Source organism: Danio aesculapii, chromosome 15, assembly GCF_903798145.1.
Source record: "Danio aesculapii chromosome 15, fDanAes4.1, whole genome shotgun sequence".
NCBI lineage: Eukaryota > Metazoa > Chordata > Actinopteri > Cypriniformes > Danionidae > Danio > Danio aesculapii.
In genome coordinates, this window is record NC_079449.1 from 42,160,820 (window position 1) to 42,304,998 (window position 144,179).

Here is a 144,179-nt window from a genome sequence, read left to right on the forward strand (position 1 = left end):
TAGGCATAATGTTAGCAACATTAACGGCCAGAATTAGCAAATTGTTTAGCTGTGTGTTCAGTTTATGAGCACTGTATTATTTGTTTCCCCTTCAAAAAATGTTCTTGAGAAATTGTATATTTATTGTTATATTATTTATTATATTTATTAGAAATTGAATCCCAAAAAACTAGCAAAACATTTGAAGGTAAATTTAAAAGAAGCAGGGTTCGGTGCTTAGACTATTTAAAGAGTTTAGATGCAAAAACCTCAGAGGTTTTTGCATCTAACCTCTTTTAAATAGTCCCCGAACCCTGCTATCTGAAATTTTCTTCTAAAATGAGCATTTTTTTCTCAGCCTTCTGTGTTTATGTTCAGTTATTTTACATTAAAGGTCGTGAAAACCTATTCTTTTCCATGCAAGTGAAATTACTATTGGAGCCTGGGAAAAATGCTAATTTTAGAATAAATTTTAGATGGCACAGAGGTTTTTGCATCTGAACTCTTTATTTCTCTTCTCAATAGACATAAAAATAGATCCTCATTATGCAAGATGCATCAAAGTTAAGATTTTTTGAGTGAATGAATATCCAATTGGCTGTTTGTCCAGGATTTGCTTCAGGTCATGAAAAGTAGTCTCTTTGAACTGTATATATCTAATGCAACATTTTTTTTAAATTGTAAAATATTAGCATAATTAAGAAATAGGGTGCATTCTGATAATTCTCAAGAAAAAATGAAAAACATGCATTAGATAAATGGGCTCCATTTCAGTTTCAATTTTAACTTTCAAGTCAAATTCAAACTGAAAGAAGAAAAAAAATTCTTGTTTTTTGGGAAGTGATTGGATCTTGATTAAAAGTGCAATTTTAAAACATTTTAAAAAATGGTTATTTGGCGTGGAAAAAATGGTGAAGCCATCAAGACTTCAGCCTCAGGAAAAGTAAGTTAACATTTAATAGCCTATATAGTGTATTTATAGTTGACTTCAACAATAGTCATTGGGGTAATTTATTATTAATGTGGGTTTGGAACTGCCCTTTCTTTGAACTATTGCTTAAAGAATCTATTCTATTGTTATATCAATATGAAACCTATTAACATACAAATAAATAAATAAAGAAAGAAAGAAAGAAAGAAAGAAAGAAAGAAAGAAAGAAAGAAAGAAAGAAAGAAAGAAAGAAAGAAAGAAAGAAAGAAAGAAACATACACTACCGGTCAAAAGTCTGGGGTCATTTTGTTTTTAATTATTAATTTTATTTAATAATTTAAATAAAACGATTCTGATCAAGGCAGCATTTATTAAATGTAAAACAAATGTTAAATTGTTAAATATTTATTTATTAAATATTTATTTATTACTTACTGTATGTGGTTTCAAGTGAAAACCTCACTCCTCACTCCTTCTCCAGCTTAACCTCACGAAAACGGAAATGCTTGAAGTTTCTGCCAACCCGACTCTTCACCATAACTTTTCAATCCAGATGGACGGAGCAACCATCACTGCATCCAAAATGGTAAAAGCCTTGGAAGTAACAATTGATGACCAACTGAACTTCTCTGACCACATTTCTAGAACTGCTCGATCTTGCAGATTCGCACTCTATAACATCAGAAGGTCCGACCCTTCCTATCTGAACATACAGCTCAACTCATTGTTCAAGCTCTTGTCTCTCTCCAAACTGGACTATTGCAACTCTCTGCTAGCCGGGCTACCAGCTAGTTTCTATCAAACCTCTTCAGCTGCTCAGAACGCAGCCAGCACGAGTGGGTCTTTGATGAACCCAAAGAGCACATGTCCACCTCCGCTACTCACCCGTTTGCACTGGCTGCCAGTTGCTGCCCGCATCAAATTCAAAGCTCTGAGTTTGCTACAAAGCGACCTCTAGCTTGGCTCCTTCGTATCTGCTCTCACTTCTGCAGATATATGTGCCCTCCAGAAACTTGCGTTCTGTGAATGAACGTCGCCTCGTTGTTCCATCCCAAAGAGGGAAGAATCACTTTCCCGAACTCTCACATTCAATCTGCCCAGTTGGTGGAATGAACTCCCTAACTGCATCAGAACAGCAGAGTCACTTGCTGTCTTCAAGAACGACTAAAAACGCAAACTGTTTAGTCTCCACTTTCCTTCCTAATCTGCAACTGCCTCTCTGGCTATATCACTACACTGTGCCCTCTCTCTCTCTCTTCTCCAAAACAAAAAAAATTTTACTAATGCTTTGCTTCTTAGACTTTACACACCTGAAACTTGTCTATAGCACTTGTTCACTGCTTCCTTGTCCTCATTGTAAGTCGCTTTGGATAAAAGCGTCTGTTAAATGACTAAATGTAAATGTAAATGTGAAATTATTACTTCAGTCATTATTGCTTTTATTACTATTACTAATATTGACAATAATCATAGTTTATATTAGAGTGATTTCTGTAGGATCATGTAACTCTGAAGACTGGAGTAATGAAGCTGAAATTCATCATTAAAATCACTGGAATAATTGATTAAATTACATTATAAACTACTTTTGAACAGTTATTTTATAGTGCAATAACATTTCACAATTTTACAATATACTGTATTTTTGATTAAATAAATGCAGTTTTGGTGAGCAGGAGAAGCTTATTTTAAAACATTTAAAATCCCACTGACCCCAAACTTTTGACCGGTAGCGTATTTAAAGGCAATATTTTAAGACTATGGCTAGCCTACCATTGTAACAAGTCTTCTGTAGTGCGTCAGGGACGGTGCTTCAGTCTGCTCATGTTAGCATCAGTGATGAAACTTTAATAAACTACGACAGGTTATTCAGTCGTGAATATGTTGTGACCTATTTTCTAAGCACCTTTCCCAAATTCAGCAAACAAGTGAGACCTGCCTTGTCTTATGGTTGACTGATTTATACTGATTGTTTACACTCGTGATCACCATAAACAGGCCAAACCTTCACGCATCTGTCAGGCAAATATAATTTATTAATATAGTGCAAAAGATTATAGACAGAATATATTTAATTTAACAGGATTCCACAGCAATGCTAAATTCAATTTCGGAAATTTTGGCCAACAGTGAAGAAAACGTAGAGGTGAACTGAATTGACACTATGCTTTTTTATTTAAACAGACCAGCGACAAGCCTGAAAATAAAAGAGTACAGTAATGTAAAAAGGCAGCACAAACCTGTATTTCTGTATATTTACATTATATGATTCAAGAGTTTATGAAATTGAATTTCTCTGGGAAATGTTTGTGATCATTAATGAGCAATAGTTTACTTTTTTTAAATAATCTGAGGTAAAGTGGATTAAAATATGACCAAAGCAGCTATAATGGTAAAATTATGGTAAAAATGTGTATAAAATATAATATGCAGGATTGTACAAAAGTAAAAACTTTTTAACCTGTATGTAAAGCCTACAGGCAATAAAAGTAAATATTATATACAGCTCAAAACAATGGATGGGACCTTTTAATATGTCTTTTGATTGCTCATAAAATGTTGTCCGAATAATTAACTAGTAGCAAAATAGTTGTACAGTGCATCCAGAAAGTATTCTCCGTGCTTCACATTTTACCATAAATTCATTTTCCTCAAAACTTTGACAAACAATACATCATAATGACAACATGAAAGAAGTTTGTTTTTAAAAAAACTAAATAAATCACGTTTACATAAAGATTAATAGCCTTTGCCATGACACTCCTATCATGCAGATTTCACTACAATTTGATTGGAGAATACCTGTGGTAAATTCAGTTGATTGGATTTAAAAAGGTGCACACTTGTTTCTATAGGGTTAGTCCAATTAATAAAAAATAAATAATAAATAAATTAAAACCACCATAATATTGCTATTATGACTTCCAGAAAAGGGAAGAAAAATAAAATTGTGTGAGAGTGGTAACAGCAGCCTGAAGACAGAACTATGTTAAATTTACTGTCCCGCCCCACGCTGCAGAATCACCTCGCAAGCATAACTACACTGTAAATATATCTGTTAATTAACAGTTTCCGTATTTTGTGATTTACAAGGGTTTTCAGTTAATTTACGGTTGTGAATGGCATTATAGGCATCACGGTAGTGGGTAGCACAATTGCCTCACAGCAAGAAGGTCATTGGTTCAAGCCCCGGTTGGGTCAGTTGGCATTTCTGTGTGGAGTTTGCATGTTTTCCCCATGTTTGCGTGGGTTTCCTTCTGGTCCTCTGGTTTCCCCCACAGTCCAATGTCACATTTTAGTAGTTTGAAATAATATAATGTATAAGAAATAATATATAGAGGAATAAGTCTGTAAAATAACAGCAAATGTACTGGCAGTTTATCACAAAGTTTTTGTAGTGTACAACACTAACCCAGACAATAGATCACTTAAAAATGTTCATAAAAGTGACTCTTTCAAACTTTTCAATGTTAAAAGTTGTTGGAAGAAAGATTAAGGTCCCATAATGCAATTCAAAAGCATAAATGAACATAAAAAATAAAAACATGAATCACAAAACACAGAAAACTGGTCATTTACAAATATTCTTTACAGTGTAGTATTGTTGTTATGTAATGTATTGTATTTTTTATTTAAAGCCATGTCAGCAACCAAGGCTATTTTCATGGCAGGAACCTTTCAATAATATGCAAATAAAAATCAACAAACAAATGAATGCATAAATTAAATAAGATTTTTAGTGTTAATACATGATCAAAATTCTAAAATCTTTTCTGGTGTCACTCTGCTAAAAATGTCCTAAAGAAAGTTCATTTCATAAAGAAGTCATCTGGAATCATTCGTGGTATTGTGGTAATTTGACACAAAGATGATCTAATACAAAAGTATAGCTTGATAAATGTACATACAATAAAAAATAGAATTCAAAACTTGAGGATTTCAGAAGCTGATGATCGATAAATGCGTCACCACCATCCATTGAATCAAGATTGATCTGCGACAGAAAAATGTGTGCTGAATTGAAGTTCCCAATGAGAACAGTGGCCTTCATCACCCAGGGCTCTTCCGAACACCCCATAGTCTCTCTAAGAAATTTAGCATTACACTGTGGAAATGAAATGAGCCTTTTAGAACAACAACCATCTCTGCAGCACTTCACAAATCAGGTGTGTACTGTAGAGTGGCCAGATAGGAGCCAAAGGCACATGACAGTCCGTCTGGCACCTGAAAGACTCTCAGGCCATAAAACACAAAATTCTCTGGTCTGATAAAACCAGGCATCGTTCCTCACCCGGCCAATACCATTTCTACAGTGAAGCATGGTACATTAGCTGTGAGGGTGAGGGTGATATGCAGTAGCGGGAACTGCGAGATCCGTCAGAATTGAGAGATAGCTGAATGCAGCAATGTAGAGGACATCCTTGATGAAACCTACTCCAGAGCTCTCTGCACCCCAGGCCCGGATTGGCTAATCGGAATGACCGGGAGAATTCCCGGTGGGCCGGTCCGTTTTTTGGCCGCGAGGGCCTAGCAGCTTCCACTCTCAGCAGTCACACTTTTTTCAATTACGTATTTATTTGACCATAGCCTCACTCTTTTTATTAATTATTTTGTGAGCAAAATGCAGCCTGCAGGTTAATGATGAAGTAACTATTATTCGATTTGACCCCAAACAGCGGCACCTTAGTGAATATAAGATTTCGAATAATTAATGAATGTTAATGAATATTACACCTGCTCAATGAAAATCAGATGATTTACTACAGTAATAAATCTGACATAACTTGATCAGAAATCTAAAAAGGGGACAAAAAGATTAAGCCATCAATAGAAAGTAATACTGTGGTTAAAAGAGTCTTGCACATAACAGTGAAATACTTATTTCTTCCAAGCGCACTGGCATTACAACGCCATTGTGGTCCAGTTGTCAGCACCTTGTGTTAAACACTGCCGTCCCATATTCGAACCTCACCTGAGTAATTTATTATTATTTTTTCTTCACTTTTAGTGTTAAGATATATAATACTGTTTGGGTTACTTATGTAGGTGTACATATTTTATTTACATTTTTTGTGTGACTACCATTACAAAGGACTGGATATCTATAAAGAATTTAGCACAGAATATATATTCAGATATTGCAAGAAAGGACATTGTGATGTTTTAAAGAATGGTGTTGGAGATTTATTCATTCATTTTCTTTTCAGCTTAGTCCCTTTAGAAACTGAATTAGAAGTCAGCACAATAGCCTAGCGGTTAGCGGGTCAACATATGGTGCAATAGCACATCAGGGATTCATGAGTTCGAATCCCAGCTTAAGGACATTTCCCTACATTCCTCTCTCTCTCCAACTTTGCTTTCAGTCTAAATGCTGTCCTATCGCAAAAAGGCTGAAAATAAATCTTTAAAGCAACTGAATTGTAAATGACCTTATTTGTGAACTGAGGTGGGCCGGTCTAAGGCTTAAAACTCCAGGGCTGAAAAGGAGTCCCACTCCGGCCCTGCTGCACCCCATACTGGAATGAATGTTCATCTTTCAACAAGACAATGGCCTGAAGCAGACCGCTAAAATAATAAAAAAGAGGCTAAAAGGACAACTCTGTGAAAGTTTTTGAATGGCCTAACCAGACCTCAGCCCTAACCCCAACTGATCATCATTGTATATTTCTGAAAATGGCTGTCCACCAACACTCCCCATGCAACTTCAAGTCGTTTGAAAGGTACTGGAAAGAAGAACAGAAGAAACTATCCAAAATGGCTGTGCTAACCTTGTAGCTTCATTCTAAAAAAGATGTGAGGTTGTAAATGCTGCCAAAGGTGCTTCAACAAAGTATTGAGCAAAGGCTGTGAATACTGATGTCCATGTGATTACATCGATCTATACACACGCCCATCCATTAAAATAAATGGACACCCAAATACACACTTAAAGATTTCAAATTAACTTCTTTCACATTGTCACTATGGGGGGTATTGCTTGTATAATCGATGAAAGTTATCATTATTTTTTTTAAATGTCTGAAATAAAACGTGGAAAAAGTGAATTGCTTAATTTCTTTAATAATATTCAACAATACATTGAGTTGTCATTGATTGTACAAGAAGTAAAATGCTATAGCAAACTTCTGTTACTACCCCTCCAGAAATTAACTGGAATCTGTGAGATTTATAATATGCTTGGAAAATGACGTTCCCTAAATATAACACTACACAAAGCTTGATTCCAGACTAATCACATCCTGATCAAGAATGATTAGCTGGTGTGAGCAAAGCATTGCATTAGAGTACAGAGCTGGAAAAAGCTGATAAAGATCTAAAAATGGCCATGATTTCAATGGTGAAAAAAAACTGTAAAAATGCTACAGTAAAAATCCGTAACCTGGTTAACAGTATGTTTCCTTAATATATACGGTGAATAACCGTAAATTGACTTTCCCAGAATTCCCTGCATGGCACATCACTTTTTATGCTTTTTGTTGACATTACTATGGATCTTTTTAGTTGTTTCTCCATCAGTTATGTACATTAGAGATTTATGTTACATCTAATGCTGATAAACAATGTTTATTTCATGACTTTAATTTTATGCATGTTGCCATACTGGTGTTTAGCACCTTCCAAACACTGTTCTGTTTGTGAAAATGGTTGTGATGAGCTTTGGTTCAATATGTAACTTACTCATCACCACCTGCTTATGTCTGTAACATGTCTATCTGTGTAACAAAGGATGTGTAGATGTTGGCAATCCAAAGAATAGACATATTACATCTATTAATGTATGAAATACTGTAGTTTACTGTAAAAATCAGAAATTACTTTTATGGTTTGTCCTGTATTTAACGGTAAAATACTGCCAACCACAGCTGTCATTTATTTTTTACAGTGCAGATGGAGAGCCATGGTAAAATTTATAGATGATTGTAGGCAGAAAATGGTCTACCGTTTTTACTTAGGAGTGAGAAACTTGCTTAGAACACAAAGAAACAGAGATTACAGCCAGTTTATGAGACTAAAGTGTGAAACAAAAATGGCATTTATGAACAAAATAAACAGCGCAACTAAAGCATGGTGAAAGGAGAAACATGATTGAGTGTTGCTTTGCTGCCTCAAGAAATGGACACTTGGAGAAATGATTATCAAGACATCTTAAGAGAGAATGTCAGAACAGCAATTCTTAATTCAAGTTGTGTGATACAACATGATGCAAAGCACACAAGTGATTTAACCTAATAGTTGCAGATTAAAAAAGATGCAAGTTTCTAAGTTGTTGTGTCATTATAAACCACTGTGGTATCAACCTGGAAACACTGGTAAGCTGAAAAAAAACCTCACAGGTGTGGTGAGCAGTTGGGGGCCATTCATAAAAAATGTGTCTAAAAATGCGGTGTGTCTAATCATGCATTTCAACTACAGCTCCAAATCTGCGCTCAGTGCTGCTGATTTAGGCCTGTTCTTATGTTATTCTGCTTGTAAATTAAAATGATCAATGATAAACACACTCATTTGTTTGTGTAAACTGAAAGTGCAAAGGAAATACTTTCTCATAGTGGCATTCATGCAAATGATTTTCGCACAGCACACAAGCACTCAAAAACATAGGTTAACATCTTGCCTTATCTACTTTACACAGCGATTGATTAACGTCCCGTTTTTGCTCCAGTCAAGAAATGGCCAAACTTTCTAATGCTCTCAAAGCTTTCTCCATGCTGCTTTTAATCCCATAATGCATCCTTCATATGGATTTAAGTTACATTGCATCTACATGCCAACTAATTCTCATTAGATAAGTAGACTGTTAGGTTAGGGATGGAGTTGGGGTTAGGGTGAGTTGACATGTACTTGCAAAGTTTCTTATAGTCAGGTAAATGTTTGTTGAATGTCTGCATCAACAGATATTAAGCAGACAGTCAACTAATACTCAAATGAACTATCAAAATAAAGTTATACCCCTTTCTCTACTCTGCTTTTTAAATGAAAACTTAATGCATTTAATGAAGACATAAGAATTACGTTAATATTAGGTTAGATTTAGGTTGTGATGTCAGGTGACCGAAATTCAACGTCTAGCCAGCGTCAAAGGAAAATGTTATTTTGAAGAAAATATTTGTAAAACGTTGTTATTTTGAACAACGTCAAATGATATCAATATTTTGTTGATTTTAGATTGTGTTAGAAAGTGACCAAAATACAACGTTGAGCCAACATCTTAAACCAACAGCATATTGACATCAAATACTGACATTTATTCATCAAGTATGGCAACCAAAATTCAACATCTGATAGACGTCATAGTGGTAATGTCCACACAACATCAAGCTGCAACATCATTAGACGTTAATACTTGGTTGATTTTAGGTTGGATGCTGGACATTATTGACATCAGCCTGACGTTGGGTTCTGACGACAACCCGATTTTCATTTCCAAACAAAATGCAGTGTCCCCACAATGTTGAGGTACGTCAATCTGACGTCATGTTGATGTCTTGTGCCTTAAGGCCATTGTTTAAGGCCATTTCGGTCATCATACAGTAAACATCACTCATCTTCTCAACAGTGACATGCATGAATAGTGTCTGGGTCAATGAGTGTAAAGATTTTGGACATCTTCCGGGACAATTTTAATGTTTTGAAACAGTTTGCTGCAATTATAAATCGCCCATGTCTTGAGGTAGTTCATCATGCGATTTGATTGGACAGGAATTACAGGACTGATTTTTCTAATCCCCATAGACAAGAAATAATAAAGTAGTGACTGCAGGTTCAAGTAGAGTTAAAGTACCGATACAGCACTAAAAATGTTCTCACGGGAAAGTAAAAGTACACATTTTAAAACTACTTAGTGAATTACAATTTCTGAGAAAAACTACTTAATTACAGTAGTTTGAGTATTTGCAATTTGTTACTTTACACCACTGTATAAGAGTAATCATCCAGGGATTTCCAAAGACTTCTTTGGTACTGTAAAAGAAAAAAAAAAAACGGCAAAACTCTGTATGTAATTTTTCACGCACATATTTATTGATGTATAGACATTGTTCTTCAAAAAACAAAATCAATAAATAGATTTGTAACAAAAAATAAACACCAAAACAACCCCAAATACACATTTATGGTACAATTAATAAATAACAAAACGTTTTGCTGGTCACAAAATAAAATGACATTATTAAGATTCAATCACTTTTCTGTGATTTGATAGGAATGCGTGTTATTATTTTTCTTTACTTTAGTAAGCTAGTAAATAATGATATTTAAATGCCATTAATCTAAACTGAAGACTAAAAACACAAGACATGAACCATTGAACGGAACAGTAAATGACTTTCTTTTTCTTTTTTTAAAACAACTCACTGAGTTTAGACCATTCATGAGCATATGTTGTCGTATGGAAAATCCAAGCATGGTGCATTCATGTTGACAGTTGCGTTTAACTGACAGCTTGTAGAATGAGGGCCACCACCTTGTTACATACAACAAGCCAGCATGTGATTCCAACACCACCTGAAATAAAAGCAGCAAACGGTGATGTATAAAACTTAATATATTATGAAATCAGTTTCTTCCCATAAAACACCAGTAGGGACAGACTGAGACATACCTGCAACTCCAGAAGGAAAGGCTACTAGTCTCTCCAATGGAGCGATCCATTTACTGGGTACCACTGTGACGGGGTCTGCATAATACTTCAGTATGAGCGAGATCATGAGGGCCGCCTAACAACACACAACACAGCATGCCGACATTATGAGAGAAACTTAATAGGGGATGCATTTTTGCAGGGGTGGAGTTAACCAATAAGTAAGGTAAGTGGCCACCTAAGGGCCCTCCCTGAGATACGAAGGCCACTATTAATACCTATAAATTACAACATAGTTTAACATAGTTTATCAGTTTTTGTATGTTGAGAATCTAACAAATACAATTAACATAATTACTAAGTCTATAATTTATTACTTTTACTTCAGAAAATAAAGATCTGTTCTAAGAAAAAGACTGTAAAAAATTAAATAAATAATAATAATAATAAATAAAAATACAAAGGGTTCAAATTAGTCAGGTCTCATGGCGGGAATTGCTATATGTGGAGCATAAGTCACTTATATTAACCATGTAAGCTAAACGAGAGATAATAGACAAATAAAAACAACATTTTGGAAGTGTTTCTTAAATGAAATGTATCTAAAAACTCTTCATATTTGATATGGCTCTTAATGTTCATGAAATATGATACACAACAGGAGATTTTGGTCTTGAAGCCAAGAATACCTAAATATAAACAACCTTAATGTAAGGGATCCATGTAAAATATGAATGCTATAAACAGGTCTAATGAGACACTTAATTTGATAAATTGCATTATTTCTAACTGCATTATTGATTTTTTTCATTATTGTTCATTACGATAGTATATTTATTAATTTACTTAATTTTTTTTTTGCATTTTACCTTTTTTGCATTCATGTTTTAATCTCTTTCCAATCTATTTTTTAATTGTTCATTTAATATTTTGGATATTTGAATGAATTTTATTATTTATATATTTTTTTTTTTTACATATTTTTATGCATTTCTCCAAATTTTCACAATACTCATGGTGTTTCCTGGTGAGGAATATAAGGAGAAAATAAGGCATTAGATGCAGTTACTGACATTTATGTGGGCAAAAAGTCATAATAGACAACTCGGGTCAATTCATTCAATCTCATTGCTTCTGATTTTTGATGATCAAATTGAACCATGTACTAAATAAGCAAAAATGAAGAATAAGCAAAACTCATATTTAGATAAACATTATAGCATTTGTGTTTTAAGTCAACATGTGTGTTCAGTGAATAGTGTTGATCTTTCTTATGCAATATTCTTCAAACAACCAAGAATGTCAACCAGAACTAAACTGTTTGTTTGAGTCGCACCCTCTACTGTAGAGATATGAATTTACATTTCCTTCAGCCTGAGGCTTTTTATACTTATGGTGTGAAATCGTTCTTATACTTGTATAAGAATGAAGTTTTACTAATTTACTGCTTATTAAAGGTTAGTAAGGTTTAGGGTTTAGGAATTGGTAAGATTAGAGATGTGGAATAGGATCAAACATTATAAGTTTGTTTATACTAAACAGGAAATATCTTAACCATAAGCAAGTAATAGGCCAATTAGTTAATAGTAAGAATTGATACCTAAAAATGCTGCATAACAATTTTTGACTACTAAATCATAGAAATACTATAATATGTTTGCAGATATTTAAGAAACATGCAAGTAACCATATTGGGTTATCTGAAAAGTTATTCTCTTTTGAAAATGTCTTTGTTTTGGTCTCTATAACCAGCCCACTGCAAGTTTACCAAATCATATTTCAGCACAATGGGTTGCCTTGGTGGAAAACGCAGGGTATTTCATTTCAGTCTTGTGGCTGTAGCTGAAAACACGACCTCTGAAGGACAGCAGCAGCCTTCGAAATGAGTTATAAAAACAACACGAGGTGGTTTTTAATTAGCAAAATGTGTAAATATTACAAACATAAACATAAGCTGAGCAGCTTACATTGTAACACCATGACCCAACAACACGCAACGCACAATATTCCAGTGACAAGCAATTTGGCTACATGCACAAAATTCAACATGACAGAAACATTTAAATACAGCCATTCAGACATTTGGTGCACTGCGCTCCAATAAAATATTAAGGCTTATAATCTAATCAATATATATTATCCCTCTTTTACATTATTAAACTAAAATGCTGAGTGACTGACATTCGTTGGTTAACCCAATAATCAGCAGAGAAAGAGCATATAGAAGATTGTGTACTACAGATTTTTCGGCAATGGTTTGATCACACCGAGGCCTTACAAACTTGGGTATAAATATGATTAAATAAGCTTAAACTGAAGTGTCAGTATGGAAATAAAAAGGGTTTCTCACTTACCTGAAGAATGTAAAATACAATATTTACAATCCACTTCATTTTTGCTTGCTGTGCGGTTCTGGATTTAACTGTAAAATAACAAAAAATATCAAAAAAGGTTCCTATTTAAAATATATATATATATTATTTTATATATAAAACTATGGTTTCACAATGCCAGCTCCCCTGGCTATTCCAAGTTGAAATAGGAGCCATTTAAAACCTTTTGTAAAGCTTGCTTTAGATATAATACATAAAATTAAATATAAATATACATTAAATAAAAAACATAGTTTGGGCATTTAAAAAAAAAGTGTTTTGTTATTAATATAACTTCCTTACCACAACATCACTATTTAATAAGCCTTAGAGCAGCAGTTTTCTAACCTGTCTTAGAAACCTCTTAGCACTGGAAGTCTTGTTGGGTCTACCTGATTCAACTCACCAGCCCAATAGTAGACTTGAGCTGGGTGAGCACTGATAAGGAAAATGACTAAATATGCAGCCCAGAAGGCCTAAGGATAATGCATAGGGATTACAGCAGTGGATCTTTATGTGATATTCAGAATAATCATGAAAAATAAATCATGAAAAGTAAAGTTTCTAGTCAGTCTGAACAGAACCAATGGGAAATAAAGACTCCGCTATACTTCAAACTAAGTTCTTTTTTATTCTTCATTTGAGGTGAAAAACTATTTCTTAAAGGCTGAGAGATGGTATACTGTGTTAAAACACTCTAACACCCCTGTGCTGCAGGAGGCAGGGTTTTAAATGAGTTGCCCTGCTTGAGTGTACTGCTAAACACAACAACAATGGCCTCTGAGAGAGAAGAATCATTTCATAAATATCTGACAAACAGCCTTCTCCACAAGAAGCATGCGGCTCATCACATTGCTTTATATTTTCCATGGACAGACATGAATTGAACAATGTTTAGAACTTTATCAGATGTGGCGCGATGCGGTTGTGCTTTTCAACTGGTGTGTGAATCCCTCAGAATCTTTCTGTGAGTAATAGTACAGGTGTCAATACATCTGTACCAACTCTACTACTCGACCCTCCAGTGTATTCATGTTGCTATCTTGGCGTTGTTGGTGTTGTTATTTTTCTCCTGTCTGATTCTGAACTCTGTAGATACGAAGCACGTCTAAGGCGGCAGAGTTCTAGAACGCAGCCACTGATTGCATAGTCGTCACTGAACAATGGTAGCTCAAAGGTGTTTAGGACAAACACAAACTCTTAGTTTGCTTTGGTGGACTGTCTCGAATTACTGAATCAAACTCAAAAAGAACTTCCTTTTGGCCAGATTTTGCTCAAAATTATGCAATTTTAGTAACACTGTTACAGAAAAATAAGGCCATTTTAAAATGCATTTGAGTGGATGCTTTACGAAGTCGTACCGACATTTTTTCGTTTTGACACACACAAGTGTTTTTGGAGCTTTGTATGCAGGGTCCTTACACATTTTTCAAAGTCAAATTTAAGCACAAGTGCATATTTACATACATACTGTACTTCATACTACATTATATCAGATGCTATTTGTTAAAGTATTCTGTACAGTATTCTTCTAAGCAAAAATTTTAAAGACGTGTTTGCCCCAAGCCCAAACACATACATTCATTTACTTTGTTTAAATGTAATTTACTCACATCTTACATGTAAATAAAAATACATCCAGATGAGGCAAGAAGCATATGCATTGCACCAGAGCTTTCATTTGATGCTAAAGCAAAAAATATATTTTTAACTTAAATAGTTATTTATTATTACCATTTAGTAACTAATTTATATGAAAGCAACAGAATTGCATTTTCAAGCGGTTCCAAGCACTTTATTCAAAATCCAAGCACTTTCAAAAATTATATTTATTATTTATTAACACTTTTCATTGATATTATATTGATATAGTATACTTTAACATATTTCTGTTATGCTAGTAACAAGTACATTTACATCTTTTTGATCATAAGATATAGTAAAAAGTCAATCATGTTTGCTTATAATATCGTACAAGTGTGGCTAAACATTGCATGTGACATTTGATGTGCTTTATGTATGTGGATAGAATCGATCAATGTTTATATGAGAATAAAACACTAAATTAAATCTTCTCGTTGTATAAAGTGGCCATGCCTCTTTTTCATTTGTATTACTTTTACAGTAGAAGGACAAATATCTCTCAGGTTTGTTTGGAAGATGAACAAAAGCCTTATGAGTTTGAAACATCATAAGGACAAGCATGAACCATGACCGTTTTAAATGATGGGTAAACGAAGTTTCATCAATTTTACCCACAATAAACTGACTATGCAGGTCATGAAGGACAGCAACAGGCAGCAGCTAAGCCATTTGTCTTTCTTCATGAACACTAAAGCCGTTATCTGAAACCCACCTGCCATTTTCCACACTTGGGCTGAGACTTCTGAATTCTCCAGGGCAAAGTGAAAAACTTTTGGTTTCTTAGTTGTTTCCACCCCACTTTAAAGTGGACAAAGGTACATTTTCAAAGCTTTGATGCTATTTTGACTTTCATCTGCTTCTAGTTAGGTGTTATGTTGGCTGTAAACATCTTGACACATACCCTTCGCTCATTGCTTTATCTGGAATCAATATTATATATGTTGCTACACATTTTGGCTGCTTTAGTTTGTGAGGTTTTTTATTGCTAAACTTGTTACAACTTCCTGCCCAGGGACTACAGATGTAAATTAGCTTTATAGCTAACTCTAGCACAACATTTCATGTTGTACATTGTCCCTGTATAAATAAATAAATTAAATAAATAAATCATTACAGCTTTTCACCTGATCCACCACCTTGCTGCGCATGTAATGTGCAAAATAAGAACATGTTTTATTTACCAAGAGTTTTGAGTTGATCAGTCATCTTGTTGATCTTGCGTTCCAGTCTAGCGTATCTGGCAAACTCGTCCATCATGCTGATGGTTGACAGTTCCATCTTCATGTTCTGGATCTCAGTCCTCATCTCCATCTCCTGATCTGCATCTTTATGGAAGATCTTTGACAACTATGAGAACAAACACACAAATAAAGAATTTTAATATGCATGCATGTGTGTTTATTATATATTAGGCATGGGACGATAACCGTTAAAGGTATAACGCGGCTTGGAAAAGTCAAGGTCTTAAAACTGAAAAAAATGATCTGTTATACCCAGGGGCGTAGCAACTTGGGGGGGGGGGGGGGGGGGGGGGGGCAGGTCATTTTAGAAACAGGTCATTAATAATTATATGAACATATGATCTCATACAGCCATCCCCTCACTTTTAAAATGTCCGCTACGTCCCTGGTTATACCGTTCCTAAGGTATGTGTACAATTTTTTATTCACGTTTTTGTTTTGTTTTTTTATGACAACAGTATTTCCAGCAGAAAAGATACCCAAAGATGCTGTTTTAAATTGTTTTAAAAAATCTGTGTTTTTGAAACAAATGAAGACAGCAGTAATCATTGATCCATTTGAATTACTTAGCCAGACAAGTTTACTGTTCCAAAATATTACTGTTCCTCAAAATAAAATATACTGTTTAATGGAGGAAAAAGTTTTTGTTTTCTCCCCAGACATTTAAAAAGAATATATTTTAGAGCACTCACAATACTGTCAAACTGATATTTTTATCCAAGGTTATCACACCATCAGAAACTTACACTGGCCCATGCCTATATATATATATATATATATATATATATATATATATATATATATATATATATATATATATATCCTAGCTTTTACATTTAATGTCCCAAAAAAGTAATCAAAAAGAATCAGTAACGTTTAATCAAATTTTGCTTCATAATTCCTCCATAGCAACAGTACTTCGGATTTCGTTATTACTATTTATTATTATTATAATAATCTAGACATGTAACCAACCATGTTCACAACACATTTAGAATGTTTCAGAGTATGGCTTTGTGTTAAAACTGTGTGATGTATATTTAAGACACACAGTGTGGATATATATTCAAGTATCATGTACACGAAATAGAATGTAATATGAATACACAGCAGTTCAGAAACATATAAGCAAGCGTTGTTATTAATTAATTGTGCTGTTTTTAAATGATTTGTCAAAGCAATAATACCTCATATAAAACGCTTGCTTGGTAGAACGTCTGAATGTAATTTATTTGTGATTTAGAACAAAGCAAAATGAAGATACTGTGCTTGTTTAACAGGGCAGCTTTTGTTTGCTGTGCCTACAAGAAGCTCCGGTAGGGGTAGCAGACATGCTGTATCACTGCATTGTGGCGTCACGTTACAACGAAAACACGTTTTAAATAAAACATGTATGTGCTTAAGCGTCCCTGAAACTCGTTTCAATTGAGTACTTACAAATGAAGAAATGGATGGCAGGAATGTTTTGACGAGGTTGCACAGAAACACAGAGCTCAGTACAAGAAACCAGTTAAACCCGGCAGCCATTTTCTTTTCATCAGCCAGATCCACCCCCAATTACTCAAACGGACTATAGCCCTGTTTTAAAGTGGTTCCTTGGATTACACGGTTTTTGTTCAATGATGTTGCCTAAAAACATGCAATTGCATTCAAATGTGTTTAAAAACAACATGTTTGTGAGACAAAAAGTATTGTTTTCGCGTCAGCTGCGAATTTCTTTAAATGCATTTAAATCGGTTGCAATGTGTGAATAAGTACTCAAAACTTCCGCTGTTAAACGATATATTTATAAGCGTACATACACAAAAATTATTAAGAGTGGCGCCTAAAGAATATACAAGCAAATCTGTGATTGGCACCTCAACCTATCCAAACAGGTACTTTGCTTTGGTTTGAAATGTGGTTGCCAGGACGTTTCAGCCAATCGTCGCTCAGAAGGGGCGGAGCGTAGCCTGCATCAGGTTAGTGCTATAATGAAAAGAATATAGAAAGGGGAGATCCAATCCGGTTTCAGCTAGTTTCCGTTCCGATAGAACATTTAAGCTTGCTTCAGTGTTTCCTAGACCTGTTTTTACTCTTTACTAATCGGTGTCGAAGCTGCTGTAATTTATTTTCCTATTTTTGTTCTAAAAGCCTACAAGCTTTAAGCAGCCATGCCTAAAAGGAGCAAAGTAAGTACAGACATACTCGATGTTTTATACTGTTTTGTAATTTTGGTTTTATTGGCATGCGATAATTCAACATGTATGTCTTTATGGAGCTTTATCTAAAGTTATTCGAGTGTTTACTGCATTGGTGCATGCGTTAATTCGTAATCTAGGGCATGTGAGTCGGTGGCATGAATCTGGCGCCTTTTTACTTAGAGCTGAGCAATGGTTCTGTCGACTGTGTGTGGACATTTAAAGAATACACGACGCAAGCAGATTTCCTTGCTTTAATTTTATATCAAAATCGTGTTTAGAATACGCAAAGTAATGCTCAAACAAAGGGGTGTAACCTCGTAACGTTTGGGCATGTTATTCAAGTGTTTTCTAATTAAACTACTATGTTTTATGTCCTTTTGACTATATGCACGCGAATTTATAAAAGTTGTAAGTCTAAAGGTATTATGTGGGATTATTAAGACCTTGTTGTGTAACTGTAAATACATGTGTAGTGGCGTGTTGTGTACTCCATATGGCTTTCGAGTAGGACACATACACACCAACGTTATAGCCTTGAGCGTCATGGCTGCCTTTGAATTTAGCCATATTTAAATAACCAGAGAATAAATCTTCCGGGGTAACAAGATCATTAGTAATTTTTAACATGCGCATACCACCTGAATGTTTTCTCACTTGACCTTTGAAATGGACTTTGTAAAGTGGTTTAAGAAAGTTCACCTACTTTTTCGCGAATTTAACTAAGTGCTAAATGTAATAACCATCCGTTTTCATTTTCAGCAAGGAAAACTTAATTCACGTTCACAATATTGAACGAAATGTATCTATGTTTAGTGTATTTACTCGTCGAAATGAACGAGTTTGGTCGGTAGAGGCGGAGCTACTGTTCCCCTCCTCCCTCTGAACTACTTCAGTGTGGAATTTTTTTTTTTCCTTTTCGGTAACGTCGCAATTACCTCAGAACTACTGTAAATAAACTAGTGTCAGCGGCATACTATCGCAATATGATTTACTTCGTTTATTTCCTTCGTTTATTCGTTTATATTTGTTCTAATGCAATAAATTATTAGGACGTATAACGTCCTACAAGACCCAGATTCCTCCAACCCTCCCCCACAGTGACTTTCAGATTACATAATTGGCCATAAGTTTTTAGGGGGGTGTTTGGGGGTACAAAACCTCCCCCCTCAGTCAACCATCTATTTACACACACTAACCACTTCTGTTTCTTCTGGTACAGGCTAACAATGACACTGAAGCAGCTGGGGTAAGTTTGTCTTTTTCACTGTGGCATTTAACACATTATTGAACACAACTGTTACATGTTTGTTTAGTTTTCTAAACTTCTTGTTTTCTTCAAATAAACAGCCAAAGAGACGGTCAGAGAGACTTCAGGGTGTAAGTTGGTTTTGTCAGACTCACTAATTTCATCGTTAGTGACAATTTTATCATGTGCCTGGCTAACGCATGGTTCTTTTCTAGAAACCCCAAACGCCAAAGTCTGAGCCCAAGCCAAAGGTAAATGAAAGGAAATAAGCTTTATTACAGTTAATAATACATTTTTAATCGATGGCTTAATGGTTTGTGTTTTTTCTGGAACGTTACAGAAAGCACCTGCACGAGGAAAGAAGGCCAAGGAAGTAGAAAAGGCCAAACCAGAGGAGAAGAAAGAGGACGCAAAGCCAGAGGCTGAGGAGAAAACTCCAGCAGAGAACGGAGACACCAAAGCTGATGAAGTAAGTCATTCTCTAATTACATTAGAATAATTAATATATACTGCTTGGGTATGCTATTGAGCTCTGTGTCTTACTTAGTACAGAGTGCTGGGGAAAATGTGTGTAATTTTGGGATTTTGTTGCCAAGTCTGTTGAAAGCAAGTATTTTATAATTTATTTACTTTTGTTTTTACAGAACAATGGAGAGGCAGGTGACGACGAAAAAGCTGAATAACGTTAATATCATTTCACCAGAGCTCCCATACCTCTTTTCTTGTACAATACAGAGGAATATTTTTATTGACTATTTTCTAAAAAAAAAAGTTTTTGTTTTGTTTTAGTAGTTTAAAAATTAGAAGCTCATTTTATAGACTATGTTCAAGAGAAAAGCCTTAGAAGAGAGATTCCATCTTTTCCCACTCCAGTTTTTCCTGAAGAAGAATTGCAATCATGAAACAACTAATGACTTCCCTTTAATTTTTTTATTTTTGTGTCTGTTTTGGGAGAGGAATGGAACCGGTTGCGACACAATGTGATTTGTGCCATTTTTAAACCTTTTAAAAATGAAATTTCTTAAGTCATTCAATTGAAACTGGGAGCGTTTGCCTGAGACACTAACATTCCATAGGCAATATGAGGGACACCTGTATGTAGCCTGTATTGTTTTGGAAGGGGTTCTGTAAGAAAATGCTTTTGTTTTGTTTTTAGGGGGGATGGGACTGATTGTAAGCTGTATTCTATAAATTGAAACCTCTTTATTCAAACCGTTTTATGAATCAACAGCTTTTGATTAATGATCCTGCTCGCTAGTACTGGAACACTCATCTGACGTGTGATTTTTACTTTTGTCTGTGTGGTGATAGCATTGCAATAACGTTGTATAGCTGCTGTGAAAAGGTTTTCATGATTTCTATATGCAGTATGTGATGGTACTTTTAAGAGGATGAAAAATGGAATTGTGTGTGTTAGCAAAGCTAATGACAGAGCTGTGTTACAGTGTTAAACATGCAGGTTGTAGCTGACATTATACAAAAAAATTACTGTAATTTCATTCTTGTGAACATGCCAGCAGTAGCTAAGTCACTCAAGGTTTTTAGGTTAAAAGTACATGTGTACAGTTTTCTTCCCATTTTTATGTAGTTCTATCTGTAATGATTGGTTGACATGCAAATAAAATGGTTGTAATTTCACCTAAATTTTTGCCCATGTTTTTTTCCTGTGGCTAAATGGAGCACAAATTATGTAACAGTGAAAGTGATCACTACAAAAGTCAGTGGTTGAGTAATAATGATAATGAAAAATACATTAAATAAAAGAATGCCATGCACTGTGAAATTGATATTACATTTTCTTTACAATATATATATGTAGTCATTGGATAAATTTTATATATATATATATATATTTTTTTTTTTTTTCTAACAGGCAGCATTTTAATAGACCATAATATGGCAAAACAATGCTGTTTTTTTTTGTCCACTGAGTCTTAAAGTATTAAGTTGCTAAGTTAATTAGAGAAATTTAAGGCCCTTAAAGTCTTAAATGCTGTCACAAGTTATTAAATTTTGCATTTTTATTAGACAGTTGTATAATGTTGTATAATTATAGTTTGCTGAAGTTTGATATTTTGGGATATGTAGTTTATGAAATTGATAAAATCCTGCTATACTTGATGTCACACTGCCTTGTTTACTGCAGTAACGAAGGCAACACCTTCTGGTTTAACATTTTTATAAAGTTTATGAATGTTTTAGTTTAGGATTAGCTGCTTACAATTAGCTTCAGTATTTAGTGAATATACTTAATGTCACCAACGTTACTGGTTCAGACAAAGTGGTGACGAGGTCTTAAAATGTATGAAAAAGTGTTAAAAAGGTATTTCATGTATATATATAAAACAAGAATCTCTGATTCCTGTATATACAGTTTTTACAATTTATTTTTATTTGAATATATATTAAATATATATATATATATATATATATATATATATATATATATATATATATATATATAAAACTGAAATTTTCAGCATCTTTACTCCAGTCCTCAGTGACACGTGATCCTTCACAAATCACTCATTTTTAATACACTGATATACTGCTCAAAATTATTAACACTTAAAACAGTTTGGTTTTGGATTGACTACAGTCAAAAGTAAGCAAAATATATATTTGCCTTGCTTTTTTTATTACATTTTTATTAATTTTGAACCATTGTCTATATCTAATATATTCTATATTAAAAGATTTTGGCTTATGTCTCATCTGCATGAACTGAATGATTTGTAATATTAGCATATCTGGAAAGAAAACAACTGAGAAGATGATGGATGAAGGTTGGGCTGGGAATCCTTATAACAAAAGCAAAGATCTGTACAAAGTTGTGAGTTTCTCTAATAATGTTATTTATTTTAAGACAAACATTCATGCATTTTTAGGGGTTGCCCATCTACATTTTTGTGTTTTTATCTTAGCGCATTGAAGGTCAGGCTAAAAGTTGTTATCATAAAAAAGCTTATGATTTTCTAATCACAATTTGACCATTTATTGAGACCATAGTTAATTATACTTCATACTATGTATTTTTATTTTATAAACCTGACCACATTCTCCCCTAATTCATGATTTATGCTATACTCATGATTTATACTGTACATTTCTGCTATAGGAACTTTGTTTTCACACAGGTATTCTGATATCAGATTTCTCTGCAATGAAGAATCATGCATTTTCTGTAAAGCCACATAGTGGAGATATGTGATGTGAAATAGAGTAAACAAATAGATTAAACTACATTTTTTAATATGCCGATTTAGCTAAAAGCTTTCACTCCATATTAACAATAGCTCTATTCTTATTCTATTTTATCTTAACACCAAATGCCACCACATAAAGGAAAGATAACATCGCAAAGTAACATTCATGTTTTATAATGCTGCCATTTTTTTTGCAAATCAGCTTCACAGAATATCATAATGTACACTATATGTTTATGAAATCAATATATTTTATCACTATGTAAGTATACAGATAGTCAAATATATACTTGGAGGCCTCCATTATTGAATCTATTTGTTTTCTTCTGCACAGTTTTAATATTAATTTCAGTAATATTATTGGATAAAATGGAAATGTTTGATTGATGTACAGTTTGTAAAGTATTACTGTCAGTAAATATATAATAGGAGAGACTTGGGACTTGCATTGTAAATCTTAAATAAGAATTTAAAAAGTAAACACTTAACACATTAAATAAAAAAAGAATAAAGTGTTTAGTTACTATCTTCTCAAACCCATTTAACAAAAATCTGCAATTCGAAACAATATTCTGTGCAGAAATTGCAAAAAAATGCCAGCAGGTTTTGTCTGGCACTGGTTATAAACAGTGACCTATAATGACCAGCTTATTTAGCTAAATGTTTTACATGAAACAAATGTGTCCTTGTGCCAACTCTTTAAAAACAACTTGCTTTGACATGTCATGCAAAGAGAATGACACATTTTAAGTGTTTTTGGTAGCCACTGTAACTTTGTAACGTTATATTTATACAGTCTGTTGAATGGTGCTTTCATTGGATAAGTACATCACGTAATCCCATGTAAAATGTGATAACAACAAGCGGAGTAGCGAGTTTTAGTTGTTTGCATATCTTCAAATATTATTCAAACCGTCCGACTACTTTATAGACAAAAGACGAACGGTTCCGCTGTCGCCATTTCACGTGACGTCACGTAGCAGTCGTCCGATCTGTTTGAACACGAACGCGGGTTTCCGTTGTTCTTTGAGGAACTATTCGTTTGGAAAGCCGTGAAAAACGAATGTTTCGAATCTACGCTAATCGTTTACAGTTTTAAACCTCCGCGTGGCTTCTGTTTTGGTTAAGCGGACGGGCGGTTAGATACACCCCTCCCCCTGCTTCCGGCGTTCAAGCGGAAGTAGCTATGAGCTCAGGCCTCATACTTCCAATGGCGACCGAAAACTGGCCGAACATAAAGCGGGAGCAATCGTGGAGGCGCACGAAGCCTACAGTCGACGTTAAATAATTATATAATTTACAAACTACATACAAAGTTCGTCTCCAAGCACCGTAGTCTTTGAGCTATGGCCGATAATACAGCCAGAAATGGGAGTATTTCACCCCTCGAATCGGGTAAGCCACAAAAAGTAACATTTATGGATGATATTAACAGGTACTTTGATAGTTTCTGTGTCGTAAATCAAATACTAAACCCTCTCGCTGTGTCCTTTCGCAGAGTTATATTACTTGATATCGCGCTATTTGAGCACGGGGCCGTGTCGGAAAGCGGCCGAGGTGAGTTGACTTTAGCCATCGAGACTTTTAATAAGAGTACAGTGTTTAAAATGATGCTCATCTGGACCAGAGCAATGAAACACCGCTCATTCTCATCTGTTGCAGGCTCTGGTGTGTGAACTGGAGGAAAATCAGGTGTGTTGCTCGATTACTTCAGCCTTTATGTCCGTCCGTCAGTGTGTTTCTTTCCTCTTGGATTGAATCGCGGAATTGACAAGATCACACTCTTCATTAGCGCTCGCCTTGAACTTGTTTACATTTTGCGCTGATGTTATTATCAGGATAACTTGGTATTTTCGCCGTAATTTAACATATTTATTTTAATTTTTTTCCCGAAAGCTCCTTCCACGTCGGTTGGATTGGGAAGGAAATGAACACCCGAGATCTTATGAAGATTTGGTAAGTGTTTTGATTTTTTTCTGGAACATGTGCACGGCATGGCTTTAAATCTGACGCGAATTTATTTTAATATAAAATATGTACTTAACTCATCTTAAATGACCGCCATGTTAAATGTTTTCTTTCGTTATTACGTGCGTGTATATAGGCGTAAAATATTTGACAACTTTTAATCAGGTTGTGTGTATTAAATGTTAAGGGGTTTAGTGTTTTGACTGCTTCCTTCAGTGCTGTATTGCAGTTAGGGTGGGGCCTCGTCAGGTTGTGGCTACGTCAGGATGTTAAATCAGCCAATCCTATGTCTGGACTCCCTGTCGGATTTGTATTTTGCATGTGACCTGCGCTATGATTGGCCGATAAGCTCACCCGTTTTGCATAAACTCCTTGCACTCTGCCACATGAGACAGGCTTTTTATTTATGTTTTCTTGAAGGGTCGTGACCGTGGATAGTTTCGTTATGTGGCGTTTAGGTGTATAAATGTTCCTAATTTAACAATACGACAGATAAGTCTTAGATATATAGGTATAATAGATAAGCATTGCTATTATTAGGGTCCCATGCAATCTGTTTTATTTTTAGTCTTTATGTAGACATCTATATTCTATTTTTAACAATATATTTTTTATTTGCGTAATGCATTTTAGTTTTGTGGACTATTAAATTGCTAATTAAATGTAATTCTTCTAAAGTAACATCGCAGTTCAGTTTAGTCAGTTTAACAATGTAAACAATTTCAGTTTTTATATTTGTTTCTGTTTTGTTCCTCTAGTTTTAATAATTGAATTATAACTTTTTACTACTTGATTTTAGAGGTGCTTTCTGCTGTACAAATGTATAGTATCATGTTTCTGTCTGTTTCTTCAACATTTGTTTATGGAAATTGTTTTTGTTATTTCATAAATAATGGCACAAATATAGTGGTAATATAATAATAGTAATAACGATAATAATGTAATATTATTCAATATATAATGCTTCTGTATTTGTTGCAAATGAAACGGCAACAATCAGACACATGGAACTTGCAGTTTCAACATTCAACATCGTTTTCAAATTAATATTTCAAAAAATTTAGAGAGCAATATTAGTAATACAATGTATTTACTATGTACGTTATACTACATGTCATTTATATATATATATATATATATATATATATATATATATATATATATACTTTTTTTTAAAAGTCTATATTCTGTTATTTTTAACCACTGTAATTATAGGGTCCTATATATTGCACAATACAGTTTGCTTTTGGACTGTCATTAAACTGTCTTATTTAATTTTATACACATTGGCTGCATCCGAAACCGCATACTTCCATATTATACAGTACGCCAAAATCAGTATGCGAGCCGAGTAGTATGTCCAAATTCGTAGAATTCAAAAATCAGTATGCGAGAAGTACCCGGATGACTTACTACTTCCGGCGAGATTCTGAAGTGCGCATCCCATGCATGCTGTGCCATCCCATGATGCCACGCGAACGAATTCATGAATGTAAGTAAAGCGATGTAACTGATGCAGGTAGGTCACGTGACCATGACAAAATGGCGGATGTAGTACGTCCGAATTCCATTCATACTTTTCACATTCATACTGTATAGAATGTACTTTTCTAACGGCTGAGTAGTATGTTTAAATTTAAATGCAGTACTTACTGAGTAGTAGGCGGTTTCGGACGGAGCCATTTTGTAAAGATCCATTATTGTATGTTAGGTTGATTCTAGATTCATTCATGGACATTACTCAAAGGAGAATTATTTTAAAATGTAAATTCTTCAAAAATGGTAAAGTAATTATCAGAACTAAATATTTAATACATTTTTAATTTTAATTTTATGTACGTAAATAGTGTTGAGGTATTTTTATTGTTATACCTTTTTTATTATATAAAACTGTTTTCTAAACTGTTAGTAAATTTTTACCTGTTTTTGCCATGAAATATCCTGAGAAGCAGGTATGTAAATAAACTTCAATCACTCCCTTTGTTAGGTCGCAGCCAACAGACATATTGCACCAGACCACCTTTTGCAGATATGCAAGCAAATCGGTCCGGTCCTGGACCGAGAGGTCCCGTCTGGTGTGCCAGGAGTGCACTCTCTACTGGGGGCCGGGAGGCACTCTTTACTGCGAACGTCAAAAGGTGAGATCAGGTGATTCAGACCCACTGCATTGGATAGTTTCTCAGTTATCCAAGTCTAATTGTCACCACTGTCTGCTTTCTATCAATACTTCTAGACTGCTGCACTAGCAGATGGAAAACCTCTACGTTCGCAGCCCTTCACAGAGGGAGACCACCAGAGAGGCCTTTAAACTGCAGGGATGCAAATATTGGTAAGAACCTTCAACAGGGTTAGTTCAGGTGCTGAAAATCCTTGAAAATGCTTGAACTTGTAAAGTGTTTTCAGGGTTTTAAAAATGTGCTTGAAAATGTCATTTCATAATAACCTATCTTACTAAATGGGTATTAAATAATGAAATAGCTGACACCCTGATCCTATGAATAATTTTGAATAAAAAAAAATCCCACATTTTGCAAAAAACTTGGATGAAGGGCTTTACCTAAGTATTAGTTTTACTATCTGGCATCTGATTTTAGTGCGATTAATATTGAAATATTTATAAAGTCTTAAAAGAGATAACAATGGTATTGGGGCAAACATGTCATCCTAAATGGTTCCTTAGAAAAGTACTGAAAAAGTTTGAAAATGCACCTGAAATCTGTTTTAAAGGTGCTTCTATTTAACTTTAGAAATGGTGTGAGAAACCAGCTTTAATGATATACCTGCATCAAGGCACATTTTCTTTTCTGGATTTCTCATTTTTATTAGTTAAAAATAGCCATGAAATGGAGATTGAGGTTGTGTTATATTCCTTTTTGTGACACTTAAAAGTGAAACCTCTTGTCTGTAAGGACACTTTCTTCTGCGGGGAGAAATTGGAGCAATAGGCAAAAACAGTTTATTCTTAAGTATTCATTGATGAGGGGAAAACACTTCGTAACCTTTTTATGTGTTAATTGCTTGTCAGAAGGACTCATCTCAAAGAAGTGGGGAAGAACCATTAACGCACCCTGAAGAACAGAGTGGGAAAAACAATTCTGCATTAATTGCAACCATTTTAGTGCGTTTTGACTCGCGCCATGAACATTGATGTTAGAGGATTATGCAAGATGACATTAGTTTACCCAAAACTGAAAATTCTATTAATTACTCACCCTTATGTCACCCCAACCCCTGAGACATCCGTTCTTCTACGGAATGCAAATGAATTTTAGATTAAATCTGAGGACAAACTCTGTATGTCTTAATGTGTGGTTAAATCTGAGAATACGTTTGTTTGTACGTAAACAAAAATAAAGACATTCAGTAGTTTCTTATAGTCAGTATAGAGTGTGATACTTTCATGATGCCTGCCCACAATTTCCTCTGTTTGAAACAAAGCACAGGTTAATCGTTGGTAATGGCCCACTCGCATGACCTTGTAATGGTCATGGAGATGACAGCCAATCACATGAAGCCTAAACTGCAAGACAAAAATGCACAGAAGTAGTAGTATATAAAGTCTGATCATAAAGCACTGGGTGATTACCAACTACGATATTAAGCTTTTCCTCCATTTTGACAGACGCTATTCACTTCTGTTGCACGAATGTGATCGGATAGCTTCTGCACTAGTGTTCACGTTAAGCAATCTGATTGGTTGACACCTATGTTGGCAATTGAAAATTTTAAAATTTCTCAACTTTTGCAGCAGACAACAGACCCAACATGACTCAGTGATTAATAACCCATAATTCAGTTTGCCAATGCCTGATGTCACTCCATTCAAAGTCAATGGAAAGTGAAACGCACGCTAATACATCAGAAGTGACACCAATCAAGACAAAACGGTTGTCTAAACGGTAATAAGTCATTATTTTTGTTTTATGAATACTCTCAAAAGTATTTGTGTAGCTTGATAATATCCCGATTCAATCACTGGTGGCATATGGTCTGTTTTGAGAATGTTTTTGGGTGTTATTCTGGACTTTGAAAAAGTTGGGAACCTTGCTGTCTGTGGAAGATGAGAAAGATCTCAGATTTCATCTAAATATCTTCATTTGTGTTCTGAAGATGAAAGGTTCCAGGGGTTTGGAAATTCGTAAGGGTGCATAATGAATAATCAAATTTTCGTTTGTTGGTGAACTAACTCTTTAAAGCAATGAGGATAAAGTAGAAGAATACTTCCAGAACCAGCTCTGGTCAAAGTGTGGGATGGCAGTGTATTTGAGTATCAGTGTATTTGAGTATTTGAGTATATTCATGTCTTGGCTGAAATGGAGCTTAAATATGGAGTGTTCTGAGTGGGTTTCCTGTCTCTCTTTGTAGTGGAGGTGTGCCGAGGCAGAGAGCTCACAGGAGCCCAGCGCTTCAGCTCCATCAACCCTGTCAGCAATTATCAGCACATGAAGATGCACAGGAGGATCCTGGGACATCTCTCTGCTGTGTACTGTATCGCCTTTGATCGAACAGGTTCCAGGATTTTTACGGTGAGCAGCAAAAATCTGTTGGACCTCCCTGGGTCCCTGTTTTGGGTCTTGACTAAAGATGATAATGATTAATCACTGATCAATGACCAGTGACTCTATATATATATATATATATATATATATATATATATATATATATATATATATATATATATATATATATATATATATATATATATATATATATATATATATATATATATATATATATATATATATATATATATATATATATATATATATATATATATATATATATATATATATATATATATATATATATATATATATATATATTATATATATATATATATATATATATATCTTACCATATTAGGTAGCCTACTATGTTAGGTGTACAATCTGACACAATGACGGGAATCATAAAAATAAAGCTTGTTTATTTTGGTCTTTATTTAGGCTTCCCCTACTGTAATACATCTAATACACGGATTGCTGTAAACTTGTCAATGGCAGGGAAGTGTTTTCTCTCGTTAACTGCAGGAAAAAGAATTAATCAAAAACATTTATAGATTTTTACGCACACCATAATAACAGCTATTCATTCATTCATTTTCTTTTCAGCATTCTCTTTATTTATCAGGGGTCGCCTCAGTGTAATGAACCGCAAACGTATCCAGCACATGTTTTACACAACGGTTGCCCTTCCAGCTGCAACCCATCTCTGGGAAACATCCAAACACACTCATTCACAAACATACACCACAGACAATTTAGCCTACCCAATTCACCTATAGCGCATGTCTTTGGACTGTGGGGGAAACTGGAGCACCCGGAGGAAACCCACTTGAACGCAGGGAGAACATGCAAACTCCACATAGAAACGCCAACTGACCCAGCTGAGGCTTGAACCAGCGACCTTCTTGCTGTGAGGTGACAGCACTACCTACTGCGCTACAGCGTCGCCACACAGCCATACATGTAAAACACAAATAATGTCCTTCAATACGGTCACGTCTAGCGGCTGTCATCCTAGATCCAATCTCCATCGTTGTAAGCTGCTTGCTGTTCTGTCTGTTCCATTGCTATGTTTGTTAGATGTTTCCCACTTTCTTTTGCAGTCTGAATTGCAAATTTCGGTCACAGGATGCCATCTTTTTTGCGTTGACTTCACGTGTAAACCACTCACACTTCATCCGTGTCTGCTTACTGCACAGGCTGCAACCCCCCCCCCCCCCTTCCATGTAATGTAGTAATTGTGAGGGAGCAGGTGACATGTCATTTTTTTGAAAGACACTCAAAATACATCACCAGGAAGAATCTTAAATATTTATCAAACATTGAACTGAAAAATCATATTTAACTTAGAACATTTTTTTTGTGTGAATTATATTTATTTATATTTAATATATTTATATAAGTAACTTTTTATTGTAATACGAATTTGTTTTTATCATGTAACATTTATATGTATATCCATCTTGCCATGAAAGTTGCTGATGTGGCAATAAATAAATAATCAATACATAAATAAACACTCAAATACATCATGTGCGCTGCAAATGCAACGTCTATACGTCACGTAAAACAGTACATTGCAAACTGAAATAAATATAATTCAAGAGTATGGTTTGGAATTGGATGTTTTATGAGATTATTTATATTTTTTGAAATTAATTTGCTTGTTTAATTAAGAATTTTGCAGCATCGCAAAAATACGACTTTTTGTTGATTTTTGCGTTGGATTCTGCAATCGCAGAATCGCAAAAAACTAGGGGGTCTGAATAAGTCAAAACCACACTGGTACCTTTTCAAATCTACAAAGGTTTATTTTTGTATATTTTTGGTGACTAATTTGTTGTCTTTGTACTAATAAATGCTTTTATAATGCCTGTTTGAAGAGCCAAATTATTAAGAACCAGTTCCTCTGAAGTAAACATCTTAAATGATTAAGGCAAACGGATTAGTTGGTTGTTTATTTAAATGATGGTTGTTCAATGTAAAATAAACATCCCTAATCTTGACCCTGTTTATTTCCTGGCCCTCAGGGTTCCGACGATGCCTTGGTGAAGATCTGGTCCTCGTTTGACGGAAGGCTTCACTCCACTCTCAGAGGACATTACGCGGAGATATCAGACCTCGCTGTTAACTTTGAGAATACTCTTATTGCGGCCGGGAGCTGCGACAAAACCATTCGAGTCTGGTGCCTTCGTACATGTGCCCCAGTGGCAGTCCTGCAGGGCCACAGCGGGTCTATTACCTCTTTACAGGTGAGAGAGCCTTAGTATTTTACTTTTTCATGGGATGCCTTTAGAGATGTGTACCAAAACTCTGCACTTTATTGGTACTGGTGCTAAATTGTAAAGGAGTGAAGTATCGATACGCTCTGACGTAGGGCTGTGCAATTAATCGAAAATCTGTTTTCGATTTCGATTTTGGCTTCTAACGATTATGAAAAACCATTATTATATGTAATCATATACCGCCCCCTTTCCAGTTGTACACATTTGTTTCTCTGCTAAGCTCAGTTCAGTTCCTGTAATGTAACTTTTGCAGCACGGGATGCGCATCATTCATTGATGTACGTTCGAATCATTCATATTTTTAAAAGCGCGATAGAGCACATGCTGTTGTGTGTATGGGCGCCACGCATGGCCTCGGACAGGCTCGGAGACACGCAGAGCACACACATCTAACGGCATCTTAATGCGAGCACTTTAATGGTCAAATACATGCACATTTGTGTCAGAGCGCGATGTTTTATGTCTTAAATCATTTTAAACCGTCTTAATTTGGCTTTGTCCAAGTAAAACTACTTAATCTGGCCGACATCCATCCAATCACCAACAATCCATCTCAATAAAACCTTATTTTTTATATTTAAGCTTTTTATTGCGAGGAGAAACAATTCACATCAGCTGCTATACATTTTTTACAGCAAATTCCCCATTAAAAAAAGAAAACAAAAAATAAATATAGGATTCCTCATGATAATTCCAGTAATAAACTGATTTTAATCATCTGTATTAGTCTAAAATTTCATTTTAATGGTCTTAAAAGTGTCTTAAAATGTCTCAAATTTGATTATGTGAAACCTGTAGAAACCCTGAGTTGTGTCATCCTTCCTCCACCGTGCAAAAGTAACTCCAATATTGATTTAGGAATTTAAAAAGGTTTTGATTCAGCATTTGTTTTTACTGCTGTCTGCACATGAACATGCGGCAGGCGTACACTTGCTAATGGCGGATCTGCGTGAACGGGTGCGCAGTTGTACAAATCTACATTTGCTGACAGACAGTTTGGGCTTCTTATCAGAATTATAGGAATTATCGGCCCAACAACTTTTAACTAGAGGAAAATTTTTTAGTCTTATGCCTCACCCAGAATATAAAAATACACATAAATACATTTATATTATTTACTTATGGTCTCTCAGTACTATTGGAATGTGAAAAGACTTTTAACCTGCGCAACGAAAACTGTTTCTGAAGACAATCACCTATTGCACCTTTAAACATTAAAATCCTTTTACATCTCTGTATTTACAAATGAATAATAATAAAATATGCTTGAGAAAAAAACTGCTTATTTTTAAATTGCATAAAGCTCCAAAACTCGATTACTTTTAATCCCAAACACAGTTTTGTTCTCACTTATGTGAATGTGTTAATGATAAAACATAAACATTAGACACAGCTAATTGTTTAACTGCATTTTGCAACTCAAAAAGGGTATTTTCAACTGCAGGGAGCACAATAAGCCAAGAAAGGTTCCGACTTCTGTCAGAAAGGCAAACATTGATTTTTCTCCGGAAGAATGTTTAAAAACTGATATGTGTAAAACATATGCTGGATAAGTTGGCGGTTCATTCCACTGTAGCGACCCTTGAGTAATAAAGGGACTAAGTCGAAAAGAAAACGAATGAAAACGCAACAATAAGTACAGATAAGGGAACCATTAAAGTACCGAACCGATTGAGTGGTATCGATAAAAGTAGTAATAGCGGTAAAACCTTAACGATACCCATTCCTATATGCTTTAAAAGAAAAGTTAACGCAAAAATGAAAACTCTCATCATTTACTCCTCGTCCACTTGTTCCAGGTCTGCTTGAGTTTCTTTCTTCTGTTGAACACAAAGGAGAATGTTTTGAAGAATGTTGGAAAGCAACAGCCATATATTTTTTATGTTTAACAAAAAACATTTTCAAATACTATCGATTTACTACATTCTTCAAAACATCAAACAAAAGAAAATAAACTCAAACAGGATTATGACCAATTGAGGGAAAGTAAATGAGTAAATGTTAATTTTTAAGTGAACTATCTCTTTAAATTAATTCAGGAGCTTGACAGGTTTGCTTACGAGCTTTATTTATCTTATTAACAATGAACTGGCTCTCTTGCTATACTCTACCGCCAATTTTGTGTTATATTATTTATATTATACAATAGTTGAGTAAGAACGTTTTAAAGGTAGTGTAAAACAATAATACTATAAACTATAATTACAGTAATTAATATAATAGAGTTGAAGTCAGAATTATTACCTCCCTGTATATTTTTCCCTAATTTCATGGAAAGAAGATTTTTCAACGCGTTTCTAGACATAATAGTTTTAAGTCATTTCTTATAACTTTTTTTTATTAGATTTCTTTTTCTGTTTGCCATGATGACAGTGCATAATATTTTACTAGATATTTTTTTAAGATACTAGGATTCTGCTTAAAGTGCAATTTAAAGGCATAAGTAAGTTAACTAGGCAAGTTAGGGTAGGCAACGATGGTTTGTTCTGGTGACAATCCAAAAAATATTGCTTAAGGGGGCTAATAATATTGACCTTAAAATGGTTTCTAAAAAATTTAAAACTGCTTTTATTTTAGCCAAAATAAAACAAACAAATCTTTCTCCAGAAAAAAAAATATTAAAGGAAATATTGTGAAAAAAATCCATGCTCTGTTAAACATCCTTTTGGAAATATTTGAAAAAGAAAAAAATTCACAGGAGGGCAAATAATTTTCACTTCAACTGTATATCTTCATAATATAACACTTAATGTTACTCCATTTGGAATTCTGCCGTGATTGTTGAGGGTTTATGCAGTTCTTTTCATACACCGTAATACAAATACCTGAACTGAAAGGTTTTAGCTACTCGATCATTAGTTCTGTCATTTTAGGTAAAACAGGAAAGGAGGGCATATGTTTCATGACTCAGTCATAGCTATGATGCAAGTTAGCTGAAATGAGAAAATAAATTATTGCAATGCGGCCACAAATGAAGAGGCCATGAGAGCACATACTTATTTTTTGACAACAGTATCTATTATTTTTCTTCTGCTGGTTTGTGGAGATTGAGGTCACATTGTACTGAGGACAGTAAATAAAGTGGGAGAACAAGAGGGTGAGAGAGGGACAGGATTGGAAATAATCGAGAACAAGGATTTGAACTCTGTATGACAGAAAATGTAACTACAGTTAGGTATTTACACAATCAGTGGTCTGTTGAAAATGTTCTCTAGAACAAAAACTGTCTGTACACATTACTGCAAAGGAAATCAAGTTTTTAGGTCTTCTTCTTGACAACAAAATGACTTATCACTCATTTGAAATTGTAAAAAAAAAAAAAAAACAAGTACCTGAAAGCTATGAAAATGATCAAAGTATTGGCTAAAACTAAATAGGAGCGGATTTTACTGTACATTGGCGATGATTAGAGTTCTCATTCGATCCGGTTTGGACTATGGGAGTTTGATTTAGGATTTTGCCAGGAACTCATATAAACCGATCCATAATACAGTACACCATCAAGGATTACGGCTTGCTTTAGAACATTCAGAACATCACCGGGACAGAATTTGTACATTGAAGCCAATGAACCTTCACTCCAAAAACAGACGGCTGAAACTTTCATTACTGCATGCTGTTAAATTAAAAGCAAATGCAAACAACCCAGCTGATTCTGCAGTTTTAACCCACAATTTGTGCAGTTGTATGAGAGTAAGCCAAAAATCATCAGACCATTTGGTGTGCGCATTAATCCACATTTACGAAATTTTAACATAAACCTAAGGCTAGTCCTCCCCGCCCACCGTTCCCACGTGCCTGTCAGCAATCGCCGCCCTCGGCTGCCTCAGAAAGCAGATCTCGCATAACGTGTGTGAGAAATACTACAGTAAGAACTTTAACAATCAGTATTTGATGCATTTTTTGTGGATTTGCAACAATGAGTCACACACAATGTCATTACAAAGTTCTCACACACACACACACAATGAGGACACAAACACATACACACACACACACACACACACGTAGCGCAGACATACACCCACACACACATAGCTCAGACACGCAGACACACACACACACACACACACACACACACACACACACACAGAGAGAGAGAGAAACAGCGCGTTAAGCTTTGCACTCGTTTTGCACGCATATGTGACATGATACTGGTAATCTCCACTGCTGAATGGATATTTGTTATGTCAATGTACAAAATAAACCCGATTTAATGTCCACAAACCGCGATTGAAGCGTCTTCCTTTATAATTGTTCTGACAAGCAGCTGTGCTGATTAAGTGAATCTGAAGTGAATCGCTGTAATTCATTACACACGTGCTCTGTTTTAAAACATTTTAAACTTGTAAAACTCACTCTTGATCACGTTTGATGATGATTGATGATCCTAGCGAACTGAACACACCTTTTGTTCCCGGTTGCTTTGCGCTCGTCCTCTCTTGTTGATATGATTAAACACGTGACTACCGGACATGTTAATGCGCGCAGCTGTCAATCAATTCAGTGGGCGGGGGGGACCGCTCTCGTATGTAAAGTTGCGGTCGATCCGAAAACCGCTCCAATTGGTCCACCGTTTTTATGTTGTTAAATTTGGAAAAAAAAAAAGGACTGGGTGTGTTTATTTCACCCCAATATGACAGTTTATACACTATACTTGCATTTCTTTCCAAACAGCTTGGAAAAGTAGATTTTTCAGCATAGGTGCCCTTTAAGTCAAACACACCTCGCTGCGTCATAGGGAATTAAAGAAGCCCATAATCACTATGGATTTAGGACATCAGAAGAAAAGAGCAACTCATCCTAATGTGTATATAGACAACAATATCTGGATATTATAAGCCAATATTCTCTACACGCACCAATAATTTTATAAACGGTTCAATGGTGGAAAATGACGTAAGCAGCATTGGTGACTGAACACCAATGTTATGGAATCAGTCTGACCTAAGAACGGTCAATATTTACAGCTGAAGTCCATTCTTTACTTTTAGCATTGGAATATATAGAAAATGTCCAACAAAATAACTCTTATCATTTTTACAGACTCTAAATCATGCCTCAAAGTGATGGAATCTTCAAAAAATGATCACCTTTTGGTTTGATAATATTTTAACTAAAGTTCACCATCTACAAAACCAGTTTTATCATATCATTTTTGCTGGGTTCCAGGACATATTGACCTTTCAGGAAATGAACGAGCTTGTTCTTCAGAGACGAGACCTTTTATCAATGTTTACATTTAAAACGAGTGGCAAGTGGAGTGCGATGCATTGAAAATAATAAACCGTATGAAATGCAACCTGAACTCTCAAACAGAATTTTAAGACTAGATTTGATAAAGGGATTTTTACAGGATGTCGTATTGGACATGCAAGAATAGCCCATAGTTTTTTGCTCAAAGGTTAAGACCCTATTCAGTGATTCTACTGCACAATTCATCTCACAGTGAAACACATTTTACTGTATTGTGATTCCTGAAGACTTTTTTTTATGAAATGAACTCTTAAGGACCTTTTTAGCAAAGTGACGCCTGGAAAATTTGTAAAGAATTTTTATCGTAGCACTTAAAATCGTATTCAATTTATGTTTTCCTTTATTTATTATTGAAATGAAATTGCCATGAAAACAGCTTTGTTGCTGACATGGCATTAAATAAAAAAATCATTACATGACAGAAAATGTCTTGCAGATATTGCTTGATTATCAGCTCTAATTTAACAATTGTGGCCACAACGAATTCTATTTAGCAGCTTATTATTTCATAGCCATGTGTTAAATGAATTTCCCCTATTTTTTGTTGAATAATGACTATTTTATAGGGCTGCACAGTGCACAATATATAAAAAAAAGTTAATCACTATTATTGAGATAACAGTAAAACCCATATCTGTATCGCAAATGAATGAATTTAATTTATGTCCCAAGCTTTTTGTGCGGTGCATGCATAGGTTGTTTATCCAAATTTGACCAATCAGTTAGGGTCTTCCTGTCTTTATACCATCTTTTTTCAATTGCTGCTGTAGATTTTTGTGTCAAAATATCCAAAAAAAAATCCACTTTTATCCACTTTATGACCTCAAGTTATCCCAAAAGTTTTGAAGAATGTTTAAATTCAGAGATATAAGCAACTTTAACTAGTGGCATGGAGGATGTCGCCATGCTAATGATGTCAAACACTCTCCACCTTCTGCTTCATGCAACTAAGTGTTGAATCCTAGCTCGTCCCTGAACATGATTTTTACAGGATTCCTGTATGATATAAAAAAGACCACAACTCCCACAATTCCACATTCCATCTCAGTGTCATCAAACTACCCCTGTGCTATCAATAAACACCCACTAAGGGCGGAAATTACACGCTGTGAATTTAAACCACTAGAAATATCCTTATTGCAATACAATGTTATATATTTTTCCAGTATTGTATAGCTTTATTGTTGTAACTTAGACAAGAAAGCCCAAAGAAAAGTGTAAATAGTGGTACAAATACAGTAATGCAGTTCATTTTAGCATGTTGATGGTGCAGTATGTAAGTTTGACACCCAGTGGTTGAAGTACGTATTGCATTCCTGAATGAAAACAAACGCAAGTGCAGGTTGCCAGATTGAAGACCAGCGAGTCCGACTATCAAGCCTAAAGGCTGATTTAAATCGTGTTCTATATAAAAGCAACGGCACGCAATAGAAGGAATATTTTCATATTATTTTGTTCTAAGCAACACCTCGAATTGATATATTAGAAACGGCTTCTATTTTTTGCATCTGAACAACAGAAAACAGACAATGATCACCTCAGGTACACCTCATGTGCTTTATTCAGTGTTAAATGCTAACAATGTGAGTTTGAATGCCATTTTGCCTGACAGTTATTGCCATACTACTGAAAGCAGCAGCAGATAGTTCACCTTAGATCTTAAAAATAAAATAAACCGTTTGAAATTGAACTTTAGAACTGTGAAATAATGCAAATCAACATATCAGGGATTTAGCATGTACGTTTAATAATGTTAAAGAAGTTTAATATGTATTAACTGTATTATAAACCTTACCAATTCGTGAGTGAGTGCACTATTCTGTGCTTCTGAATGGCTGTATTTAAATTTCTGTCTGGTGCAAACAGCCAAATTGCTGATCACTGCAAATCTCGTCACTCAGCGTGTTGTTAGGACCACAGGACATGGGGTTCCAATGTAACCTGCTCACCTAATGTTTGCACACACACACACAAAATGCAAAAGTTTTTTTCTTTCCATTGGATGTGCGGCATCAATAAAAACAACACTCTTCCACCAGTCCTTTATATTCGCGTCTAATACCAATTTTGTCATGGGGGCATGAATGAAATGTTTATGAGTGCAAGTGAAACTGTCGAACTGCAGTTAAAGTTGAGAAATTGAAGATGAAACACCCAAAATGACATGAGACTCTGCAGGAAACGTGGAAAGCCTGGTGACGCAACATTCAAAAAGCACTTCACGTAATTATATTATTGTCTTATTCAGATTAAGGCAAATAACCATTACTGATGTCCATGTAAGTCAGTATGTCTTCAAAGTAAGTGAAGATCCAGATGGGCTTCCTGCTGATTTGATTCAGATGGACACTTTTTTTTGTAAGACAGCTCACCGGTATGACTTTCATTAACTCACCGTCATTAGTTTTAAAAAAAAGCACCGCTCCATTTTATTTATATATATTTTACTAGAACGCATTAACTCTACAGGTGCCAGATAGCTGGCTGTTGAGCTAGCACGCCCGACAGTTTGAAAACCCGTGGGTTAGAAGATTTGATGAGAAACAAGTATAAGGTCATGTCAAAAACTTTATCTATTTAGGTGGAAGGGGCAAACTGCAGGCTTTGGATGTTTATCAAATTTAATCTCTTTATTTTTGAGCGCTCTATCTTATAGATATTCACATACTATATTCTAGCATACTGGTACTAGCATCTAAAATAAACATTATTTTAATTTAATGGGACCTTTTAACATGTACAGTTTCATTTCAACGGGTGCTTCTATTCCTCTTTCTTTTTGCAGTTCTCTCCATTTGTCAAGGGCTCCAAAAGGTACATGGTGTCCACAGGAACTGATGCAACTGTCTGTTTCTGGCAGTGGGATGTAAATAATAATGAATTCAGGTGAGGATCCTTCATCAGGTTTCAAAGAAAATAAGAAAAATGACTCTGACATCAAATTGAGATTTACTCCTTGTCTTTTATAACATTTATCAGTGATCGTCAACACAAGTTCACAGAGAGGCCAAGGCCTGGTGTCCAGACAGTCTGCTCTTCTTTCAGCCCTGGTGAGATGGACTGAATTTTTCAGCTACTTTTCCTTTTTTTTATTCTTTGTCTGTTTAGGTAATGCTTTCTCATTGCAAATTTGTTTCTCTTCATACAGGTGGCATGTTCCTTGCAACAGGAAGCACAGATGATGTCATCAGGATCTACTACCTGGGCAGTGGCAGTCCAGAAAAACTAGCTGAGCTTGACTCTCACACAGTAAGAGAAACTGGCTTTTAAGAATAAACGAGTGACCAACAGATTTAGGGAATATATCAGGTGATTCACAGTACTTTTTGTTTTAATTTGTAGGACAAGGTGGACAGCATCCAGTTCTGTCATTCTGGAGAGAGGTAATATTTTTGTATTAGTGTCATCTAATAATGTTTTTAGTGACTAATTTTACAACAGGAAAATATTTCATGTTTATTATAAAATGATTTGAAAGGTGTTATCAATGACTAGAGTGTAAAATATTATATTATATTTAAAAAAAATAAATATTATATTTTAATAGAAATAGAAATTTTGTCTTGTTTCTTGTCCAAAAAAAGCTAAGAAGCAAAAAAAAAAAAAAAACCCAAAAAAATAATGTTTTCAGAAAAATTTTTTAAAAACCAAGTTTTTTTTTCTCAATGTTGCAATATTTTTTTGAGTTTGCATTTTTTTTAAATTGGCACAAATTTCATCCATATTTTGGACAAATGGGAAGACTGTTTATAATCGCGCAGAATCAATCAAAAATTAATTGTGTACATTTGTGTATTTTATTTTATTTTTTTACACCAAAACAATAAAAGAAATGCAGCATTTTTTTTACCCCACTGGCGGATTATATATTTTACTTAATTGTTAAGAATTTGTAGATATTTGGACTAGAAGCTAGATAAAATCTCTGAAGTCATAAAGTGGTTTAATGGGCTATATGCACAGCTAGTGTTTTTCAGCCATAATGACTATTTTCAATTCCACAAGGTTCCTTTTACAGCATCGATGTTGTTGTGTAATTCAAATATAATAATTAATTGAGCATCCATTTGGTTGTTAAAGTGTAAAAAGAGACGAAAGACCGTTTAACACAGGCGCCGTCATTAGCAGCAGGCTAGCGCAAAAACTCCATTGAAAATACTAAAGTAAAATTATTTACATATTTTAAAGACATGACATGGAATAATATAATTTAATGCAGTGCTTCTTGTTTGGTTTGATACCCACTTTATATTGTATCTCAGCCAGGAAGTGAAGATTGCGGTTTTATAAAGAAATCAGATCTTAAATGCTGCATTTTGGGATGACAATTTACTGGAAGCCCTGGGGCTGGCTGACTGAAATTAAAAGTCTGTGTACAAATTCCCCATTAGCACTCAAATGACACACAACATGCATCATAAACTACAACAGACAAACATTTGAGAAGTATGAATATTAGAGCTGGGCTATAAGAAAATAAATTTCTCTTTTTTTTTTTTAAATCAATCTGCATTGTAATGAACTCAAATCTTCTGGTATGCTGTGTTCATATGATGCATGGCTAAAATTGAATAAGACAATAAATTAATTGTGAGATGTGTCTTAGGTTTGTGAGTGGCAGTCGAGACGGCACTGCCCGCATATGGAGACTGCATCAGAGACATCAGTGGAAGAGCATTTTATTGGACATGTCCGCCACTCTTCCAGGGTATGGAATGATGAACTCCAGCAGATCATGGCACTTTTAACGAATCATTAATAAAGTTGCGCCTTTTTTTGTGTTTGACACAGGTCTGCACCTTTAACAGACGATGAAAATTTCTTCAAACCCAAAGTGACCATGGTGTCCTGGGATCGCCACGACAACACAGTCATTACCGCCGTCAACAATCACCTCCTCAAAGTGTGGAACTCCTACACTGGACAGCTGCTGCATATCCTCAAAGTAAGACTGCGCAGATCTGAAGATTTAGCTGAAGGAGAAGTTCATTGAAAAAATACTGTTTCTTTTTCTCAAAGCTCAATATGTCTTTTAGCTTAGCAAACCTGTTGATCCATTTTCTTGCACATTTAGTAGGCAGCCAATCAGACTGTAGTTTTCTATTTTCTATGTATGGTATGTTTAGTGAACTCTGGAATGTTTAAAAATAGAATGTTATGTGATATAAAGCTGAATGGGTCTCTCTTTACTTGCTCGCAGGGTCATGAGGCAGAGGTGTTTGTTTTGGAGCCGCATCCCTATGACCCTCGCATCATGCTGTCTGCAGGTCATGATGGCAATGTCTTCGTATGGGACCTCATCAAGGGCACCAAAACCATGCATTACTTTAATATGGTAGAGTATCCCAATTATCTTTTAACTTTTATTTTTGTAAAAAAAAATTCAACTGCAGGGTCTCCTAGTGCTGTCAAAAATGTAGGCGGCGCAAGGAAGTTAAAACTCAAAGTGCATAAATAGTGTGCCAAACGCTCGCTGCCAATAGAATTTTTTTTTTTTTTTAACAAAGCTGCCTCTCAATGAAAAAAAAAAACGTTCAGTGTGATCGTGGCCTAAATGCATTGTTTTTGTATTTTAGTACAATTTAAATAATATTTAAAAAAATGTTATCAGCAGTGGTGTAAATGAACTAATTACAAATACTCAGATTACTGTAATTGAGAAGTTTTTCTCAGGAATTGTAATTTACTGAGTAGCTTTAAAAATGTGTACTTTTACTTTCTCTTGAGTACATTTTTAGTGCAGTATTGATTCTTTTACTCCACTACTTTCCTTCAACCTGCAGTCACTACTTTAGTTTTTGTCTATGGGGAAAAATCAGTCCTGTGATTCCTGTCCAATTAAATCGCACATACAAGGTAAATCGCATCATAATGAACTTCCTTAAGACATGGGCGCTTTATAAATGCAGCAAACCTTTTGGAAGCATTAAAAGTGTCCAAGAAGATGTCTAAAATCTTTACATGCAATGACCCAGAGACCATTTAGATGCATATCACTGATGAGAAGATGAGGGATGTTTACTGTACATTGATGAAATGGCCTTAACAACCAGCAAACACAAGACATCAGATTGACGTTGTACCCCAACGTCATGGACGTTGCATTTTTTTGGAAATGAAAATCGGGTTGACGTCAGAACTCAACGTCAGGCCGACGTCAACGTACAACCTAAATCCAACCAAATATCAACATCTGATGATGTTACAGCTTGACGGTGTGTGGACGTTATCACTATGACGTCTATCAGATGTTGGATTTTTGTTGCCATACCTGACGAATAAATGTCAATATTTGATGTCAATATGACTTTGGTTTAAGATGTTGGCTCGACGTTGGATTTTGGTCACTTTCTAATAACCTAAAATCAACCAATTATCAACGTCATTTGATGGCATTATTGGACATTAAAATAACATTGTCTTTAGACGCTGGCTAGACATTGAATTTCGGTCACCTGACATCACAACGTAAATCTAACCTAATATTAACGTCTTATGATGTTAATCACTGATATCTACGCTTGAGTCACTGGGCGTTGCAGGCACTGTTATTCAATGGTTCAGATCTTACCTCTCTGACAGGTCATTCAGGGTGTCTTGGAGGGGAGAGGTGTCCAACCTACAGCATCTAAACACTGGGGTACCTCAGGGCTCTGTTCTTGGGCCACTTCTCTTCTCCATCTACACGACATCCTTAGGACCAGTCATCCAAAAACATGGATTTTCCTACCACTGCTATGCTGATGATACCCAGCTATACCTCTCTTTTCACCCTGATGATCCCTCGGTTCCAGCTCGCATCTCAGCCTGCCTGTCAGACATTTCACACTGGATGAAAGATCATCATCTTCAGCTTAACCTCGCGAAAACGGAAATGCTTGAAGTTTTTGCCAACCCGACTCTACACCATAACTTTTCAATCCAGATGGATGGGGCGACCATTACTGCATCCAAAATGGTAAAAAGCCTTGGAGTAACGATTGATGACCAACTAAACTTCTCTGACCACATTTCTAGAACTGCTCGATCTTGCAGATTTGCACTCTACAACATCAGAAAGGTCCGACCCTTCCTATCTGAACATACAGCTCAACTCATTGTTCAAGCTCTTGTTCTCTCCAAACTGGACTATTGCAGTTCTCTACTAGCCGGGCTTCCAGCTAATTCTATCAAACCTCTTCAGCTGCTTCAGAACGCAGCAGCATGAGTGGTCTTTGATGAACCTAAAAGAGCACATGTCACTCCGCTACTCACCCGTTTGCACTGGCTGCCAGTTGCTGCTCACATCAAATTCAAAGCTCTGATGTTTGCTTACAAAGCGACCTCTGGCTTTGCTCCTTCTTATCTGCTCTCACTTCTGCAGATTTATGTGCCCTCCAGAAACTTGCGTTCTGTGAATGAACATCACCTTGTGAATCTATCCCTAAGAGGGAAGAAATCACTTTCCTGAACTCTCGCATTCAATCTGCCCAGTTGGTGGAATGAACTCCCTAACTGCATCAGAACAGCAGAGTCACTTGCTGTCTTCAAGAAACGACTAAAAACTCAACTATTTAGTCTCCACTTTCCCTCCTAATCTGTAACTGCCTCTCTGGCTATACCACTAACTGTACTCTCTCTCTCTTCTCTATCTCTCTCTCTTCTCTCTCTCTCTCTCTCTCTTCTCTCTCTCTCTCTCTCTCTCTCTCTCTCTCTCTCTCTCTCTTCTCTCTCTCTCTCTCTACCAAAAAAATAAATAAATAATTTCTAATGCTTTGCTTCTTAGACTTTACACACCTGAAACTTGTCTATAGCACTTGTTCACTGCTGCTTTCTTGTCCTCATTTGTAAGTCGCTTTGGATAAAAGCGTCTGCTAAATGTAAATGTGCCTGCTGGGCAATAACTAAACGCACTACAGAATGTTACGTACACACACAGATTACATGTGAATGCATCAGCTTTTAACAGTGTAATACTCACTACTCTTGAGTACTTTTGAAAGGTCTACTTTTTACTCGTACTATGAGTTATATTTACAACACATACTTTTACTCTACTTGCACTACATTTTTAGGCAAGTAATTCTATTTTGACTTGAGTATGATTTTTCAGTACTCTTTCCACCACTGGTTATCAATCTGTACTGTCCAAGCTGAATAAAGTCTTATCAACCAACCATATTAATTATAGACATGCTGTTTTTTTTTTCTGTTGTGCAGATCGAAGGTCAAGGACATGGTGCTGTATTTGACTGCAAGTTCACCCCTGATGGCCATCGCTTTGCAATGACAGACTCTCATGGACATCTGGTCATTTTTGGTTTTGGAAGCTCCAAGCCTTATGAGAAGGTTTGTTTGATTTGCTATCGCAACGTTTTTTTTTACCATGCCAATTGGTATAAAAATTAGTGTAATTTCTCAAACTTCTGATCCGTCCAAAATGATCTGTAGCTTCCAGACCAGGTGTTTTTCCACACCGACTACCGGCCGCTGATCCGGGACACCAATGGTTTTGTTCTGGATGAGCAGACCCAGCAGGCACCGCACCTGATGCCGCCTCCCTTCCTGGTGGACGTGGATGGAAACCCTCACCCTCCCAGATTCCAAAGACTGGTCCCAGGAAGAGAAAATATCGCAGATGAGCATCTAGTTCCTCAACTGGGCTACGTTGCTACGAGTAAGTTTCCTAGTGTTGTCATAACAGTGTTGTAATATGCCCTTGTTTCTCTGTTGACTGCTTTGGCATAGCACAGCGTTCACTGTAAATATCACACAGAAGAACCAGTTTCTGAACCAGTTCTCTTTTGTATTAACCCTTATACACATAAGTTCCAAGTATTCCTGCTGACTTTTAAAAAAAAAATTGTGACCATTATTTAGAACATATTGCTTTAAAGGGGACCTATTATGGAAAATTCCGATTTTTTTTTTTTTATGGTGAACAGTTTGTGAATATAGCCAGCCTCTAATGGTAAAAATTTATTTATTTTATCTTTTATTATCAAACTTCATAAAAATATTCTACAGAAACACTTCTGATATTCTCCCTTTCTACATGTCATGGGAGGGGAAAGCCCTGCCCATTAGTGACAATGCTTCATTACCATAGACAGCCCTGAGTGAGAAGCAGCCATCCACCATTAGAGTTTTCATACCGTACCTGCAAAAGATAATGTCAGCAAGTAAGAAGCATTATGACTGTCAAGTTTTAGGATGCACAAGTGAACACCATAGTCTTCATAGATTACCTTCTTCTGAGCCTCTTTTTTTTTGACATTTCCAGCTTTTCACAGAGAGAACGTTTATCCTGTTTCCTGGGAGCACAATCTCATTTAGTTTTAAAGTGATAGTCACCAGAATGGCACAATTTGAATCAAAGCCTTTAAGGGGCAAATTCAAAGAGTTATAAAAGAAATTGTTGCGTATTTTGAGCTTAAACGTATACACTTGTACACTTTTTGAGCTTAAACTTATACACATATACACTCTAGTACATCTGAGACTTATTTTACATCTTGTAAAAGGGGGCACGATGGGTCCCCTTTAAAGCTCCCAAAACAACGGATCAATTTCATAACGTCACACAACCACAGCCACAATGACTTATGCATATTATCGTGTACATTTTTGTTTTTTCCTTTTATGCAAATATTAACGAAAGTCCTAATTATATTGTAAAATGTCTGATATTTCAATTCTCAAATATGTGTAAGAAAACGTTTTTGTCATTTAAACGGCATAATATTGATCATATTGTTTGATATATGATGGCTGATGGTGGGGCTGCACAATATAATGTTTCAGCATTAATATTGCAGTGTGTGTCTGCAATGGTGAGTTGGAATTATAGTTGATCTGCAGTTGACTTTTGTGGAGTCATTGCAAAGTAAAACCATAAGTGACAGAGTTTATAATTTGCATGTGTTTTAAAGGCATTTCAAGGGAGTTTAAAGGATTTGGGCACAAAAAAGAAGACTATACTGTGTACCTGAATACTGTTTGACTCTCCAGAAAACTATAAAGCATTGTTTATTTTTATTTCATTGCTCTATTGTAATTATTTTGCTTGCAATTTGTTAGTTTTTTTATACATGATTTTACAACCTTACAAACTCACCCCAATCAATCTAGGCAAGGCAAGTTTATTTATATAGCACGTTTCATACACGGTGGCAATTCAAAGTGCTTTACATAAACAGGAACAAAAGAGACAAGTATAAATAAAATAGAAACAAATAATATAACGGCGTAAAGACAGTTTTTCCAAATTTCAAAACACCGTTGTATCATATTTTCTCATTTTACTCTGGGACTTTCCCATTCTGGTGATCACCCCCCTCTCTGTGGATTTTTTCGGTACCTATTAATCTATTGGACGTCTCCAACGGAATTGATTTTTCACTTTAATATCGAAAAGTTAAGCTTTACAAATCTAATTACGTGCCCCCCAATTTCAATTTCGACTTTACCCCTCTCCCGGTAGTAAATCGCTTTAGCTAGCCAAACGTAATGAAAGGTCTTTATCTAAATTAATGATTTCTTTCCAAACAGAGCTATTCAAGCCATATGGTGAAATTGTATTTGAATGACTGAAACCTAAAATATAAATATTATTTGTTTGAAAATACTTATACAGATTTTTTTATTATTTTTTTATGACATTTTATGAGCCATCAGATTTTAATTTTAGCAGTTGATGTGCGTTCTGATCATGAAAGTGGTTCTTCATTTGCTTCAACCAAAAATCATTTATTTCATAGTAAATTATAGTAAGTGCTTCTGATTTTAGAAGCTGACCTTTTGCTGTTTCAGGTGATGGAGAGGTGGTGGAGCAGGTGATCAGTCAGCAGTCTGCGGAGAGTGAGGAGGTTCGTCACAGCGCTCTGGATTTTGCCATTCGTCAGCTTCAAGAGCATCAAGACAGACAGTCTGCCGCTCCGGGAGAGGCTGGTGTTCCTGCTCGCGTGCCAGAGCCGGGAACTCCCCGCAGAGGTGCCTACACATACAACTCCTCTAGTGTTTACATTTACAGCCATACACCCGTTTTTACCCTCATTTCACTTAATTTGCATTTTATTTATTAACTATAATAATGTCATAGCAGTTTTTAATGATTCATGAGCTAACATGTGTGATGAAGCCAATTAGAATTAAAGTTTAGGGTTCCCACTCTACTTAAATTTCAAACATATGGATTCAAGGCCTGGAAAGTACTTCACCATAAACAATTTTTTTTTTTCTTTCAAGGACCTAGGTTTACTTAGAAAACTGTACTCAATTGTCAAACTAAAAAATTTCTAGATAGGGTGGGATGGTGGCTCAGTGGTTAGCACTGTCACCTCATAGCAAGAAGGTCACTGGTTCGAGTCCCGGCTGGTGTTTCAGTTAGCATTTCTGTGTGAAGTCTGCATGGTCTCCCTGTGTTCGCCTGGGTTTCCCTCACAGTCCAAAGACATGCGCTACAGGTGAATTGAATAAAGTAAAATGGCCATAGTGAGAGTGTATGTGTTTCCCTGTGCTGTCGCTGTGACGACCACTGATGAATAAAGGGACTAAGCTGAAGTAAAATAAAAGTTCCTAAATTTAAAAATCTTAAATTTAGTTATGTACAATTAGAAAGTCGCTGGTTCGAGCCTCGGCTGGTCAGTTGGCATTTCTGTGTGGAGTTTGCTTGCTCCCTGTGTTCGTGTGGGTTTTCTCCGGGTGCTCCAGTTTTCCCGAAAGATCCAAAGACGTGGTACATGTGAATTGGGGAGGCTAAGTTGTAGTGTATGTGTGTGAATGCATGTGTATGGGTGTTTCCCAGTGAGGGGTTGCAACTGAAAGGGCATCCGCTGCGTAAAACATATGCTAGATGAGTTGGCAGTTCATTCTGCTGTGGCGACCCCAGATTAATAAAGGGATTAACCAAAAAAGAAAGTGAATGAATGAATGAGTTACAATAACACTGACAAATAATACATATTTTATCAATATTTCACAAACCACATTTAAATATAACCAGTATTGAGTTCAACATGAATTTTTACATTTTAAAATCAGTTTTTCACAATTAAATAGTCCTTGAATCCACCGTTCATGAAAACGTGGGAACCCTGAAAGTTATAAAAAGCGAAAATGATCTGATTTAATTTGTGCTGAAGATACTATTTTAATTCCACACATTTGCACGATCCGACTGAACGTCACCTCTATTCAGATGTGTGGTTTGATCGGTGCTTGGAAAGCTATTCTAAAACTGTAGCTTAACCTAAGTGCTAAGTTCTAAAAAAAGTTGCTAGCTACACTACAAGTTACTTTGGAAAAAATAGTAAGGTATATATTACAATAACACAAATAAATGTAAAAAAAAAAATTTTAACAATAATTTTTTTAGGGCTTTTTCACCTTTATTATGAAAGGACAGTAGAGATTTCAGACAGGAAAACATTGAAAACAGAAAGAGGGGAAGGATTAGCTAAGGACCTTGAACCGGGAATCGAACTCAGATCGCCATGAGCACGTCGGCGCACAGTACCACTAGGCTATTGGCGCCGACAATAAATGTTAATTTTAAGTTAAATATTTGATACTTTTAAACTGTACAATACAATCATAATGTCTAAGCTTAATGCTTCATTATAGTTTTTACAGGCTGTCAAGAGTCAAGATACAGAACTTCAGCTAATGTTTAATGTAGCAACTCTGCTATTTTCTGGTAAAAAATAGCTAGCTACTGGAAAAGCTACACTTTATCATAATTAGCTGAGCTGCTGTCAAGCTACTTAAAAATATAGCTATCCCAACATTGGCATTGATTTTGTGTATATTTACTCACTCGAATACTTCAATTCACTTTTGGTGTGAACCCACCATAGAGAGTTTAGCAGTTTAGATATCAGCAAGAGCAGGATTACTGAAGTGAAACCCATTTTATACAAGCTTATGTTCTAGAATTTGGTACTAATAAGAAGCACTCAGTGAACTATCTGAAGTAGAGTTCAGTCAGTGGGTTATGTTTCTATAAAGAAATAAAACGTATTGCTTTTTTTGATTGCAGTGTCAGTAAATGAGCGCATGGAGGTTCAGTCTCCACCTAATGTCGGTTTGCGGCGCAGTGGGCAGGTGGAGGGAGTCCGGCAGATGCACCAGAACGCTCCACGCAGTCAGATGGCCACCGAGAGAGACCTTCAGGCCTGGAGACGCAGGGTCGTGATCCCTGAGCTGACTCCAAGTGGATACAGGTGAATTGTTTTTTTTGTTTTTTTGGGGAGTTTTTTTGTTTGTTTTTTTATCTGTTTGCATTTTCGACATGTGCTGGTATTCAGAAATACAGTATATTGTTGTAATCAGGGCTTGACACTAACACCCGGCAAATGCGGGTAGATTTCAGCGGTGGCGGGTTAGACAGTCGCTCCCACTAGCCACTTTGGATGGTTGAAGATTATTTTTAAATTGTAGTTTTCTTAAAAGCAGGGTTCGACAATAAAGATGGCCCAATGTTCGTGCAAATGTGATCTTAGAATTGAGAAGCAGCACGACTGACATAAATAACAGTGTTCGCGCAAGCAAAAAGCAGTTGAATACCGTGTGCACAGGTGACGTGATGCACGCGACTGTTAAAAAGCACCCGTGCCTAGAGGAAACGCAACTGGTGCGATTGGTTCTCTTTGAAATAGACGGGACAAACCGTGATCATCATGCACCCACAGTCCTGCTGCTTTCAAGAGCTCAAGATTTTAAAATATATAGGATGATATATATATATATATATATATATATATATATATATATATATAGATAGATAGATAGATAGATAGATAGATAGATAGATAGATAGATAGATAGATAGATAGATAGATAGATAGATAGATAGATAGAGAGAGAGAGAGAGATATTAAATTATATTTAATAAATTATATTATATATTAAAATTTATATTATATATTAAATTATATAAGGATATATATATATATATATATATATATATATATATATATATATATATATATATATATATATATATATATATATATATATATATATATATATATATATATATATATATATATATATATATCTTTTTGTAAGCAGCAGCGTTCACTTAAATTTTTCTTTGAACAGATTATTAACAGGCCTAACATTAACCGTGTGATCATCCTTTCATTATCACACACTGTATATTTTCTTTTTTTTACCTGCTTTTTTTTGCTTGCAGTTATTTTTGTGAATATAATTTAATTATCATTTTTTACAATAACATTGCTTTAATAGGAGATTACCTCCCTGTTTATATGTAGTTAACTGGTGATTTGGGATCTTTAGCCAGGACAGATTACTGTGCATATTTTAGACAACAGTTCTTTTTTTTAAATGTCAATTTTTTTTTATAGAAAAGTTTTGTTGAATGAAAAAGTGCATGTGTACAGCTATATTTTGCTTGTTTTGAAACATTTAAAATTTGTGGCTAATGAATAATTATTTATTTTTGGTGTGGTCAGAGATAAATTTGGTAAATCCTTAATTTTGAGCCCTGAAAAGTCATGTGAAAAAAACTAATTTCAATGCTACACAACCCATTTGCTCCTGCACATTGAGCAAGCAAAAAGCACAGAAAAAGTGAAACTGAGGAGTTTGTGGACTGAGGAGGCATGTGGACATAACACAACATCTAAATATAGTAATATTAGCATGTCAGTCAAATTTATGCAAATGAAATATAGTTTCCCAACAGCAAAATTGTGAAAATGAGTGGCTAGTAATGTTGGAAATCTACTAGCCACAATGGCTGGTGATCAAAAAAGTTAATGTCAAGGCCTGGTTGTAATAAACATTCATGATATTTGTTATCATGGACACTATAAAATATCCCTTATGTTTTTAAAATTTAATTCATCTTTAATTCTATAGTGCTTTCTCAGTGTAGTTTGTCAAAACGGACTGGGTATCGTTTAAGGTTATTTTGATACTGGTGCTAAATCGATACTTTTTAAAACGGTACCGGTGCCAAAATGGTGCCTGAACCAATACTTTTGAGCCACAGAATTATGGTGGAAAAACTTTTCATTTGACCAAAAAAAATATTTTAATAATTTTTAGTAAGTTTAGCAAGTTTAAAGTAAACATCAATTCATATTTTATATATTTGAATTGAATTGCATAAATATATTTCTTTTAATAATTTGTTTGATGGCATGAATTTAAGATTTGCATTATGCAATTAACATTACATTAGCTTACTACTAACCTGTGGGAAGGCTGTCATCAAAATCAGTGAACTCTTTCTAGGGTTGGGGCTTGAGTTGTCAATGAGGATGTTTACATGGACAACAATACTCCGATTTTAGCATGGTTAAGACAATACTCGGTTTACATGGACTCTAAATCAAAGTTGTTGTTTTTTTTTAATCTGAATGAAGTCATAATTGAACTAAAATATGCAAACTCCACATGTCTTAATTAAATTTTGTTTTAGTGGCATTATTGAAGTGCAGTACAGACATGTTTACACCTTAGTCAAACTGTTATCGTCGTGTAGGACTTTTCATCGCAATTGGCGACAGGATATTCCATATACACACCGCTCTTTGACACTATTCTCTGCACCTACAGAGTCAGTAAAGCACTGCAGACCCTCGTATATGCAGAAGTTTTCCATTCAGTGTGTGGTATCAAATTGCATTAAAACAACACACTTCCATCAGTCCTTACTTCATATTTGCATCCAATACATCAGTTTGTCATGGGGGCATTAATTAAATGTTAATGGATGGAAGTGAAAGTAGAGTTAAAGTCTAAAAATTAAACTACATTAGAGTACATGATCGTGTGTTGATAAATCTAAAGGTAGTCGCTCACCAGATTTGTCGTACTGTGCCCTTTGCCTTCTATAAATTCCTAAGCAGCAAGAACAAACGGCTAACATCGACGACGTTGTCTGTAACCCTCACAGTTGTTTAGAATTAAATGTTTAGAGATGGCGTGACAAAACACGTACCTATCTGTGATTTGATACACCCCTTGACGCTTCTTACATCCTTGTCGCAGCACCAGTGGCACTGAAATTAGGCACTGAGATTTGGTCAGCTGCGTACCGGTTACATAGGTATTCGGTACCCAACCCTACAAGGCACTTAACGTAGATGAAGAAAAGGGTTTAATAACGTAATATTTTAAATTGTGGAACATTCCAGCAATCAATTATGATTTCTCATCAAAATTATTATAATTTTCCTCATTAACTCGTCTTGGTTTTGTTCTAAAATCATATAGTTTTGAATCACCTTTTTGAATATAGTATTTAAAACAACAACAAAAAAGTCTGCTTGCTCTTCTCTGGATGGTCTCCCTTCTAAATTATCTGGGATAAATAATAGGCTTTGGTGAAAAAACTAATTGAAATTTAATACAATTTACAAAATTCCTATTTTATTAATTAATTAATTTATTATTTATTTATATATTCATGTGTGTTGCTGTTTTTAAGTGATTAATAAAAAACCACTGAAAGTTCTGAAAAATTAAGATGATTAGAAATCCAATTAAAACGTTCTATGTGCTTTCTTTTCTGGAGTAAATCTACTCGCCACTTATAAACCAAAACTCAAAACCATTCTTTTTACTGTGGGAGCCTGATTAATGTATTTGAGTATTTTATGTATGTATTCTTATGCATGTATACTGTACTTTTTCTTTTGTTTCCAAGTCGTTTGGATAGTACTTTGGTCAACCCTGGGTTGTTTTTAAAATGTGCTTTTATAATGAAAGAACAAAGAAACAAATGAGTTTATCACCACAGCGAATAATTTTGCTCATCTGCCATCTTATTCAAATTGACAACTTTATTTTTATTATTATTACTAAGTGAAATGTTGCATAATGTTTTCATTTTAGTAATCTTGATTTATCAAACGGTGCACTTGTTTGTGTCCTGGCCATTTTTCAGGCTGATCGAGTTTCATGAATGTGTAGACTTGCACAAATACTCGAGATTTTCATTAATGTACATTAAATCTAACTTCTAAAATAATTATATTTCATGATTTGTTTATTTAGGGCACAGGAGTCATTCAGAACAGCCAAAGGTGATGAGGAGGTGAATCTTTACAACACCAAGAAAAGGAGAGTGACCCACTCCACATTCAGGGTACGTTCCTCCTCATTGCTAGGGCCAGACGGAATCTGCGGACGTTTTTTGCTCGTTCTGCTGAGAATTTTGGTAAAATTCTGCGGATTTCTGTGGATTTTTTTTGGGAGTATGATAACTAAAACTATAATATGTGAAAAAAAATTTCTCTTTAACTTTTATTTAATATTTAAAATGCATATCCAACTAGATACACTTTATTTGGTAAACAAAGCAAGTCTCTCATATAATATATCTACTAAAAGACAGAAAATATTACTTTACCAACGGCATTGTGCATAAATCAAATGAACATTTTCATATTAGTCAATAATATTACTGTAATTGATTTAAAAACTGAATATAGATTTACACACATTTACTCAAGTAAATAAACAGAATTAATGATGGGTTAGAAATCTGCGGAATTCTGAGCGTGCAGATTCCGTGTGGGCCTACTTGCTTCATGATGGGTAATGATGTCAATGAACCTCATTAAGGTGAGATCTTTCCACCTGTAGGATGATTCTGATGAAGAAGGGCCGTGCCTGAAACGTACACAGTCTCGCAAACGGCAGAAGAATCAGGAGCGCAAGGAGAATCTGGCTGAAGAGTACATTGAGTTTTCATGCGAAGAGGGGGAGGAGACCGCCTCTTCAGAGGTTGTTTTATTTACCTATTAAAGCACGGTTGACCCATATTTGACTTGTCTGTAACGTTCCTTTTGTGTTGTTGTTGCAGGCCAGTGAAGTGGAAGGCAGTGATATTGATTCATCTGTTGAAGATGAAGAGGAATGGAAGAGCGATAGCTCAAGGTACTTTTGCCGCCATCACAATAATTGTTTCATAGGGGAATTGTGTGAGAATTGCAAAAACAACATAAGACTTAAGGATCTGTAAACACCCTGTATTAAGTCTTCAATTCTTTAGTAGTTTTAAAATAAGGGATTAATAAGTCTTAAAATGTCCCAAGTCTGCTTTTCAGAGGTCTTAAACATGCAATCGAACTGACCACTATAGAAGAATTTATTTTATTTTTTTAAATCTACTTGAATATCTTCGTCTGTCAACATGCATAACAACATAGGTGGAACCTAAGTCTGTATTTACATTTGTAGTCTTTGGCAAAACCCAATAAATACATGCAGAGATAGTCTCTTTTTCAAAAGACATCCTGGGATTTTTAATAACCACAGAGAGTCAAGACCTTGGTTTAATGTTCCATTCTATATTAAGGCATTAGTTCTAGCATGGTCTACTGGTTAAGCACCCCCTGCTGGCCTCTTTAACACCTCTTCTAGGCAGCAACCTAGCTTTCTCATGTGGTCTCCCAACCAGTTACCAACCAGGCGCAGCCCTGCTTAGCTTCAGTGGCCGACCATGTGAGAGGTGTGGAAAGCTAGCAGCCAGACATGGTTTTGCCACATTTGCCACTGGTTGGTAGCTTGAAAAAATAGATTTTTATTTTACTAACAATAGCTATGTTAGCATCCACCGAATATAATGCACATTTTGGGATATCGCCTAAAAAAAAAGATGAATTGAAACACCAAGATGCACATACGTTTTGAAATGCGCAAAAGTGTGCAATGATGGCCCGTTTGCACTAAGTGGTATGGTACGGGTCACCTTTATCGGGCTTGCGTTTTCACTGCTAAAAGGTTACTAATGGTACTCTTTTGGTGGACGTGGTGTACGACAGAGGGTTTCAGTCGACGTCATTCTCGCTCGAGGAAATGTCTACAGTAAAGCTGTACAGGTCGCTCACATATCAAATGAGAAGCACTTCTCATAAAACGGATGCTTTATACACATAAATACTTCTGTATAAAAATTCATTACTAACCTTTCTATGAACATGATTTGATTATAACTGCTGATCTATAATTGCAATGACTGCAACGTCTGTAGTTATATAAAATTAATAAATAAATAAATGCAACATATATGAACACACAGCCCCTTACAGTCTCCGATATGTTACCAATTACAGAAAAGCTACACACAGCATACATTTAGTCCTTATTTGGGTTCAAAAACCACACGCAACATATAGCCCACAGTGCAAATCTCTCCTCTGTATCTTTGTCCTTCACCAGCACATCTAACTTCTGTTAGTAATTCCGTCATTCTGAATTCATAATAGTGCAAAAGGTTATGATAAAAGTTAAACATGGCAGTTTGTTCATGTTTTAGGTTGCTGAAAGAATCATTTGCTCCTTTGTTTTTTCTGGCGTCTCCTTTGTTTTTTCGTGCTTCTGAATGGATTCAATTTCTGAATGGATCTGATGTCAGAAGCACTTCAATAATCAAGTGCATGTTATTAATATAAGGTCAAGAAGTTCGTTATTTCAAATTTAGGCGAGCGGCCAACTCTCTGGAGAAAGTGAAACCGTTCACGCCTTAGACAGCCTTGTAAACAACTACGGGGCACAGGGTAGATCCTGCTCTTCTTCTTGGCTTTGTGGCTGTTCATCAAGTCGACAACAAGGTTTGATTGTGCTCGGGTCGGCCATGGCTCGTTATTATATGTATATATTATTACGGTGTAATGTCTCAGCTGTGTTTTTAAAAATGGCGGTTCTTTGTTTTCATTCTCCTGATTTGTTGCAAGAACGAGTGACGTATCTCTGTAAGCCAATAGTGTTCAGCTGCGTGTATTGCTCCACCTTTTGGTAGCCTTTTGTTGTGCTAAGTACCCAAAAAGTAGCATGGTATGGTTCGCTTATAGGTACTTTTTGACAGTGGAAATGACCATAAAAGCGTACCGTACCACACCACTCAGTGGAAAAGGGCCATAAGTAAGAAAAAAAAAGTTTAAAAATGTAGATAAACTACAATGGAAACACATTTACAGAATAAGTTTCAGCATGCACAATGAAATAATGTATGTGAATTTTGTTTTAACAGATCATGTGATAACAAAAATGGTTGCAATATGACAGTAACATTGGACAAACCAGCAGACTGACCACATTTTTAAAAATCTGAAATGTTTTGTATATTCTAACATCCCTCATCTAAAGTCTGTCATCAAAGTGGTTCAGTATATTACATCCCAAAACTTCTTGTCTGCGCTCCCAAACAATGGTCTTTCACTTCCAAAAGTCACCGCACATTCATTACGAGAACAAATTTAGTTTTTCTTTTTGATATCCAGCACCAGTATATCAGGAAGTGACGATTTTGTTCTCTTTGACTCATTGGATGGAAACCATGCTTTGTTCAGAAATGTTTTATAGGATATTTTTGCCCATCTTTGGATGAAAACATATGAAGCCATTTCTGCATCATGTCTTTTGAGAATGCAAAAATCAAGACTGGGTTCAATTGTTAACGGTCATTAGTTTTGGAACTCAGTTTAGTGCTGCTGATGAAAAGTGCTCTTTCATGCAATGCTTTCAATTGATATTGCCATCTCTATTAATCTAATGGTTTCCAATGCCTCTTTGTTCATAACGGAAGCCGCTCCTCCAGTGATTATTCCGACTGGATGGCAGATGCAGGAATAAGTTTGCGAACATCAGATTCTTCTAGACGCCGCACTACCCGCAGGATCAGCAGCTCTGAGGAGGAGCAGGAGGAGGAGGAGGAGGAGGGGGAGGATGAGGAGGACGAAGAGCCAGCAGATGAGGAACCAGCTGTAGGTGAAGAGGAGACGTCATCCCCTAGAAAGCACAAGAAAGCCAAAAGCAAAACACCAAAGGTATCTCACAGGCCTTGCAGCACAGATATTGACTTAAGCCAGGGGTCACCAATCTCAATCCTGGTGAGCTGGTGATCTTGCAGAGTTTAGCTCCAACTTGCCTCAACACACCTGCCTGGATATTTCAAGTATACCTAGTAAGACCTTGATTATCTTGTTCAGGTGTGTTTGATTAGAGTTGGAGCTAAAATCTGCAGGACACCGGCCCTCCAGGAATAAGTTTGGTGACCCCTGTCTTAAGCAGTGATTTTCCGTCTTGGTACTCATAACCCTTTCATATTTTGCATATCTCTGTTTAACACACTTGATTCAGATAATCAGACTGTTACAAGAGAGGAGGAACTGTTTATTTATTGTACTCTTCTCTACATAGTGTTCACTGCTCTCTACCCCTGCTCATGGGAAAAGAGCTGAACATGAAGATCACTTCATTTAAAAACAATGATTTGCAAAACGGTGTTTGCAGTGTCTTCAGACATATTAATTACAGAAGTGTGAAGGGTTATTCAACCACAGTCATGAGACATCTTGCGCACTTTAATTCCCTGAATTTGACTGAACACACTTCTTTCAAACTGCAATCATGACAACAGCCTGTGATGTCCACTTCATAAGGCACTTGCACTCGATTGGAACAAATCTGTTAGAGAAACATAAACAATTTGCAGAGTGGGGAAGGTCTCAAGGACAAGGATTGAGAACTGCGGCTTTTAATGTCTTGTCTGAGCAGCTCAGCTCAGTATATTGCAAAATCTTGAATGGTTATAAAAAATCTTTATAATTATTATAATAAATTCTAAAAATAATAAAAAAACAATTTGTTTAAAAATCTTCAATGATATTAATGATAGTTACGGAAACTTACTACTACTCTGTTTATTCGTCTGACTTAACAGTGGGCTTCATTTGACCGCCCCCTGCCATTTCAAAGAATATCTCAATGGCGATTGCGTCAAGAATAAAAGCCTAGTGCGTTTCGTGAGGTGCGAGATGCGGCACCAGCCTTAAGATGTTTCTTTGTTTGTTTTCTTTAGTTCAATGGTGCATCTAACCTGTCTTTAGTACTGTTCAATTTGAATACATTTATTTTACCACTAATTGTCATTTTTGCATTTTCTCCTTGTGTATGCGTGTTTTTGGTATTGTGATATAGGTCTTAAATTTAATATTTAATGGTCTTAAAAAGGTCTTAAACTCTTAAATTTGACTTTATGATATCTGCAGAAACCCTGATTTTGCTAGAAGAAGAAGGGCCGTTCACATATCGCACTTTCCACATTTCATTATTTCAAATATATACGTGCACAAATTGAAAGAGGAAAAGATACTTTGTTTGAGCTTGGGTTGACTATGGTTCATTACTGCACACAGACCTTTTATTATGGTGTTGTGTTCCAGCTGTGTATTTAAAAATGGCATTTCCTGTTTTGTCAAGTTATGATTCTTTGCAAACCAATAGTGTTCAATCATTTGTTACCAAACTGTGGTGCTAGATACCCTGGCGGTTGACCCTTGGTCTTCGTCGGGCTGTTGGTCAGCTTTGGTCAGCTTCGTTTGCGATTTGCGCATCGGAAGTTTTGATATCCTTATGTGGATTAAAAAAAAGAGAGTACTTCCACCTGCGGGTGCGTAAAGACATGTCCTCTCATGCACACTCTGTTTAGTAGACTACTGTCTATTTGGTGTGTTCATGCACAGCTTTTTGGTCCAGACGCAATAACACAGTTGGATTTCATTAACGCTAGTTGCTTGGCGTCAGCTTGATGTGTCCCAGGCTTTACACAGTGGAAATGGATATAAATACATACCGTTCTTTAAAGAACCATACCACTTAGTGGAACAGGCAATAAGTATCAACTTTGAATAACCACCAAATAGACTCACAGTTACAGCACTGACATTTAGCACTACAATACTTGTGGCAACCCAAGTTTGAGTGCCAGATCAAAGTCTTTTGCTGCTCCTGTTCCTCTCTCTCTGCATCCCATGCTTTCTTGTCTCCTAAAATTTAAGAAACAATGTATCAAATTGGTACCGAAGATTTGTTTTAAACTCTTGAGATATTATTCTTGACTCTAGTACTCAATTTTTGTCTGTTTTTATGCAAGTTAAAAAAATAATAAATGTTTTTTTTTTTAATGCTTAGCACCCTAAACCAAGGCCATCCATTAATAGAGAGATATCGAATGAGTTCCGTCCTCCAGCATGGATTACTGACGTCGTTCCCCGAAAGTCCCCATTTGTCCCTCAAATGGGAGATGAGGTATAGAATAAGTTTCTCTCATCTCTGTATTAATGTGCAACTGATCCATGTCTAAACCCACTGTTGTTTTTTTTATATCCATTATTTTGGACGCAGGTCATCTATTTCCGTCAGGGTCATGAGGCATATGTGGATGCCGTCTGTCGGATGAACCTGTACCCCATAAACCTAGACAAACAGCCATGGAAGAAGATGGAGTTAAGAGTAAGAGCAAAACATGTTGGGGTTTTGCCAAAAATATTCTTTTTTTTTTTTTTTTTTAGAGTGCAATTTAAAGAGTTAATGGAACGCTCCACTTCTTTTTGGAAATAGGCCAGCAACAGAGAATCAATGTTCTATGCTTGCTTTTTTGTTGTTGCATTTAGCCTTTAACATCTCATAGCACCTAATCTTTGCTTTTAAAATCATGTTATGTGTCCAGGACCAAGAGTTTGTGAAAATCACAGGGATCAAATATGAAGTCTGCCCTCCAACATTATGCTGTCTGAAACTGACCCAGATTGACCCTGGAACTGGCAAAATAACAGACCGAACCTTTTCAATAAAGTGAGTTGGCAAGATATGAAGTTGTGTATTGCGTAAATGTTGGATATCTGATAAACGTTTGTTTTTTTATAATGCTTAGTTTTTTTAAACACATTTTTTTATTCTTAGATATCATGATATGGCAGATGTAATAGATTTTCTGGTATTACGTCAAAGCTACGATGAGGCGCGGAACAGAGTGTGGACTTCGAGTAAGTTGGAAGAATGACCTGAGAATAACTTTATATAGTTGTACCCTGCATCAATTTAATCACTGAGTAATCTACAGAAATAAAATATGTCTGTTCCTATGTTCATCCTGTGGTTCTTCTAGATGACCGTTTTCGCTCTGTGATCGATGACGCCTGGTGGTTTGGGGCCATAGTTTGTCATGAGCCATATCAATCTGAATATCCCGACAGCCATTTTCAGTGTTTTAAAGTCAAGTAAGCCCCAACATATTACTGGTTTGAATGGACAGAATCTTTTGAAAAGGCCTCTGTACATAATGTTCTGTTGTTTTGCAGGTGGGACAATGGTGAGACCGAAAAGCTGAGTCCATGGGATGTGGAAGCTATTCCTGAAAATGGTACTTCTGACTACTTGAGTTTTTATCTTAAACCGAATGCACATTTTGCCATTTATAGAGGGAGAATTTAAACGACTTTGTACTAAATGCAGTATGTTTGTTTGCCCTTGCTTTTCCAAAGGTTTCGTATACTTGAAACGAAATCGAAAAAAGTATTGAAATTTAACAAAATCAGTCCAAAACAAAAATTATTTTGAGTTTTTAAGCCAAATGTTAATCTGAGCAACCTCAAGATGGGAGCACCCATTAGTGACTTCAGTCACCACCGAGAGCGTCAGGCAGCTACAAAGTCGTTGCTAGTGTGAATGAGGCTCAAGCTCGCTCACTCCGATTGCCTGATGTCAATCTGGCAACCTGCATTTACATAGAGACGCCGGAGTAGGGGCCTCTCCAATATTTTGAATTTGGACTGCAATACCCAGTTCAACCACAACTGTCAATCCTATATATTGCACATTTAACCACTGGACTGGACTTCCAGGTTTTGGTTCCTGCCTGTAGCGATAGGCCGTTTTGGCCAATCAATTAGTCAAGCTCTAGTTATGTTGCCTTGAGAAATACAACATACTGTTATGCTACTTAAACTTTGGCCCCGTTTACACAAATACATTTTAGTTTTAAAATGCATAAGTTTTGCTATGGTTACGCCTCCTGTCTACACTACCCCGGAGTGTTCGAGCCCCTAAAACTGAGCTTTTTGAAAACGCTGAAGAGGCCAGTTTCGTTTGAAAATGCTGCTGCTCCGTCTCAGTGTGGATGGGGGTAAAACGGAGACCTCTGAAAACAAAATCTGATTGGGGCTTTTTCTTTAATATTAAGTTCACAAAGTTCAGTCTTGCACCCTTTCCTTAAGTTTAGACTTTGCAAGATTGATATGGAAAACTCCCAAAGACACGTTGGGTAAAAACAGTGTATGCTACTTTATAATGTCATTAACATCACCCTGGATGCGTTGTTTCACTATCTTAGCAATAAAATGAAAACCTGATATAAGGAACTGCTTTATTTTCATTTTAATATTAACTTAACAGACTCAAAAAATGTTGAGGCATCGTGTAGCTACATATTAATATGATCATCATCTTCACTGTATGCATATTTAGAACAAAACGGAGCCTATAACATAACTGCCTCCTTTCATTGTCTTCGAAAAATATGAAACATACCCTCTCTTTTGCTGAATATCAGTTTTAATAATCGACAATGGTTTTTACAAAAGTATAACGAACAGTACATGTATACAATATAGGAAATAAAGGCAAGCTATCAGTCAATATGCAGAATGTACGTGGTTACATTAATATATTAGCTTATCTTTGGGCTCAGCCAAAACCTGAAAACAAGTATTAGATTCAAAAGACCATTAGATAGAGACAAGATTAATTAAATATTATATTTAACAACAATAGTGAGATGAAATCCAGCAGAAGATCCTTGATGAACTGTCCGATCTGTGCTGCTCTGAACCCGGGGAGATGTGCTCAAAGCACCCGCTGACTGCCTGGAGCTCAGACGACTGCATACGCTGCAGCGTATACCAGAATGTGTGTGTGGTCACGTGATGTGCATTTTCAGTGGTGTAGTGTGGACGGAGAGCTGTTCAGAAACGCTAGGTGAAACGCCAGTGTGAATGTGGATCGTTTTCATTCTAAAACCTATTGGTGTAATCATTATATTTTCAATAATAAATATGGCAAGCCAATTTTACATCATGTCCAGTTTTTAACTGTCATAGAGACATCGGGGTTGATCTATATCCCTAATACTGGCAAGAAGCTTTGAAGTATCATTACTCCTAGCTGTCAATCAGATCCATAGCAACAAAACAGACTAACCTAGCAACCATTCAACAACAGAAATATTTCAACATCAGAATATAGTCAAGAGCTGGGTATTGGCTCGTTTGACTCATGGTAGCAAACGGGACTTCCCATGTTTTACACATGCTAGCAGTGATTAGCTACATGCTAACAACAATTAGCTAAATGCTATTACATGCTAGATATGTTTACAAAGTATTAGGATTTGATCAAATGTGTAAATGAGGCATGTCATTTAACAACCCAGTGTACCCTATCAGCTGCCTAATAACCATTTAAAACTGTCCAGCAAGCACCTAGCAACACGTTAGCAACCGCTTAGCAGTAACTGTGCTTCCTGCCAGATGTCTTTGATGTTGGCTTGAGAAATACTACATGACTAAGCTGGGACTTAAAGTTTGTCAACCAACTTTGGTTTCTAGTTTGAATAAAGCTGTTCATTCAGGATTGGCTCTCTATATTGCAGCTGAACAGCCGGAGTCAGCGAGTGCGGGCGTACCAGTGACGGATGAGGAGATGATGGATATCCTGTATAAATCTCAGCCGGGTGAATGGGGGGACAGGGGTCGGGAACAAGAGAGCGCACGTATCATTGCAGGAATAGAGCAGCTTATGACTGTGGGTACGTTTGATTTTGCTATTATACTTTTTCTTTTTTCCCCCATAGTTTTTCATAAACACTTTTTATTTTTTGTCATTTCAGCAAGGAATTTTTAGGATTTTACTCACCATCATGTAGTTTCAAACCCATCAAACTTTTGTTAATCGTTGGGACACAGATACTTTTTTGAACGCATTCAGTTCAGTTTTTTGCCCATCCATTCAGAGTCCATGTAAATATCATTTATGAATATGAATCAGTTGGTGTTATTTCTGTCTGAAGATGGAGGTCATGACCGCAAACCACACTGGTTCTCACTAGTCGAGCAGATGTTTCGAGTAGGGATGCTCATTTTGGTTTATTTTACCAACCGACAACGGTAGCTTGTTAACCGAATATTATCCGTTAACAAAGAAATGTTAAAATATTATTTAATTAAAAAGAAAAATTGACGTGTCTATTTTGTGACGCATTAAATATTTTAAAATACTGATTTATTTTAACATGCGAACAGCAAACAGAACATAACAGAGCAATTTCACACACCTGCAGTGTTTCCGACAGCGTAGAAAACAAGAATAAGCTGAATAAAAATAATAAAATAACAGGCCTGCTCTAGATATTTTTCACTTAAATGGCAAATTTAGATTACAAAACGAAAACACTGATGGAATCCTTTTCAAGAACTGACATAGGCTGTTTTTTTCCAATCATGTTTATTTTTCTACCGTCAAATAAAAATTTCAGGCTTTTAAATCGATCGCTCCACTGAAAATATGCATTTAATTAATGCTTCGTTGTTATTATTATGTCACAAAACCCCTTTTAACGTTTTAGTAAAAGTCATTAGTTTAAAGATTGTCATACTGACATATTTCCCCCGTCTCACTCGCGGTTCATCTGTGTGCCTTAGGACTTTTTGTAAAGTATAGGCTACTAAAGCATATAACAATTTTGTTGTGGACATATGCTATTGCATTAATCTGCATGCATGTTCTATAAGCTTTAAAATGAAAGCTTCAGTTTGGTGCGGAGTTATCATTATGAAAAATTCAAGAAAATCTTTGGATTTGTTTGATTCGTAGATTATGTAGGTTATTTTAAAAACTGATATAAGAACTATAAATAACAAAATTTCCAAATGGAAAAAAGGTTGATTTGTTGATTGTACACTAAATCACTAAATCTTCAATAGCCTATTTATTAAGTTTATGACGCGGCTCCAGGCAGCACAGAGGCGATCAGTATCAGCGCTGGTTTGTCAACTCGTCTGTGTCAAACTGTGACCAGCAATATCCTTCTTTCATTTTGCTTCTTTGACAAAATAAATCTGTAGACACGTGTGTTTGCATGTTACCATCCCGCAAGTCAACAAATATTTGTTGCACATTAGGGGCCGATCACGCTTTTCTGTTCTAAAAATGTGAGGCGCACCGCACTGCCTTTTATGTTGACCAGAAAAAAAGAAGCGTGGTGCTATAGGAAACGACTGAAGCAGCTGGTCAATCGTGCGTGAGTGTTGCTGTCTATGTTGTTATTATTGTAATATATAATAACATTGTGATATTCATGATTTGTAAAGTAATACAACTCTGCATAACTTGAAACTGCGACCAAAAGTCTCTCCTCCATCATTAAAAGTTATCCGCTATCCTGACAACACAAACACTGCAGGCAAACCCTACTCTGCTTTCATTTGATTGAAGACTGAAAAAGACGCGACTGACGTAACGCACTTTTCCGCTCAGGGTGAGTTTTATTTCAACCGCGAGCACACAGCGTGCAACAGCATAACATAAGGTGCGCGGGGTGCATAAACACTCACGGCCGTTACTAAGCCATTCAAAAAATTCCCTTCTCAACGCAAAAAGCATGTTTGCTGTGAACAGCCCCTTATGCAGCCAAACTTCAGAAATATATAAAATAATATTTTTTTGATGGTTTAACTGATACCATTAATCGGTTACAAACGCACCCTTTCGTTTAATGGTTAATTGGTTATTTTGAGCATCCCTAGTTTAGAGCTGCAGTTTATCTTTTATCATGTGCAATGCAGATTGACCAATGTTTACATGACTAAAGTCTAAGTTGAAAAGTTTCGTCTGTCCACCATTTTAAGTTACTGTAAAATCTTTAAAACATTTTGAAAAATCAAAGTATGGTCAAAATTGGCTTGGGAATGTTACAAATATTTTTATTTGTCTTCCAAAATTAGACAAAAGACATCCAGGTTTGAAATGACTTGAGGGTGGGTAAAACATTTAAAAACATATTTTTTTTTTGTGAGCTTTCCCTTTAAATGTGATTTGAAATTGAATTTTCTGTCCATTTCAACAGATATTACTGCACCTTTCTCTGGTCCAGTTGACCTCACTCAGTATCCTACATATTGTACTGTCATTGCATATCCCACCGATCTGAACACCATCAAACTGCGGCTCAAGCATAACTTCTACAGGTTTGTAGCTTAATCGTTGTAGCCATCTTAAAATGAAGTTTGTAATCAGTCCTTCCTCTCCATGAATTCTCTACACCCTCATCACATTCTTTTTAATTGTATAAACAGAATAAGAATTTTTAATGAACGTCCATGCTGCTCATCAGTACAGCAAATCTATAGCTCTAAAGAACATTATAGTCTTGATAGCTAGTAATCTATTGTATGTGAAAACACTCTCCAGTGTCTAATTGGGTTATTTACCCACATTTTCATCAAAACTTCAAGACTATTGTTTGTCTTTGAATCACAGAATATATATTTATTGAAGAGATTCATCCATTGAAAGATCATCCACCAAAAAAGTTGATGCTTGAAAATAAGGATGCAGCGTTTTACCGGTTTCACTATTAACCATACTTCTTCATAGTTAATCGTAAATGCCTCTCAACACCGTTTTTCTGCACTGAACAAAACTGCTCCAACTAAACTAAGTTATGCCATATGTGTGCTAGTTTAAAGTAAAGTGTTACAAGTCACGTGACAAGAACTGGCCGATCAGCTTCGTACTTTGTATGGAATATACACAATGAAACACAATACAAAATGAAAATACCAAACAAGTTCATAATATAGTTAATCAAAAGCCTTTCCAGAGAGAGGTTCAGCAGCCTTTGTCTACATTTGTTTTCTTTAAAAGGGAAACACTTCGCTAATATGATAGTTGGGTTTACATTAGACAAAACGATTATATTTATTCTTATTTGCATTTATTTATTTATTGTTGTCATTTATCTTCTGTTTAAAAGCCAAAAACTTTCTTTTCACTTATTTTTAAGTCCAAAGAGAAATGGACTTCTCTGATTGTTTTTAAAATTATTTTGTGCTGTATTATTTGGTTACTGAACAGCATGATTATTCCGCAGACTATAATTGTACTACCAAAATCTGTAATCATTGCATCCCTACTTGAAAAGGCCCCGTCACTCTTAGGGATGGGACACATCAAGCCAATGCTAAACAACAGATGAAAAGCAACAGTGTTGTTGGCTTGTGACGAACATAAAAAGTCGTTTAGTACCATTAACACAGTAATTGTGCCTTAGCACAGAGGGATTCACTCAGGGAAATATGTCTGATAATATGATCCATATCGTTTGCAATCGTTTTAGAAATGTTGCAAAAAATGTTGTGTTCTTTCCTGGCTTGAATCTTTTAATTTAATAGGCAACTTTAGTTTTTGTTCTTCATTTTGAATTGTTACTGAATAACCAATTAGATGGTTCTCTTCAGCTCATTCTGCATGATGAATCAGGCCAACTCGATCCGACATTAACCCAACAAGAGGAAAAATCTCAAGTTTCTGGTGTTTTGATACGTAATTAAAAGTTCATCAGTATATTTTAGGGAAATGCTATGCTTTAAATTAATTTCTAAATTCTAGAGGTAAACAGTGTAAGGAAGCCAAAACTGGAGAAATTCTTTTTTTTTTTTTTGTATGTGTCTGGCAGCAGCATTTTGTACTAATACTTCTACATTGCCCATGTGAATTGGGTTAATTGCGTCTACAGCACAGACATTATCACTTTATTTATTTTATTAGGAGTGACTTAATTGTAAGATTGCGTAGCCTGCTTTTGGTTTGTTTTAATGTCTCTTTGTTTTGATTGTATTCTTTTTAAAGGAGGCTGTCGGCACTAATCTGGGATGTAAAACTCATTGAACAAAATGCCAAGACCTTCAATGAACCTCGTAGCAAGATTGCACAATCTGCAAAAATCATAACAAATGTTCTCATTAAGTTCATAAGGTTGGTTCTGAACAGTTTTTTCCAAAAATCCACTTGTAATTTTATTAATTCAGTTATTTATTTTTGTGATAATCTGTAACTTAACAATCTTATTCCCAATACGATGGCAGTAAACTTCACTGTACAGACATTATGGAGATCTATAATGCTGTTGAGAACATGGAGTACTCTGACGATGAGGTGCGTTTGTTCTGCTTGATATCTCATTTTGCTGGAAAACACAATATTGATTCAGATGTCGCTTTCAGGAAATGGATGACATTGATGCACCGGGAACCTCAGCTGGACAAAGACTTCGCCAGGTAGTGTAAGATATATATTTATTTATAATACTTCATTAGCATAATAGCAGAGTTGAGTACTTTTGATTGGGAAGAAATGTATCTGCACAATTCTTTCTAACACCTTCTCTTGATTTTGACAGCCATCAGTGGAGGTTGTGCTGGACAGGGATGCTTGGAAGGACCATTGTAAACGTTTACTGGACTACATGTTTGAGTGTGAGGATTCGGAGCCTTTCCGGGATCCCGTAGATCAAAGCGATTATCCAGTGAGTCTCTAAAAACAAAAAGCATAAATGTTCAGGAAAGGGTTTTCTTTCCTAATCTCGAGATTCTGACTTAAAATTGACGTAAATAATAAAAAAGCTGCTTGCGTTCATCAGCTGTTTATTTCACAAGAAAATTTTATTGTTGTTAGGGCTGTGCGATTAATCGAAATTGAATCGCAATCGCATTTTGAAACGTTGCGATTAGATAATCGCAAGAGGCTGCGATATGAAATGTATATTATTTAATTTCCCCCACCCAGAGCAAATGCGTGACTGCTGTATGAGTCACAGTCTTACTAGCTAATTGAGTGAGCACACTTTCGTTCTGTCCAATCAAAATTGTGCAGCCAAACTATGCAGAACGCCCACAATAAAAAACAAACAGGAAAGTGCCAACAAGTGGGATGATGGCATCTGCTGCTTCAGAAGCTTTAATAGACGAATTAATATAAAAAAAAAAATTTTGTTGGTAATATGGAATTATCTTGGTTTTAGTCACAGACACTGAACAAAATCAGGTCTTTTGTAAAAGCTGTCGCAGAATTGTTTGCAATTGTTGATATACACTTCCGCCTCACACATATTTTTGCCATTTTGCAGTAATACAGCTGTACGTTTAATGTTGTGATATTTTGTGTAGCATCTGTGATTATTATTTTGTTTCTAGACAATATAAGCTACAAAAAAACATTTTAGTTTTGCTGAATTTTCTGTATTTTTAGAATTATTATTTTTTTGTTTTGTAATAAGCTATACCATCTCCCTAATTTCATGTAAGGTCATTTTATTTAGAAAAAAAATTGTTTTCTGAATATTTAAAAACAAATTTAATAATAATAATAATTCCTTACATTGATATAGTGCTTTTCTGGGCACTCAAAGCGCCCAGACGCAGACGATGATTTACACATAGGGGGGAATCTCGTCATCCACCACCAGTGTGCAGCATCCACCTGGATGACGCGATGACAGCCATTTTGCACCAGACCGCACACCACACATTTAATGACCACAGAGGGTCAGGAGTTATCCGAAAGATGGTGCTCACTGAGCAGTAAAGAGTCCACGTCACTATACTGGGCATTAGGACCCACACAGACCGCAGGTTGGGCGCCCCCTGCTGGCCTCAATAACACCACTTAGGGCAGCAACCTAGCTTTCCTATGTGGTCTCCCATCCAGGTACTGACCGAGCGCAGCTCTGCTTAGCTTCCGTGGGCAACCATGTGAGATTTGCAGAGAGCTAGATGCTGTGGTAATATGTTTTCTGTTTCACAATGCAGATTATATAGATAACTACAAAATTAAATCGAAATCACAATATCTGCAATTAGATATTTTCCCCATATCGCAAATGAAAACATTTGTTTGGTGGCTGTGAATCTTCCTATTCTATGTGAAAATTTTGTATTTTTTTTATTGTAACATGGTATTATACTAAAAGAGCCTGGGGTCAAATCGACCCCTAGGATCACCTTGGTTACAAAACGAGTACAGGACATTGGAAAAAAGAATTGCCATGTTAATTTTGTGTACAGAGTGGTCCACGTTAAATCAGGATAAGTCATTAAATTTGAGTCATTATATTGTTGTTGCTCATGTCACATATTTAGATTCAATGGGAAAGTGAAATGGGTTAATGTTTGGGTAATGTGTTTTATAGAGTGTGCAATGGGTTTTAAAATATCGAAATGAGGTGTGTGAACAATTTGTCCTTTTTATTTTATTGAAGGATTATTTCATAATTAAAAATGTATATCTTTTTATTAACATTTTATAGTGTCACTAGTAGGGGTGTAACAGATCACGTTTGATCCGTAATTTGTACAGATCACAACCCACGGTTTGGAACACACGTGACCCGCGGATTATTAATTTTTATATTTTGTAGATTAATCCTGAATGTGTAACGATCACAGCGAGATCGCCTCTCACGTCATTCAAATCGCATGTAAGAAAGACTTTCCTGTAAAATGTAATGATGGTGGAAGAAGTTGTGGTAGGTTATTCAGGATATGGTGGGTTTCTTAGGTTATTAAAGGTGTTTTCTGTAAATACTTGTTTAACCTGCATTAATGCATTCAGTGTAAACTGCACGATTGATCATTAAAAGACAGGGATCTCAACACCCACACAACATAAATTATAAATGATGGTGATTTACATGTTTGTTAATTCTTCAAATCGCTGCATTCAAATCTGAAAATGCAAAAATCAAGAGTCAAATAACACAGAAGTACTGGGAGAACAGTTTATAGTTTAGATAATCACTGATGTTTATGGTACAGATTAAATCACCATCACATGCTCAAATGAAAGTTTTAGGCAGCGATTACATTATTTAACCAATAGGTGGCGACAACCAGCTATCAAAATATGCCGCTGAATGATTACTCTTAAAAAATGATTCATCTAGCAATGAAACATTAGGTTTTATGAGTGAAGAACTGAATCATTTATTAAACATGAGACTAAAAACAAATATGAATTGTACAAATTATAATGTTAAAGCAACAGTAGTAGTAACAGTGATTTATTTATTTTTTTCACAGTACTTAATATTTTACTATTTATTTTTATTCAGCTGATTATTTCTTCATTTTATTTTTAATAAAATTACAGCTTATACGTTCTGTTTGTTAAAACCAAAAGTCTCTTACAGTGCTGTTTCTGTAATACAAGGAAAGCAAATGACATTTGTCTCCTCCCCTTTTTGACTGATCTGAAAAATGGTCTGACCCGTGACTAAAAAACCATAACGTGATCCAATTTGTGATCTGTTACATCACTAGGGACTAGTTTGTCCTGCATTTTAATGTAATTATATCAGTTAAATCTTTATATTAATGTGTCTTAAATGTCTCCAGGATTACACTAATATAATTGACACTCCTATGGACCTTGGAACTGTGCGGCAGACTCTTGAAGAAGACCACTATGAAAATCCCATAGACGTTTGTAAGGACACCAGGCTAATTTTTGCCAATGCTAAAGCCTATACGCCAAACAAACGGTCAAAGGTAATGCAATCATACATTTAGTCTTTTTCTGCTTCATCTTTATTTTGTTTAAAAAGTCTCATTGATATCATTGATGGTGTTTTACAGATTTACAGTATGACTTTGCGCCTGTCAGCATTTTTTGAGGAGAACATACGCAAAATAATTTCAGACTATAAGACTGCCATCAAAAGTAGCTTGAAGCTACGGCGCAGTCAGAGATTCAGGAAGAAGTTGCAGCATCAGGAGTCGGTTCCTTTCAGCCAAGGATCCACACGGTAGGCCTGATCTCCATGCCTTCTTACTCTTGTGTTTTCTGTGAATTGTTGCATGCAGAAGATGATAAACCTGCCTTACCCCCTTCCTTTTAACCCTAGTCAAAAGAGGGCTACTATAAAAACTCAGGAAAACACAGAACAGTCTACAGCCAAATCTACCTCAGCCAAAGTGTCTGGACCAGAGCGTCGCAGAGTCCATGAAGCCAAGGAAACCTTCAGACGGAGTAGCTCATCTTCGTCTGGTAAGACAGAATTACATTTCAGTGTTTAATTACCAGTCCACTTTTAAAAAATATAGTCTAGTTTTACATCTCCCCTAGAGTTAAACAATTGGGTTTACTGTTGTTTTTTTTTATCCATTCAGCTGGTCTCTGGATCTTGTGGCAGCATATTTAGCTTAGCATAAATCGTTGAATCTGATTAGACCGTTAGCATCTCATTCAAAAAAGGGTTTTGATTGGTTGCTTATTTAAAGCTCTACTCTTCTGCTGCTACATTGTGTACTAAGAAAGACGGAAAATGAAAAGTTGCTTGTTTCATATGGATTGAAAAATATATCATGCTTTGAATCTAATAAAAAGTAGATTCAGTGAGTAGGCTTAATTATATTTACTCATTGACAAAATTGAGCTCTGCTCTCCTGAAGTTAATTAAAAAAAACAGTTCAGCAGAGATTGCAAAAGTAGACACATCCTTTACTCAAGTAGAAGTACATCTACTCAGGTTTAAAATGACTCAAGTAAAAGTAAAGAAGTATGGCCTGAAATAAGTACTTAAGTAAAAAGTACTGCAACCTGTTTTAGTTTCACAGGTTAACTACACAAACATGATGTATACATCTGTACAAAATAACTTACATTTCAAATTTTATACATTTTTATTTTTTGTGTCAATTTTCAGCTGCAAACTAGCAAAGCAACATCTCACTGTATAATATTGTCCAACAACACTGCTCAAAAAGTTGTCCTGTGTGTATCATCACCTGGACACAACTTAACTTTACGCTGTTAAGAACAACAGCTGCCATACTCGGTCGTATATTCTAAAGCGTAATTCTTCTGCCTATTTACTGTATTTATAACTAATAAATGTCTTAAATTTAACACTTCATTTTGTCCAAAACAATTTTTTCTTTTGATAAAATAAAAGACTGAATGTATTTGACTACAAAAAAATTTTTGCATTTTGCTAAAGCTGCTTATTTTCTGCAAACAGCACACTCTTGCAGCTCATATGATTTCCCTGTTTGTTTTTTGTTTTGTTTGTTTTTAGAGTATTGTGTATATTTTATGTAACAGTTAAGATTATTAATGCCGTCAATGCATTTTTGCATCATTTTCACATGATAAATTCCTGATCCTTTGCATTATATTTTATTCATAAATCCCTCAGTATAAATACTTTTGATATTCTAAAATATTTATCTAAAAATCTATCTAGCAAATTTAAATGAAGGCTACAGTGTATATAATACACAAACCTCGTTGCATAACATGTTCGTAGGTAATTAATTGCTTTAGGGAAAGCACTTGATTGATAGTTTTTTTTCCCCTGCGGTATTAGATTGAAAGATCAGAGAAATACAGCACACCATGGTGGAAAGTGGACAAAAGACTTTAACCCAATTTAAATAGCAGATTTGAACAGGAATGCTTCTCGTTTTACCTGTGATTCAATAGACCAAAACGCATCTTATTACCCGGTATAAACATAACAATATTATGTTTACATCGCTGACTCCCCCTATCTCATCCACGTTAGCGGGTTCCGTGGTAAGCTGAAATAAACAAGCTGACGATGCACAATTAGAGATTGATAAAGCAGAAAATGACAAAGAATAAATTGACTGAATGAAAAAGGCGTTCAAATTGCACAATGATAAGAAATAATATAGATCTCGCCATGAAGCACATTAAAACGAAAGTAATGAGCGCAATTTAAAAATGTAGGGAGTAAAAAGTACAGATATTTGTGTAAAAATGTAAGGAGAAAAGTAGAAAGTAAAAAGTTGACTGAAAAATAAATAGTGGAGTAAACTACTGATGGCAGAAAAGTCTACTTAAGTGCTGTTAAAAAGTATTTGTACTTCGTTACTTCCCATCTCTGCAGTTCAGTCATGAATTATTATGAACTTAATCGATTGTTTTTCCACCAGTGCTCCTCTCCCTCAGTAAACCATGAGGTGGAGCCATTTGTCAGTTGCCAGGATATTGGTCAGTGTATTGGTAAAAGTCAAGTCAAGTCGAGCTTTGTCATTCCACTACATGTGTGGACATACAGTGGAACAAAATGTTGCGTCTCGCTTAGGAATGTTAAAATTAACTGTTTCTTTAGTGCACCTCGATGCAGACACGGACAATTCGGTATCGGTTCAGTAATGGTGAAGGTGTTTAAGGTTAATGAAAATAAGTAGTGCAATATGATTTGTGGTACAAATTCACAAGTAAGCATTGTTTTTCCTTTTTTAGTCTTTGTAAGATGGAGTTTTAAGTAAAGTGTCCAGTGCATATGGAGAGAGTGTTTCTGCAGGTTCTTTGTCACGCCCACTCACCTGTGTGAAACACAATCAGAAATGTACATATGTTTATATAGAGATATGGAGTGATATTAAGAAAGTGTCTGGTGCAGATGTCTGTTAAAGTGTCAGAGATGAAAGAGCGTTTTCTACAGGTGGTTTGTCAAACCCACTCAATGTCCATCCTTAATGAAAGAGCCAGTTATTCAGTTTATTAAATGGAGGTTTAGGGAACTGTAATGTATGTCAAGTACTAATTTTTGCTCTGAAAACAGGATCTGATCAGGACAGCAAACAGTCTTTGAGTCAGTCAGATGAGGATGATGAGCATTCGTCTTCATCACGTGCCATGAGACGAGAGACTAGGGCCACAAGAAAAAAAGCTGCACAGAATAAAGGAGCAAAATCAAGAAGACCTGGTGAGATCCTTCAAACTATCTCTAAATGTTTTTGTGTTGTGTGCTGCTAAGTGAAATTTCAAGCACTTTCAAGTGTTTCCAACTTGTGGGACATGTAACCAAATGTTGACATGTGATCGTGGACCACAAAACCAGTTTAATTTTGCATGAGTATATTTTTTCATTATAGCAAAAAATGCATGGTATGGGTCAAAATTATAAATTTTTTTGAACGGTCAAATTCCAGATTTCTATTATCGACCAATTATATTATTGTGTGTCCGCCAATTGTTATTCTATCATAATAAGCCACACATCGATTGAATAAGGGTGTCACGATTTCGATTTTTAATCGAAATCGATCGAAATTCATGCTTAATCTCGATTATCGAATCAAAAAATGGAATCGTCGATGCTGCCCCACCCCTATATCACGTCAGCAGCAGCTTGACTTGCCAAGCGGAAAAAAACTCACGCATGCGCGTCAACCTAACAGCTACAACAGCCACGAGACAGCATGGCAACTGCAGACGCAGGAGACCCATCGAAAGAAATTGAACCCCCTCCTCTTTCACTGAAGTCGCCGGTGTGGAAGTATTTTGGATTTCCAGTGAGTTATGTTGACAACGTTCGTGTTGTCGACAGAAAAAACACAGTTTGCAAGCTCTGCAATGTGCATATACCACATTATTCCACCGGCAGCACGACTAACATGGCCGCCACAAAAACATAGATGTATCTGTTAAACCGACAAGTGTAACACAAACTACTCTCCCGTCTTCATTTGGAATAAAACTTCCAAGCAACTCAACACGTGCAAAGGCAATTACAAGCGCGATAGGAGTATTTATAGCCGCGGACATGCGACCTTATTCAGTGATAGAAAACTCCGGTTTTCAGCATTTAATTAACGTGCTTAAAAAAATGTTTTGTTAAAAATCGAGAATCGAATCGAATCGTGACTTTAGAATCGAAAATGTAATCGAATCGAGGATTTGGAGAATCGTGACACCCCTATGATTGAAAGCTTTTTTATTCTGCATTCATGTGATGTATAAACCTCAATAATGTCAAATACATTTATGACTGGTTTTGTGGTTTGTGGTCACACATAGAGTTTATGAAATTAATGATGACAGTCCTATCTATTTTAGAGAGCCATGCCAAGATGAATGGGCGCAGCAGGTCACATGAGCGTCAGAAACCAAGAACGTCTAGTGATTCTGACCGAGAACCATCGCAAGGCTCAGACGAAGCTTCAGAGAATGAGTCCTCATCTTCTGTCAGCCGGCGACCGAGGACACGCAAGACTGCCATGGCTGCAGTCAATAAAATGAAACTCATGGATACCTTGGCAGATGAGGAAGGCTCGGATGATGAAGGTGGTGGAGGCAGCACCCGACCCACAACCCGTGCTAGCAAACGCTCCGCTGTCATTCAGAGTAGTTCTGATTCAGATGAGGAGGTGGCGGCAGCTTCACAGGAGGGTATAAACATCTATGTGGCTTACCTTCAAGTTGTGTAAAACCAAAATTAGGGATGGCTGACACTAAACAGGTTTTTCGACACCGTGTCAAGGTCCCGAACCTCAAATGTTTCAAAACAGTGCTTTTGAAATGTTTTGAAACACCCAGGTCACGTGACTGAAGTAATTGACAAGGTCGAAAACAAAGCCACTATCTCATGTAACTTAGAGCAGTGTTTCCCAACCCTGTTCCTGGAGGCACACCAACAGTACATAATTTGGATGTCTCCCTTTTCTGACCCATTAACTTCAGGTGTTGGAGTCTCTTCTGATGTTATGATAAGTTGATTAAGGTGTGTTTGATTAGGGAGAGGTTGAAAATGTGTACTGTTGGTGTGCCTTCAGGAACAGGGTTGGGAAACACTGACTTAGAGGATTGTGTGTATATGTAGAGTACCTGTGCTGCAAATGTCCCGAGTTCGAGTCCCGGCTTGTACAAATACTCAGAAATGGTGATTTCATGTATTTTAATAATCTTAATTATTTTTATAACCAAAACAGTGCATTTATTCATATAACATAACATATATATTTTAAAATGCGTTACAAGAACAGAGCATTTAAAAAATAATTTTCTATAGTTGCATCACTCTGGAATCGAACCCATTATCTCTGCATGCTAGTCAGGATCATTAACCGCTCCACTAAATCACTTGATACTTCAGTTACACAATGTGGAGTATAATTCCTCAATGTGTGAACTGTTTCTTCGCTGAAGCTGTTCCAGAGCAATACATGAATGACAACTAGGTGTCACTATTGAGTAGGGTTTCAAAGCCTCGACTCACATTTGCCTCGACTGTTTCACGAAGACTTGTTCTACCCACCACTAACCAAAATGTCTTCCCAAATAGCTGGCATAACAGAAACTTACAGTCCCTTCATTTATTGTCGTTCTCAGAGTCGAATGAAAGTGATTCTTCAGCCAGTGAAGGAGAGAAAAGTGCTGGCAGTGCAGACAGTGACTCCTCTTCCCACAGCAAAGAGAACAGCAGAACCGCAGGACGGAGACCATGCAGACGACCAGCAGAGAAAAAGGGTATGTTTGGTTATCACAGCTAGAGTAAAATCAATTTGCTTATCTACACTAGGGGTCACCAAACCTTGCGGAGATCTACCTTCCTGCTTGTACATAATTAATCAGTGCATGCTATTCTAATGTAGCTCATCATCCTAATCATGGGGCCTTACAATAGCTTGTTTAGTCAGATAAATATGGCTTTTTTTTTACTAGTAAAGGTTGCACTATCTCTGTTATGCATTGAAAACTTTCATTTGTGTCCCCCTTCTGGTGGATGCCTCCTTTTCAATCCTTTATGGAAAAAAAGACCCATCCTGCGGTTTTCTCGTTAAATGCCATTGCATTCATTCTAATGGTCCAAGGGCTATACTTTGCTTAACACATCAAGGCGGAGCAGTGTGAAAAGTCAATTTGTAAGTCTTTTTAAATTTAACTGATTTTAAAAAAGAAACACAAACCAATAATAGTCACATTTTATTAACCGTAAAAATATCATTACTTGAAATAGTATATAATAATTGTAGAGGCATCATTTTACAAGTGTTGCCATGATGGCATGATAGCTAGTCAACTGTGTGCTCCTCTGCTCTTGCCCTTTGAACTGCGCAGCAACAAACTGCCCTTGCCCAATGTATGGATTCCATAGAGCAGGGCTTTCTGTGTACAGTGTGAAAGCCACAACACACCATTTATTGACTGCCGAATTGGTCTCAATCCCAAGGACCAGGATTGAGAACGGCTGCTCTAAACCAATACATCTGAGCAGACTACTGAAGGTCTTCAAACTTAAGCCTAGTTCACTTTACGTTGCTTTAATCACCAGCAGATCACTGTGCTGATCAGACTACATGACTTGATTTTCTCTCTTTAAATTGCTGTGGTATTTCACACTATGCAAAACTATGCAAATAATCCAGACGAAGGGGTCACACACTACACGATATGAGAACAACGGTCACCCAACAACTCATCTCTGGCCCCCAATCCACAGTGAATAAAATGTTTAGCATTTGCAATCTCTTCAAGGGAGCTTTTGAAAGCTGCGTCAATTAGCTAATCTGTCAGCAGATTGATCGCTCCTATTTGCACTGTTCATCTGATAGATGTTGCTTTTATATCCTCCTGTTTCCCTGTGCATTGCTGACCATTCTCTTAAGCACATGAACAATGGCCAGTTGTCCCATGACTTGTTCTCTCATTGGCTGTAACTCGGCACAAGAGGTGGGGGACTTGAGTCAAACTTAAGTTACGAAATTGAGACTTACTTTACAAATATTTAAAAAGACTCGACTTGAGTTAAATGACTCAAAAAAAATTGTTTTGACTACGCTTAGGACTCAAAGGCTAAGACTCGAGACTTACTTATGACTTGCACATGCATGACTTGCTCCCACCTCTGCTTGTAACTATATCTGACTCCACGTAGGGTTGAGTCGGCCGACTGGTCCAGTATATTTAGCATGTTAGGTATTAGATTTTTATCTAAGTAGTGTCGGCAGAGCATGAACTAGCCTCTTTAATGCATCATTAAGTAATTCACACATAAAGAGCGCCAATCTCTTGCTGAGTTGGAAAGCATGTTAACTTGCAAATTTGGCTCAAATTTGACCAAGGTTGGAGCTGAACTATGTAGGAAAGTAAGTCTAGGGCCTGTGTTAAGAACTTTACAAATAAGAGTTTTATTTTAAAACTGCTTATTTCTCTTTTTAGAAACATCTCCGTTAATTAATGGACATGGCACCAAACGTCAATGGGAGGAAAGTGAAGACAATTCAGACGATGGAGGTAGCCAGAACGAAAGTGTGAATTTGGAGTCAGACAACGACCTTGTTGTCAGGCGAAAGTCCACCAGGAGGACTGCAAAAGCTGCTGTGAGTAAAATTAAAAATTTGAATGACACTGATGCTGAAGAGGAGGAAAATAGCACTAGAGATAGACGTCAGAAGCATCGGCCAATAAAGCAGGAATCTGAATATAGTTCAGATGAGGATGTTGAGACAACCAGAACCCTCAAGCATCCCCATCAAAATGGAAGAAAGATGGATGTGAAGGAACTGAAGAGGTGTAAAGCACCATCAGAACGCCAAGAACAATCTTCTACTGCGAAACGGCAAACTAAGCACAAGAAATCTTCAGCCACGGATGCACTGATGTCAACAACACAGGATTCAGAAGAACTCAGTGATGATGTGGAAAAATCAGTCACACACAGGAAAAGAATTGCATCAGAAGATGAAGAGAATCAAACTGATAACACGGATCAAAGAAGGGTTCCCAAAAACTGGCCATCCAATGCTCGCAAACAGAAGCTCTGTGCAAGTTCGGATGAATCCAGTTCGGAAAGTGATGAAAAGGCAGACCGAGGACAAATGAAAAATGAGGATACTTCTTCAGACGAATGGCAAAAGAGTGACACATCAGAAGAAGACAAGAAGACCCATCCACAGAGAAAGCCTTGCCCTACAGTTGCATCCAAAGGAGTCTCTTTGAGAACTCGTCCCAAGAAGAACTACTTTACGGAGGACTCCGAAGAAGAACTTAGTCCTAAGATGAAAGTGCAAGCAAAGAATGGAGTAAAAAATCAGCAGGCCAACTCCCGGACAAGAAAACCTTCAGGTGGCGGATTCAAAAGGAAACACAGTGGCTCCTCCGAGTCAGACGCAGACAGCAAAAGCAGTAAGAGCAGTGATGAAAATAAGCTTGTGGAAGCTCAAAGAAAAAGTGCAAAACGCTTTAAGCAATTAATGGGCTCGACGGACTCTGAGAGCGATTTCGAAACTAGGTGCAAATCAGAGAATGGTCTGGAGCAAAGGTCTCAGGGGAAGCTTCCTACAGTGTCCCGACAACGACGAAAGCAAAGTGAAAGCGATGAAGGGAGCAATGATGACGGAAGCAATTTTGAAAGCGAAGAATCTGAATCAGAAGCAAGCTCAGGTTCACAAAGCAGTCCAAAGAGAAGGCTAAGAGACCGTGACCGAGGAACCGCACGCTTGAGGAAACATCGCAAGGTTGTTTCCGACGAGGATAGTGACGTGTCATTTGAGAAACCTCGTCGAGGCAGGCGCATCCAGACCAGAAACAAAGGCAAACGGACTGTGAATTACCAAGACAGTGAATGAAGGACAGTCGAGCCATGCAAAAGACACTAACTGAAGACCTTGAAGACACTTGATTGTCCCAACATTAAACAATGGTAGTAGCACTGGAGTCCTCAAAATACTGTGAATCGGTTTCATTCAGGGATATTTATATTTTCTATGAAAAAAACAAAACAAATGAACTATAAATAAGATGTATTTGATCTACTGGTTTGGCTGTTCAAACCAACCCCACTCTGTGATTCGGCCAACAGGAAAGACTGCATAGAGAAGCATTGTTTGCTTGGGTGCTATCTTAAAATACCTCCTGTTTAATCAAGCATATTTGCTGGCTTGCACTAAAAGGCACACTGTAATGAGGTATTTTATACACTAGTTCTGCATTAGAAACTCAGGGGTCAACTACGTTTACCATGTTCTCAGAGTTGCATTTGTTTGTTTCAATCTTTAGTTCTAGGATTCTAGTGTCGTGTTTTTGACATGAGTATTTAGGTCCAAACACGGTTTGCGAAAAAGAACAAGTCGTCTTTGACTTTGACACAAACTCTGTATTGTCACTGTTAAAGGAATTGTTGAGCCAAATTGTACAAACATTCTTCCAGTCATCTTTTTGGTTCCTCTTTGATTGGTTTTCTTTGACCATCTTTCCAGGTTTCTGAGAATCAGTTTTTGTAGCAAAGCATTGTATATTTAAAAAAAATTCCTCTGTCAAGCATTACTTTTGTTTTGTATGCATTTGATATGATTTGCCATGCCATGAACTATGAATTGGTACCTGTTTGCTAAGTACAGTAAATCAAGAGAGTACTTCCAGCAAAGTACTGTGATTTCTCATATTGGGAAGATGTTTTAGTGACCTGTTGCGTACTTTCAGTATTAATTACTTTTCAGACTTAACTTATGAACAGCAATTAACTTTTGTACACAGTCTTTGAATTGTGCATCGCAGTTTATGTAATGCAGTTGTCAGTTGGCATTTTGCTTAATGTTTTTTTTTCTATAAGAGCTTCTTTAATACAAGTTTGAATGAGGATGTTGAGCCTGTTGGCCGTTTAAGAGAGAGAGGGATGACTTCCTTTAAATAAAGTACTGTTTCAGGTTGGAATGCGAATCTGTTTTTCACTTGTTTTGATAAATCTTTAATTGAACAGATGCAGGACAAATAAATGTCATTTCTTGTACAAATATTATTGATTGTCATTGCGTTTCAAAAATTGCTGACCAGTCCAAATATTCAGACATTGAAAGTATACAGTGCATCTAGAAAGTATTCGTAGCGCTTCACTTTTTTCCAGATTTCTTATGTTAGTCTTATTCTAAAATAGATCAAATTCATTTATTTCCTCACAATTCTACACACAATACCCCATAATGACAATGTGAAAAAAGATTTTTTGAAATTGTTGCAAATTTATTAAAAATAAAAAACCTGAAAAATCACATGTACATAAGTATTCACAGCCTTTGCCGTGAAGCTCTAAATTGAGCTCAGGTACATTCTGTTTCCACTGATCATTCTTGAGATGTTTCAGCAGCTTAATTGGAGTTCACCTGTGGGACCTTTTATAGACAGGTGAATGCCTTTTCAAATCATGTCCAATCAACTAAATTTACCAGGGTTGACAGTGCATGTCAAAGCACAAACCAAGCATGAAGACAAAGGAATTGTCTGTAGACCTTCGAGACAGGATTGTCTCCAGGCACAAGGCTGTCGAAGGTTACAGAAAATGTCTGCTGCTCTGAAAGTTCCAATGAGCACAGTGGCCTCCTCCATTCGTAAGTGGAAGATGTTTGGAACTACCAGGAGTCTTCCTAGAGCTGGCCGGCCATCTAAGCTGAGTGATCGGGGGAGAAGGGCCTTAGTCAGGGAGGTGATCAATAATCCAATGGTCACTCTGTCTGATTTCCAGTGTTCTTCTGTGGAGAGAGGAGAATCTTACAGAAGGACAACCATCTGTGCAGCAATCCACCAATCAGGCCTGTATGGTAGAGTGGCCAGACGGAAGCCACTCCCCACCTGAAATTTGCCAAAAGGCATCTGAAGGACTCTCAGACCATAAACTAAATTCTCTGGTCTGATAAGACTAAAATTGAACTCTTTGGAGTGAATGCCAGAAGTTACGTTTGGTGAAAAACGTAATCACCAGGTTAAAACCATCCTTACAATGAAGCATGGTGGTGGCACCATCATGCTGTGGGGATGTCTTTCAGCAGCAGGAACTGGAAGACTAGTCAGGTGTTAGGATTAAGTACAGTTTTGACCCAAAGAATGACCAGTCTGTCAGATGAAGAAGAGCCGGAGTCAGATTCAAATAATTAAAGTTTACCGAAGATAGTTTGCAGTTTCATCAGCAGAAGCCAGCTTCAACACTCGAAAATGAGTTGCTATAGGCCGCTCTGCTCACAATCACAAATCAATAACAATTATACTCTCGCATAACATCATTAACTGCGACATACATATAGGTGTTCTAACCTGAAACGGATCCACAGTCAAATAGAACACACACACTTAAAGTACAATCTGTTTCTTACTCTCAGCCGTCTTCATCAAAACTGGTTAAAAACAGGTTTAATCTACATTCAGGCAGTTATCATATCCTCACTACACAAAGTCTATCTTGAATAAAAAGTGAAATCACCTTAAAAGAATTAACTGTAAAATAGCTAAATCACTTTAGACATTATAGATAGTATTAACTCAGACAAAACTATAGAAACAGCTGCTTCCAGTCCTCAGCCATCAGTTCCACTCAAGGTCTCTGTGACCTCTGACCTAGTTTGATGGCTCCTGAAAATGGTTATAAAGAGACAGGCGAATGCACTGAACATTCTTATATTAAGCATTGTGTCAACTTCATTCATTATTCAATAATCATCTTTAATAAAAATAATGAGAAACGGGATGAGGAGAGAAGGATAAATGTTGATCCATGCTCACAGGATAGGGGGAAAGATGAATGCAGCAATGTACAGCAGGACAACGACACAAAACACACCAAGAGCTATGGCTTCACAAATATCAAGGGAGAGGCTTCACAACAACTCGGTGGATGTCCTTGAGTGGCCCAGCCAGAGCCCAGATCCAAATCCTATTGAGCTTCTCTGGAGAGATCTGAAAATGGCTGTACACCATCGCTTCCCTTCCAACCTAATAGAGCTTGAGAGGTACTGCAAAGAGAAATGGGAAAAAATTCCCAAAGACAGGTGTGCCAAGCTTGTGGCGTCATATTCAAAAAGACTTGAGGCTGTAATTGCTGCCAAAGGTGCATCAACAAAGTATTGAGCAAAGGCCGTGAATACGTCTGTACATGTGATTTTTCAGGTTTTTTATTTTTAATAAATTTGCAACGATTTAAAAATTTCACATTGTCATTATGGGGTATTGTGTGTAGAATTTTGAGGAAAAAATTTATTTAATCCATTTTGGTAGTTATGCAACTACATGCAAAATATTATTTATTACAAATGTGTTCATCAGTGCTGATATAAAACGCGTACAGGAGCAAAAGCCAGAGATAAGGACAGAGCTGACTGTACCCATATACTTCAGATCATGTAGGCTAAAGTTCAGTTTGCTGTCTGCAACAGTGAGTACTCTTGTGCAATGCTTTAAAAACCCTAATAATTCCACGCAGCTTCATTATGAAGTGCTCTGCAAATTTACTGCATCACTCAGTGTTAAAACAAACATTTTAAATTTCAATCTTAGACCATTTTTCATTCTAGATAGTGAAGATACAGAGCATCCGGAAAGTATTCATAGCGCTTCACTTTTTCCACAATTTTTTTGTTAAAGATGGATCAGCTGAATTCACTTTGATATATTAAAATGTGTCAGAAAAAGGTATAAAGCTAGGTATAAATTTGAACAATTTTTTTGGTACCTCTTTTTTAAGTACCTCGATTTCGGAGTACTCTCCTGTAACATCATTATTGTTATTTCATAAAGGTTATCATAAATACCACAGAACAATTCCTGCTGATTTTTAATAATACTAAATACTTGCATAAGAGTAAGGATGAGGAACAGAAGTAGAATCCATATGTGGAAGTTTTAAAGGATTCATTTCTTAAATCAGGCGTTGGGTCAAAAATCAGAGGAAGCAGTCCAAACAGAGGACAAACTCGAGGTGTAATCAAAGATGCTGTAGTAGGAAAATCAGGCAGAAGGTCAAACACAAGAATCTTAAAAGGAAACACCTCCTAAAGGATTTTCCAAACACGATGTAGTCGGGCAAATATTCACACACAACAAAATACACACAATGGAACAAGAACTTTTCCCAAAGCAGGTGAACTGGCAATATCGTGCAGTGCTTAGTTGTTTGCTTAGTTATGGTTTAAAATGGTGACAAAAATTGAAGTAATGGAAGAGCAGAGAGGCACCCGGAATCCACACCCTTATGAGAGCCTCCTGGCAATCAACGTGGACACCCACATGGTCATAGTGCTAGATGCCCAGGCTCAATGAAAGTACAGGGGTTTGCTCTTTGTACGTGGATTACTCAAATAGCTGGATGTGGTTATTTGACATGATCCAGGAGAGTTTCATTCTTTAAAACTTATTTGAGAGTTGTTGTCATAGCAACAAGTCTGGTAGCTCAAACCATTCTCGGGAACAGCAACTTATTTTATATAAACAGGATTAGATCGGGTCATTTCAAGCAAAGGTGATACTGAAAGTGTCACAAATGCTGTTGTTTTCTTACAGTAGTAACCTAGGTTATATAAAATACTATATTTATTATATATATATATATATATATAGAGAGAGAGAGAGAGAGACAGAGAGAGAGAGAGAGATTATATATACACTATTTATTTATAAAATGTGAAATGGTTAAAAAAATGAATACATAAAACTTATGTCATCTACACTCGGATATAAAATTCAGAAAACTCACGGGAGTGGTGCTCTCAAAGGGGTTCAAAGAGAACGTTTACTAAAATGGACATTTTAAATACGACCCTTGTTAAAAATTCTATTGGAATCCTATAGGATCTTAATGGATTCCTAAAATTCTAATGGGCATTCAGATTTTTTTTATTGGACTTTCACCACGTCCTATTCACCTTATTCTCCGCGTACGAGCGGGCGCAACCATTTGAATCTTTTTGGCTCGAGAATTCCGGTCTCATTCACTTCCATTCATTTTTAGACGTTAAAAACAGCTCGTTTTGCTGCTTGATGTTGCAAACTGATATTTTCTTCTTATATTATTCTACTTTGTCTGTATTGTCATGCAAACACTTGTTCGTAAAGTCAGTAGTTTTAACCATTTTCTGCTGTTTATTATTCCTAGTCATTTCTCCCATAGGAAGCTGAATCGGAAGTTCTAAAACAATCGCAAAAACGCGCGCACTAAAAAGAATAAGGTCAATAGGATTTCAAAATCCTTTTGAGCATTTTGACTTAATTTATTGGAATATCACCTTGTCCTATAGGATCTGGTTTTGATTTTTTAAGATTTCACTTTGTTTATTTTGTCAATTTAATTTTTTTTTAGATCACTAATTCACCTGTACCACATGTTTTTGAACTTGTGGGGGAAACCGGAGCACCCGAAGGAAACCTACACCAACACGGGGAGAACATGCAAACTCCACACAGAAATGCCAACTGACCCAGCTGGGGCTCGAACCAGATACCTTCTTGCTGTGAGGTGATTGTGCTACCAACTGCGCGACAGTGCTGCCCATTCTAATGTTGTGGGTCAAATATTTGTTGGCAGATCAGAGTTGGCTGTTTTTGGTACACCAACAGTATTTCACTTGGATACAAGAAAGTTTAAAGCTCAGAACCCTCTGGTGGGTTTATGGTCGGCAAAGTATGACCAAGTTTATAAGAACACAGTTCATAAACAAAACATGTATTCAGGCACAGGGTCAAAACTCAAAAAACAGAGGAAGCAGTCCAAACGGTAGACAAAGGGGTAATTAAAGAAGCAGCAAAGATCAGGCAGAAAGGTCAAACAAAAAATAAGCAATCCGAAAAGAGAAATCCAAATGGATATTCCAAACACAGAGTCGATGAAGTCAGGTGAAAGTTCATTCATAATACAATACAGACAACAGAACAGAAACGCTTAGTCAGGCAGGTGAACTGCCAATACATGTAATGACCTCTTGCTCAAATTAGTGACCACACACAAAGCAACCATTAGCTGCTTTCACAAAGAAATGTAGAAATATTCTCTGCAAGGATTTGTCCTGTGATAGTTTAATTATGGATTTTTTACACTGACAGTGATATACCAAAATGTGTGTCAGTGTTCACATACATCCTGGTCAAATAGTTGCACAATAAATACAACACATTATAGCATCGGATCTGGCTTTTGTTCATAGACAAAGGAAGGGGTGCCCAAACTCTGTCCTGAAGGGACGGTGTCCTGCAGATTTTAGCTCCAACTTGCCTCAACACACCTGCATGGATGTTTGTAGAAAGCCTAGTAAGAGCTTGATTAGCTTGCCCAGGTGTGTCTGATTGGGGTTGGAACTAAACTTTGCAGGACACCGGCCCTCCAGGACCGAGTTTGGGCACCCCTGGACAAAGGGCTTGATTTTAATGATCTAGGCGCAAAGTCTAAAGCGCATGGCGCAAAAGCATTAAGGGCATGTCCAGGGCTTAAAGTATTCCGGCACCGTTTTTTCCACCGGAGAGTAAAAAAATAATATTACTTTAGAGCCTGCGCATGCGGTTTAATTAGGTTCACTCAAAATAATCAATTAACAGTTAACTCAAAGGGTGCATTTGTAACCGATTAATGGTATCAGTTAAATGATTAAAAACTATAATTTGATATATTTTTAAAGTTTGGCTGCATCACAGCGAACGTGTTTTTTTCGTTGACAGGGGCATCTTTTGAATGGTTTACTAATGGCGGCGAGTGTTTTACGTGCTGCTTATGAGCCCTGGGCGCCTCACGTTTTGCCGTTGCGCGCTGTGTGCTCAAGTGGGAAGCATGTGAAGTCAGTCGCGTCTTTTTCATTCTTCAATCAAATGAAAGCGCCGCAGGGTTTCGGTTGAGGTGACGGCAGGGTTTGTGTCGTCAAGGCGAATAGGCGAAACCTTATTGATGGAGGAGAGACTTGTGGTCGCTGTAATACTTTACAGATATTGAATACCACAATATTATTAAAAATTGCGATTATAACATCGACAGCAACACGACTCACGCACGCTGATTCAGTCGTTTCCTAGTGACATCCAAATGAGCACCACACTTCTTTTTCTTGTCAACATAAAAGGCGGTGCAGTGCGCCTTGCGTTTTTTGGAACGGAAAGGCGTGCTCTTTGTGATCAGCCCCTAAATTTTTTACAAATATTTGTTAACTCTGGAGACAGTAACATGTGCAAACACACGTGTCTACAGATGTATTTTGCCAAAGAAGCAAAATGAAAGAAGGATATTGCTGGTCACAGTTGAGTTGACATAAACCAGCGCTGATGTTGATAGCCTCTGTGCTGCATGGAGCCACGTCATAAACTTAACAAACAGGCTATTGATGATTTAGTGTACAACCAACAAACCAAGCTTTTTTCCCATTTGGAAAATTACATTTATTAATAGTTCTTGTATAATATCAGTTTTTAAAATAGCCTACATAATCTATCAAACAAATGCAAAGATTTTTTGTATAATGATAACTCCGCACCAAACTGAGGCTTTCATGTTATAGCTTATAAAACATGCATGCAGATTAATGCAATATCATATGTAAACAACAAAATTGTATTACAAAAAGTCAACATATGAGCCTTGAGGTTCATTGTCATTTTCTTTCATCACAAGCAGCGCACGAACACATCAACTGCGAGTGAGACAGAGGAAATAAGTCATAATCATAAAACATAATCTTTAATCTAATGACTTTTATTAAAAATATTGACAGAGGTTTTGTAAATTAATAATAACAGTGGAGCATTAATTAAATGCATAATTCCTGTGGAGCGATTGATTTGAGGTAGCCTGATATTTTTATTTGATGGAAGAATAAAACATGATTGGACAAACGGCAGACCCTCAGCCTCCTCCACTGTATCAGCTCTATCTTCTGGTGCTAATGTCTTCAAAAAAAAGAGTTTGCAGGACTCTTTAAGTGATAATGGCCTTGATTTGACTTCTAATCTTCAGTTTAGCAGTTCTTTAGCACTTTGAACACTTGTTATTTAGGCACTTTAAGCAGTTGTTATTGTTTAGGAGAAAACACTTTATTTGACATAGTACTTTTAAATAAATGGTGCAAAGCATAATCATTGAAAAGAGTCTATCTCAGTCTCAGTTTACTAGTTTTTTAAGCACTTTAGGCTCTTGTAACTTTATTTTTGTTATTATCGTCAATATTTAAAGTAAGTCGTCCTTCTGTCCAGTTTCTCTCCAAGATTGCCCCCCCACCCTACCCCCCAAAAAACCATCAGGCTCAGGATTTTTTTCTTTCTTTAAGGTTGTGCTTATTCTCCAAAAATAAGGTTGTGCTTATTCTCTTAATGAGTTATACTTGTGTTTTGAGCATAACGTGCATCACTACTTGTGAAAGTTGTCCATTTATATTTACAAACTTGTAACAGTCAGTTAAGTAGGACTTAAACCATTGTAGAGCCTGTCCTTGGACACCTGTAGAATTTAAGCAATCTATGAGGATATCATGCTCGATAGTGTTGAATGCAGCACTGAGGTCAAGTAAAACTAGTAACGAGATGCAGCCTCTGTCAGCAGCTAAGAGTAAATCACTGGTTATTTTCTGTACTGTGACGAGGCCTGAAGCCCTGCGAGTATGATTGTTATACCATGGTGTAGTTTAGCCTAAAGGGGCTCAGGGGCTTTACCGTGGTAAACAAGGTGGTTACCATGATAATCAAGATGAACAGAAACAATTTTGAGTGCCATTATTGAAATATCATTGGAACATAATGCTGAACACATTACCACTTCTAATCTCCATCTATTTAAATTACAGCATGCTGCATGCAGGTTATTACTCTTTGCTGTGTTCGGATGCTGAGGTGTGTTCGCAAATTATTAACTTTGACAGAAACGGAATGCTGATGCTGCATTTGTATTTGATGCTTCTGCATTTATGTTGCTGGGAAATTTGGGGATAAATGCAGTGAAATCAGCCTAAGTCTGTAGTGGCTCTTTAGCTGGCGAGAAAGCAGAGCAGTTCTTAGGTTGCACTGACATGACAGGAATGTATGCAAAATGTAAAAGTTTTCCTTTGCATTTAAAAAAGTTTCATGTTTAAGGTTGAATTATACTTCTGCGTCGAATGATCGCCATTACCCACAGCGCATGCCTTGCTTGTATAAATGCACGCCAGTTGTGCCTTTATACTTCTGCATTCTGTTTGTGTTGCTCTGCAAGAACACTTCTGTTAACGTTAACTCATTCAGAGGCGGGAACCGGCAGATGTGCAACAACTTTAATCAAAAGGTTAACAAAAAACAAAAGTTTCCTTCCATGGTACTCCATAGTTGTTCTAACGGGTCTCACGGCTCTCGGCCCCACCCACACTCAAAAACGATACCAAGCCGACCAATCACAGAGCTTACGATATACATTGTCGCAATGTGTTTTGAGCCATGGCAAAGTGTATGCAAAGGTTGTACTAGACCATCCGTGTGCACTTGACGCAGAAGTATAAATCAGTTTTTACATGACAATTTTGTCCAAAAGATCCACGTTCACTTATAAAAAGGACCAAAAACTCTATTACAATATCAGGTCAAAATTTGGTGCTGTGACTTTGTATTACAGTACCTGTAGGGAAGTGCCAACGTGTTGTCGACAATTTATGCATTTTCTGTCACAAAATTGCTGTTGTCATGTAAAAAAAAAGCAAAACACATCAAAAGTTTCACATTTTATCTGAAAATGTCACGTAGATGGCCCCTTAGAAGGCTCGCCAGATGTCTTGTCTTGTTTTCTTAATACTAAGAGCACTCTGAGTTTTATTTAATTTTGTAGAAATGTAAAAAGTGGGGTTGCATGGTGGCGCAGTGGGTAACGCTTTCACCTAACAGCAAGAAGGTCACTGGTTTGAGCCTCGGCTGTGTCAGTTGGCATTTCTGTGTGGAATCTGCATGTTCTCCCCGTGTTCGAGTGGGTTTCCTCCAGGTGCTTCGGTTTCCCCCACAAGTCTAAAGACATGCGCTATAGGTGCATTGGGTAAGCTAAATTGTTTGTAGTGTATGTGTATGAATAAGAGTATAAGGGTGTTTCCTAGTGATGGGTTGCAGCTGGAAGGGCATCTGCTGTGTAAAACATATGCTGGATAAGTTGGCAGTTCATTCTGCTGTGGTGACCCCAGATTAATAAAGGGACTGTAAGCCGAAAACAAAATGAATGAAGGAATGTAAAAAGTCCTACTTTAAATGTAACCAATAAGTTCGATTGAGACGGTTGTGTTGGGTGCAGACCAAAAGTATCTGGATGCAGACCTAAATTTGCAAGCTGAGACTGCATATCCAGCCTGATCTCACGAGAAAGCATAAGTATTTTACGTTTTGTCAGTTTAGTGGCTAATTCGTACGATTTCATACGAGTTCAGTCGTACGAAATTGTACGATTTTAAAAAGGAGGCGTGGCACCTAACCCCACCCCTAAACCCAACCGTCATTGGGGGATGAGCAAATCGTACCAAATTGTACGAATTAGATCGTAGGGGTGTAGGGAAGGGTTAGCTGTGCGCATTAAAAGCATTGCATGCAGCTCAGCTTCCAGCTGCACCCTCTCGAAATGTCAGCAAATTATCCACAAATCTTAATGTTTGCAAATAAAATAATATCAATATATTAATAGTACTGAAATACTTACTAAAAATCATTAAAGCATGAAATGATAATCAACATCACAAGAGCAAGATAGCTTTTTTTTTAACAAATACAGGCATAATTGCAAGAAATTAATAATAGGTGACATTTTACACAGATTTAAAATGTGGTTTTGGATATTTTACAGCAAAAAAATAAAACAAAAATGTCAGCATAACTGTTCTGTATTTCTGATCTTAATTAATACATTTTTTTTGATGAAAGCTAAACATAGTTCTTATTATTGTGGTTGCAATCATTGATTAAAAACAAGAGATTTTCAGATGAATTTGAGGAGATCTGGTCAAATTTTAGACTTAAATCTTGGTTTTGTCTTTTCTAAAGCAAGTTTCATATTTGATCATGACCGCTTTATTGACAACCACACCTTTATTGACTGTCCCATGATAAGCTGCATGGTCAAATTTTTAATAAAGCATATACAACAAAAACATCAGATCCCACACTGTACAAAATATCTGTTCATTAACAATTAGTTTCTATATTTTGTGATTCACAAGGGCTTTCTCTTTATTTACGGTTGTGAATTGCATTATACATACCTTGATCTCTGCTCTGTCGACTTTTGATGCTGAAAACTCTAAAAAAAAGTGACTAATATTGACATTGTAGTAGTTTCAAATAATATAATGTATTAAAAAATGCACAATATAGCACTTTAAAGTATTACAAATGCCCATAAATATTACTTTTTTAACTTTTCAAGTTTAAATTTGTTGGAAGGAAGATTAAGATTTAATTCTGAAATTCAAAAGCATAAATAAACAAGAGGAAAAAAAAAATATTCATAAAATACAAAAAAAAACTGTTAATTTACTGATTTGTTTAACAGTTTATTTTTAAAAAATCGTGTAACTTTTCATAATGTCATTACATTACATTAATGTATTACATTGTAGTAAAAATATTATACCTGTTTGTTGTAGAACATGGTGAAATCTATGAAGTGATTGCGTTATGTTGTGATGACTGATATTTAATGATCAAAGATGGCGCTTTACACACCTTTGTGTGCTGCGCTGATAATGAATGTGATTTGTCTCAAGGTCACTGAGATCAAATCCAGTATAAAGACTTTTATCAACTCGGGAACTTATCATCATGTGCCTTATACTTTCACCGGTAGCAATGTGGCACTGACAAATCCACAAATGCAAGTGATACAGTGTTAATTACTGCATGCGTAAAGGGATAGTTCATCCAAAATGAAAATGTACTCTCTATTTACTCACCCTCAAGTGCTTCTAACAATTAAGGAGTTTCTTTTTCTGTTGAACATATTATTTTGAAGAATGTTAGAAACCTGTGACCATGCATAGTAGGAAAAATAAATACCAAGCCAATCCCACATAGCAAAATTTCTTTGGCCCACACAGTCAGCTTTTGCTTGGCCCACATGCTGCAGTGAATTACAGTACATGACTATACCAAGTCTGGCTTTCATAAAAGGGCGAAACATGGACCACATCTGGGCCTAGTCTCAGCCAAGTTAATAACCCATAACTCAACCTAAACTGGGCCAGCTATGGACCATGTTTGGCCATTGTCATTATTTGGTGTGTCACAACTGCAATGAAATTGACAAACCCATGAAGCATTGCGCTTTAGGTATGTTATTATTGGTAAGGGTTTTTAATGGTTAATAATAATATAATTTGTAAAATAATTATTTAATTAATAGATTATTTGTAATGTAGGTTGGTTATTTAGCAACATACAGGAAACAGTAGATTAATAAATCTTGATTGTTTCCTGGATTGAATTGAAGGCATTAGAAGATGGAAACAGAAAGATGGAAATGACTTTGCGCATCAAAATGTTTCTTTACTTTAATGTATTTTAAATGTGGGTCAAGATATTTATGTGGCCCACATATCAATTTTTAACATCTGGGCCAAATACTACATTTGTCATTTGGTCCATGTCTTGCGTGCCGCCTTAAAGACGGTGCCACCTCTGTCAAACATGGGCGATGTTTGGCCCACATGCTGTATGCCAGAGCCGGATGAATGCCTGCTGTGCCAGCTTTATGCCAAATCTGGGCCAGAATTTGTTGTTACCTGGGATGGTTACAGGTTTCCAGATTTCTTCAAAATATTCCTTTTTTGGGATCAGCTGAATAACGAAAGTCATACTGGTTTGTGAGAAGTGAAGGGTGAGTAGGTGATGACAGGATTCTTAGTAATTTTACTAAAATAAACGTAATTTAATGCTAACCAACTGATCTCGTCGATATATTTCAAATGTCAAAACATGTTTTATGTATGTAAAACTCAGGGGGAAAACGAAACAATATGATTTAGAGATTTTGTTAATAGATGCACACAAGTTAGGAGTCAGTGACTTCTTAAAAATAAATTCATGTTTTTAGTCAGTAGGCCTGCATTAAGTTGATTGATAAAATAGTAATGTTTAGATTTTTAAAAAATCCAATATTTATAATGTGCTGTTCTTTTGAATATTTTTGATGAATTTTTGATGAATTTTTATTTCATCGAACACTCAAACAAAATCAGTTTTGCTGCTTAAATTGTTTAAACTAATTTAAAATGAGCCAAATTCTTCAGTTTTTTTGTGTGTGATGACTGAATTGTTTTATGTGCAATCCTTTTAAATTTGTAAAAACGCTGAAGTTAACTTAATCAATTTGTGTTGATACAACATTAAAAAGTTGTGTGGAGCCCAGCATTTTTTACAGCGAAAAATCTGGGAATGAATTACGATGCTTTCCACTTAAAAAGCAGATCAATCGTTTCCACCATTGATAATAATTAGAAATGTTACTGGAGAAACAAATAAGAGTGTCTGAAGGATCATCTGACACTGAAGACTGGACTAAACTGAAATAAATGACGTTATATTTTTATAACGTAGTATGTTTTTTTTTGTGATTGACTTCCAATACATTTGCCTATGGGGAATCAATAAACAGCAGAAAGCAGTCAAGCTACTTGTGCTTATGACTACATAAAAATTTAAATAGTATAAAGGGAAAATACCCGTTTGCAACATCAATCTGCATAACAAGCTGTTTATATCGCTAGAAATTAATGGAAGGGAAGGAGTTCAGAAATTTCAATCATATAAGGTTCCTATGGTTGTGCCCAATTTACTAAAAGAATAAGGACAATAAAATATATTAAAATAGGGAACTGCTGTTTTAAATCAGTAAAACAGTATTGCTGTTTAACTGTATTTTTTATTAAATAAAGCCTTGTAAGCCTTTTAAAAACAATTTATTTGGATATGTTTCCAAAAGTATAAAACCATGTATGAAAATGATTTGATATAGCATTGTTCTGATTGAATATTATACATTTTAAAGGTTTTTTTTGCAGTAACTGTTACTGTATTTGATATTTATAGCATATAATCATCATTCAGTTTAAAATATGATACTTTATGCAGCCTAAAAAACTGTGAATTACTTAAAAAACAAGGTTAACAGAACATCCCTTTTTTTTTGGAATAGGCTAATTTTACAATAGTTCAAGGGGTGAGTTTTAACATTTTTTTAATCCATTAAGCCAATCTCCAGGTTTGGAAGGAAAACTTTTAGTTTAGCTTAGCATAAACCATTGAATCAGATTAGACCATTAGCATCTCACTCAAAACATTCTAGACCACTAAGACAGACAGAAAATGAAATGATGATATTGGTATAACTGCAAATTCCCTTGATTATTCCCTTCAGAGCATAGTTTGTAGACATATCGGCCTAGAAAATATCAACTTTTCATCTTCTGTCTGTCATTGTACATGGTGCAACAACAAAACAGTCAGGCTTTAAATTGGAAAATAATCTAATTTTATTTATTTATTTTTGAGTGAGATGCTAATGGTTTAGTCCGATTCAATGATTTATGCTAAGTTAAGATAAAAGTGCTCCAGGTCTGGAGATCGGCTAAATGGATTCCAAAAATGTTGCAGTTTAACAGTTTACTAAAGTAAATCTATTCATTTTTCCTAATTATACATTTTATATTATAAATAGTTTTTATGTTTAAGTAGTAATATCATTTTTTATTCAACTCAGTTAATCTTTATATCTCTAGCGCTTTTACAATGTAGATTGTGTCGAAGCAGCTTAACACAGAAGTTCTAGTAAATTGAAACGGCTTCCGTCTAGTTTTCAGAGTTGAAGTTCGACTCAGTTTAGTTCAGTGTAATGCAGTGGTGAAAAGAGCACTGAAAAATCATACTCAAGTAAAAGTGCCATTACTAGCCTCAAACTGTAGAGCAAGTAGAGTAAAAGTATCTATTGTGAAAGTGCTCAAGGGTAGTGAGTAATGAGTATTACGCTCTAAAAAGCTGATGCATTTACATGTAATTTGTGGATGTGTGTAAATGTAACATTCTGTAGTGCGTTTAGGTTAGGTTAGATTTAGGTTTTGATGTCAGGTGACTAAAAATCAAGTCTAGCCAACATCTAAGGACAATCTTATTTTGATGTCCAGCAACGTCAAATGATGTTGATATTTGGTTGATTTTAGTTTGTGTTAGAAAGTGGCCAAAATCCAATGTTGACTATATACTGACATCAAATACTGACCTTTATTCATCAGGTGTGGCAACCAAAATCCAACATCTCATAGACATCATATTGGTAATGTCCACACAACTTCAAGCTGAAACATCATCAGATGTTGATATTTGGTTGATTTTAGGTTTGACGTTAGACATTGATGTAGGCCTGACGTTGGGTTCTGACGTCAACCTGATTTTCATTTCCGCACAAAATGCAATGTCCCCATGACGTTGGGGTACAAGGTCAATCTGACCTCATGTTGATGTCTTGTGCCTGCTGGGTGTTTAAGGCCATTTCGGTCTTCATACAGTAAACATCCTTAATTTGTTCATAAGTGACATGCATCTAAACAGTGTCTGGGTCAATGCGTGTAAAGATTTTGGACATCTTCTTGAACACTTTTAATGCTTCCAAACAGTTTGCTGCAATTATAAATCACCCATGTCTTGAGGTAGTTCATCATGATGCGATTTACCTTCTATGTGCGATTTGATTGGACAGGAATCACAGGACTGATTTTTATAATCTCCATAGACAAGAAAATATAAAGTAGAGACTGCAGGTTAAAGGAAAGTAGTGGAGTAAAAGTACCAATACTGCAGTAAAAATGTACTCAAAGGAAAGTAAAAGTACGCATTTTTTAAAACTACTTAGTAAATTACAATTCCTGAGAAAAAATACTCAGTTACAGTCAATCGAGTATTTGTAATTTGTTACTTTACATCACTGGGGAAATGTAAATGTCACTGCTGAAAGTCCAAACACTGAAGAGCAAATCCATCTTAGATGTCCCGCATTTATCTTAGTAATATTAACATTCGAACACACATTTACAAAACATTCATTCATTCATTCATTCATTTTCTTTTCGGTCGCCACAGAGGAATAAACCACCAACTTATCCAGCACATGTTTTTATGCAGCGGATGCCCTTCAAGCTGCAACCCATCTCTGGGAAACATCCATACACACTCACTCACACTCATACACTAGGGACAATTTAGCCTACCCAATTCACCTGTACCGCAAGTCTTTGGACTGTGGGAGAAACCGGAGCACCCGGAGGAAACCCACGCGAAGGCAGGGAGAACATGCAAACTCCACACAGAAACGGCAACTGGTCCAGCCGAGGCTCGAACCAGCGACCTTCTTGCTGTGAGGCGACAGCACTACCTACTGCGCTACTGCCTCACCCTTTACAAAACATTTCATTCTTTATTTTAACATTGGAAATGCAATTTATTTTAAAATTAAATAAAATAAAAATCTTCACAAGTTCATACACTCTCAGAAATAATACGAGAGCTGTCACTTGGGCAGTACCATAACAAAAGATACACTTTTGTACTTTATAGGTACTAACATGTACACTTAAGGGACTAATTTGTACTTTTAAGGTACCAGTATAGACCATTTCAGGTATAAAGCATTTCAGGTGTACCATTTAAACCCAGTGACGGATCTATCACTTTTATTTTTGATACCGCACAGTTTGCTTGGCGAAGATTCCAAACAGTATAGTTTAAATCAAAATCCTCAACAACATGCGCTCAATAAATATAGAGGAATTAAAAAAAAAAACAGCTGATTTAAAAAGTTAAGAGGAAGTGTGTGATGTGAAAATGCGGGACGCCGCTGTCACAAGCCTGAAAAACTTCATGACAACTGCAATATCTGTAGACTTTCCCTGAGAGCATATTAAAAAAAAGCTGACACAAGTACATCCCCTTTCTAAAGCCCACCCCTTCATTTAATGGAGATAAAGGGTCTTATCAAAAGAACTCTGTCCCTACGGGTCATTTGATCTCACACACACACAGCTATAAAAGGCCACGGTTCACCTCATCCTACTCTTCTGAAATATACAAACCAGCACATCCAGCTTCACAATGCCAGTCGATTACAATGGCACATGGGAGATGGTCAGCAATGACAACTTTGAAGATGTCATGAAGGCTTTGGGTGAGTTGTTTCTTCACTCAGACATTTGCTGTTTGTTCAAACTACTTATTTAAAATGGGGGGGCAACTTAATTGTTTTATGTTCAATCCACTTAAATTTGTACAAACTAATAAGTCAACTTAATTAATTTGAGTTGCCCCTACACAAATCAATTGTGTTGAATCCAGCATTTGTCACAGTGCTTGTATAAAGTTATGGAGAGGATTAGATGGACTGGATCACCAAAGACGCAGATCCGGCTCTTATACAGTAGGTTCATATAGGTTATGTAGGTCTTAGTGGATCGAGCTTGCTGTAATCCAGCTTAAAAGAAAGCGCAGTTGTTGCAGAATCTGCAAGTTTAAGAAGAGGATCTAGCGCAAAGTACACTGTTAAAAACATTCTGGCAGCTCACTTTTTTATTAATCAAACTACATTAGTCATCTCAACTTACTGTATATCAATGTAAAGTTAAACTTTAGAACTTAAAAACATTAGTCGATACCTGATTAACTTAATAAAATAAGTTAAAGTAACATAAAAGCATTTCGTTGACATGACTTTTTATGATATTATTTTTAAGAGTCTAATCGAGACATTTCATGCGTATTGCAAGTGCAGGGTATTGTAAGTTATTGTATAATGATGGTTTGTTCTGTAGGCAGTCAAAAAAATATATAGCTTAAAGGGGCTAATAATTTTAAACGTAAAATGTTTTTAAAAAATTAAAAACTGCTTTTATTCTAGCCGAAATAAAACAAATAAGACTTTCTCCAGAAGAAAACATATTATCAGACATACTGTGACATAAAAACATTTGTTGTCATGACTTTTTATGATATTATTTTTAACAGTCTAATCGAGACATTTCATGCGTATTTCAAGTGCAGGGTTTGCATAATATCCAAGCTTACGTGAGCAATATTTATTTTGCAAAAGAGTTTCATCTTTTTAATATTGTTATTTTTGTTAATATTTAATATTATTATAATTGTTAATATGTATTATTATTATTATTATTCTTATTATTATTATTAAAGTGTTAAAATATGGGTGAAATGGTAATACAGTTACTCATGCAAAATCAAACATGCTCCTTCTAACCTGTACTTAATAAAATACATTCAACAATTCAATGCATTTTTACATATACAGTTGAAGTCTGAATTATTAGCCCCCCTGTTTATTTTTTGGAGAGATGTTTTTCAACACATTTCTATACATAATAGTTTTAATAACTCATTTCTAATAACTGATTTATTTTTTCCTTGCCATGATGACAGTACATGATAGTACTAGATATTATTTAAGACACTTCTATACAGCTTAAAGTGACATTTAAAGGCTTAACTAGGTTAATTAACTAGGCAGGTTAGGGTAATTAGGCAAGTTATTGTATAATGATGGTTTGTTCTGTAGACTATCGAAACAAAATATAGCTTAAAGGGGCTAATAATTTTGACCTTAAAATGTTTTTGTTTTTTTTATTTAAAACTGCTTTTATTCTAGCTGAAATAAAAGAAATAAGACTTTCTCCAGAAGAAAAAATATTATCAGACATACTGTGAACATTTCCTTGCTCTATTAAACATCCTTTGTGAAATATTTGAAAAAGAAAAAAACTTCAAATAGGGGCTAATAATTCTGACTTCAACTCTGCATAATGGTTGAAAACACACTGACAAATGAGTAAAGACTATAGTGATGAAGTATAATGACAAGAAAAAAAAATATATATAAATAAATTATGGTATAATAACATAATATATTAAAACAAGTTATTTAAACTTTTTATTTAATTTATTTTTATTTCAGCAAGTTCCCATAACATGTTTTCTATTTTCGTTTTAGTACAACTGTACTACAATAGGTGGTTCATTCTGCTGTGGCGACCCCTGATTAATAAAGGGACTATGCCAAAAAGAAAATAGTTTTATGCAGATTACGTCAAAGTCAACAAAAAAATCCAAAAGCCATAACAATATTTCAATTTTTGTGACTTATTCAGCATAACTGGTGGTTAAAATGCTAGATCAGTTTAATTTAAAGAGATAATTTGCCTTAAAATGTACATTTACTTACTAATCACTCTATTCTTTCTTCTGTTGAACACATAAGAAGATATTTTGAAGAAAGATGAAAACCCTTTAACTTCCATAGAGGAGAAAAAATAAAAGTCAATGGTAACAGGTTTCCAACATTTTTCAAAATATCTTCTTATGTGTTCAACAAACTCATTAAGATTTGAAACAAGTAAAAGGTGAGCTCTGCAAATGATGACAGAATTATTTTATTTAGATGTGAATTATCCCTTTAATACCGTAATGAGAGTGTCATTGTTGAAAGACAATCCACTCAAGAGCAGCTTACATAAAGTTTATTTATTAAAAATCATAATCTTAACTCAATGATAAAATAACTGGCGTTTGTTCCATGGTCCAAGTTCACCCCGGGTCACAGTATCTTATCATTTTTCTTTGATAAAGTTGACAGATGAGCGAACTTGAACACTTCAACCACCTTTGACCCAGTGTGCAAAAGTGTCTGAGATCTATTCTGTCAATCTGTTGCGTAATCCGATGAAATATGACCCTATTTCCACAGCGTCCCCAAAGTCCAAAGCTCCTTTTCACTACATTTACATATTAATACAGAGGATTGTTTGCTCAATCTTCCCTCAAATGAATTTGTCATCGTTCACCTGCCAACAAATCTATTTGAATTTCTTCTGACAAACTAAAGAAGATATTTTAAGAAATGTTGGAAATCTGTACTTCAGTAGTTTATATTTCCTCATTATGGAAGTCAATGGTTACAGGTTCCTAACATTCTTCTAAATATCTTATTTTGTGTTCAACAGAAAAAAGAATGAAACTTATAATGTTTTGGAACCACTTAAGTGTTGTTTATTTTTTGGGGGGGGTCAACTATGCCTTTAATATATTACACTGTTAGACCTTTTACAGTTTTTTTATACAATTTTACAATTATTTACTGCAAAACGCCCTGTGAAATGCCACATACATTGTTTACAGTTCACTGCTGTAATATGCACTAGACTGTGGGCCATTTTAAAACTTTTACAGTAATTTACTGCATGATAGGAGTTTGCCGTTTTCTACTGTAATCAAGTACTGCTACTGTAGTTGGTGACAAAAATGAAACGTTTATTAAACAAAAGTTGTCTCTTGATTGGAATTAAGGTTTTGTACTTCTGGTGTAAAGTAAATAAATTACAGTAAGAATACTGTAAAAACTGTCATACTGTAAAACTAAAATGCAGTAAAGGGCATCCATTGAAAGAAGTTGTGGTATGGTTATTTTATGTTAAAATGAAATTGCGATAGGGCTCTGCTACTGTAAAACACATTTACAGGTAAGTTACTGTAAAGGGACTGTTGCAGTAACTTGCCGGCAACAGTGCTGCTAGTAAGTTACCACAAAAATACAATAAAATGTATAACAATTTACTTTATTCCAGATATCGACTTCGCCACCCGTAAGATCGCAGTGCATCTCAAACAGACGAAGGTCATTGTGCAGAACGGGGACAAATTTGAGACCAAAACTCTCAGCACCTTCAGGAACTATGAGGTCAATTTCGTCATCGGAGAGGAGTTTGACGAGCAGACAAAAGGCCTGGACAACAGAACTGTTAAGGTAGATGTCAAAAAGTAAAAGAAAGAAGAGGAAAATAATAATAGCACTAATTAACCATGTATATTTAACATGAATAAAGTAATTGTCCTTCAATATTTTTTTACTATTATGATTATTTACTTTTTAAAGGGATAGTTCACCCAAAAATGAACATGTATTTATTATTTACTCTCCCTCATGGTTCCAAACCTTCATTTCAATATTCAACACAATTTGACATACCAGTTTATTGTTGTCCTTCCGTCTCATTTATTTCTTGTTGAACTGTAAATCAATGGCAGGGTTGCCATGTGTAACGAAAACCTTCCCAAAACACTTGTACAAACTCCTAAAAGTAGTCCAATTTTATTCTGAGGCAAAAAGGTGGTGTCTCTTTGAAATAAATAATTCTGGGGAGGCTTTTTGTTTTTGAATTGCTCCTCTATAGACTTCTATAGGAAAGACACAGACTTGACAAAACTGCTGAAGCCCTGGGACTTTTTTGCCACTTTGTAGACAAATTAGTGCAAAAAATTAAAATAAATAATAAAAAAATAAATAAATAAATAAATAAACAAGTAAAAATTGAAAGCCAATGTGTCTCGCATTTCCTGAAAAGTGAAGCCTACACATGTTTATCGCCCCCTGGTGGCTGGCTGCAGTATATGTGTAAGTATAAGAGTAAGTCTAAACACCAATTGAGCAATTGAGTAAATTAAGGTTAAAACATCACTGGGACACGATCACATTGACTGGACATTTAAGTTTCACCTCCTACACTGTAAAAAATCCAACTTACAAATTGTTAACTCGGTTTAAAATTGTAAGATAGGTGGACTTATTTTTGAGCTCAGAGTTGAATTTACTCATAAAAATTATCTAACTGCATGTTTGGAGCTGTTTGTTCAATGAAAGTTAACAATTCAGTTGAGGAGACTTTAAATTTTGATTTCTTCATTTGAGCGTTTACAACTGTTAAAAATAAAAAGTTGAGTTAACTTAAAATTTTAAAGCAATCGGCTGCAAAGAAATTGGGAGTTTATTGAGCTTCAGTGGTTGAAGTTGTGCCAAATTATTGTGTAAATTATACTTGACTTAAACCAGCCTTTTCAGTCAACTTAAAAAAATAATTTGACACAACTTCAACCACTGAAGCTTAATAAACCCAACATTTCTTTGCAGCCGGTTGCTTTACAATTTTAAGTTAACTCAACTTTTTATTTTTAACAGTGTATAGTGTAAAGAAGCTTTACAGCTTTTTTCACAGTCTATGGTACAAACCACATTTTTTAAAAACCAGGAAGCATGTATATCATTCTGGTGACAATATGGTTTCATTATCTAAGCTATGTACACTATAAGTACACGTTAAGTACTTGTAATGTTAGAAAATTAAATACATGTACAGTCATTAACAATACATTAGGTAACATGTTCATTAATTCATTTTCAGCTTATAGTCCCTTTATTAATCAGGGGTCGCCACAGCAGAATGAACAGCCAACTTATCTAGCATGTTTTACGCAGCGGATGCCCTTTCAGCCACAACTCAACACTGTGAAACACCCACACACTCTTGCATTCACACACATACATTAAGGCCAATTTAGCTTACCCAATTCACCTATACCACATGTCTTTGGACTGTGGAGGAAACCGGAGCACCCAGAGGAAACCCACGCGAACACGTGGTGAACATGCAAACTCACACAGAACTGCAAACTGACCCAGCCGGGCTCGAACCAGCAACCTTCTTGCTGTGAGGCGATCGTGCTAACCACTGCGCCACCATAACACCCTACGTAACATGTACTTAGCTTAATTTACACAAGTTAACTACATGGGTTAAGGTTAGTTTGGGGTAGATTTATGGATAGTACCTGGTTATTACCCAGGTTTTGTTATTACTATGAACAGTATACATATGAAACAGGACTGTAAAATAAAGTGTTACTGACAAAAATTTCACATACAAGTAAAAACCTATTTATATTTTGGGCTTAAGACAATACTTGCCTTGCACATTGAGAAAAAAATATATAATATTTTGTTTGTTTGTTTGTTTGTTTTCAGACCCTGGTGAAGTGGGATGGTGATAAACTGGTGTGTGTGCAGAAAGGAGAAAAGGAGAATCGTGGCTGGAAGCAGTGGATTGAAGGAGACTTGCTTCACTTGGTAAAGAATTCATAAAAAGAATGCATATATAAAGACAACATAGAGGATTAAGGGAACACTCTAGTTTTTTTGGTATGTAGGGTCATTTTACAAGTCACCTGGAGTATAACAGGTGAGTTTTACCATTTTCTGAATCCATACAGCCAATCTCTGGGTCTGACGGGAGCATTTTTAGCTTAGCTTAGCATAGATCATTGCATTGGACTAGGGGTGTCAAACTCAGTTCCTGCAGAGCCGCAGCCCTGCGTAGTTTAGTTCCAACCCAACTCCAACATACTTACATGGGTGTCTAAAACAAGCCTGAAGAACTCAATTAGTTTGATCAGGTGTGTGCCCATTTGTCAGGTGTGTCCATCACCTCAGGATTAGCATCTTGCTAAAAAATTTCAAAGATATTCCTATTCAAAGCTTGACTCTTCTGTAGTTAGACCGTGAACTAAAACCAACGGGATATAAAAAAGTTGCCATTATCTAGGCCAAAATGGCTAGGAACGACACTATCATTCAGATGAAATAATCAAGGAACTTTGTTGCCGTACCATGGCTGCAGCAGGAGTGTATTTTCAGAAGCTGTGTAATATCATTGTGCCTACTACAGCCAGTTTACAGCACCAAAGTTGCTTGATTATTATGCCAGAATTAAGTTCCTATAGCAATATCAGCCTACATGGTAAAAACTTTTTAAAAATTATTTTCCATTGGTCTCATGATGTAACTACAGAACAGTAATGTTTTAAATAGTAAAATTATCAAAACACTTTGGTCATATTTTAGCGAGATGCTAATGGTCTAATCTGGTTCAATAATGTATGCTAAGCTAAGCAAAAGTGCTCCCGCCAGACCTGGAGATTGGCTGAATAGATTCAATGCGGATTCACTTGTAAAATGAGTCCATTTACATAAAATAAAATAAAAACATTGGAGTGTTCCTTTAAAGTTCTAATGTCCCACTTTTAAAGTGTGCTTTGATTAATGCTTCCATATGTGTTTATAATTATTCTATTAATCCCCGTCTCCCTTTTTAGGAGATTCATTGCCAAGACAAAGTCTGCCATCAAGTCTTCAAGAAGAAAAACTAATGCTCTCAAAAAAACTGCTGGTTTTTCACTCCTGGGTTTGATGTTGTGCTGTGTGTATTTATTAAAGCAATTTTAATAAACAGCCAAAAATTTTCATTTGGTGGTCAGCATGAGAATTTCAATGCAGCAAATAAAAGTGCTCAATCTAGTGCTTTCTGATAATCAGACCTCTAATAATAATTGATTACAATTTCAAAAGATACAATGTTAAATGATAGGTGTGTTTTATTGAGATTATATCAAAGTTCATATGAACCTTATTATTTGATAGCTTGCAGGAGTAAGTGTGTGTGGGTGCACTGTTTCAGGAGCAGCCTTTGATCTGTCATACTATATGAAGGTAAATTCGGCTGTAAGGAAAATTATAATATTTGTATTGGATGTTTATTCCTTCATTTTTTAGTCCCTTATTTGGCTTAGTCCCTTATTTATCAGGGGTCACGACAGCAGAATGAGCCACCAACTATTCCAGCATATGTTTTACGCAGTGGATGCCCTTCCAGCCACAACCAAGTACTGGGAAACACCCATACACACTCACATACACACATGCACTCATTCACTACAGCAAATGCCCACATAAACACGAGGGGGAACATGCAAATTTTACACAGAAATGCCAAGACTTTAAAGAATAAAAAAGCTGATAATCAATTGTTAGAGTTCTGCAAAAAATACTTTTTTATAAGACTAAACTGGTAAACAAGCTAGCATTTTAGAACTTCAAGTTTAAAATGAGATATGTGGTTATTCTGCAAGCTAAACCACATCAGCACTTCCACCATGCTATTTTTACACATATAGAAACTTGTGACTTGAGAAAATGTTACCAGAAAATGAAACGTTATGTGTATTACTTTATTGAAAACAGGCAGACCAAATCAAATTATAAGTTTTATTATTATTGAAATATTACTGCTACTAAAAGTAATTATAACAACAATAATAATAATGAAAACAATTATTATTATTGCAAGTGGCTAAATGGCTTTTACAGCCTTGTTCAGTTTATGCTTGTGAACTATTAAACTATTCCTCCCCAAATTTTGTATTTATTTTTGATTTTTATAAAGACTTAAAGAGCTGTCAGAAGATTAGATGACATGTTGATTCCATGTAATATTAATAGAATGTTTATTCATGAGGATATTTGCCATTCAAAAACTTAAAGTATGACTACAAAACCCATGAAAATAATGGAACCAAATATATTTTAAAATATACAAATATCATTCCGCTGTGGCGACCCCTGATTAATAAAAGGACTAAGCTGAAAAGAAAATGAATGAACGAATATAACTATTTAATGTAATTTATTAGTTCATTCATTTTGTTTTCAGCTTAGTCCCTATATTAATTTAGGGTCTCCACAGTGGAATGAACCGCCAACTTATCCAGCATATGTTTTACGCAGCAGATGCCCTTCCGGCCACAACCCATCACTGGGAAACATCCATACTCACTCATTCACAAATACACTATGGTCAATTTTAGCCTACCCAATTCACCTGTACCACGTCTTTGGACTTGTGGGGGAAACAGGAGCACCCGGAGGAAACCCACGTGATTTCAAGGAGAACATGCAAACTCCACACAGAAAGGCCAACTGACCCAGTCGAGGCTCGAACCAGCAACCTTCTTGCTGTGAGGTGAACATGCCACCCACTGCATCACCACGTCGCCTATTTAATGTAATTAATAGTTATAATTAATAATTAATATTTTGATTTATTGTAATATATTCAGCTTAGTTTTCTGCAACATTCAGTATACAATAATTACAATACTTTATTGTTTTACAATCCTTTTTTGTTTTATTTTTATTTTAATATATTGAATTCTATATATATATATATATATATATATATATATATATATATATATATATATATATATATATATATATATATATATATATATATATATATATTTAATTATATATTTTTTGCTTCTGGAAATGGATCTTCATTGTCCCTATTTAGGCTAATAATTGAACATTTTGGCTTGGGTGCCAAATTAGAAAAACAAATTCATAGTTTGCAATAGCAAAGCTTTAAAAATATAAACAATGTATTACAGAAAATATTTGTAAAAATATTTTAAAAACATTAGTGTTGCCAAATTTTCATTTTTTTCCAGTGCATTATTACATTCACTCATGAGGCATAATAATGTCTCTGTTTGTGTCACCTATACAAAATGTTCATTATATCAGTATCTCTATATTAATTTGGCTAAATTCAATCAAATAGTATTGGTATATGCTAAATATTACACTCATTAATATAAATAACAAAACATAAATAAACACAAAATTGTTAGTAGCAAGATTTTCTAAATTAACCATCTGAGTTTATGCAGGCCTATTTTATTCCATTATGTCTGTTTTGCCTGAAGATATGTTCATGTTTTTAAGACATTTAAAGTATTATGACTGGTATTTAATCTTCTAAAGATGGTCTACTGTTAGCGATAAAGCTGTTAGCGATAGGCCTAGCTGTTAGCAACCTTTGATACCACAAGATTCTAGCCTTGATTTATTTCTTGATATATTATAATATGATGATATACAATTTAAATATGGATTTCAATAATAATTTTCAACAAAAAACCTATAGAAATTAGGTTCCAGGTTCCAGCCTCTGTCCCAGAATGCTTTGCGCTTAGACAACACGTTCCAATGTTATATTTACACACAGACTTTTAATTTCAGTCAGCCAGCCCTAAGGCCTCCCGGTTAATTGTCATCCAGTAAAAAATCGCCACATTTAAGATCTGTTTTCTTTTCCGAAACAGTGATCTGCACTGCCTGGCTGAGATATGAGATAAAGTGAGTATCAGACCATACAAGAAGCACTGCATTAAATTGTATTAAATATGGAAATTAATTTTACCCCAGTAGCCTATTTTCAATGGATTTTTTGCACTTGCCTGCGGCTAGTGACGGCGCCTGCGGCTAATGACGCCGCCTGCGTTTAAACAGTCTTTCATCTCTTTTTATGCTTTAACAACCAAATGGATGCTTAAGTCTATTTAACTGATTCTGAATTACATTACAACATCGATGCTGTAAAAGGAACCTTATGAAATTGAAAATAGTCACATAAAGCTCTCACCGGAAGTTCATCATTGGGTGAAAAACACCAGCTGTGCATAGCCTATAGCCCATTCTCTATTAATTATGTTTCAAGACACGGAAGCCTGAATTCCATTAATCTTCATGTCATTAATCATATATAGGCCTACACTGATTTTGCAATATGCTATAAGCGCACACACTACAAATAAAAAAGAAAATCGTATAATGTTTTCTTGTGGCGGCTCATTGATATTTTAAGGAATAGCCTATACGTTTTCAGCTTCTCTGACACAGAAAATAAAGACATATTAATACTTTTTATTTGGAGTGTAAGATTATTTTTCAAAAGTGTTTATTATAAAACCGTCAACTTCCCTGCTGAACAAAACAGCTTAAACCAGCCTAGGCTAGTTCTAGCTGGTTGACCATCATGGTTTTAGAGGGGGTTTGGCCATTTCCAGCCTGGTCTTAGCTGTTCATGCTCAGAAATGACCAGCTAAAAGCAGCTTGACCAGACTGGTTTAAGCTGGACATAGCTGGTTTTAGCCTGGCTAGGCTGGTCAAGCTGGTTTTAGCTGGTCATCTCCCAGCCTGACCAAGTCCCTCTCTCTAAATTGATTTAGACTAATATAAATAAATGTAAAATAACTATACAATTATTTTACTTTATTATTTTATTATTTAATATTATTTTATAAGCAAGTGACCATACAGAGTATACCAATAAAAATATGCTGCTTCTATATATAATTTTTTGTACATTCATATATATATATATATATATATATATATATATATATATATATATATATATATATATATATATATATATATATATATATATATATATATATATATATATATATATATATATATATCGTACCTTATATGTAGATGTGGGAATTTTCATGATCTTGAAAACACAACTTATTTTATGTCCGTACAAAATGAAGTCGTGTACAGATATGCCTCTTTGGGCTTCCGTATCACTTCGAAGAGAACGCTGTTTAGAATGAAGACTGCAGTGGCCAATCGTAGACCTCACCGTAGATTTGTGCTGTTTTCATTGGACTTCAGTAGTGATGGACAGCTCTTTTCGCCAGTGACATTCGCGGTTCTTGCCTGAAGGGCGTTAACCACGTCTGTCCCATTTTCTGTAGTTTTCGTCCATTTCATTTTGATACGCGTGAATCGTAACGGGACAACATGGCGACACAAACGGCTCGCTTTTACAGTGAAGGCGGCAGAGCTACAAAACGCCAAAAAACGGAAAACGAAGGGGGAATGGCAACCGTAAGATTTAACATTTGCTTATATACTACACGGTATTTATTACGGACCTTAACTGGCGTAGTTCTGGTAAGCTAGCTAAAATTGCGCTAGTTAGCCAAGCAGCTAACCAAACAATTGTGCCAAACCATATTTGTTTTGCGTCAAAAGCATGATAAAAACGCACATATGAAAACGTAAATGTATTTAGTTAGAAACACTTGAATTATTCTGAAATATACGTAATTACTACGCACGCAGTTGCGTGATCAGCTTCTGAATGAATGGATGCACGCGACCGCCATTACGTTGGATGTAAAAAAAACGCTAACGTTACCTCACAATACTTAAAAAAATTGCACGAGTGTGGAACGACTTTGTATTAGTACAACATTAACAATTAATTCAAATGGACTTTAGAAACTGTAGGCAAATACACGCTAAAAACGCTAAACAATTTATGTTAACGTTACACACGTTACAAACACAACGTGCAATGTTAAGGTTATGCCTCGTCATAAGTTTTGTATGAATATTTAGTTATAAGTTCACTAAACTAACATCATTTTTTTATCTTTTATAGGAAGGCTATACTGACCCACATAAGACTCTCCCCTCTCTTGTGGTCCATGTCCGAGGTTTAGTAGATGGAGTTTTGGAGTCAGACATTGTTGAAGCCCTCCAAGAGTTTGGAACCATCAGGTAATTTGCGTAGTATTTTTTTCCTTTTTACACGGGTAGCACTGTGCCATGATTCTGTCCGTTGAGAAATACATTATGGCTCATTAATTTCAATTTTCCTGCAGTTATGTTGTACTCATGCCCAAGAAGCGCCAGGCCCTGGTTGAATATGAGGATATGAATGGGTCTTGCAACGCTGTTACTTATGCCAACGACAACCAGATCTACATTGCCGGACATCCTGCATTTGTAAACTACTCTACCAGTCAGAAGATTTCCAGGCCGGGGGACCCTGATGATGCCCGCAGTGTTAATAATGTTTTGCTTTTGACTATCATGAACCCCATTTATCCTATTACCTCGGTAATGCCTATAACCATTGTGTAATAATGAAGCTTTTGATTGTGTAACTTCTCTCCACACACACACACACACACACACACACTAACATTCTTCTTTTTTTTTTGCTCTACAGGATGTTCTCTATACGATTTGCAACAACTGTGGTCCTGTTCAAAGAATCGTCATCTTTAGGAAGAACGGAGTCCAGGCCATGGTGGAATATCCTTTACTGTTTCCGAATGCACATCGAAGCTTTTTGATAGATTCCTTCTGCTCAAAGACTTTCACTTATGATGCTAGAAACTATGAATGTTTACAATTGTTGTTTTTAAAGTTTCCTTAAAAATCTAACAATTTTGATTGCAAGTAGTTGCTGCGCAGAATATTACCCTTGTATTCCTTAATTCCTCACACATTTGATTCTGTTCAGAGCGCCCAAAGGGCCAAAGCCTCTCTCAATGGGGCTGATATATACTCCGGTTGTTGCACACTAAAGATAGAGTATGCCAAGGTAAGGTTCATGTGAATTCACTGGATGATCTTTTTAAAACAATTCTATTATAATTTTTACAGATGTCAATATCTTGGCTTATTAAAAATGTGCTTCAAAAATATAGATTAGAAATCTTAAAAGCAAGAGCACGTTTTACAACTCCCCGAGAGTAAAACAGTTTGGTTTTGATATTGTACAGGACCTGAAAACAGTCCCAAGCTTGGTAACTAGGTAACAATGCTGTGCAATACTATTGCCTGCTGCAGCCTTGGTACTGCAGCAAAGTTTTTAGATTATTATGCCAGAATGAAAGTACAGTTCATAGCCATATCGACCTAGAAAATAGCAGCTTTTCATTTTCAGTCCGTCTTAGTACTCGATCTAACTCTAAGTAAAATTTAAGCTATAAATATGAAAATAAGCAACTTTTTGTTTTTTATTTTGATCGGATGCTAATGGTCTAATCTGACTAAATGATTTTTGCTAAGCTGGAGATCAACTGAATGGATTAAAAAATGGTAACATTTTACTTTCTAGTGGACTTTTGAAAAATGTTTTAATTATGATTGAACAGTATATTGACAGCAAGTAAAGTGGGAGACGGGCGGGTTGGGATAGGTTCGTGAAATGGGACCTGAACTTGGGATGCCTGAAATGCAGTTGCATTATTTGTCTGTGCGCTGACCCCGCTAGAATTATTTTTTTATTTTGTCACCCAGCACAGCTGCATTGGTCATTTTCACAAACAAATCACAGTGTCTCATATTTGGTTGTGTGAATAGCAAATCTAGGGCTGTCAATTAAATGTGTTAAATCAAATCAGTTGTTAAAAATGAACACCCTAACAGTTTCTTAGCATAGTTAACAGTTTAACAAGTACTAAAATTTCATGTTTTAGCCACAATTTTTTTGGTGTTTGACAGTTTGGCCAAAAAAAATTACCTGTAGATCAGCATGAGCTATGTTTTGTAATATGTATTTTTTGCTTTTCTCATTTCACACAATAATGGCTTTGAAATGTTCTCATCGTTTGCATCATTACTCTGACGAATCTAATGTGAGATTACATAACAATTAATTAAATGAAAATTATATAGTTTGAGTTTTAATTTTAACTGTTTTATTTTAGCTTTGTGCATTTTTTTTATTATCAACTTAAACACGGGTAAATTTATAGTTAGGAAAACACAACATTTTGTAATTCTTCTTAGAAGTAGCTTTATTTGGACAGTAAGTGTCAGATTCAGAAGTGTGATGGCTCTAATTATGTCTTTCCAGAATCTTCTCTCAGTTGAGGAGAATTATTACATTGTGTCATAAATGAAAATTGTCTGCGCTGTGAAAAGAGTTGTAAATATTTGGCTAAAAACACAACAAATAATAGCTACTGAATATGTCAGAAATAAAAAGTGAATAAAACTGTTTGTTTTGTGCTTTAAGCCAACACGCCTTAATGTGTTCAAGAATGACCAGGACACATGGGACTACACCAATCCGAGCCTGGGCACTCAAGGTACTGTTAACCTTACTTCCGCTTTAACATTTCTCAGCGCCCTTACTGCCACTGTGACGGAAATAAGCGGGTGGGCTTGGGGAATCCTAGAACCGCAACAATAAATCCGCTGTTTCACCTCCCCTGTGCTAAGTGTTAGGCATACCAGCATCTACACAACATGTTGTGTTTGTTTTCGTGACTCTGAGGGGGAGGTCAAATCGTAACACTCTGATCAAACTAAGGCTTCCTCAGAATGTTATCCTGCTGATATCTTGCAGACTTCCTTTTCCAGCAAAGCCTGTCACATGTAGTGTGAGGGGCAAGTGGCTTATTGGGAAAGCACCATCGACCTGGCCTTATCCGTGGTCAATTCTGATATCTTTTGAAATCAATGGACTTGATTTAGTTTTTCTGGATTTATTGGAGCAGAAGGTGTTTAAACAATAAGAGTCGTAAGGTGTGGTGTATTGTTCTATTGGAATAAAATGAATTGTTTGCCAAAAATATCCAATTAAAAGTACAGTTCTGATTTCATGTTGACTTTAGGACCGCACTATGTGATTTTGGCCGAAAGTATAATTGGTGTGCCTAAAGAATTGCTGTCACAAACAAATTGCAGTTTGCCGAACAAAAGACCTTTTGACTGAACAGTCCATTGGTGCTTACTCTGGCCATTTGCTCCTCATATTCACACAGTACATTTAAAGCTCAATATGAAATCACTGACCCTTCCAGAATATCAAGTACAACAACAGAACACTCAGTACACCTGGACACTGGGGGATGTTTCCTAGTTTTCACTGAAGACACAGGTTCCTCAAACTTCCAACACCGTATACTCAACAAACTTCTTCTTGTACCTGCGAGAGTACTTCTCCAGATGGACAGACACTCATTTTACTCTTGTGAAACCGCAAGACATCATGACAAACACCTGATCATGCAACATTTAGTACTCCTCACCTCCTACTGCAATGACACTACCATCGAAGACATTGTTCCTGTTGTATGGCATTACACATTGAAGGATTTGTGGGTGCAAGTAGTTATGGCCCACACACCCATTCAACTGTCATCCCGTTGTTTCTTACGGGTCAAGAACAAGACACACTCCACTGTGACACCTCACTGCTAACAAGGGGTGTTTTTGACACGCATCCTCAAGTGACACAACAACACAATGCAAACAGATCTCCTCGCCTCATTCATGTCAAACTGTTGGCGTCAGACAGCGTCAAACAGCCTTCTACAAACCTGCCGGTCTTTCTGTGGGCTATGTCGTCTTTCTTTCACCGTGCCAATCCATACAACACAAACATGCCTGACTCTTCACTCGTCAACAGCTGACGACACTAAACCACTCGAGACACCGAAGACACTGCAGACAACATTGAGCAGACGCACTGACATGCAGACAGCCCAACACGTCAAGTGTTTTCACTCAGTTACGCAGTCGAATTCTGCCCTGGAGGCTGGTGTTTCAGATGCGCTCTCTTTCCCCAACTTGTGTCCTACTCTTTACTATTCCTGCTCTGTCTGTCAATATGTGAAGTTTTCCCTTTTTTTTCCCCCTCCTAGTCATATGACTACTGTGTAACACCTTCCGTATGATGCAGGTTGGCTTTGTGTCTCTTGTGGAAGTGCCAGTCAGTCTGAATTGGGCTTAAATTGCTCCAGCTTTTCAACCTCCATAAGAAGACAGGCATTGAAATGAAATAAGGACTGTACACGTGCATCAGTGGGGCTTTGAAACCTATCTGAATCTGGAAGAGTGCTTGTGAATCAGTGGGATGGACAGAAATGGAAAGTTCTTAAGTGCGGTATGGAGAAGAGAGTGTCATGAAGACATCGCTCAACGGTGGCTAATTTACAGCATGTTCTACTTGCCCCGTCCTTCAACCCCCAACCCTTGCGTTTGTACTGTAAGTAACCCCAAGCTTCTGTTGTCTTGGAGTGATCTAATCATAGTGTAATGTTTCAGTGGGGTGTGTGAACAAATGTTTGACTAACTTGACTTTTTTTTCTTTAGTGGAGTGTTTTTTTATTGCTTAAAATAGATTAGCAAGGTGCTTTTAAAATGTTTATTTTGGGGGGTGAGAGTTTGTGGTCAGTGCTAATTACTTATTTAGTTGGTTGGTTTGACAACACTAGCACAGCCAATAAAGAAATGGATACAATAAACAAGAGCGAGAAGTTCCAAGTCATAGAGAGGAGTCATGCAGACACTGGACAACTGTTTTTTGAGTGCCTGTTTGTGCAAATGTTGAAATATATTTTTAAAGTCCATGTATGTATTGGTGAATGCAACATTTTTCAAAACAAGAGTATGCTTCTGATTGAGGGACAAGATACTGACCTTTCTAATCAAATTGAGTTTTAAAATGGCTAAATAGCCTGTATACCCTGATTCAATACAAACTAGATTATACAAACCAAAATCACAATTTTAGTTTTGCATGGTTTCTCAATTATCTTGAGTTTCGTTTGGCATATTCTCATCTTTTCAGTTCAGCTTTTGACAAGCCAAATTATGAAAGTTATGGTGCCCTTAACATTTCAGTTTCTGGATAAGTAACATTTAGTTGTATAGAAATGTCCATGAACTTTTCACTGTGTGGACCTGAGCAGATGCTGATGGTAACGGGGGCATGCAATAACATTGGATTGTTATAAGCTTGATGGTGCAAGAAAAGCCTTTGTTTATTAACCAGTTGACCATAATTTGAGTTGGGTCATAATTAATAAGTGGATCTCAAATAGCCTGTCAAAATGTACCGTTTCGCCCTAAAATAAAACTGTCATCTTTGAAAGAAAATCACTCTTTTGGAAATGGTAATTAATATTTTAGGCATTGTGAGGCATTTCAATCCTACCTTAAGTACAGTATTAATTTCTGCAATACAAGTAATTCAGAGATGCTAAAATACATCAAATGTTTTTATAATATGATGTTTTTGTTGACTTAAAGTAACTTGTTTTAAATTGTTTGTGCCGTAGTAAAATGTTAGTCTTTGACAGTAAAATATTAAGAAAATGCTTGATGTCTCTTAATATTAATAATATCACCTCTATTTCTGATATTCTGTGTGTCCCCTTTTTGCTGATCTTTAAACAAAGTCAGTGTCCTGGCCTGCCATCTCTTAGCAAACTCATCTTTCACCTCCTCTCTCCCCCCTCTCTCTCTCTTTTACCCCCTCCCCCTTTCTTTTCTTGACCTTCTTTCTTTTTTCACCTCTTAGATATGAACGCCAACCCCAACAAGCGCCAGAGGCAGCCGGCTCTGCTGGGAGACCACCCTCCAGAGTATGGTAAGGCTTGCGGGGGCACACGCGCTAACACATTTGCCTCATTTGCTCGCAAATCAGGGGAGTGAATGTTAAAGCGACAACAAGTTGGGGTGTACTTATCACAGTGGCAGCAAGATGGTGCTGTGTTGATGTTAAAACTTAACGTGAAGTGTATAACGTGTTTGTCCACCTGCAACTCCTCACCCCATGCGTTCTGTTCTTTTCGTTTGTGAATCCTCAGGTGGTTATCCCGGATACCCAGATGAGAGCTATGGCTATGAAAGCCGACGAATGGGACCTCCCATGAGTGCTCCAAGACGAGGTGGAGCCAGCCAGCGCTACAGCGGACAGTATGGTGGTCCTCCACCTCCACCTCCGGGGGAATATGGTGCACATGCAGACTCACCTGTGATCATGGTCTATGGTCTGGATCCCATAAAAATAAACGCTGACAGGGTCTTCAACATCTTCTGCCTTTATGGCAATGTGGAACGGGTATGTAGAACTGTTTTTGTTTCCAGCAATTCTGTAGGACCATTATTGCAGGATGTTCTGCTTTATGGCCTTTGAGATTAGCTCAGAAATTGATAATCGTCATTAATCGTTTTCATTTAGGATTTATGTTGACGTGCAGTGTTCTTTCAAGATTACCTATTCTGAGTCAGTTTCAATATGCAAACTTAGCTGGAAAGTCTTTTTTTTCCTCTAAATGTAGGTGAAATTCATGAAGAGCAAGCCTGGAGCTGCCATGGTGGAGATGGGAGACTGTTATGCAGTGGATCGTGCCATCTCACATCTCAACAACAATTTTCTGTTCAATCAGAAACTCAACTTATGGTATGTTCTGCCTGCGTTTTTTTTAACAATGCAATGCTCAGAACTTTACATTTTGGTTTAGTTTTCACTCCAAGCTGGTCCCGCAGCATGCTACCAGATTTAAAAAAAATTCTGGACATCCACTAGCACCCCATGTCTACATCTGCTATGAACAAACATGTTGGATGGACAGTGAATGGATTTGGGGAATATTTTATAGCACAGATCTCGCAATTTAGTCATTAAACGTTGTAATTTTTTAAAAATTTTATTTCTTTATTTGTTTCAGTGTATCTAAGCAGCAGGCCATAATGCCTGGTCAGTCATATGAGCTTGACGACGGCACCAACAGCTTCAAAGATTATCACGGCAGCAGAAATAACCGCTTCACTTCTCCAGAGCAGGCTGCTAAGAACCGCATTCAGCACCCCAGCAATGTCCTCCATTTTTTCAACGCAGTCCCTGAAGCTACACCAGAAATGTTCACCAGGGTCAGTTCACATCAGAGAAATGACCTAATTGGTCAAATGATGTTATTTGATGTGTGCATTTACAAATTTTGTCCATTTTCAGCTCTGTGAAGAACTTGATGTTAAGAACCCCTCCAATATCAAAATCTTTGTAGCCAAAGGTATGTGATTTTAAGATATGTACAAGTATTGAACATGTCACCTTTTTCTCAGAAAATATATTTCTAAAGGTTCTGTTAACTTGAAATTTTCACCGGATGTTGGTAGCAACCAAAGAAATGCATATATGCGAACAAAACTAGTTATTTTACAAAGGTTGTGTGGAATAAAATGAAATGTCAGAGGGGAAAAGTATTGAACACATAAAGAAAGGGAGGTTTAGAAAGGCAGTGAAAGCCCAGACAGTAGCTGAAATCTCTCATTAATTATTCAGCAACCCTCTGCCCTTCATCATTGTAAATTAATTTGAGCTGCTTCAGTCCAACATCTTCATTAGCAGGATGATAAAATAAAATCAGGGTGGACATTTCAGCATGACAATAATCCAAAACACAGCCAAGGAAACTCTCAGTAGAATGGCCCAGCCAATCACCTGACTTGAACCCAATAGAAAGTACTAAATAAAGATCAGAACTGATAAACAAGACCCACTGAACCATCACGATTTTTACACTCTGTTGAAGTTTGTGGAAAAAAAAATCACTAAAATCTTTCTGTGCTTCTATTAATCCTGCTCTACTTTACTGAACAGGCAACTCACCAGACAGGAGCTCATCAGGGCTTCTGGAGTGGGAGTCTGTTAATGACGCCATGGAAGCCCTTGCTATGATGAACCATAACCAGATGAAGAACCCCAGTAAGTGATTTGTTTGATTTGCATACATTAGTTAACATTTAAGGTGGAGCAAAAATGGTTTTCAAAATTGTTCTGCACACACCAAGCCATTGCTCTGGCTAGTTGGTTTTTGATGTGTTCCCGAAGTTGCTTCTTGTTGGGTAAATATTGGATGAAGTTGGTCTGATTCAGCATGTAGTCAAGAATGGGTGTTGTTCAATAGTTTAAGCTGTGTGTGTGTTATTGCTGTTCCTTTTTTTAAAATATATTTTAAGGGAGATGTTTTAAAAGGTGTTTTTTGGAGGAGTTGTAGAATATTTGAAGAGTTCACATGCAAAAACCTCTAAATGCCATCAAAAATTAGCATTTTTTTCTCAGACGCCAATGTTTATGTAGAGTTATTTCATTTTAAAGACCTTTAAAATAGTGTATTCTCCATAAATTTGAAATTAATGAACCTAGACACAGGAGCCTGATAAAAATGGTCGTTTTTGAAGGAACTTTCAAACGGCTTTTAGAGGTTTTTGCATCTGAACTCTTCATTTATCACTGATCAAATTGAAAGATCTTTTTATGAGTGTTTGTATTTTTTTGTGCAATGCATAATCATTAAGAAACTTTTTTGATTGTAAATTATGTATTGAATACTTAGTACTAGACCTGCACTAAAATTGTAAGGTGCAAATTTTAAAAAGGTGTTTTTTTTTGTTGTTTTTTTTTTGCAAAAACTGTGATTTATTTTGCTTAATACTGTGGTGAGGGAGACTTAAAAAGCAGACAACTGTTACAGCAGAGCCCATTATTATTATATAACCCATATTTCACTTCTCTGGAGATGAAATGAAAGCAGTAAACTCGATCTCTGCTGATTTTTTTCTTTCTGTGTATGTGTGTGTGGACCTTTGACCTGCTTATGCCTTTGAGGTAACTCTTCCCCTCTCCTCTCTTAGCTGTTACACCGTATAAAATGCACGAATTAAGTTAACTGAACACTTTTAACAAATTTATGTGGATTGAACATAAAAAATAAGTTATCCCAATGAAATCCCAAGAATTGTGTTGTTTCAGCTCATTTTTTAGTATTAAGCAAAATAGTCGCAGTTTTTGCAATATTAAAAAATAGTAGTAGCAGTTTGATCGAGCAAAAAAAATAAATAATAATTTTTTTTTAGTCTACAGCGAATCTTATGGATCCACACATGAGTGTTACTCTGCAGTGCGAGTTCTCTCCATCGTGTCTATCATGGATCAGCTGTAAATAGACTAACATTAGTTAACCGCAGCTGTTTATCTGTATCCATGTCACTCATTGGTGAATAATGCCCGTATTTCCTGCTTATCAGACTATTTCATAACTGTATCAAGAGGCAATTCAATCATAATTTAATGTTAAAACAGCTAACATAACATCATTTATCATTATGTGGCTTTTTTTGGATTCTTGGAAGCTATAGAAATAAAAAATGTTAAACAAGAAATACATTGGGACCATTGTTTTTGTTTACGTCTCTCAAAATGGTCTATAACGCAGTTCACCTTTTGCTGCATCGCAGTTTTGCTGATTTTTTTTTAAATGCAATTTGACATGTTTTTTTTTTTTTTTTTTTACTGCGCATTGTGTTCTATATCCTGATTGGCTGAACACCATTGTCAATCAATCTTCTCTGTGTCTCCTGTACAGTACAGAATGCGTTCAGCTTGCCAGATTAACTTACATCTATGATCACTAGCAGTGTGAGTTCCAAGAAGCATGCAAAAAGGGTTGTAACTGTCCACAGCAAGACCATCGTAAAGGGAGTTGCACACCGGATGCACAACCATGCATTTTATAATTGTAAGCAGAGGTTTAAATCAGGGTACGCACACCGGTGCCGCAAGTCAGTGTGTGCAGTGCATCCGGTGTGTTTTAGGTTTGTGGACCAGTGAACATTACGCTGGATGACAACATTATCCGCTAAAAAGCTTTATGAACCTTTTGCTGACAATGATGAATGTTTGCTCTTGACAACTGGCTTTGATCTTTGGTTTCATTGTACTGGACTTATTTTTCTACAAAAGTTTGAACTTTGAGAATGTTTAAACGAGAGAAAAGTATGAAAATTTTAATGGCTGTCAGAAATTTGCATAAAGAGTGTAGTGAGGGCTTTTACAGCCATAAAACATTTTTAATAATAAAAGAATAAAGCTGACTACATTGCAGATTTCGCCTATTGCGGGTGATTTTTAGAAAGTAACTCCCTAACTCGCAATAACGTGGGACCACTGTACCAGGAAACATTTCCATTTTAGTTCTTCTGAACCTTCTATTCGTCAAAAAAGCTGAAAATATTGGCTCTCTTTAACCAAACATAAAATAAAAACAAACACATATAAACGCTAAAATCACATTGTTCTTAAATGTTTGTGTAAAGGTATGAATTGGTTATAATAGTGTTTTTTAAAAACGGTTTGTGAGGGAATTGCAGAAGGTTGTTAGTTTATGAAAGCTAATTATATTGATACATATATAAATACATATAGCTGCACATTAAATTAAAATAAATCTGAAAATGCAGTATTGCTCAAAGACTAGAGTATAATCAGAATGACAAACAACTAGCGGGTCAAAACCCGACTGAGCTGTCGCCTTGCATCTGCACCAAAAAGCTCCCTGTAAACACACACCAAATGAACAAAAGCCAACTGCAACGGCATGTCTTTCTGTACACATGGAGGGAAATGTCTGTGTTCTTGTTCACAACGGGAAACTGGAACTTCCAACCTGCTTGCTTGGAACTTCTTACCACAGAGGGATTCGCTTCTCCAAATATCTCTAATAATCTAATAATCCATATTTGTTTGAAAATATTTGAGAAATGTAGCAAAATTACAGCCGGCCTCTTTGTGTTTCACCTTGACTTGAATTGTTTATCTGCTACGTCACTTCACTGTCACACTCGCACTCTAATTCGTTCTGAAAAACCAAACAGAGTGCTCTCTTCAGCTGACACCGATTCCCCATGCTGAATCAGGCCAAAGACGCATCAAACCAACTAGCCGGACCGATACTATGCAGAAACTGCTATTTAATCTTATGAAAAAGAGAATGTGCACAGTATTAATACCTTGCTACTTTTAATAGTCCAAAATGGTACTAATGTTGTGCTTTCTCCACAGATGGTCCATACCCATTTACACTCAAGCTGTGTTTCTCCACTGCACAGCACGCAAACTAAACAACATCCTGTCCTCCACCGTCGCCATGTCATCACTTCACCTCCTGCTACTTTATTATCTTCATTTGTACGAGTGTGTATGCAGACGTGTTGCATTTATCTTATGTTGATTGAGTCGAGGCACAAACTGGGAGAGAAACTGACTGAACTCATTGTTTTTAATAGAAGACGAGAGTTTAAAAACGCTTTTGTACCAGTATTTCGGTTTTGTTATCTTTTTTTATTGCTTACCATGATTGACTGTTAGCTCTGTGCTCAGCACCTCTTTTTAGAAACATCCTCCTGTAAAGATTGCGTTCTTTTGTTTGGATTGTAAAATAAAATTAGTGATAATGGGTCTTTGTTGTGATTTTGCTTATGCAAGAGAGCAGATTGTGACTCATGTTTTTAAATGTTTTACATCACTTTTTTTCTTTTCTTTTTTCTATTCTCAAAAGCTGCCTGCAAGTTACTGCCTAGTGTATATTTGCTATCTGGAAAATAACATGTAATCGATTTAAATAAAGAAATAATCTGCCCATTCAACAATGGCTGATAATTTCAGGTCAACTTCATACGGCGATTTAAAAACAGTCTATCTAATGACTTGTCATTAGAAATTATCTTTCATATCAGGTTGATGTTTTCTGATAGTCCCAAAATCATGCTTGGAGCTCTCTAAAAGCTGTGAAGCCAGTAGAAAATAAGAGTTTTAAATACGCAAATGCGTGTTATGCATTTCAATTCAACCATTTATTAATGTCTAAGTTCAAGCGATGAATGATGTACTGTTTATTGCCATTTACATGGGCTGTGTAACATGGAGAATCATGATTTTTTTTTGTTCAATTATATTGTCTAATGTTATGTAGAGAAACCCAAATGTCCCTCATAGTAAAATGGCCATTTATACTGAGAAAAATAACAAGTGGATGAATTCAGTTGCCAAGCATGTATATTGAGTTTATTGTGGATTAAAACATCATGAAGGTATAAGAACTAGCAGGAAATCACACTTGGGCGAAAAAATACAGACACCTTAGCAGAAGAATTACTTAGTAACTCTTTAATTTGATGGTCCATTGGAGCATTTGTAGGCTGTCTGCTTAATATCTGTTTATCCAGACATTTAACTGACTATAAGAAACTTTGCAAGTACATGTCAACTTATACTAACCCCAACCTAACAGTCTACTTATAATCTATTGAGAATTAGTTTGCATCAGTGGTGTAAAATAAACTACAAATACTCAAATTACTGTAATTGAGTAGTTTTTCCCAGGAATTGTAATTTAAGGAGTAGTTTTAAAAACATGTACTTTTACTTTCCCTTGAGTACATTTTTACTGCAGTATTGGTACTTTCACTTCACTTCTTTCCTTCAACCTGCAGTCTATACTTTATTTTTACTTGTCTATGGAGATTTTAAAAATCAGTCCTGTGATTCCTGTCCAATCAAATCGCATCATAATGAACTACTTCAAGACATGGGTGATTTATAATTGCAGCAAACTGCAAGCAATAAAGATATCCAAAATATTTACATGCTTTGACTGTTTAGAGACTGTTTAGATGCATGTCTGATGACCAAAATGGCCTTAAACACCAGGCAGACATAGGATGTCAATGTGACAACAGATTGAAGTACCCCAACGTCATGGAAACTATTTTGTTTGGAAATGAAAATCGGGTTGACGTCAATGTCCAACGTTCAACCAAATATTAACGTCTAATGATGTAACAGATTGACGTTGTGTAGACATCACTATAACATCAATCAGATGTTGGATTTTGGTTGCTATACCTGATGAATAAATGTCAGTATTTGACGTCAATATGACGCTGGTTTAAGATGTTGGCTCGACGTTGGATTTTGGTCACTTTCAAACACAACATAAAATCAACCAAATATCAATGTCATTTGACGTTGTTATTGGACATCAAAATAAGATTGTCCTTAAATGCTGGCTAGACGTTGAATTTTGCTCACCTGACATCACAACCTAAATCTAACCTAATATTGACGTCTTATGACATCGTGTGCCTGCTGGGCAATAACTAGATGCACTACAGAATGTTACGGTTACACACATCCACAAATTATATGTAATTGCATCAGCTTTTTACAGCATAATTTTCTATTACTATTCTTGAGTACTTTAAAAAGGTATAATTAATAAATTTATAATTAATAAACAACAAAAATTCTTATTTTATTTGAAAAGTACTACATCCGGGCAGCACAGTGGGTAGCAAGAAGGTTGCTGGTTCGAGCCCCAGCTGGGTCAGTTTGCATTTCTGTGTGGAGTTTTGCATGTTCTCCCCATGTTTGTACGGGTTTCCTCTGGGTGCTCCGGTTTCCTCCACAGTCCAAAGACATGCGGTATAGGTGAATTGGATCAGCTAAATTGGCCAAAGTGTATGTGTGAATGCAAGTGTGTATTGGTGTTTCCTAGTGATGGGTTGCAGCTGGAAGGGAATCCACTGCATAAAACATGCTGGATGAGTTTGCGATTCATAGAGCTGTGGCGACCCCTGATTAAAGGAACTAAGCCAAAAAGAAAATGAATGAATTATGCCAAAATGCGTTTTCAAAGCTCTTCATATGATCTTTAAGGTGTTCAGTGTTTTGCTAGCAATATAGACTCAAAGACTCAACACCAAAAAGACGCGAGAGTGATTTACAAGAATCTGATTGTGGAAAGAATAATGTTGTGTATTTTCTAAAACAAAAATAAAATTAAACACCTCAGTTCTGCGATAAATCAAGGATGACACAGCAGCCTTAGTTAGAACTGTTTTAATAAAATGGGTGACTGAGGTCAACACAAAACAAGAAGCTTTTGATTTTATTAGAGATACCGTAGGCTACTAGACTACTCGACTGTTAGACCAGTGGTTCTCAAATTGTGGTACGTGTCACTAGTGGTACGCGGAGGAATCGCTGTATAATTAAAGAAAAAAAATGAACACACTTTTAAACCTTTGACGCATACGATAACACTGATGTGATCAGTAAATTGATTTTAATAGGCTAAACCTTTTATTTTCAATTTTCTAATGTTCGTTACGTATTCTATCATTTGAAGCTAATTTCCTCCCCATAATTGTAACGGTTGTTGGGGCCGTATCCCATATTTTTATATCCCGATGTTGACAGGTATGGTTTAATCAGTTGCTTTTCTGACACAAATAGCCTACACTAATGTGCAGTAAACAGATCTTATTTCTAATTTAAATAAAATCCAATTCATTCATTTTCTTTTCAGCTTAGTCCCTTTATTATTCTGGGGTCGCCACAGCGGAATGAACTGCCAACTTATCCAGCATATGTTTTACCCAGTGGATGCCCTTCCAGCTGCAACCCATCTCTGGGAAACATCCATTCACACTCATTCACTTAGACAATTAAGCCTCCCTACTGAAAAAAACAGCTTAAACCAGGCTGGTTGGCTGGTTTTAGCTGGTCAACCAGGCTGCTGTAGAGGGGTTTTGGCCACTTCCAGGCTGGTTTCCAGCCATTTCCAGCCTGGTCTTAGCTGGTCAGACTGGGAGATGGCCAGCTAAAACCAGCTTGACCAGCCTAGCCAGGCTGGGAGCCCAGCCAAAACCAGCTATGTCCAGCTTAAACCAGGCTGGTCAAGCTGGTTTTAGCTGGTCATTTTCAAGCCTGACCAGGCTGGAAATGGCTGGAAACCAGCCTGGAAATGGCCAAAACCCTTCTAAAACCAGGCTGGTCAACCAGTTAAAACCAGCCAACCAGCCTAGGCTGGTTTAGGCTGTTTTTTTTTCAGTAGGGCTACCCAATTCACCTGTGCCACATGTCTTTGGACTGTGGGGGAAACCGGAGCACCCCAACGCGAACACAAGGAGAACGTGCAAACTCCACACAGAAACGCCAACTGATCCAGCCGAGGCTCGAACCAGCGACCTTCTTGCTGTGAGGCTACTGCGCCACTGCGTCTCCCGTTTGAGAACCAGTGTTAGACAAGAACAATTCCATCCTCCAGAGCAGCAGGTGGCGGTAATTGAAAAAAAAAAAAGACTCATGAGCATGAGCGGAAGTTCACCGGCATGATGTAAGACGCTAGAAAGAGTTCCCCGGATAGTAAGTTGTGCGAAGGTCAGTAGCGTAAAAAGCAAGTAAGTTACTGTAGAATACAGTAGTCTTCGAATAATAATACTATTAAAATAATAAAAAATCAACATGCCGAGAGGAAGCCGAAGCAGAACTTCGAGGATGAGTCCTCCAAGGTGGGTTAAGGAGATGAGCATCATGAGCTACATAGTGCTAGTCATTATCCTGTGTCATTTACTCAACAAACATTCATGAACGTGAGTCTCATTATAGTGACAGTCTATTGTTTCTGAAGTCTGAGTTACCTTTGGTTATGTTAGTTATTATTAGAAAGTATAGTAGTGGTGATTGGAGAAGTGCGTATTGCATATTGAATATGAATTTACATCAACTTTGAATATTTTTAATATATGAATCTATGATATTGTGATAACATTTGACGTATTCACTGCTTGAAATGCCTTATATAGCATTTCGTGTAAATTAAAAACATTCTTCAGTGTAATTTTGTGTTTTGAATAGGAGCAATTCCAGCGTTATGGATGTGACATTTGCAGTAAAAATCTAAAACATAAATTCAGAGAGAAAGTATATGTTAACATTATATTGAAACATCTGTTCATATTTTCCAAATCAACTGACCACAGAGTTATGGGAAAAAAGTATACGAGTTTACAGTATACAACATACTTTGTAGAAATTCAGTGAATTAAACTGCACAATCTAAAAGAAATTATGCTAATCTAAAGGATAAGAGTTAACTCTCTATAGAATGAACATGTTTGGTGTTATTTTATTTAATAATTTTGCATCTATGAGGAAAAAGCATCTTTATGGATGTGACAGATGTGAAATTTCCAGTTGTGTGACTTTGGTAAATCAGATATTATTATTTGAAAACATTGACAGACATTTCTGAGTAATTCCAAAGACATTCAGACATTCCAAAGTGCTGTTTTGCTTGCACAAAAAAATTTCCGTATTTTGGTGAAAACGTCATTTCGTCAAATGTCAAAACATTTTTTTTTTCCATGGCGAGGTTGACATTTGCATGAAATTGCTCACAGTGATAAATCAGAAAAGTAAATAGGTGTAAAAAGTGATGTCTACTTTGTAGTATTTTTAATATGTAACCTTAAAACTGAGGAAGTTAACAGGGACAAAATAATCTGTTAAATCGTGTACTGATATGTGAAAATGCGTTTTTCTGTGACTAGGGCTGCATGATACTGGAATATATTTAATATTGTTGTTGAATATATTGAATATTATGATAATGAAATTTCTTACGATATAACATTTTCCTAGAAATTTTTTTATTAGTTTAGGCCCTCACGGAATCTGCGCGTGCAGATTTTTAGCCCATTATTAATTCTGTTTATTTACTTGTGTAAATGTGTGTAAATCTATATTTATTCAGTTTTTAAATTAATTACAGTAATATTATTGACTAATATGAAAATGTTCATCTGATTTATGTACAATGCAGTTTGGACTGTAATATTTTCTGTCTTTAAGTAGATCTATTATATGAGAGACTTGCTTTGTTTACCAAATAAAGTGGATCTAATTGGATTTGCATTTTAAACAGTAAATAAAAGATAAAAAGATATTATTTTTTTATTTCACATATTAAGGTTTTATTTATGATACTCCCAAAATAATTCCGCAGAAATCAGCAGATTTTTACCAAAATTCTCAGCAGTTTTAGCAAAAAACAGTCTGCAGATTCCGTCTGGCCCTGGTCATGTTTTAAAATCATTTAAAATAAACAGGTAAAATATATTTTTCAGATTAATTAATTCTAATAAAGCCTAAAAAAGGTGTAGAGGTGTGATCATTTAGTCTTTAAAATGATATGAATGAGTGAAAAGTGTTTATCACACATACTATGATAGTGATAATTTTGCGATATATTGTAACGTAATGCAGACATGTTGAAAGGGGTGGGATATATGAGGCAATAATCTTTTTATCTCGATTAATGTTTTTTCATAATCATAGGAGGCCAAAATCACATTTGAATTGTGATTCATTGCATAGCCTTAGTGCAATAGATCAGCAGTTTCTGAAATATTCAGACTCAAGTCACTTAAATCAACTTCCTTCCCCATTCTGATGCTCGGGTTGAACTGCAGCAGATGGCCTTGACCATGTTAGTGCGTTAGGTTGCTGCCATGTAATTGTCTGATTAGAAATTTGCGTTAACAAGCAGTTGGACAGGTGTACCTAATAAAGTGGCCGGTGAGTGTATATCATTGCATAAATTAATATTAAAATAGCATTTCTCTAGAAAGGTTTTTATATCATAAGAAACATCGCTGTCACAATGCTCAACATTTTCCCAGTGTCGTGCAACCCTACTCCAGACCATGTAAAAAAAAAAGTACAGGTTATTGATTCTTAATTTTTCTTTTTAGTTACTCACCAGCACCGATGGCTCGAGCAGCTCCTCCGCGGTCATACGCACCCGCTCCGGCTCCACCTCCACCTTCAGCGGTGGCTCCTCCTGCTGCTGCTGCTCCCCGTCAGCCGGGAATGTTCGCTCAGATGGCCTCCACTGCCGCGGGCGTTGCTGTCGGCTCTGCTGTCGGGCACACAATAGGTCATGCCATGACTGGCGGCTTTGGCGGAGGGGGAAATTCTGAAGCTGCCAGACCTGATGTGACCTATCAGGTAAACGCTATGGGATGGGTGCATTCATTTTACATTTATTCTTAATTAAAAAAAAACATATTAATTTATGTTTAGAAGATGAACGTAGGTCTCAGGGCATTGGAACGACATTAGGGTGGAGTAATTTATAAAATAATTTTCATTTTTGGACAAACGAACTATCTAACTATTTAACCGCTTACTATTTAACTTCTTAATAGGTGATAACAACTGACAATAGTTCATTCACAAATACTGCTTCATTCAATTAGTATATTTTGTTTACATTGAAATTCTAACACTAGGTTAAGCAATGATCATTTTGTCAGAACCTAGTAAATGAATGTTATTTTCTTTAGTCTGATGTTTTTATTTTATTAAGAGTTGTGGGTGTAGCATGTACTAAGTGTGGGAAGGACACAATTTTACTGTTTTTTTCTGACTCAAAATCCTGTCTACAAACATTGAATTCTTTTAAACTGGAGCATCCCATTATTATTGACATTTTTAACAAAGTAAATTAAGTACAGAGAACTTTTATAATCCCAGGACATGCTGGATTATTTGGAAATGAGCAAGTCGACAAAGCCGCCAAAACAGCCCTTACAGGAAAGCTAAAGGAGTGCGAAATCCCACCTTCAGATCTTAAGCCACTAATAAAAGGCTATATTCTAAAAGAAATGGCAAACAGAATGGGATCAGTGCTCAGAAAAGAAACTCTTTGAAATTCAGCCAGAAATAGAAAGAAAATCTAATTTATTTTTTACATCAAGACACAATGAGATTGTTTATAGAAGATGCCGCATTAGACACTGGAGACTCGCACATGAACATTTACTTAAAGGAGAAGAACCACCAAAATGTCAATATTGCAAAAGAAACCAAACTGTTAAACATATTCTTGTGGAATGCCCTATTTTTAATGTTATCAGACAACAATTTTTATCTGGACACACTTTAAATGAAATATTTTTAAATGTGAATCCTTCTAAAAATGTATAAATTTTTATCAAAAGTTAACCTTAAAAAGCTGTTTTAGATTTGTATCTTATATATTATCATTATTATTATTATTTATGTATTTTATCTTGTGTATTATTGTAATTGTTAGAATTATATATATATATATTTTATAACTATAGAAAAGTGGTATTTATAAAACGTGGTAAACTTGATCTGTTTTTTTTTGACATGACATAGCCAAAGAAGCTGACATGGCAACAAACTCAAAATCTCTCTCTCTCTCTCTCTCTCTCTCTCTCTCTCTCTCTCTCTCTCTCTCTCTCTCTCTCTCTCTCTCTCCTCTTCCTCTCTCTCTCTCTCGCTCTCTCTCTCTCTCTCTCTCTGTGTAATAGGTGTGGTCTGTACAAAGATAAATGCAAAAAATAACTATACACATGTCAGCACGATAACAACTGGCATTATCCTCAACATCACTGAGCATAAGTGAAACACTATAGCTCAATCAGTTAGCATGTTAGCATTTGACTAAGCCATTTAACAAATAGTATTGATCTGGCTGACATCTAATCCAGAGAAGTGATCATCTGGCTCGAAGGACCATTTATAGTGTGAGTCGCAGTCTCAATTTTAATAAAACTGTCAAAGGCTGCATTTACACTGCATGGTTCAAGTGACTCAATTCGGATTTTTTTTTCTCCCATGTGGCACAGATCAGATATGGCCCATGTACGTGTAAACAGGAAAAAAAAATCACATGGATTCCGATTTACTCAAATCAGATTCAGGCCTTGTTCATATGTGGAAATGTATCCGATATGCATCGGATCTGTGCCCTCGTGTCTGCAGTGTAAGCAGGTAGATCGGATTTTCACCTGTCAATGCGAGTCGCGCATCATTAAACACCATAGCGAATGACATTAACCTAGGCTCATTTCAGAACAGACTACAGCAGAGTCTCAAACCTTAAATCTCATGCACAAGGACTAAATACGCTTTTATATTGTCATGTAGCACAAGTATTTAAGTGTTAATGAAAGCGACATCCGCCACGTAACCAATATAAACTAATATAAAACTGTGGCATACATCACATGCATAAATCACGCCATGGACATTACATCAAGATGCCTACTGGTTTAAAAAGTCCTTGATTAAAGAAGATGGCCAAATGAGAACTTTTCTGTCATAAACTACCGTTACTACTTGTCAAAAAGGATTTTGAAAAATGAAACCCTGTGAACACATTAAATAGAGGAACAGGGAAACAGAGCAGAGCGCTGTTTTATTATCAGTTGTCAGTCAGCGCCTGCCCTTTTTTTCCTAGTCATTGCATCTTTGCCGTGGGCTGTGTAAATACAGTCAATCGGATACAAGTCACTTTTTAAAGTTGATGTAATCAGGTCTGCAAAAAATCGGAATTGACCATCAAGATCTGCAGTGTAAATGCAGCCAAAGATATAAAATACAAAGATATAAATTCTGAAGATCTACGAGGTAATAATACTCCACTGTGTTGTACCAAAACATGGACTACAACCAGAATCACTGTTTCCATTCAAATTCTTTTTCATTTTTCATCGCATGCTAAGTAATATGTATTTTGTACATGAAATATCACTTCAAGTGGCTTCAAGTGAAGTAGAGCTGGAAGAAATAAAAGGGAAGAAATCTTGCATATCTTTTTAAAATTGCAAGTTTATAACCACATTATTTGAGTCATGAACTTCAAATCATACAATTGTAGGTTAACTTGTCAATTCTCAACTCATCAATTGACGTTATTTATTTACAACTTGTAACTTGTACATAGAAAATAAGTTACAATTTTCAGAGAGCCTATAAACACTGCAGAAATTTAAGATATAGAAAGTCCAAAATTTAAGATCAAAAATTGCAAGACTTTTTTTTTAATCTACAGTTTTTATGTTTATTAGTCATTCTTATAATATTTTTGTCTAGTTGGACTCACTACATTACACAATAATAAATTTAACCAAACCGTAAAACTTTTAGAAAATCAAAATATAATTTGTATAGAATTTTAAGATATCAGTTTATTAGCAATTAAAATATTTTTGTCTATTGGACTTTCTAAATCGCTTCAGGATTTAAAAGAAACGCAATAATGAATTCAATTAAAGCCTAAAACTTCTGGAAATTTAAGCTCTATATATAGGTAAACATATAATTGCAAAAATTGATATGTGTTTATTGTTAATTATTTTAATATTTTTTTCTAGTTTGACTCGCTAAATAATTAAAGAATTTTCCTTTAAAATAACACAATAATGAAATCAACCAAACCCTAAAACTTCTAGAAATGTAAGATGTAATAAATGTAAAATTACAAGACCGCTATATCTATACAAGAAGTTATATCTGTTTACTTATCCTTTAAATACTTCAGTGTTGTTGGACTCGATAAATCATTTTAGGGATTTTTCTTTCAAAAAACACAATAATGAAATCAACCGAACACTAAAACCTCTTGAAATTCATGACAATTTGACAATTTTGAGTTGACATCTGTTTTTTTAGTAATTATCTATTTAGACTTGCTAAGTAATTTTAGGAGTTTTCCTTTAAAAAAATGCATTAATCAATTCATTCATTCATTTTCCTTTGGCTTACTCCCTTATTCATCAGTGGTCGCCACAGCGGAATGAACCGCCAACTATTGCGACATATGTTTTACACAGCGGATGCCCTTCCAGGTGCAACCCAGTACTAGGAAACACCCATACACTCACACACGTACACTTTGGCCTATTTAGTTTATTCAATTCACTGGTAGCACATGAAGGAAACCCATGCGCACATGGGGAGAGCATGCAAAATCCACACAGAAATGCCAACTGTCCCAGCCGGGACTCAAACCAGTGATCATCTTGCTGTGAGGTGACAGTGCCAACCACTTAGCCACTGTGTTGCCTATAATAAATTTAACCAACCATAAAACTTAATAAAAAAACACATTGCTCAACAATTTTTACAATGTATATTTCACTATTAGTGTTTATCTAAATATTGTGTCTTGTTGGGCTGGCTAAATAATTGTTGGAATTTTAAAATAAGGCAGTATAAAATCTTCAAAACACAAACCTCTTCGTCCTTAATGGTCTCACAGGAGCCGTACCAGGGTCAGGCCATGTACCCGCAGCAGCAGCAGCAGCCCATGTACCAGCAGGATCCGCAGCAGCAGAACCCATGTTCATATGAGATGAAGCAGTTCATCGAGTGTGCTCAGTCTCAGAGCGACCTCAAACTCTGCGAGGGATTCAGCGAAGTGCTTAAACAGTGCAGATTCTCCAATGGTTCGTACTTTGAACTTGTTAACATTTGAAAAGTTGCCCAATATACAACTTTTTTCTTATTCATGGACTAAAAAGTTGTCGCATTGTTGCAGTTTTATATAAATTATGTAGTCGATTTGTAGCAACATTTTTTGACACATTTTAAGGAACTGTTGTGTAAAACTGTGTATTGTTCTACACTAATATATATTTTTTTCTCCACAGGACTGTCATGAGGTTGGAATTAGAGACCTGAACACAATATTTCAAGCAATTTACTTCTGCTTGCTGTATCTTATTATGCAAATTTAAATTCTCTGTGTAAAATAAAAACAGCGTCACGGGGAAATGCTGTGTAACATGCCTGAAGCATAGTATTTAAGTATTTGGTGTAGATGACTGCAGCTTTCTGAATTTATTTTGTGATTGAGTTACTGTAGAGGAAATCACAGTGTGAATTTCTTCACAGGAGGTTCTTTGTCAGTTGTTAAATATTCCATTCAAATGATCGTGAAATGCAAATAAAAGAATCAGAATCATTTAAATGCCTTTTTACTCTCCTTTATACCAGTACATGTTCAAGAAATGTCAACCGTTGCTATTTATTTTATTAACAGTTAATCGGGGTTTCTACATGTTTCACCAAGTCAAATTTAAGATTATTTAAAGATCATTATAAATGAAATTTCAGACTCATACAGGGCTAAACCTTAAGGAATTTTACTTTTTCCATTAAAGAATTCTAATTACTTTAATAATACTTAATTTGTAAAAAAAAACATACTCTACATACACTTTTTTTCCTCACCGCATATAGTCTATAAACACAAGGAGAACTCTGTTACAAATAGTTTTGTTTTATTGAGATGGATTGTTAGTGACTGTGAGTGTTGACCTAATTGGGTAGCTTAACATAGACATTGGAAAACTAGGACCCGTTTAAAATTATTTAGTGTCAATATTTCAGTGCATTTAAGACTTTTTAAGTCCTGTTTTGAAATTTAAGACATGTTAAAACCCCACAGACATCGTGTTAATACACTGTGTTCTAGCTACACGTGGAAATCAGAAATTAATCTCAAAATGTAAAAATAAAAGTAAAAACTGTCATTTTCGTGTTAAAACCAGTTTTTGTCCTTACCATCTGTGACAACAATGGACAAACTTTCCACAATGTTTTAAAAGGCTAATAAAAAATCGCTACACCGTTGCAGCAAAACAACAGCATAAACTACAAATCCAACGATCAACTCCTGTACAGATTTTGTGCTTTATTCAATGTTAAATGCTAGTAATGCGAACTTGAACACTTTTTTACGTGACATTTATTGCCATAGTATTGAAAGCAGATTCAGATCATGGAAAAAACATTGCAAACTATTTGAAAATAAAAGGTGGCAACAAAGTGAAAGTTAAACCAATAACATTAGAGTTGAACTCAGATTTATTAGCCCGAATTTGAATTTTTTCTTTTCTTTTTTTAATATTTCCCAAATTATGTTTAATAAAAGCAGTTTTTAATTTTTTAAAAAACATTTTAAGGTCAGAATTATTAGCCCCTTTAAGCTATTTTTTTTTTTTTCAATATTCTACAGAACAAACCATCGTTATACAATAACTTGCCTAATTACCCTAACCCCCGAAGTTAACCTAATTAACCTAGTTAAGCCTTTAAATGTCACTTTAAGCTGTATAGAAGTGTCTTGAAAAATATCAAGTAAAATATTTACTTTCATCATGGCAAAGATAAAATAAATCAGTTATTATAAATAAAATTAGAAATGAGTTATTAAAACTATTATGTTTAGAAATGTGTTAAAAAAAATCTCTCCGTTAAACATAAATTGGGGAAAAATAAATGGGGGCTAATAATTCAGGGGGCTAATAATTCTGACTTCAACTGTATATATACGGTGTAGGAATTACAACAGTTTGCATTTGTGCCTCCCACTTGTTAAGGGACTAAAAGTAATTGGTCAATTGGCTTCTCAGCTGATCTCATGGCCAGGTGTGTGTTATTCCCTCATTATCCTAATTACAATGAGCGGATAAAAGGTCCAGAGTTCTTAAATCAAATGTACGTGAAAACTGATTACAAGACAATCATATCTTTAAAATCAAACAGATTAAAACTGATTACACAACAATCATATTATTTTCTTACATAATATATACCTTTTGATTGTTTTTAGTGTACTGTAAGTGTACATACTGTAACTATCAGAAAGTACAGTGTGTAAGGTACTTGCTAATACTTTGCAGTACTGTTTTATTACCTGACACATCCAAAATTATAAAACAATGCTTTTTTTGACAGGGGGTGAGAATAATACAGGTCTCCAGACATATAAGCAAGCTTAGAAAATGAAAAGTTTCCCAATATTCATAGCTTGTAAAGCTGTGGCTAGTGAAGTATTTTTTAGTTGCATTGACACTTGAGTGATATGTTGTTTTCAGTGTACCATAAATGCACATAACTATCCAGAAGTACAGTATGTAAGCTACTTGCTAATACTTAGCAGTACTGTTTGATTACCTGACACTTTCAAAATCATAACAAAATGCTTTTTTGGGGGATGCATTGACACTTGAGGGATATTTTGGTCGTGATTCTACTGTTATGGTATGGGGTGGGTAGGTTGTTGTGGTGGCGATGATGGTGGAACTGACGTAGACAGCATATCTGCATTTAAGGCTTTGTCTATCAGAATTCTGATTGACTTCAACAAACAAGGAAGCAACGCAATACAAAATATGATGATGACCACTACAGGCATTATCATATTAATAAGCCAGTTATGCCAGCCTCCAAATAATCTGCCAAACCTTGGTGGATCTGCTTGGGGTGGTGGTTTTGCTGCAATCCTCATATGTCTGATCAGATCTGTCACATGATCAGGCAGATGATAGCAACACGATGTGTTGAATAATTTACAAATCTCCTGTCTCTCAGAAATGAGCATGTCAAGAGCTACTCTATTTTGCAAAATCATCTCTCTTATTTTTTTCATTTCATCAATGCCAGGCGTATGAGTGTCAATTACTTTTGACAGTTTCAAATAACCCAATTCCAGAGCATTGCTCTTGTGCATTGAAACATTTGTACCACCACCGATGAAAACAGACCATCCTACATCAGACCCAGGTGCTGTCCAGTGGTTATACAAGGTGTAACTATTAAACACGTCTGGCATATTGTTCAGCGTGTCACTTAACGCTTCTCTCTTGACTCCTGTCGCATGCTTGTTTGTTCTAGAATCTGTATACACTGTGGTTCCAACTGATAGCAAAGCTGGATAACAGCATCCTGACCATGAGAACAGTAGAAGGTCATTATATGCTTTGAATCCACAAACCCATACAGCCCTGGAGAACTTTCCCAATTCCTGTCAAAGAGACAGTTGAATCAGACTTCAATGCCATTCATGAAATAGGAACATATTTGACCAGTCCTATTTTGATCCAGATATTATGATTACACTTAGAGGTTCCCACATTATGTGTTGCATCTGAAGGATGTCTACACACACACACATCTCCCTCTGTTGGCTGTATTCTAAATGGGGTGGACCCTGATGATACTGTCAGAATCGGTTCAAAACAGTTCAGTTGGATCTTGGTTGGTGCTTTACTTTGCAGCAGTGTTTCTGGAACCTGCAAGGGTGGGTCAGTTCTAGTTCCTCTTTATGGATAACTCCCAATGCGCATGCAGGCTTTGTTACCATTACACAAATGTAGTGTCTGTTTGCTGCTACTTATCTCTCAGTTTCAGACTTCATGGTCTTAACAGCCTTGCTTTGGGGTTTTGTTTCAATAGTTATCAACTGGTACCAGTCTTGACCCATCAGATCTACAGCACACCGTTACACTCCAGAATCTTCTGCTGTCACATCTACTATCGTATCTTTAACCCATTATCCTTTTTTCCATTTTTAGTGACAGAAATCTATTGTCAAGTCCCATGCCAGTCGTGTACCACTCTGAAAGCGATGTGTGTGCTTTAACATCAGACCAGGAACAAGGTTCTTTGCAGATATACACGTGTGCATCTTCTACCTCAGCCTCTCTTTGGTAGGTCACAGATGAGTCATGGTTGATTTCCACTGGGTTACAGGAGATTGTTTCTGTGCTTCCCTCGGTGAGTGTATACACTCCTTCTGTGGACATCACCATGTGTTCGTCTTCTCCATTTGTGAGCTATAGAGTAGGGCAAACAATGGGGAAAAGCAACATAAGTACCAAGACAAAATTACACAATTAATTCCAAGGTAAGTGCAGTGAAATGAATATCTTGTTACCCCTTTATTACCCAAACATTATGATTTGTTCCTTTGCAATTTCTAGAAAAGTACACTACAAATTCAATATACTTTTGCGTTTTTTTGAGTGTTGTATATCTGATTGTTACCCCCTTATTACCCAAGCATTACAGTTTGTTCCCTCATACCTACACATACGTTCTTTATACTACACTGAAAACCCTAATGTTGTCTTTACTTAATTAAGTTAAGTTGACTGAACATTTTGCATTTTGGTCCTATCACTTAAAAATATGAGTTAATTTAACTTATGTAGCATGAAAATGCATAAACTTAAGATTTAAAGTGTAGTGAGCTCAAAAAAATTATCCTTTGAAAAAATTGGTCATTTTCACAAATGTTGTTGCTCCTCTTCCACTTGTACGTAACTGCCTTTCAGTACTCAAACCCAACAAGGGCAACAAACTAATATGATCAGCATTGGTGGTTCAGTGGTAGAATTCTCGCCTGCCACGCGGGAGACCCGGGTCCGATTCCCGGCCAATGCAATTACTGTTTTGTGTTGCTTCTCTTCCGCTTGAATGTACCTACCCTGCAGCACTCACACACCACAAGGGCAGGAGAAAGCATTTGTCAGCATTGGTGGTTCAGTGATAGATTTCTCCTCTGCCACGCGGGAGACCTGGGTCTGATTCCCGGCCATTGCAATCGCTCTTTTGCATTGCTACTCTTCAAGCAGTAAGTAACAGTCTTGCAGTACTCACACCCAACAAGGGCAATTAACTAAACAGATCAGCATTGGTGGTTCAGTGGTAGAATTCTCGCCTGCCACGCGGGAGACCCGGGTCCAATTCCCAGCCAATGCAATTAATCTTTTGTGTTGCTCCTCTTCCACTTGTACGTAACAGTCTTGCAGTACTCACACACCACAAGGGCAGACAGTCATATCTGTCAGCATTGGTGGCTCAGTGGTAGAATTCTCGTCTGCCATGCTGGAGACCAGGGTCTGGTTCCCGCCTCACGCAATTGATTTTTTGTGTTGCTCCTCTTCCACCTGTATGTACAAGCCCTGCAGTATTCACACACCACAAGGGCAGGAAAGCAAGAGTGTAGCAACATTGGTGGTTCAGTGGTGAATTCTTACATGCCACGTGGAGACCCTGGTACGATTCCCGGCAATTGCAATCGCTCTTTTGTATTGCTCCTCTTCAAGCTGTAAGTAACAGTCTTGCAGTACTCACACCCAACAAGGGCAGCAAATTAAACAAATCAGCATTGGTGGTTCAGTGGTAGAATTCTCGTCTGCCACGTTGGAGAACAGGGTCTGATTCCCACCTGACGCTATTGATGTTTAGTGTTGCTCCTCTTCCACCTGTATGTACAAGCCTTGCAGTATTCACACACCAAAAGGGCACGAAAACAAGGGTGTAGCAGCATTGGTGGTTCAGTGGTAGAATTCTCACCTGCCACGCGGGAGACCCGGGTCCGATTCCCGGCCAATGCAATTAGTGTTTTGTGTTGCTCCTCTTCCACTTGTACATAAAATTCTTGCAGTACTCACACACCACAAGGGCAGACAAACAAATCTGTCAGCCTTTGTGGCTCAGTGGTAGAATTCTTGCCTGACACGCGGAGACCCTGGTAGGATTCCTGGCCATTGCAGTCGGTGTAGTTCAGTTTGTAGTGTTTAAGTTCAGTTCAGTGTGGTTTAATAATCACTACTGAGAGTCCAAATACTGAAGAGCAGATCTAATGATGCGCAGCTCTATAGATCCCGAACCATGCAAGCTAGTGGCGACAACAGAGAGGGAAAAAACTTCACTAAATGGCGAAAGTGAAGAAAAAAAAACCTTAAGAGAAACCAGGCTCAGTTGGGCACGACCATTTTAATTTCTCCGCTGGCCAAACGTCTTGTGCAGAGCTGCAGTCTCAGTGGCGGAGGCTGGAAGCTGGCCTCAGCCAAGACTCGTCTGTCTCTGGAGCGTCACAGGAATCAGTCTCATGTTCTCCACTCCTCCATGACCACCACAGTAGCTGCTCAGGATACGGCCTGGTCCAGGATATGGTCCAATATTTTAAATTCAATACGAAACTTAACAGGCAGCCAGTGTAAGGAGGATAAAATTGGGGTGATGTGATCAAATTTTCTAGACCTGGTAAGAACTCTGGCAGCTGCATTTTGTACTAATTGAAGTTTGTTAATAGAGGATGCTGGGCAGCCAGCAAGCAGTGCATTACAGTTATCCAGCCTAGAAGTCATAAAAGCATGGACTAGCTTTTCTGCATCTGAGATGGATAGAATACTTTGTAACTTAGCGCTATTTCTCAGATGAAAGAAAGCAGTTTTTGTGACATGGGATATATGATTTTTAAAAGTTAAATTGCTGTCTAATATGACACCCAGATCTTTTATAGTAGAGCTAACGCTAACTTTGTATCCCTCTAATTGTAGGTCGAGTTGTGAGATCTGCTGTGTACAGGATTTAGGCCCAATAAGTAATAATTCTGTTTTGTCTGAGTTTAAGAGAAGATAATTGTTGGTCATCCAGTCTTTAACATCTTTAATACACTCAGTTAGCTTGGATAGTTTAGACGTCTCATCAGGTTGAAATATATAATTGAGTATCATCTGCATAGCAGTGAAAGCTGATCCCATGTCTTCTAATAATGTCTCCCAGGGGTAGCATGTATACTGTATTGAATGTGGAGAAATTTGAAAAAATGTTGGTGTTATGTAAAGAAGCTGATGTGATTGTTTTGCAAGAAACAAATTGGAAAAATGAAAGTGTTAAAATGGTTCAAAGCAAATGGGATGGTCAAATATATTTCAACAATGGAGAGGATAAACTGGGTTGTGGAGTAGCAATTTTAATAAAAAGAGGTACATATGAAAAAGAAAAAGTAATATTTGAGGATGGAGATGGGAAAAGCATGGCGATGAAATTAGAAAAAGGAGAAGATCATTTCATAATTTATAATATTCATGCACCCAATGAAGAAAATAAAAAAGTGAACTTCTTTAAAAACGTTAGTATAAATAAATAAAAAAATGGCAGAATGTTATTGTAATTGGAGATTTTAATACTGTTTTTACAGAATTAGATCTGGGGAGTAAGATGGTATATAGAAAAGACAAGGGGAGGGAGGAGCTACTGAAAATGATGACAGAATGCAATTTAATAGATGTGTGGAGAGAGAAAAACAAGACAAAGAGGGAATTTTCAAGAATGCAACTAGTTTTACATGAGGTGAAGTTAAGTAGGATTGATTATATGTTATGTAATGTAGAAATGAATGATTATATCAAAAGTTTATTTTACAAAAAAGTCAGTTTTAGTGATCATTCGTTTTTTGTGTGAAATTAGATTGTGTAAAAGTTGAAAGGGCATTAGGTGTATGGATTTTGAACGCAACAATTTTAAAACATGAGACATACAAGGAAAAAATTATACAAATAATTGCAAACAGTAAATTGGACAGCATGTATAGAGAAGATAAAAGAATATGGTGGGACAATATGAAGTTAGACATAAAAAATGTTCAATAAAATATTGTAAAATTGTAAAAAGAGTTAAAAGTAATAAAGAAATTAAAGAGCCCATATTATGGGTTTTTGAAAATGCCCTTCCATGCAGTGTGTAACACAGCTCTAAGTGAAGTGAAATATCCAGCTAAGGCTTAAATCTGTAAGTGTACAGTGTTTAAAACTATTGATTCATCTATAAAAGAGTCGACTCATAGTGCTTCAAACGAGTCGTCTTGATAACGAGTCATTAGGTGTTTCGCGATGACGCAGCCACGAAACACAAGCCTCGCCAGTAGTTACGCGCGCAAACCAGGGAGATTTGAAACCTGCGGCCCCGCCCACTAACACAGAAAAAACACTAGACACACACACACAGACGCCACCAGTCGAATGAAGTCACGCTGTGCTCAGATGAATAATATTGACAGTCTCTACCCAAAGATGAGTTGTGAACTGTGAAGAGTCAGTGGTTGAGGTTTATTCACTAGTGTAAGTAAGTGCGATTAAAATTGTTGCCTCGTTTAACTTGCAAATTATGTATTTATTGTGTTTTGTTACTTGTTAACCTGGTACAGTACACGCGGTTACTCTTTATATTCTCTTATCGCATGTAAGCCACGTTAAAAACGCGACGCGTGCCGCTTTGTTTACGGATTTAACGTTAAAGGCTTTTTTGAGCTCGCGTTCCACTTCCGTTTGTCGTTGCTATGGCGATCAAAAGCTAGGAGACAGAAGACTCGTGTCGATCTCCTTAGTTCTGAGGAGGAACGTGATGTGTTTATGTGTGTGTGTGTGTGTGTGTGAGAGAGAGAGAGAGAGAGAAAAAGAACAGGTCGAGTTTGTGACGCCTAGGGGCTAGGAGACAGGAGACTCGCGTCGCTTTCCCTAGTTCTTCTGAGGAGCGTTGTGTGTGTGTGTGTGTGAGAGAGAGAGAGAGAGAGAGAGAGAGAGAGAGACTCGCGTCGCTTTCCCTAGTTCTTCTGAGGAGCGTTGTGTGTGTGTGAGAGAGAGAGAGGGAGAGGCTAGGAGACTCGCGTCGATCTCCCCAGTTCTTCTGAGGAGGGTTGTGTGTGTGTGTGTGTGAAAAAAGCCTTACACTATGAAGCGCGTGTGCACTGTGACTACTTTTATATAGTTGATTACCAGCTGGGCATTTCACTCTGTCTCGTGCTGAAGCCTGTCACTGTCGACCAATCGCAGCAGGCTGTCATCGGTCCAATCAGCGCAGATTAGCTTCGCGCTGAGGAGGGGTTTGGGAACAAATGAATCGCTGAACGATTCATATGGGAGTCGTTGGGATAATTAGGTAAAAATAAATGCAGATTATAAGACCATAAAAGTGTTTTATGTCCTTGCATGCATATTAGACTGTTGTTGGAGACCCTTACAACCTAAATATGACCCTATTTCATGTATAATATGGGCTCTTTAAAATAAGAAATGATTTAGAAGACGAAATAAAAAGACTGCAAATAGATCAAAATGAAGATATTGGGAAAATAATAAATTTACATGAACAACTAAAAGAGATGGAAAATGAAAAATGCAGAGGGGCTATAATTAGAAGCAAAGCAAAGTACACTGTTGAAGGAGATCGAAGTACAAAATTCTTCTTTAACTTAGAAAAGAATAGACAGAAAGCAGACTTAATGAAAGAGGTGTTGAATAAAAATGGAGAATTAAAACAAGGAACTGAGGAAATTTTAATAGCTGTTAAAAATGTCTATGAAGATATGTTTAAGAGTCAAGGAACTACAAGGGATGATAAACTGTTTCTCTTAAATCAAATAATAACTAAAAGTTTCAGATAACGTTTTTTGTGATGCAGGGATAACAGAAGTAGAAATTGATGCAGCAATAAGACAGTTAACTACGGAGAGAAGTCCAGGCATAGATGGGTTAACCAATGAGTTTTATAAGAATTTTAGAGAAATGATAGTACCTGTTTTAAAAGAAGTACATGATGAGGTTTTTAAAAAAGAAGAATTAAGTGAAAGAATGAATATAGGAATGATTAAAATGATATACAAAAGAAGAGGAAGTCCTTTAGATCTGAAGAATTATAGGCCCTTAACAATGTTAAATACAGATTTTAAAATTATAGCAAAGGTTTTACCAAACAACAAAGGAAAGTATTACCTAAAATTATTAGCACCACACAGGCATATGGATTCAAGGGGAAGGACATAATAGACACAGTTCAAAATATAAGAGATACATTATTGTATATAAAGGTGAAAAATATGAATGGATATTTAATTAGTTTGGATTTAGAGAAAGCATTTGATAGAGTGGAACATGACTGTTTGAAGTGATTAAAAACATTGGATTTGGGGTGAATTTTAGGAAATGGATCAAGATTTTTTATTATAATATTTTGACATGTATTAAATGCAATGGTTTTTTATCGGAATGTTTTCAACCAACAAGGTCTATAAGACAAGGATGTCCACTATCTGCACTACTGTACACATTAGTAGCTGAACCATTGGGACTAGCAATAAAAGCAGTCAATGGAATAAAAGAAATACAAATAGAAGAAAGAACTGAACATGGGCTAGTTTTCCAGTATGCAGATGACACAACCTTGTTGGTTGAAGACATCTAAAGTGTAACAAAGGCAATGGGGATTTTAAATAGGTATTGTAAAGAGACTGGAGCTAAGATTAATGTTAAAAAGAGTGTGTGTATGAGGATTGGAAGGGCAGATGTTGATGTTTTACCTCAGCACATACATTTTAAGGAAGAGTATGAACATATCAAGATTTTAGGCATTTGGGTTGGTTTGGATTCTAATAAAGCAGATCATTTTAATTGGGAGGAAGTTTTAAAAGGGATTGAAATTAGATTAAGATATTGGAAATTGAGAAACCTGACATTGAAGGGAAAGGTTTTATTGAATAATTCTCTAATGCTCTCAAAAATGTGGTATGTGCTGAGTGTTACCCCATTGCCTTGTGAATACTATAAAACAATTAAAAAATGTGTTTTAGATTTCTTATGGGGAAAAGGAAGAGCAAAAATATCATATGACACATTGATTGAGGAAAAGAAGTTGGGGGACTTGGGCTTTTAGACCCACTTTTAAAAATGAAAACATTAAGGTTGAAATTGGTAAAATGTTATGTAGATGTTAAGAGTAAAGCAGTGTGGAAAAATGTCATGGATTACTTTTTAAAGAAATGTGGTGGAGTAAATAAGGGATGTAGTGTATGATGTATGAAAACAAAAAAGAAATGTGGACAGAAATACCAACATTTTATGAAGAGGTTTTAGAAGCTTGTGGAAACTTTTTAGAAAATATGCTCATTGTACCTAAAGGAAGAAACCAGCTGTTAGAACAACCTTTGTTTTTAAATATGAACATAACAAAAGATGAAAATGAAATATATTATAAAAAATGGTGGCAAGCTGGAATTAGGCAAGTAAAGGATCTGCCCTATGAGGTGATAAATGGCTATCTTCCATTACAGGCAATTGAAGACATGTTATCTGAAAATGAAGTGAATGTAGGGAAAGGAACACTTGTAAAACAGTTTGAGGATTTAAAAAGAGCAATACCACATGAATGGATTGAAAGAATTGAACAAAACGAAAAGGGAGAAAATGGAGACATGCCTGATTTGTATTTTAAAAAGAAAAATGGAGAAAACAAGATTTTTATTCACTGTAAGGTAAAAGATTTTTATTTGTGTTTTAGAGAAATGGCTTTTGTAAAACCAGTTGCAAACAATTATTGGAAAGAAAGATACGATGATTTAAATGAAAGTGAAATATGGAAAAATGTGGGAACGAAATATATGGATCTAATTTTGGAAGATTTCAATTATTTATTAAGACATAAATGTATTTTAACTGAAATGAGGTTAGGTAAAATTGGGACTGAAAGAGATGCAATGTGTAAACTCTGTAAAAATGAAGAAGATTTTTTACATTTGTTTTTTCACTGTGAAGAATTGACTGTTTATGGAAAGGATCAAACGTATTATTAAATCTATGCTGAAAGATAAATATAATGAGAACATGACTCAAAAGGAATGGGAGAAAATGTTTTTATTTGGTTACAAGGTTAACGGTTGTAATATGACTGTTTTTAATGTATGTATAATAATTGCGAAGAATGTAATATCGCAAAGAAGGAATATTGCAAAATTTGAAAAAAGAAAAGTAGATGTATGGATTTTGTTTAAAAACAAACTGAAAACGTCATTTAGGTTTTTACGGGAATATTTTTTATTAAATGACAAAGAAGATGAATTTATAGAAATGTTTGTAGAACAAAATACAATGTTAGATTTTAATGTAAACGGTGTTACCTGGATGTGGGAAAAATACAAATGAATGTATTACACATAATTATTTTTTTATTTCTGATGTTTAAAAAGTCACTCAATGTTTTGTTTTAATGTATTTGAAAATTATTTTTAATAAAAAATAAAATAAATAAATAAAAAATAAATAAAAATTTCTCACCTGCCACGCGGGAGACCCGGGTCCGATTCCCGGCCAATGCAATTGCTGTTTTGTGTTACTCCTCTTCCACTTGTACGTAACAGTCTTGTAGTACTCACATACGACAAGGGCAGACAAATATGTCTGTCAGCATGGGTGGCTCAGTGGTAGAATTCTCGCCTGCCACGCTGGAGACCATGGTCTGATTCCTGGCCGATGCAATTAATGAGTTGTGTTGCTCCTCTTCCTGCTCTAAATAACAGTCTTGCAGTACTCACACCGAACAAGGGCATCAAATTAAACAGATCAGCATTGGTGGTTCAGTGGTAGAATTCTTGCCTGCCACGCAGGAGACCCAGGTCAGATTCACAGCCAATGCATTTGCTATTTTGTGTTGCTCCTCTTCCACTTGAACGTACCTACCTTGCAGCACTCACAAACCACAAGGGCAGCAAAAAGCTTGTGTCAGCATTGGTGGTTCAGTGGTAGAATTCTTGCCTGCCATGCGGAGACCCGGGTCCGAATCCTGGCCAATGCAATTGCTGTTTTCTGTTGCTCCACTGGAATGTACCTACCTTGCAGCACTCACACGCCACAAGGGCAGGAAAACAAGCGTGTGTCAGTATTGGTGGTTCAGTGGTAGAATTCTCACCGGCCCGGGTCCGATTCCCGGCCAATGCAATTGCTGTTTTGTGTTGCTCCTCTTCCAGCTGTAAGTAACAGTCTTGCAGTGCTCACACCTAACAAGGGCAACAAACCAAACAGATCAGCATGGGTGATTCAGTGGTAGAATTCTCGCCTGCCACACGGGAGACCCTGGTCTGATTCCCGGTCAATGCAATTGCTCCTCAATGCTTTGTGTTGCTCCTCATCCACTTGAACATACCTACCTAGCAGCACTCATACACCACAAGGGCAGGAAAAAGCTTGTGTCAGCATTGGTGGTTCAGTGGTAGAATTCTTGCCTGCCACGCGGAGACCTGGGTCCAATTCCCAGCCATTTCAATCCCTCTTTTGTGTTGCTCGTCTTCAAACTGTAAGTAACAGTCTTGCAGTACTCACACCCAACAAGGGCAACAAACCAAACAGATCAGCATTTGTGGTTCAGTGGTCGAATTCTCCCCTGCCACGCGGGAGACCCCGGTCCAATTCCCGGCCAATGCAATTACTGTTTTGTGTTGCT

At 36.2% G+C, this 144,179-nt stretch overlaps 6 protein-coding genes and 3 non-coding genes across 11 annotated transcripts; 8 read left to right on the top strand and 1 right to left on the bottom strand.

The window, feature by feature from the left end:
• Positions 1 to 9,973: 9,973 nt before the first annotated feature.
• On the bottom strand, positions 9,974 to 17,486 carry get1 (guided entry of tail-anchored proteins factor 1). The gene is made up of 5 exons (XM_056473453.1): positions 17,182 to 17,486; positions 15,685 to 15,850; positions 12,842 to 12,909; positions 10,509 to 10,623; positions 9,974 to 10,411 (listed from the first exon to the last, which is right to left on the bottom strand). Exons 1-5 carry the CDS (start codon positions 17,269 to 17,271, stop codon positions 10,338 to 10,340), a joined length of 513 nt encoding a protein of 170 aa, XP_056329428.1. The 5' UTR covers positions 17,272 to 17,486; the 3' UTR covers positions 9,974 to 10,337.
• Positions 17,487 to 17,722: 236 nt separating this feature from the next.
• On the top strand, positions 17,723 to 20,817 carry hmgn1a (high mobility group nucleosome binding domain 1a). The gene is made up of 6 exons (XM_056473454.1): positions 17,723 to 17,915; positions 19,147 to 19,173; positions 19,275 to 19,304; positions 19,389 to 19,424; positions 19,514 to 19,642; positions 19,818 to 20,817. Exons 1-6 carry the CDS (start codon positions 17,898 to 17,900, stop codon positions 19,854 to 19,856), a joined length of 279 nt encoding a protein of 92 aa, XP_056329429.1. The 5' UTR covers positions 17,723 to 17,897; the 3' UTR covers positions 19,857 to 20,817.
• Positions 20,818 to 23,585: 2,768 nt separating this feature from the next.
• On the top strand, positions 23,586 to 80,797 carry brwd1 (bromodomain and WD repeat domain containing 1). Of its 2 annotated transcripts, none has more exons than XM_056473094.1 (42): positions 23,586 to 23,774; positions 23,878 to 23,936; positions 24,042 to 24,071; positions 24,276 to 24,335; positions 26,335 to 26,485; positions 26,581 to 26,676; positions 28,713 to 28,873; positions 30,883 to 31,104; positions 39,179 to 39,279; positions 39,373 to 39,443; positions 39,542 to 39,642; positions 39,736 to 39,776; positions 41,000 to 41,101; positions 41,185 to 41,338; positions 41,594 to 41,728; positions 44,593 to 44,721; positions 44,824 to 45,049; positions 47,185 to 47,364; positions 49,412 to 49,595; positions 53,407 to 53,497; positions 53,998 to 54,138; positions 54,218 to 54,291; positions 56,942 to 57,182; positions 59,329 to 59,445; positions 59,542 to 59,649; positions 59,867 to 59,991; positions 60,100 to 60,182; positions 60,305 to 60,416; positions 60,498 to 60,559; positions 62,846 to 63,001; positions 65,318 to 65,438; positions 67,102 to 67,227; positions 67,338 to 67,407; positions 67,476 to 67,532; positions 67,652 to 67,777; positions 70,644 to 70,796; positions 70,884 to 71,053; positions 71,153 to 71,295; positions 73,844 to 73,987; positions 75,121 to 75,453; positions 76,393 to 76,530; positions 78,223 to 80,797. In XM_056473094.1, exons 1-42 carry the CDS (start codon positions 23,726 to 23,728, stop codon positions 79,629 to 79,631), a joined length of 6,552 nt encoding a protein of 2,183 aa, XP_056329069.1. In that variant the 5' UTR covers positions 23,586 to 23,725; the 3' UTR covers positions 79,632 to 80,797. The 2 variants fall into 2 exon arrangements, with proteins under 2 accessions (XP_056329069.1, XP_056329070.1); XM_056473095.1 differs by having other exon boundaries at positions 67,476 to 67,529.
• Positions 80,798 to 96,805: 16,008 nt separating this feature from the next.
• Positions 96,806 to 103,905, top strand: rbp2a (retinol binding protein 2a, cellular). Its single transcript, XM_056474212.1, has 4 exons — positions 96,806 to 96,937; positions 100,398 to 100,576; positions 102,629 to 102,730; positions 103,756 to 103,905. The coding sequence occupies exons 1-4, from the start codon at positions 96,865 to 96,867 to the stop codon at positions 103,807 to 103,809; spliced, it is 408 nt and encodes a 135-aa protein (XP_056330187.1). The 5' UTR covers positions 96,806 to 96,864; the 3' UTR covers positions 103,810 to 103,905.
• Positions 103,906 to 108,059: 4,154 nt separating this feature from the next.
• On the top strand, positions 108,060 to 120,128 carry hnrnpl2 (heterogeneous nuclear ribonucleoprotein L2). 2 transcript variants are annotated; one of them, XM_056473363.1, is made up of 13 exons: positions 108,060 to 108,181; positions 108,741 to 108,859; positions 108,964 to 109,201; positions 109,314 to 109,399; positions 109,595 to 109,691; positions 111,114 to 111,186; positions 114,408 to 114,476; positions 114,697 to 114,950; positions 115,171 to 115,292; positions 115,561 to 115,762; positions 115,845 to 115,902; positions 116,493 to 116,597; positions 119,733 to 120,128. In XM_056473363.1, exons 1-13 carry the CDS (start codon positions 108,095 to 108,097, stop codon positions 119,789 to 119,791), a joined length of 1,569 nt encoding a protein of 522 aa, XP_056329338.1. In that variant the 5' UTR covers positions 108,060 to 108,094; the 3' UTR covers positions 119,792 to 120,128. The 2 variants fall into 2 exon arrangements, with proteins under 2 accessions (XP_056329338.1, XP_056329339.1); XM_056473364.1 differs by lacking the exon at positions 114,408 to 114,476.
• Positions 120,129 to 123,841: 3,713 nt separating this feature from the next.
• On the top strand, positions 123,842 to 131,304 carry chchd2 (coiled-coil-helix-coiled-coil-helix domain containing 2). The gene is made up of 4 exons (XM_056473622.1): positions 123,842 to 124,024; positions 126,269 to 126,524; positions 130,594 to 130,780; positions 130,985 to 131,304. The coding sequence occupies exons 1-4, from the start codon at positions 123,978 to 123,980 to the stop codon at positions 130,993 to 130,995; spliced, it is 501 nt and encodes a 166-aa protein (XP_056329597.1). The 5' UTR covers positions 123,842 to 123,977; the 3' UTR covers positions 130,996 to 131,304.
• A 4,191-nt stretch (positions 131,305 to 135,495) lies between these two features.
• On the top strand, positions 135,496 to 135,566 carry trnag-gcc (transfer RNA glycine (anticodon GCC)). The gene has a single exon. It is a non-coding gene; the product is annotated as a tRNA-Gly (tRNA).
• Positions 135,567 to 135,813: 247 nt separating this feature from the next.
• Positions 135,814 to 135,884, top strand: trnag-gcc (transfer RNA glycine (anticodon GCC)). Its single transcript has one exon. It is a non-coding gene; the product is annotated as a tRNA-Gly (tRNA).
• Positions 135,885 to 136,451: 567 nt separating this feature from the next.
• Positions 136,452 to 136,522, top strand: trnag-gcc (transfer RNA glycine (anticodon GCC)). Its single transcript has one exon. It is a non-coding gene; the product is annotated as a tRNA-Gly (tRNA).
• Positions 136,523 to 144,179: the final 7,657 nt, after the last annotated feature.

Bases quoted from the DNA above. Each gene is read 5' to 3' on its own strand.
- get1 (XM_056473453.1), bottom strand. From the start codon at position 17,271: ATGGCTGCCGGGTTTAACTGGTTTCTTGTACTGAGCTCTGTGTTTCTG. The intron at 15,851-17,181 runs GTAAGTACTCAA...TTGTTCTCATAG, and splicing joins TGCCATCCATTTCTTCATTT to TTGTCAAAGATCTTCCATAA. The intron at 10,624-12,841 runs GTAAGTGAGAAA...GTGTGTTGTTAG, and splicing joins TTGTATTTTACATTCTTCAG to GCGGCCCTCATGATCTCGCT.
- rbp2a (XM_056474212.1), top strand. From the start codon at position 96,865: ATGCCAGTCGATTACAATGGCACATGGGAGATGGTCAGCAATGACAAC. The intron at 96,938-100,397 runs GTGAGTTGTTTC...ACTTTATTCCAG, and splicing joins AGATGTCATGAAGGCTTTGG to ATATCGACTTCGCCACCCGT. The intron at 102,731-103,755 runs GTAAAGAATTCA...CTCCCTTTTTAG, and splicing joins AAGGAGACTTGCTTCACTTG to GAGATTCATTGCCAAGACAA.
- hmgn1a (XM_056473454.1), top strand. The intron at 19,174-19,274 runs GTAAGTTTGTCT...TCAAATAAACAG, and splicing joins ATGACACTGAAGCAGCTGGG to CCAAAGAGACGGTCAGAGAG. The intron at 19,305-19,388 runs GTAAGTTGGTTT...GTTCTTTTCTAG, and splicing joins GGTCAGAGAGACTTCAGGGT to AAACCCCAAACGCCAAAGTC.
- chchd2 (XM_056473622.1), top strand. From the start codon at position 123,978: ATGCCGAGAGGAAGCCGAAGCAGAACTTCGAGGATGAGTCCTCCAAG. The intron at 124,025-126,268 runs GTGGGTTAAGGA...TTTTCTTTTTAG, and splicing joins TCGAGGATGAGTCCTCCAAG to TTACTCACCAGCACCGATGG. The intron at 126,525-130,593 runs GTAAACGCTATG...ATGGTCTCACAG, and splicing joins GACCTGATGTGACCTATCAG to GAGCCGTACCAGGGTCAGGC.
- brwd1 (XM_056473094.1), top strand. From the start codon at position 23,726: ATGGCCGATAATACAGCCAGAAATGGGAGTATTTCACCCCTCGAATCG. The intron at 53,498-53,997 runs GTACGTTCCTCC...TTCCACCTGTAG, and splicing joins TGACCCACTCCACATTCAGG to GATGATTCTGATGAAGAAGG. The intron at 70,797-70,883 runs GTAATGCAATCA...GGTGTTTTACAG, and splicing joins CGCCAAACAAACGGTCAAAG to ATTTACAGTATGACTTTGCG.
- hnrnpl2 (XM_056473363.1), top strand. From the start codon at position 108,095: ATGGCGACACAAACGGCTCGCTTTTACAGTGAAGGCGGCAGAGCTACA. The intron at 109,692-111,113 runs GTAAGGTTCATG...TTGTGCTTTAAG, and splicing joins TAAAGATAGAGTATGCCAAG to CCAACACGCCTTAATGTGTT. The intron at 114,477-114,696 runs GTAAGGCTTGCG...GTGAATCCTCAG, and splicing joins AGACCACCCTCCAGAGTATG to GTGGTTATCCCGGATACCCA.